This window comes from Esox lucius, chromosome 1, assembly GCF_011004845.1.
Source record: "Esox lucius isolate fEsoLuc1 chromosome 1, fEsoLuc1.pri, whole genome shotgun sequence".
Taxonomy (NCBI): domain Eukaryota; kingdom Metazoa; phylum Chordata; class Actinopteri; order Esociformes; family Esocidae; genus Esox; species Esox lucius.
The window spans coordinates 36409685-36553863 of NC_047569.1; the positions used below are offsets into that span (position 1 = coordinate 36409685).

The 144179-nt window shown below is 44.7% G+C and overlaps 3 protein-coding genes across 13 annotated transcripts in view; all 3 read right to left on the reverse strand.

Annotated features, from left to right (window-relative positions):
• Window positions 1–779: 779 nt before the first annotated feature.
• slc8a2b (solute carrier family 8 member 2b) lies at window positions 780–94622 on the reverse strand. 4 transcript variants are annotated; one of them, XM_020047070.2, is made up of 13 exons: window positions 94471–94622; window positions 30185–30677; window positions 27230–27367; window positions 26762–26989; window positions 25563–25904; window positions 24856–25311; window positions 22879–23255; window positions 18192–18295; window positions 13762–13779; window positions 12145–12269; window positions 6938–7037; window positions 5545–5823; window positions 780–5413 (listed from the first exon to the last, which is right to left on the reverse strand). In XM_020047070.2, exons 2-13 carry the CDS (start codon window positions 30572–30574, stop codon window positions 5037–5039), a joined length of 2934 nt encoding a protein of 977 aa, XP_019902629.1. In that variant the 5' UTR covers window positions 30575–30677; window positions 94471–94622; the 3' UTR covers window positions 780–5036. The 4 variants fall into 4 exon arrangements, with proteins under 4 accessions (XP_019902629.1, XP_019902631.1, XP_010896841.1 ...); XM_020047072.3 differs by having other exon boundaries at window positions 12145–12266; window positions 94407–94622; XM_010898539.3 differs by having other exon boundaries at window positions 94407–94622.
• Window positions 94623–101147: 6525 nt separating this feature from the next.
• LOC105026811 (SPARC-related modular calcium-binding protein 1) lies at window positions 101148–113459 on the reverse strand. Of its 4 annotated transcripts, XM_010898541.5 has the most exons (11): window positions 112896–113459; window positions 108497–108671; window positions 108109–108224; window positions 107904–108003; window positions 107525–107581; window positions 107242–107322; window positions 106931–107126; window positions 105008–105087; window positions 104592–104685; window positions 103203–103510; window positions 101148–101989 (listed from the first exon to the last, which is right to left on the reverse strand). In XM_010898541.5, exons 1-10 carry the CDS (start codon window positions 112971–112973, stop codon window positions 103204–103206), a joined length of 1284 nt encoding a protein of 427 aa, XP_010896843.3. In that variant the 5' UTR covers window positions 112974–113459; the 3' UTR covers window positions 101148–101989; window position 103203. The 4 variants fall into 4 exon arrangements, with proteins under 4 accessions (XP_010896843.3, XP_019909596.2, XP_019909559.2 ...); XM_020054037.3 differs by having other exon boundaries at window positions 101148–103510; window positions 106931–107123; XM_020054000.3 differs by having other exon boundaries at window positions 101148–103510.
• Window positions 113460–113702: 243 nt separating this feature from the next.
• Window positions 113703–144179, reverse strand: part of actn4 (actinin, alpha 4) — a 36929-nt gene continuing 6452 nt past the window's right edge. Inside the window, exons 2-22 of one of the 5 annotated variants that reach the window (XM_020048528.3) lie at window positions 128888–129002; window positions 128489–128608; window positions 127541–127627; window positions 126623–126710; window positions 125795–125873; window positions 125233–125314; window positions 123046–123131; window positions 121498–121590; window positions 121061–121291; window positions 120814–120961; window positions 119722–119872; window positions 119452–119560; window positions 119084–119224; window positions 118785–118967; window positions 118477–118611; window positions 118102–118281; window positions 117747–117893; window positions 116968–117048; window positions 116554–116619; window positions 116106–116264; window positions 113703–115953 (exon numbers count right to left, since the gene is read on the reverse strand). In XM_020048528.3, coding sequence (XP_019904087.2) covers window positions 115795–115953; window positions 116106–116264; window positions 116554–116619; window positions 116968–117048; window positions 117747–117893; window positions 118102–118281; window positions 118477–118611; window positions 118785–118967; window positions 119084–119224; window positions 119452–119560; window positions 119722–119872; window positions 120814–120961; window positions 121061–121291; window positions 121498–121590; window positions 123046–123131; window positions 125233–125314; window positions 125795–125873; window positions 126623–126710; window positions 127541–127627; window positions 128489–128608; window positions 128888–129002 — 2640 coding nt within the window. In that variant the 3' untranslated portion in view covers window positions 113703–115794. Of the gene's footprint in view, window positions 115954–116105; window positions 116265–116553; window positions 116620–116967; window positions 117049–117746; window positions 117894–118101; window positions 118282–118476; window positions 118612–118784; window positions 118968–119083; window positions 119225–119451; window positions 119561–119721; window positions 119873–120813; window positions 120962–121060; window positions 121292–121497; window positions 121591–123045; window positions 123132–124264; window positions 124351–125232; window positions 125315–125794; window positions 125874–126622; window positions 126711–127540; window positions 127628–128488; window positions 128609–128887; window positions 129003–144179 lie in introns of all 5 variants that reach the window. The other 4 variants (XM_020048527.3, XM_020048524.3, XM_013135340.4 and 1 more) reach the window with 4 other exon arrangements.

Genomic DNA, 144179 nt, shown 5'->3' on the forward strand with positions numbered 1-144179 from the left:
CCTTATCAGTTTCCACTTTCCACACTTATTTTCAATGACTACATTAGCTAGCCTATATAAAATATATTTGGCTACATGAAGCCGAATAATGACAGTAGGCTAATTGCAATTATTTCCTCCACCTCATTCATCCTAGATAATTAGGTAAAATGTACCCACTGAAACATGCGTTTAACGTGACATTTTATATTTTTGGGCTCTGTGTCATCATTAGACAGAACAAGGGAAATGAGAGGACCTTATAATCACTAAATTATAATTACTCAAGTGGCAGACACAGATGTAATTAAAATGACTGATGAGGTGATTTGCACTAGTGCACATAATTAAATTATTATATTTCCTGACCTAGCCCAATTACAAATGTTGTGCAAATATAGAATGATACCCGAATTGCCAGTGAAATTATGTTGTATCCGACCCCTTCCATAGACTTAATTCAGCCAAGTTGGATCTGTGATTCTACGGCTAACCGCTAACAACCATTCCCATAGCCAGAAAGCATTAGAAAACACTGTAGCAGCAACAACACCGGCCCCCTACATAAACTTCTAATCTGAAATTAGGATAGAAATTATCTTAAAACAAATTAGCAAGAGATTTCCATATGTTGTCATTACAAAATAATCTAGCGCCTGGATTATTTTTTAGATACTTTGCGAAATAATGTTGTAGTGTACATTGGCCTAAATCTTTCAAGGTGGTACTGACAATGGAAACCTATCAGTGACTTAGTCAATGTAATGTTTCAGTGTGGAAAGAAAAACACACAGACACAGTTAAGCGTTGAAAATAAATAAACTATATTCAATAAGGTCAACTTGATTACTACATAGTTGTGGTTTTTCAAACACATTACACATCATGCCATTATTCTCCATTTGTCTTTTTTTGTCTCTCATAAAAAATTAATTTAATTTTCAATGAATTTATTACAATATTGAATAAATGTATACATCACATATCTTCTTTAAGTCAGTCATTATTCCCTACAAATGTCAGGCAGAGAGAAAAGGTTGACAGATAGAACCGCACAAAGGACACACTGAAGAACACCTGGGGTGAGTCCCCCCAACACAGACACAGAAATATCACACTCCAACAAACTGACAACAAAATTATCGGAAATGTTCACACAAGGACAGAAAAAGTCGACCTTTCTTTTCACAGATTTTATAGGTAGTGAAATATGAATAAGTGTAATAATTAAAAAAAGGGGGGATTCATCTGCTGCTAGCCCCAACTCGACATTGCTTAGTCTTTTGCAAAGTCTCAGCGGACCACGCAAGCGGTCACACACCGGACAAGAGGCATTGCCTGGACGCCATTACGTACGCAGAGTGTCTACAACATCTGACGTAAGACATTGGGACAAACGGGGAAACAGTTTTTTTTGGATAACTTGATCCAAATGTAAACCTAGACATCCATAACAGACCATGCTAACACACAAGAGGGTTCATGCATTGGCACACAGGAAACACACATATGTAAACATCCGGGGGGGTGATATCTCTTCGGCAGCAACGGCCAAAGCCAGACAATTAGCTATCATAACGAACACAATGTCTACTGTAGCTTTCCTTTAATTTTCATCCTTTATACCCAGACCCTAAAGAAACTGACGAGATACCTGCAGTGTCAGTAGTGTTTTAATGTAAACATGCTAATCTTATTTGATAGTCTCCAAGTTCTTAATTAAATAAATAAATATATATATGTGAGTCGACAGAGGGCGCAACTAACAGGGGAGGGAAGTGGTTTCTCTTTTTAAACTCCCACTGAGTTAGCTGAGCTGACTGCTCTTCAAAAGACTGAAACAAAGATGATTCAGGCTTGTATTGCACATTGCAACTACATTCTGAAGTACTGTAACAATATGGTTTGCTTCAAGAAGCTTTTGAACAATAGAATATCATTAATAAATATAAATAATTTAACTCTGGGGAACAGAAATGTACAAATGTACAAAAACATAGGAACAGTACTTTAACCAACTAAATAGTATAATGTAGGCAAGAAATGAGACACTTGTTAGCGCCACATCAAATGAACAGTGCAAGGGGTAATTTTTCCTCATAGTGGAAAATTAGAATATCAAAACATTTCTTTTCATTTCTTGCCTAAACCATAGGGTCTACATCTATAAGTTAGTGCCTCCGTCATTATCAATATTGTTTGGAAATAGAAACATTTGTCTTCCTGTATATTTTGGAAGTAAAGATAAAAAGTTGCTTTTCAAAAGTTTACAAACACTGGCAGTGGGAAAAAACTTAGCGAAGGCCAAGACAATCGTAACTGAAATTGTTGTTGGTATTATGTAAACTGAGATGAACACATCATTTTGTGTCTGTCTTTTTGTCTTCTCTTCACAGTTTTTCAATGTTTTCCTAGCAATTCACATACAACGCAGGCAATTAGACCACATTTAAGGACCATGGACAGTCTTGTGTCAGATCTCTACCCCATTTCCTGTTATCTTTGACTTCTTATTGCACTTTCATCTCATTGAGATTGGGGCAGAAGTTACAGTATATGATATAGTAAATAGGCCTGCTATATAGAATCTAAGTGGATCTTTCAAAATGTCAGTATATCCGTTTGTTTGTAATTATATGTTCCACTGAAGTGTACTTAGCTATGTAGTAGAGATTGCTTGTCTGCCACTGGTTTCCATATTGCACATTCATTAGTTTGGTTTTTGTTGGCCACTCAAAGCATACACATACCGTCTAAGACCGGTAACATTAAACTAAACATTAAATACTAGACTAAAGGCATTAAATGGGTAGGATGCAGAATTACTGTAGCAAGGATCAGTAGCTAGTTACACTGTGTGAACTACTGTGTAACCTGCTGACGTTATACCAACGTGACCCTACGGCTTGAAATCAAACCTATCCCAGCTACGCAAAGGGGGAGATTTGAATTCCCGCTTTTTTACAAAGTCGATGCACTGAAAGCCTAGAAAAAAGCTGGAGTAGAGTTAAGCTGATCCCAGGGCAGCCTTTAATGTAAACAGGTGAGGAGCAGAGGCAGGACTGCATGCTCGTCACAGGTCTGGCTGCGGTCTGGACCTGGACTCAAATCTGCACCATTCTCCCAGAAAATAAAGTAATCCAGTTTTCTCATGTCATCAACCATGCATTGTTTTGTTGACCATGCCTGTGTTGTCATGCACCTCCATCTGTAATACCACAGAAGATTAGTTGGAGCCCTTCACGCCTAAAAGTGCCCCCCCCCACCACCCCCCCCCCACAAATTTAACATTTATTTCTTCACAAATATTGACGGATTGGATTGAATGAACAACAATACAAACATCTCGGTACAGAAACGTGTACTAGCTCCTGATCAGGATCAGGCTGACAGGTTTCTCTCTATTGGACCGAACACACAAGACCCTACGTCTCACCCCTGTCACATACACCAGTGGACACTGTATGGTCGCTGTCCGCTCATTCTCTTGTGGACAGACTCCTAAACATGACTGATAATCCAGTGACCAATTATCCAATACTTCTGCATTAACCGATATGACTGCCCACAGAGCAAGCTTGGAGCCCAAAACACTCAGTATATTTGAATATGCTTTTCAGTTTATAACTGTATTCAGGTAAAGAGTTTTTGTTGTTGTATACATTACATTTACACTCGCTATTGCAGATTAATGTGTCGTTTTGTGTAGTAGTGTTTCAGTTGATTGTATTTACACCATCAATGTGCCTGCATTGCCGAATAATAGTTTGAAATGGACAGGAAAATGTACAAGGTCTCAAACATGATGGTGAGGGAGGACAACGGTCCGATGTGGAAGTGCCCATCAATATGATTCTCGCTGTAATCTCCAGTGAAACCAAACTTGATGGTTCATTCTTCTGTGCCTCCTAAGACTGTTATTTTAATGTATTTAGAAGGTGTGGTTATTAACCATTATGATGCCATGATGTACACAAGCTACTGGCAAAAGCTGTTTTCCTGTCGAGTCATAAAGTAGTGACTAGTTTCCGAGCCCCATTCATTATACTCTATCTGTTCCTACTGGCCACTCCATTCCGTCATATCTGCGGAGAAATTATTCTTTAATAAATATGAACTACACTCCTAAATTACGCTATATACAAGAGTACCAATATTTACACCAACACAGCATTTAAAGCTTGTTTCAATGTTACTCCAGAAATGCTGTTTCCTCTTTACCTTCCATAGAAAACCGTACATGCATCTTGGAGCTTTCAGTTGATTTGTTTTTGTTGTATTCCGTGTCTACCGTCCCATTCTACTCCTCGAACAACTATGTCAAAGGCACCCCCCCTCCACGACAAAACGATTCGGAGGTGCTACCCTTCAGATACAAATAGGGATTGATTCAGGTGGATGGAGTCTAGATCCCCTGAATCGCTGACGGAGTCGTGGGCCTCGCCACAAAACACGGCACTCAACCCTGCTCCAGTTAAATCAGTCAAGCTCGACTCAAACCCCCGTTAAGCAGCCAGCTGGGGTTAATAGAACGCCAGTGCAACCATACCTTTCCACACACCTGTGTGCTTGTCATGTTCTCTCTTCACTCTCCCTCTTTTCTGACATGCTCTTTGTACGTTCGAACGGTGGTTTTCTCGGTGAAAATCTCCCCCTGTCTCACTTCCTTTATCACATCCTTGACCAATACTTTCTTTTCCCCTACTTTCCCCTTACTCATCTGTCCAAGTTAGCGTGTGAGCTGTGTACAACATTTGAGTGTGCAACAAGGAGGTTGATGTTGCCCGGGTGTCATCCAGACACTAACCGTGTACTGGCACAACACTGTCTGCTTGTGCGTGTCTATGTAAGAAACCGTTTGTACATTTTGTTTGGGAATGCATATGTATGTGTTTATATATACTGTACGTAGAAATACTGTTTCTGTGTCCTTGTGTAGATAGGTGTGTGAGTGTGTGTGTGCGCGTGTCGGAGTATCTCAGTAGTGCGTGATTATAAGTATGATGTACTGCATGTCAGTGTCTTGACTGGTAGCCCCGTCTGCTCTCATGTGTCCTCTAGAAACCCTCTACGTGGCAGTAGGCCTCCAGGCTGGAGAACAGGATGTAGAGGAACCAGAGGCCCAGGAACAGGAGGCTCGTGACGATGCGTGCTGTCCGCGGCCCCCCCAGCTCCCCACCGATGGAGGGCCGCCGGCGGAACAGCAGCACGCCCATGCAGATGAAGGCGAAGATGGTGAAGAGGGTGACGGAGAAGGCCAGGGAGCCCGGGTCCACGCGGAACTCCTTGCCCTGCGCCTTCCAGTAGACGGCCGCCACCGACCACGCCACGCCGATGCCCAGGAACACGTTGACCGCGTTGCTGCCCGTCACGTTGCCCACCGACGCGTCGGCGTGCTGGTCCTGCGTGGCAGCCACCTTACTGGCAAATGTGTCTGGGGAGGGAAGGAGGGAGGGAGGGAGGGAGGGCGGGAGGAAAGAGGGGAGGGAGAACTAAATAACACCGGGAACACCTGTGAAGACTGGTTGTGGTGTTTGAACGGCACTGATTTGCACCATCTCTTACCGGGAATGGAGGTGCCCAGAGCCACAAACACTACAGCGGTGACCGTGTCCTTGAGGCCCACCGTGCAGCCAAAGTGAGACGCCAAGTCCCCGATTACGGCAGTCAGGATGCCGATGACCGAGATGGACACGAAGAAGCAGGCCCAGCCATTCCAGTACTCAGTGGGCGGGACGCAGGCGAACAGGACCTTCCAGAACACGGTCAGGAAGTGCATGACGTAGTCGTAGCAGGAAGGCAGGCGCTCCTCACGCCCCTTCTCGTCGTCGTCGTCCCCGTCACCTGGGGGGGGCCGGGGGGTTAATAAAAGACCAAGACACGGTTAGTATGGCCCGCGCTCACAAAACGGTGCTTCTATGAGCCTTCCAGCACTCCGCTACCTAGAATGAGCTACCTGGAAATGGGCGAAATATCTTGAAATGACAGGGATCTAGTCACCTGTAATTATTTTAAAACTATGATGGAGGATAATGATGGGGGGGGCTGTAAATGGTTTGACCTGTGGCTTGCACTGTACCTCAAAGAAAATAACATTTATATCAATGAACCGTGTGCCTCAATATTTCTGTTAACTCTGTCCTTTTATGCACTGCTGTTTCAGCCAAGTCCCTCATGGAAAATCTGTGTTTAATCTCAATGAGACTCGATCCACTAATTGTAAAGGTTAAATAAAAGAGAACACAAACACATTCATGATGCACACCATCATCTTCATCGCTCTATCACCACCATGCTCTGTGTAATTGTTTCTGTACCTTTGGGGTGACAATGAGATGGTTTTTGTCTGCAATTAACTGAAATCTCCACTAGGGAGTGCTCATATACCAGACAAGTTAAGACAACTATTACTTCCACACTGTTGAAGTAAGCTTTTCTTTCAAAAGTCATTATGATATTTTATAATTATAAAAACAGAAACTGTGCTATATTAAGTCTAAGTGGTTGGCAATGATCTCCTCTCATAAAATGATTCAGTTAAAAAGAGACTTTGAAAATAAGAAACTGGATCCTCACTGCATACATCTGACATTTCACTTTAATGAGCAACTGATAAATATATTTACGTTTTGTCTGCTCTTTAAAAGAACAATAATAGACCGCAGGTATACAATATAATACATCTCTGTTATGCAAAAGTAAGGTGTGTATGGGTTTAAATGCATCCATGAAGGAGTGCTTTCAAGACCAAAAACTAACCTTAACTCCTACCCTAACTTTAACCATCACCTTAACGTTAAACCTAATTATAACCCTACACTCAGCTCAATATAAGCCTTGGATATACCTTTTGTAAGTGGATCCCAGCAAAACATGCTTACTTTGCCACTCTGGTCCTCACAAGTACAGGAACACACACACACACACACAGACACACAAAAAAAAAGCAAAAGCTGACCTGCGCTGACAGTCACAGCTTCCACGAACTGCTCCCTCCAGGAGTGAGTGCCAATCACAAGGGCCAAGTTGGTCTTCTTAATGAGCTTGTCAACGGTGCTCTGTCAATCACAAACAAAGACCTCGCTGTCAGCGTGCAATTATAGAGAAGAACAAAAATGAATTAGCACGATCTAGTGGCACAGCTACCATGAGAACAGAAGTAGCAGATATTCACAATACAAGAAGTTTAGTGTTACCCCATACACAAACAAACAATTCTCTCTGTTAATTAAAGTGTCTGTGATTCAGACCACCTTACATTAGTGAATGCTTAGATTTTCACACTGGCCCTACAACTGGAGATTTATTTCTTTGTTGGCGTCCCGTGTAGCTTAGTTAGTGTTAGCGTCCCGTGTAGCTTAGTGTTAGCGTCCCGTGTAGCTTAGTTAGTGTTAGCGTCCCGTGTAGCTTAGTTAGTGTTAGCGTCCCGTGTAGCTTAGTTAGTAGCTTAGTTAGTGTTAGCGTCCCGTGTAGCTTAGTTAGTGTTAGCGTCCCGTGTAGCTTAGTTAGTGTTAGCGTCCCGTGTAGCTTAGTTAGTGTTAGCGTCCCGTGTAGCTTAGTTAGTGTTAGCGTCCCGTGTAGCTTAGTTAGTGTTAGCGTCCCGTGTAGCTTAGTTAGTGTTAGCGTCCCGTGTAGCTTAGTTAGTGTTAGCGTCCCGTGTAGCTTAGTTAGTGTTAGCGTCCCGTGTAGCTTAGTTGGTGTGAACTAGACCTTGATCCTACACAATCTGATTTTAACAAGAATATAAATTGTGCAATTTTCTCTAGTACACTGTTCAACAATCCAGGAAATGAGGAATGAGGATGGAAGCACCCTAGCAAAGTCGGACTGCATGTGATTTTTAATTAGATTCAAAGGTCCAATCATACTGGAAGACTCTGAGCAGTAACCTAGCGGATGTAGGGACCCAGTAGAATCTGGTTGGATTAGAGGGGCATGGCTACACAGACAGGCCTAGTCAAGAAATTAATGAATGCAGCGATAGTTGAATGGACTCGGTTCATTAAGTCATTTGAGATAACCCCAACGAGCCATTTCCAGCTAGCTACTTTATACTATCTAGCCGGCAAGAGCAGCATGGTGCTATTTCAACATGAAGTTAAATAAAGTTATGTTTTTCATGGTCGAGGGACATAGGACTTAGTGCATTGGTTATTTCATAGTATTGGTCACCATATGGAATTTGTCGTCCGTGAATAGCCAATTAGCTAACTTAAAATGACAAGCCGGTGTGACTTAACAGAGCAATGCTGTCGTTTTGTTTCACAGAGACTGTTGCTTCCCACTGGGTATAACAGACTTGCTTAACCTGGCAGCTGAATCACATTTCTGGCATTTGCACAGCCGGACAATTTGTTCCATTCCACTTGATTATATTTGAGTTAGAATAGCAGCCTACACCAGAAATAACTTGTACCACTGGTAAGGTAAGTACCCATCTGGATGTCATTGTGATATATTCTACAGTTCTCCTCACTGGGGATTTTTTTTTTTTGCTGCAAGCTGGCAATACAATACGGGGGGCCTAGTATGTTGACACTCAATTGCCAAGCACTGCTGTTTGGCAAAAAGGAGAGGGAAGCAGCTTGATGGCCCAGGGTTTGCAATGTTTTTTTTTCTTCCAGGGCCCTCTTTTTCAAACCCCCGAATGTAACACTAAGGCACACAAATTAGGGGCCCGGCATTAACCGCAGACAAGTTTCAAATGACCATGGAAAGCACATGTGGTGGTCTTGGAAAACCAACTGGACTGACAAAATGAAATAATAAGCGAACCACTGGTATCCAGGAAGACTGGCACAGTGTAATGATGCCAGGCCAGTGTGCACCCCCCCCCCAAGATGTAAATCTTCCTTCAAGAAGCCAGTGGACATGTGGACATGTTCATTAAATGCTTACAAGTAACTGCTTGTTGTTTCACAAATCAACTTTTTGATGATATTCTAATTATATGACCAGCACCTGTATAGGGCGCTTTGTCCGTGCTCAGACAATGGTCACACTGACAACTTCTCAGCAAGAAACATTTGAGTAGACGATCTGTTTTGCAACATGCAAGAAATGCTCCAAGCAGAGCTAGCGTCTAGCGACTACAGATTCAACCAGACAGAACGCTAAGCTCTAGACGCTAGACGTGGGTGGTCAACAAAAACAAAACACAGCACGAGGAGAGTAGCCTGCGGAAATAACTGGCCGCAAGTTCGAAAATCGCTGCAGTGCGCCATGACCTTCAGTGGTCATTACAGCTTATGTTCACTTGAGGATCTCTCAATTTGTAATTACGCCTCAGTTTTGTGATTCACTAAGAATTATGTGTTAGTGATCAAGTAAATCTACACCCAGTACATTCCCAACAGTGCCACACCTCTACCAGGCTCTATACGTCTGGATTTCTAGCCTGGGGGCGATGTTAATAATGACCCCTAAAACACATAAGGATGAGGTAAAGAACAAACTCACTACTGTAATAACCGAAATGGGCTCCATGGAATACAAATGTTTATAAGGACACCATGTTTTAGTCTTAAATGTAATGCACAAGGTATCGAAAGATGACAAAACAAAGAAAATGTAGAACAATTTTGATGGCTGTAGAAATCTATAAATAGAGCGGGCCATATGTACAATATTTACTTTACTACTAGCATGAATACATGCATAAATGACCAGAAGAGCTCTGAAGTTAATGTTTTAAGTTAATGTTTCAACTGGTTTTTTTCAACACAAAAAAGTCCATCATGTCAAAGTGAAAAATAAAACACACAAATTGTTCTAAATTCATTACCAATACAAAACAGAATATAAAACACTTCTTAATTATGGACTCTACGGTGATCAGGGAGGACATTCAATGTTCTTATGTCTTATGCCTCATTGGCGCTTTTGAATAACCTTATTCTGGATTTGCTTTGAATGTCTCATCTCATCTTCATCCACTTATCCGGTATCGGGTCGCGGGGGCAGCAGCTCCAGCAGGGGACCCCAAACTTCCCTTTCCTGAGCCACATTTGCCAGCTATGACTGGGGGATCCCGAGGCGTTCCCAGGCCAGTGTCGAAATATAATCTCTCCACCTAGTCCTGGGCCTACCCTGAGGTCTCCTCCCAGCTGGACGTGCCTGGAACACCTCCCTAGGGAGACGTCCTGGGGAATCCTTACCAGATGCCCGAACCACCTCAACTGGCTCCTTTGGACACAAAGGAGCAGCGGCTCTACTCCGAGTTCCTCACGGATGGCTGAGCTTCTCACCCTATCCCTAAGGGAGAAGCCAGCCACCCTTCTGAAAAAAAACATTTCAGCCGCTTGTACTTGCGATCTTGTTCTTTCGGTCATGACCCAGCCTTCATGACCATAGGTGAGGGTAGGAAGGAAAACTGACCGGTATATCGAGAGCTTTGCCTTCCGGCTCAGCTCTCTTTTCATCACAACGGTGCGGTAAAGCGAATGCAATACCGCCCCCGCTGCTCCGATTCTCCGGCCAATCTCCCGCTCCATTGTCCCCTCACTTGCGAACAAGACCCCGAGATACTTGAACTCCTTTACTTGGGGTAACGCCTCATTCCCTACCCGGAGAAGGCACTCCATCGGTTTCCTGCTGAGAACCATGGCCTCAGATCTAGAGGTGCTAATCCTCATCCCAACCGCTTCGCACTCGGCTGCTTTGAATGTTCCTTGGTCTTCCACAGATGAAATCCATTCAACCAATAATGTGACCCGTCAAAAAAATATTTGCATTACAGCTCATTCAGGTGTGCCATAGTAAAGGGGATGAATACTTACGCAACCAGTTATTTTATTTTTGTAATTAACCTCCTGACACCGTGTGTCTGCATATGAGAACACTGTGTTTTAGGCTTCCTGCACCATGTACTTCATTCTGCTTAACTTAAACCTATTGTCTTTATTAGAGGACAGTTGTCTGCGCCATGCTTAGATATTATACTTAACAGGTCCTACTAATCCCAATCTATTGTCCAAATGTGACATTGATTACAATTGTTTTAAAACCGTTTAATCGTTTTGATGACCACTGCTACTTATACTGTTCCCCTCCAGACAACAAACAATGATATTTAACGGAGATACATTGTAGTACATTATTTGCACTGTTTGGTGGGTTCAATAACGTCAACATTTTAAACAATGCTGCAACACTGATGTAGGGTTTTATGTAGCCACGTGCCAATTCAATTGTGTTTTGTGCTACTATAAATCAAGTATCAAGTGCAATCATATAATACATATTACATTCCACTTAATCAAGTCAAGAGGCATACACCCTGATTGGATTAAATCCCATTGCCTGATAGGACTTCAATGAGCTGGCAGTCTTCATTCACATCAATTTGTTCGCTTGATGAAAAGAAGTAAATTCTTATAATCTCATTAGCCACAACTCAAATGTGTTTAATAATGATGTATTGGATTGATATGCTTGTCTCAAATGTCTCCACTGTGCTTAGTATCTGTAATCAGGAGGGCTGGTGTTAAACAACTGTCTATAAGATCAGCTTTGCCTACAATGCATAAGATGGCATGGGCAAGAGGGTCATTGGGTCCTGTTTAACCCATTGGGTCCTATTTAACCCATTGGGTCCTGTTTAACCTATTGGGTCCTGTTTAACCCATTGGGTCCTGTTTAACCTATTGGGTCTTATTTAACTCACTGGGTCCTGTTTAACACGTTGGGTCCTGTTTAGTTGGTAGGGCATAGTGCTTGTCATGCCAGGGTGGAAGGTTCAATTTCCAAATATAAGCACTTACTACTACTGTCTCTCTGGAAAAAAGTCTGCTAAAAGACTTCAATGTAGATACAAGGGACCTGATCTTAGATCAGCACTCCTACTCAAATGTGCTTGATACTGTTGTACTGTATTGTACTGCATAATACTGCATGACAGCGTATGATACTTCATGATACTTCATGATAAGGTATGATACTGCATGTATAGTATCTGCACTATATGTAAGGCTCCTAAACTCTGATGATGCCAACAGAGGGAAACCGGGAGAAGGCTTATGTCTTGAACTGAGAAGGAAACTGGGAGGAGAGTTACACCTTGAACTCAGAGGGAAACCGGGAGGAGGGTAATACCTTGAACTCAGAAAGAAACCGGGAGGAGGGTTATACCTTGAACTCAGAGGGAATCTGGGAAGATGGTTGTACCTTGAACTCATATGACTCCTCAATGACCACCTCCAGACGGCTGTGCTCTCCCAAGATGGGCTTTCCCATTTCTGCAATGCGCCTGGCCTCCTCCTCCTCTGCACTCATCTGTCCATTGGGATCTTCTGGGAGATAAATGGATCAGAGAAGAGAGAGGGGGGGTGAGAGAGTGGGGTGAGAGAGTGGGGTGAGAGAGTGGGGTGAGAGAGGGGGGTACGGGAAAGAGAGAAATTGTCATTCAAACATACCAACATTCCTAACAAATTAATATTTAGAGGTCAGAGGCCAATAAATAATTTAGATTAAGACTTGTTCATATATCACTCGTGTGCTTCAGTCCATATATGTTGAGACGCGTGTGAGTGGGGGAGAGGCTGTATGAACAGAGGAGACATGAGAGGTAGACGTTGGGTTTTGTGGAGATATGGAGAGATTAGTGAGGTAGAATCATGACAAGTGGAACCCTAAGATAAAGCAGAGTAAAGGCAGCCAGACATTTTGTGAAAGTAAAAAACATTAACAGAGAAACAGAAAAAAGCAATGAGAGCAATGAGATGAAGCGAGACACATATTGATTGGTGACCAAAGGCCAGCATCTAAAGAGTGTGATGGAATTACTCAGTCACACAGCATGATGGACAAACGCATCCAATCAGCAAGCTTCCTCTAATATCCCACTATAAAGAGCTGTGTGGGCAGAACCTATTCTCCTTGCTTCCGTTCAGCGTCATAATCCTTGTCTACACTGGGTTATTAGTAATCCTCTCATCGGAGAGACGACAAAGACAGTGAGCTGTGAAGTCGCGAAGGAACGCAGTGTTTCTGTGTCCTTGTCCTTGTGTGGTGAGTGGGCGGAGATGATTCCTTTGTTAGTTCCTTCCATGTGCCGTCAGCACCACGAGCATCAGTTATGAAAGGAGCACTTGGCCACAGCACATTACCAGACACACCGTGCTCCCCCGACACTGCGGCTCATTCACCGTCTACCAATCAGCCACAATGGCCCAAGCCCAGATGGATGCTAATTGCTACCAGGCTAAGCCCAGTGGAGGCATGTAGCATTGGGCTGTCGCCACGTGTGTTACACTGTAGTGTGAGGAAGTGTACTGATGCTCAGCTACGTCACTGTGAATGCATAACTGCACCATCCCCTCGGGGGGCCTGTATTTCTCAAGTTTCCCCGGAGGTTTACGCGCTCGGGTTTAGGTTTACGCACCCTGTCCATCTCGTATTCACTATAATGCAAACGGCAAGGACAGCGTTTCCGACATTCCTCCAGGAGCGGCTAGTTTTGCGAGGTGTTATCCAGGGATTGACACAAATCAATGTGAGAGTGATGCACTTTATGAGGCGAGTGGGTCTGTATCATGGACGCATGCTGTAAATAGACTCCTGTCACTGACCCAGCACAGTGGCCAATCTGTGGCTACCAGAGAGGTGGTGTACTGGCCTGTCTCCACATACGCTGTTTTATTATGGATTCTGTGTACTCATGGAAAATGCTTGTTGTTGTTGTTTTTAATGGGTAGAGCCGGGACTAAAATCTTGGGCCTTGGGATAATAACCGTAACTGCTGTTTCTAGGCACATTTTTAAATCAAGTTGATGATGGTCTTACCTTGATTAAGCAGAAAAGCTAGAAGGAAAGAAGAAATGAAATAACAGAACAGTCAGTACAGCCAATGTGCAGTATACTCTACGAAATAAAAGGTTCCTTCCAGATCCTTTAGGGGTTCTTAAAATTAAAACTGTTGAGGAACTATACCTTTCTGAGGAAACCTAAGCATAGTCAGAAATGGCATATTTGAGCAATAAATTGTAACATAGACACTGTAATGTAACTTGCTGACAAAGCTCAGACTTGGCGCTTCACATCACTGGTAAGGTTTTTGACTGAGAGTCAATCTGAAATTAAGCACAGATCACAACAGTACGATGGAGGGTTTTTGTTGTGTGTTGTCAGGGTGTGTAATGCTGTACATTAAAAGGACACAGTGTTTTTAAAGATGATATTTGTAAGAGTATAACAACTACAGCTGTCATACAACCTAGCCAAACACACGTTAGCGCTAATGACTTCCCATCACAAAATAATATCATAATATCCTGCGTTTGTGATCACCATGTTTTATGTAGTTACAGATGACATGGCGTCCTACCCTGGGCTGTGCCCACAACATAAGCCTATTCTCTATAAGAACATACAACATAGCCAGCAATGTTGGCAAAAGAACAAGCTTTCAATGTATGTCTACCTGACCCAGATTACTATTTATAATGGCCTGTTTTTAGGATTGCATAAAAAAACATTAGTAATTGTGTGATGGCTAGGATGCCGTGTGTTGTTCCATACTAAACTACTGCAAGTGTTGCTTACTCTAATTCCTCAGTGTCACAGGGAAGGAGAAAACTAATAAAAATAAACATATAGTTGAAGACTCTTCCTTGACTGATAGAATTGCAGTGAAATTATTGTTGTGACTTTGCAGAGGTGTGTGGCCAGCTGACGTCAGTCTATCTGAATATCACTCATTCAGTTGTTTTGTCAGTCATCAGTTATGTCCTATGTGGCAGATGTTCAGATGTTGTCAACAAATGCAGTGAAAAGTGCAGCAAAATGTACAATGTACATAAAATCCATAATCAAATCTTTGGATTGAGTCTTGTGCCTTGTGTACAAACTATTCCCTTTCAATTTCTAACATATTCCTTCTGTAAGAAACATTTGAATGTAACCCTACCCATACAGGCTAATTCCCATGTGTGAAAGGGTTAAAATCTATCAAAAGGGTTTCTCAAACAACGTATAGGGGTTCCCCACAGTTTCAATTTGAAGAACCCCCAAAGGACCTTCTAGGAACTTTTTTCTTTTTAGAGACACGCTACCCTACTCCAACACTTAACTAGCCTCATGAGATTTCACCAACTAAGAGCTCTGCTGCTACAACAGCCATTGTGAGCTCTCTGCTAAGTGCTTCAGCTAAGTGAAACATGTTCTTTTCTTGAACCCTTCTCTATCTCTGACTCACTCTCTCTCGCTCTCTTTTACAGTTGTGTCATGATTCCACACTCTTCTCCGACAGTGTATGCAACCGTCTCTCTCTTTATCTCTCTGTCACACACCCCATTTGATGTTCAGAATTGAAATTCCATTCTTTACCCACATCAAGGCTTCCTGACAGTGCTTGACTGGTACTACTTTTGCTCAAAGGGTGACTTGTCTATTTTGTCAGGTGCCTGAAGTGGAATTACAAAGATATCAATAATTACTTTAATTGCACTGTACTGTACAAATGTTTGCGTTTCACAGTGAGTTTGTGGTAGAGTCCCTGTCCGTGTTTTACTGTGTCTGTCTGAATCCACTTGTATATGACATTCATGTATTACATTGCACATGGTTTATGGAATTAAATTATTTATTTAGTGTAAACATATTTGGGAAAATACATTTACATAAATGTCTGTAAGACCCCAAATGTTTGAACTACAAACAATAAGATAGGGTTGGGTTCAGAAATGAATACACTACTTAGTAGATTTGGGGTTTTGCGTTCAGACGTACACAAGCTACTGCATAAATCAACAGGTTAGCACAGTACCGTTGCTGTAAAAATGGAAGACCACACATGCAAAGAAAAAACTGTTTAAATTCTATCATTCTAATGATCTGTTAAACAACTGTGTATGTCTTACAATGCATTTGTATGCATTAAAGGCTTACATTTTTACAGTAATTTCCAATTGTTTTCAACGTTTGGACACACTTATGACTGGTACATAGATCCAAAATCATATTGCTAAATGTTCCTTGACACGACCATCTTAAAACAAGTCCCAACGGTAACGTCGTAGAAATCGTAAATTAAGAGCAACAACAGACTTCAGAGAGATAATTAAAGATGTATCTAAAAGAAGTAAGATGCATCTAAAGATGTAATTAAAGATGTATCAGCACTAACCCACTATCAACCACTGACAACAGTAAAAGAAAACCCTACACATTGTCTCTATCGTTTTTTCTTACAATGGGTGAAACAATGATCCCTCCCGGCATTATAAGTCTGTAGTTGGTGGTCAGTCAAGTCAGTACATTTCTTTGGTTTTCTCTTGCAATATTATTGATTGAAATGTGAGCTTGGGCTGAATTTTTAATTGGGCTGAATTGTTAATTGTGAGCAGACTGACTATATATTACGAGAGAGGGGAGATATATATATACAGTGGGGAGAACAAGTATTTGATACACTGCTGATTTTGAAGGTTTTCCCACTTACAAAGCATGTAGAAGTCTGTCATTTTTAATCATAGGTACTCTTCAACTGTGAGTGACGGAATCTAAAACAAAGATCTAGAAAATCACATTGTATGATTTTTGAGTAATTAATTAGCATTTTATTGCATGACATAAGTATTTGATACATCAGAAAAGAAGAACTTGGTACAGAAACCTTTGTTTGCAATTACAGAGATCATACGTTTCCTGTAGTTCTTGACCAGGTTTGCACACACTGCAGCAGGGATTTTGGCCCACTCCATACAGACCTTCTCCAGATCCTTCAGGTTTCGGGCTGTCGCTGGGCAATACAGACTTTCAGCTCCCTCCAAAGATTTTCTATTGGGTTCAGGTCTGGAGACTGGCTAGGCCACTCCAGGACCTTGAGATGCTTCTTACTGAGCCACTCCTTAGTTGCCCTGGCTGTGTGTTTCGGGTCTTTGTCATGCTGAAAGATCCAGCCACGACCCATCTTCAATGCTCTTACTGAGGGAAGGAGGTTGTTGCCAAGATCTCACAATACATGGCCCCATCCATCCTCCTCTCAATACGGTGCAGTCGTCTGGTACCCTTTGCAGAAAAGCATCTCCAAAGAAAGATGTTTCCACCTCCATGCTTCATGGTTGGGATGTTGTTCTTGGGGTTGTACTCATCCTTCTTCTTCCTCCAAACACGGCGAGTGGAGTTTAGACCAAAAGGCTCTATTTTTGTCTCATCAGACCACATGACCTTCTCCCATTCCTCTTCTGGATCATCCAGATGGTCATTGGCAAACTTCAGACGGGCCTGGACATGCACTGGCTTGGGCAGGGGGACCTTGGGTGCGCTGCAGGATTTTAATCCATGACGGCATAGTGTGTTACTAATGGTTTTCTTTGAGACTGCGGTCCCAGCTCTCTTCAGGTCATTGACCAGGTCCTGCCGTGTAGTTCTGGGCTGATCCCTCACCTTCCTCATGATCATTGATGCCCCAGAGGTGAGATCTTGCATGGAGCCCCAGACTGAGGGAGATTGACAGTCATCTTGAACCTCTTCCATTTTCTAAAAATTGCGCCAACCGTTGTTGCCTATTGTCCTGTAGCCCATCCCAGCCTTGTGCAGGTCTGCAATTTTATCCCTGATGTCCTTACACAGCTCTCTGGTCTTGGCCATTGTGGAGAGGTTGGTGTCTGTTTGACTGAGTGTGTGGACAGGTGTCTTTTATACAGTTAACGAGTTGAAACAGGTGCAGTTAATACAGGTAATGAGTGAAGAACAGTAGGGCTTCTTAAAGAAAAACAAACCGGTCTGTGAGAGCCGGAATTCTTACTGGTTGGTATGTGATCAAATACTTATGTCATGCAATAAAATGCAAATTAATTATTTCAAAATCGTAAAATTTTAGATTCCTTCTCTCACAGTTGAAGTGTACCTATGATAAAAATTACAGACCTCTACATGCTTTATAAGTAGGACAACCGGGGAAAATCGGCAAATACTTGTTCTCCCCACTGTATACCTTGACAGAGAGGAAAGAGAAAGATAGGGGGAGAGAAGTGGAGAGAGAGAAATAAGAGAGAGATAAAGGGAGAGAGGGAGGAAAGAGATATAGAGGGAGAGAGGCGCTGCAATACACATGTCATAATACTAATGAATCTTAGAAAGACAATAAGATGATTGTTTCCAAGCCCAATCTGGCTGGCATGTTTTAATGACATTCCACAGGGAAAATAGGGTACAAAATCATACACGCCCCCACACACATAACGAAGTAAATAGAACACACAAACACACACCTGATATTCCTCTCTTGAGCCAGCGTGGTTCCTCAAGTACAATGTAGAAGTTCTCCTTTTTCTCATACTCCTCATCATCAATTATCCTCACCTGCAGGGTCTGACTGTGCACAAATACACAGAGATGAACACACAAATACACAAACAGATTCCAACACACACACACACACACTTCCCAACACTCACACATATATTCAGACATATGCACAATGGTGTTATTATCCCCACAGGGAATTTTGGTTTGCAGAGCAATGTACAAATACAACAGATGAACAAACAAAACATAGACTGACAACAAAAAAACATTAAAATACACATGATATTTGTGATTCCTCTACAGGCTTCACTCAGTACGCTCCCTACCAAGTTACCCATGAGCAAGCTGGTCCTACTGCTGGGTCTGTTATTCCAGAAGCCGTATTGCCACTGGAACAAAGGACAGACACGTTTTTTTTTGTGTACCCTGGTAGGCACAGTGTCAAATCAATCCTAAATGTAAAGCCTCCAGGCAATCTTCCCAGTAGTGGGAACTCCCAGTTATCAATGAGCTAACCACATGCTATACTGTCATATCATCAGCCATCAAGCAACAGGCAGGGAGGGGAGACACACAAAGCCAGACAAATGATGACTTCCTCCCCTGCGCAGCCCCAGAAATATTAACAGGCCAGCTTGCACTTAAATCACTTCAGAGGAACGGGGGCTGCGTCAATATTTAATCACTCTGCAGCTGAATAATTCAGATTCAGATATATACACTGGCCAGTAAGGGGACAATCAGCTTCCTTGTAGGGACAGTGTTTCCCCTAGGACTTATTTCAGCAGCGGTACACTTAGCATGGGGTTGTTGGGAGGTGTAGTAGATAGCGTGGACAATGGCTCCGTCTCCTTCCACACATTTTTCAGGTTTACTGCTTGGTCAAGGAAAACTTTTCCATGTGGTAGAAAGAACATTTTAAAGTTAATTTATTTTTGCAGTTGTACACAATTTGTGATTGGTCATAATTTCTTTGTCTGTTTTGATATAAGCTATTTTACAAATTAGCGATATGGCTAAAATACCAGATCACAAAATGATCAGTTTGGATGTATCGTATGTCTTGGAATAATAAAAGTTGAGAGAACAAAACAAAAAATCCCACTGCACCCAGTTTACATACAGTTGTATGTTTGTATACAGTTTGTATGAGAGGATATGCAACATTTTGACCTTTTATTCCACTGCATACAGATTATTTAATGGAGGATGGAAGAATATTTTTATTTTATAGTGCCATTGGGTCTAGTGAGTTATTTTGCTTAAAGTGCTGTGGGACAGATTTAAACCTATGCTGCAGCGAGACATACATATGCACCAAAGGCAGTGGTTTAGGCTAATAAAGAAATTATATCTAAAAGTACTTAAATCACTACAGTTGGCACAGATACCTCAGTGACAGGTGGAAATGTCTAACATGGGATTTTTTCAGAATAAATTATCCATTTACGCCTTTTTTAGTGTTATTGTACTTGTGTTGCAACAAAAACCAGACAGACTTTTGAGATGTAAGAACGTTCTGGGTTTAGGCGGCGAAAACTCTTTATTCATTCCAGCTATATTGGAGAGACACACATGCTGAATTCTGTCAGCTACGTCTCACAGTTAAAAGGCACAGCCTTAGTATTTGCACTTTTTTGTGTGGAGAAAGTAAGAAGAAAAGGGTTTGGTGGGGGGGGGGCAAGAATTAAATGTGGCCAAATCTGCTGTGGCTTCTCTTTGATCGGGAGGAAAGAAAACAGTAACCAGACCATAGTGACCCCAGGCTCATTAGCCATTAGCCCTTTGGCCCTAGGCACACCGTACCAAATGGCCCCATCACATCGTACCATATCCCACCGTACCAAATGGCCCCATCACATCGTACCATATCACACCGTACCAAATGGCCCCATCACATCGTACCATATCACACCGTACCAAATGGCCCCATCACATCGTACCATATCCCACCGTACCAAATGGCCCCATCACATCGTACCATATCACACCGTACCAAATGGCCCCATCACATCGTACCATATCACACCGTACCAAATGGCCCCATCACATCGTACCATATCCCACCGTACCAAATGGCCCCATCACATCGTACCATATCACACCGTACCAAATGGCCCCATCACATCATACCATATCACACCGTACCAAATGGCCCCATCACATCGTACCATATCCCACCGTACCAAATGGCCCCATCACATCGTACCATATCACACCGTACCAAATGGCCCCATCACATCGTACCATATCACACCGTACCAAATGGCCCCATCCAGAAACTTTATTTTAAAACAGAAAAGGGCTTAGATCAGTAGACATACCAGAGTGCTTCTACAACAGCTCTCTATACCCCAGATAGGGAGAGTGGAAAACAATCCAGTTATACAGAGACATATATATTTCCCAAGTCATATACATGAAAATACAAATATCTCAGCACTTGTCAAATAATGTTCTTTATTATGTTGTGTTAATTTTTAGCACAGACCCCTGGAAAAGTACCTGCCACTCTAGCACTAGCCCATGGGCATCCTAATAAAATACTTCAAATACTACACACATAAACCAGTGAGGATGAGCCAGAGAGAAAAAAAAAGGGTAGTTTTCGGCAGTGCCATTGTCTTACCACACAGACTCCCTCACACAGACAACGCGCCACATCCACAAAAGGTTCCTAGAGAAAAGTACCGCATAGGGGTTCCACCACAGTTAAGATTATAAAAACCACTAGAGGTTCTGTTTCGTGAGAGACAGGAAAAAGAGGTTTAGAGTTAATTAAAACAGGGTTAGGGAAGTGAACCCAACACATGCATTAAACATAGCCAGAGATGTGCTTTGTTGATCTGTGTCCCTGCAGCTTACTACACAGCCCAATGTGACAGCCCCTGTCGGAGACATGAGGTCAACCCTGGGATGCCTGTCAATAAAACAGCACTGGCTACGACCCCAATGACACCCTATTCACTATGTAGCGCACTACTTGGGACCGACCCTCCCTGCGCTACACATGCTAACAACACCTGAGGCCAGAGCACAGGACTACAGGCTAATGCATTCTGTCACAGTAGAACTCACTTGATACATTCAGCATGAGCAGGTTGACATTTAAAGGGGATTATCACAGTTTTTCTTTTTTTTTTTCACAAATGTATCTCATATGGTTCCTCTATCTGAAAGAAGCTTATGAACCAGTAGAAACTATAAAAGCATAGTTATTTATACAACCATTATAAACTTCAGCTATGTTTTGCCACTGCAAGCTAAAGATCAGTTGGAGGTAACAAGGCATGTGAGCAGGTCAGAAAAATTAAATAATCTGAAAATGAGTTTAAAGGTGACTTGGCCAGTAAAAAATAAACATGCTTACACGCCCTCATAGGCGCCGATTTATGTTTTCCTCCGTGGGTGCTCATAGGCGCACGCCATATATATATATATATATATATATATATATATATATATATATATATATATATATATATACACACACACACCTATATATACCTATATATACACACCTATATATACCTATATATACATATATAAACGCACTACGCACACCTATTCATTTACTTATTAGCCGTAAAGTAGATCTTTCAAAATTTACCACTTATCACAAATACAGGATTGGAGATGAAAAGTTTAACTGACACGTAGGCCTAACCGCGATCAGTTCGTGGGAAATTTATGTTTTGCGCTATTATCTAAATATCGATTAAAAAAAACGACACATATAGTTTCTGGGAGTTTCTCCCTAATTTCTGCTACGAGTTTTTGATAGTGGCATTTTTTCATCTGAGAAACGCTGTGATTGGTGGATAGGGAGCACCCGGAGCAGGCGACTGGTTATGTCGCTGTCACTAACATCGACATAACCAATCACAGTGTGACAGACGCTTTACATATCACCAACGGCAAGTTTAATTTTAAATGAATGTAGCCTACTGGTGGACTGGCGGTCTGGCACACGTGGGTGCTCGTGCCCGGTATTTTCGTGGGTGCTCGCTATTTTCCGTGGGTGCTCGCTATTTTCCGTGGGTGCTCGAGCCCCGGAGCACCCACGGTATCAGCGCCTATGCACGCCCTGATTACTTCTATAGATTTTTTCCTAGCTGCGGCTAAACTTAACTGGAATTTCTAATGTATTTTTAAAGAGAACTGAACCATGTATTACAATTTCTCTTGAACCACAGGCAACTTTCAGGGTCAGGAATTATCTAACCTCAAGTTGATTAAAACTGAAGTTCTCCTTTATGTTCAAGTTTGCTGCACATTTTTGATGGGGTTTCAAAAAGCATGAATAGCTGCTTTAATTTTTTATAGTCTCATAAAAAGATATGGAGAAAACATACAGTACTATATAGAGGCGGCAACGTACATGGAGGCATTTTTGAGAGCAGTTTGAGAACATCAATTCATAATGATGTAATTAAATTGCTAACGTTGGGACCAGGTTAGAAGATGGTTAGTATGTTTTTGGACTGTTGTTGAAGCAATTATAAACTCTTAAGACCACAATAGCACCCAAACTCGCACTCACACACATGCACACGCACTATGCATGCAAACACGCACAATTCACAAACATCGTCACAAGCGTGCACAAACACACACTGCCTGTCTTTCCACCAGTCCACTTGTACTCACGTTGTCTGATCATTGGAAAACTCCAGCTCTCCCCGGGCGTCCTCGAAGTCAACGCCGCCGCCCTTGGCCGTGCCAGATTCCGTGTGATAGGGCAGGATCACAGTACCGCGAGCGCCAGAGTTGCGCACCACCGTGACCTCCATGGTGCCCACGCTCTCGCTGACGCGCGCCAGCCGGTCGCAAAACGTGAAGATGCCCGCGTGGTCGTCATCCAGGATGGTCACCGTGGCGACCAGGGGTTCTACCAGGCGGCCCTTGGGTCCCGCTCCCGGCTCGTCACTCTCGAACATTCCCTCAGCATCGCCGATGCGCAGGTTCAGCAGGCGCACAAAGAAGTGCTCATCCTCTTCGAAGATGTCATCATCAATGATGCCGACCTGGGGGGGGGTGGGGGGGTGGGGGGTGGGGAAGGGTTATAGGTAGCAGGAGGCAGCGCTTATAGACCGTCTACGCTTGAAACCAACCACACTGGCAATAGACATGGAAGACATTGATGGCTGTCCATCCTCAGTGGCTACTGCTTGATGACTGGCTACTGGTCTGAAATGAGAAACTGTCACATTCTGTCTTTTTCTTTATGATATAAAGAGACCCGAGTCAGGGGAGAAATCTGTTGTCATTATTTCTTTCAGCTGGGATTTGTCTTCTGACACCCCCTCCGTCCTTCTGTCAGCACCCACAACCAACCGTTTTCTACTCAGCGTGTTTACTGACCATTGTACTTGTTTTGATCTGTGCGTATGGCACAGCTGAGTGCTGGCTTTGGATTGTTGACTCACATAGCCCCTTGATGTTCCCTAAGACCCAATGCTAGGGCTCTGCTCTGAGTCTTTTGCTGAAGCCCTGTGTGTGTGTGTGTGTGTGTGTGTGTGCGTGCGTAGCCACACAATCATCCCTCTCCGAATAAACACTTACAGTGCAATCAAAGAATGATAAAAGTAAACAGAACACGAGAACAGGGTTGACAAACAAGGACAGAGTCCTCATTGCTTGAATACACTGACTAACATAGACATAACCACATCAAATACAGATTCCCACAACGCTGCTAACAGACACGGAAGACCAGAGAGCTGATGCCGATAATCCTTTATTGGTGAATACTGCTTTACTGGCTACTGTTCTGAAACAAGTTGTTTTCCTCTCACCACATCCATCTATCCTCTAATTCCCTGTTTCCTAATCACTGCCTCCCTCAGTTCCATCCAGAAATACACATACCCTTTGTCCTCTGTCTCAGTGTGGAAATTAAATGACACGGAAACGGCAGAGTTCAAAGAGGGACACATCATCTCCGAGGATATAACACTTCAAAGCCCGCCTCCCGCTTTTGTCACCGTCTCTCCAGCCTCCCATTGAGCTGAAGTCCTACTCACTGTCAGTTAGCGGGCTGAGGCAGACTTCAGAGCTCTAGCTTCCGGAACGCTCTCCAGCTTCACCGGCTCCTCCTAGACAATATTAGACAGCTGATCCGGTACAGAGAGGATTCTGCCAGACGCTAATTTGGAGGGTAATTGGTTTCAACTGCTGTTTTCTACTCTTTCCATATGACGTCCTGATCTGCCATTCTCAAGCAGGCCTAACTACTTAGCAGGGGTTGTGCATGGTTTCATTCTATAATTGATTTTAACAAGGATATATCATTGACAGTTTGTTCTGTTTCACTGTTTTCCTCATTCTCTCAGTGTATATCTGAATATTACTGTTCCCTTTCTGGAGTCCCCTTCTCAACCTCCAATCTCATTTCTCACCTTCACCTCACCATCCAATCCCCTCCATCGCCTCACCCTCCAATCTCCTCCATCTTCTCACCCTCCAATCCCCTCCATCTCCTCACCATCCAATCCCCTCCCTCTTCTACTCACCCTCCAATCCCCTCCATCTCCTCACCATCCAATCCCCTCCCTCTTCTCCTCACCCTCCAATCCACTCCCTCCTCCCCACCTAAGGATCCGGTTCCTCCCATCTCCTCCTCACCTTGATCTCCTTCCGGGTCTCCCCAGGTTTGAACACCAACGTTCCTTCACAGTACTCGTAGTCCGATCCGGCATTGGCAGAGCCATCTTCTGTCCGGTAGTCCACGTAGAAGGTGCTCTCCCCGAGGCCCCCCCGACAGACCACGGCCAAGGCCAGGACGCCACAGTTCTCCATGCACTGGACGTGGGCGCTCTCAAACGACAGGTGGCTGCACACCGTCGAGTCGTCATCCTCGCGGACCACTTCCTCTTCCACGACGGCGGTGCGACGGGCGTGGTCGGCCGCGTGCCTCTTCAGCACGTTGCCGGCGCCGATCATCATGCGCGTGGCCTGTATGCGGTAGAACGCTCGGCTCTTCTGCTGGTGAAGGAGGGCGTAGTAGTTCGCCAGCTCGACCAGCTGGTCCAGCTCCTTCTCCGGAAACTTCTGTTTCAGCTCCTTCAGGATGCGGATCACCTGAACGGAAAAGAACGAGTCCTTGTGAACGAAGAGCGGGGGGACACGGAGGCCGGCGCGCACATGCATGCATCCACACACTGGAACCAACGACATGGGCTCAGACGCTACCTTATCTGGGTTTGCAAGGATCAATGTGTCCTCGTTCCAGCTGCACAGTAACCCTCAGTTTCCCTCCGACAAAGGTCCTTCTCTATCCACCCCCTCATAATCCCTCTTTCTCTGTATGTCTCTCTTACTGTCACTCTCACCTCCTTGCGGCTCTCGTCCAGCTCCTTGGTGTTCTCCACAATCACCGTGGTGCTGTTTGAGTTGGGCAGGTTGGCCACCGTGCCCGCGGCGCTGCCGGCGCCGTCCGGACAGTTTTCAGTGGGCATGGCCCCCATCACCCCTCCCCTGGAGGGGAACTTCCCGTCCATGAGCATCTCCATGCCTTTAGGGGTCATGTCCCCTTCAGTCTCCACAACGATGCCGTGCTTGTCGGCGCGGTAACGTTTGCCCATGTACTTGTAGAAGAGGAGGCGGCGGTCAGCAATCCAGGCCAGGATCACACACACTGGGAAGTAGAGGAGGGTGACCAGGGCCTCCCACACCTGAGCACACACACACACAAACACACACACACACACAAACACACACAAACACACACAAACACACACAAACACACACACAACAGGCTGGGGGTTTTGTAAAAGCACTTTGTGAACATTGGTGATGTAAAACTTGCTTCATAAAACACATTTGATTGATTGATTGAACAAGGGAGGGTAGCATTATACACACACACACATATACACACACACAAGATAATGTCTGACACCAATTGTTCCAGGGAGGTCAAATGCAAAACAATCTGATGGTGGGTGGAATAAAAAACATTTCTATGTGCTGCAGCCAGGAATATGGCGGCACCAAAATTAGGAACCCTTAATCTCACAAAAAAGCGTAGGGCCTCGTCTGGAAGTTAACCTTCTCGCCTCGGCTCTTCCTTTCCGCTGCCTCTCCACTGATCAGGAGTCAGAAATCATGCAGGCTAAAAGGTCGCTTGTTTACTTGATTTTAGCGTTGGTTTATGTGACATTGATGACTTTTGCTTATGTTGACTCTCACCAATAATTGCTGTTCATCAAACGAGTCTAACTTGATCTCAGACAGAGTCCTCTGGTGATCCATCATTCTGTGTCGAGTCAGTGTTGGTTTGAATCCACCTAAAGCGCTTTCAGCAAAACCTGTCCCTTTACTCTCTAATAAAGCATTATATGAATGAATAAATTCATCTTACTTTTTTAAATGTATTTATTATAAAACGTGTAAAATGAATAAAAGGTTGATGTAATAGTTAAATCGATCAGAGTGGCTTAAAATAAAATTCCACATTCTTCAATTCTATTCAATTCAAATTCAGTTTTGCTGTGGGGTGTTTTGGTGTTTGAATTTGCTAAAGGCATACCTCCACTACTCCAGGGGAGATGACGGCCAGGATAAGGTAGAGCCAGATGTAAGCGAAGATACTCCAGAAGGCTGTGATGAAGAAAACGCGCAGGTGTTTGATCTTCCTGGTCTCTCCCTCAGGGATGACCCACACACAGATGGCGATGATTACAAACATGTTGAAGGCGGCGCTGCCCACGATGGTGCCAGGGCCCAGCTCGCCTGCATTAAACCCGTGCCCACACACCTATCAAGAGGAAGCGGAGTTAGGCAACTTTCAAAATTCCAAAACTTTCCGTTTGGGCAAACTTTTAGTTTAGAAAGTTGTTTTTGCTTTACGATATTAAAAGGCCACATACACTTTTGTAGACTTGACAATTTTAAAGTGAACTAGATATTCGTTCTCAGCTTCATTGAAGTACTGCTACTAGATGCTGCTACACTGAGATGTTGTTGCTGCGGGCGGTGTTTCTGACGTGATACCCACCTCTATGACAGACAGCAGGATCTCTGGGGCCGAGGAGCCCAGAGCCATAAGAGTGAGGTTGGAAACCGTCTCGTTCCAGATACGTACAGTGGCGACAGACGTCTCACCGTTTGGCATGGTGACAGTTACCTCCTTCTCCTGCGGGGCCGACACAGAGTTCTCACGTGTAAGCACACGCATTAATAGATACATGCACGAGCACACACGCAGATCACCAGCCTGTTTTGTCTAAACGTGTTCCCCCAGAATCACACACGTCTAAAATCTCCTCTTGGTAGTTACAGTGGAGACAACCCCCTCGAAGGCCTGTAATGGTTGATGTAGGTACCCTTCCACACATAAATTATTTATGTATCCTACCGTCAAGGAGGAATTATCCGTGACTCCCTGGCTGACAGAAATGGGGGAGGGGCGGTTGTTCTGATATTGTGATTGATGGAGTAATGGATGGCGGGATATAGATTCATTTACACAAACCTTGAGATCGAGAGTCGACTCATGGTGAATTTAGAATCCCACCCCCCCACCACCACCACCACCACCACCATCACAGAGAGCCAGACGTGTTCCCGGCTGGCAGCGTAACCTTTAGACAATATCATAGTGTGCTTACGCTTGCTTAAACTCAGGACGTACACTGTAACAGCCCCCCTGTTACATCACAACCTACAACACAGTCCACTCTAATTAGGCCGCTGAGGTTGCCTGAATCGTTCATTATGGATGTATCCCCAAAGATTAGCCTCCTGGTAGATGCTCGTATTGTGAACTTGTTGAACAGTTATGTATGTAATTTGCTCTGTCAGAAAGAAAATGGAAAACATTTGATTATCATTATGAACAAGCTTGTTGAGCCCTCAAAATGGGGAAACCACAAACTCTGTGAACTAACAATTAATTTAAATGTATTAATACTAAATGAAAAAGAAAATAGCCCTAGTTATTGATTATTCAATACATCCTGGCCAAGGAAAGCAACAGGGCCGTCTTGTAAGCTTTTATAATCTACAGACATTCAAAGTGATTGCATGTGAGCATTTCCAGGACCAAAGCCAAGTCCCAAGAAGGGACGCGAAAGAGAGACTAGCATTCTGAAATGGAAAAATACATTTGGAGTCAAACCCACAGAGAGTCAAAGTTTGACCTCTCACAGGCCACGCCCAGAAATCCGTAAGCTCGAGACGAGGACGGAATATTCCGACAGCACGTCCGTGCGCTGTAGAAGGCGCCATGGTGGCGTATACAGGTAAGTGCACTCTCCTCCTGGCTACATGGGTGACTGCAGGTATATCAGGATGACAGACGTACATTTTCATTCCCACTCACACAGTAGCAAGGCTTCTCCCACCAGACGGCGAAAGTTAACGGGAACGTGCACTTCCTTTGACATATGCCACCGCCGTATAGCTGGGTCAGGACGAGCCGGCCCCTGCAGGAATGCACGTAAGTGCCAGAGGGCTCTTAACACAGCGTCGCATGTGAAAACCTAGTCTGACCACATGCCTAGGCAAATGCACCGCTCGGGAACTGACAACCATCGCTACCTCGCCAAGGCCGATGACTCTTCCGGCAGGGCGGTTCCATCGTCAAAAGAAAGGGGCTGACAGAGAGACATGAGCCTCTCGTGTCCATGGTCTGAGCGAAGTGGAGTGGGGGGGAGGGGGGCGGGGTCATCTGTCACTGGCCAAGAGGAATTACAACAATTAGGGAGGCCATTACCTCTGGAAGCCTCATACGTCCAGAATGCAGCTGATGTTGCCGGGCAGAGCACTCAGAGGCAGTAGGGAAAAAAGCTGTTTTCCTGCCCACAGTGACTGGTGTCCAGCGCCATCCAGCCGGGCGCTACGGTCAAACACAGCCTCCATTTCATATTATATGCGGAGGCATGTGAAAGTAGTGCAGAGCAGATGCAATTTTGGCAATTTCTGCAATTGCCACGTAATTTCTGCAGTTACCTAGTTTTGCTTGGTTTTGCATGGTCTTTCTATTCTTTCCTGACTTGGCCGGCAGGCCTGCTGACATCTGTTTTCCAAAAGGAAATGGAATTAGTGGTTAAGCTAGCGCTAGCTAGCTGCTCAACATGTTGCTACTTTGACTCTAAGGTAAGAAAACAAATGGGGTAATCAGCCAGGTAAGCAGAAACAGAAACTGAGAAACCCCTGGTAAAAGTAACCAACCAATGGAAACCTGCTATTAGTGCAATGTTAAAGCCATTAAAGCAGCAAGGTAACATACCTAGCTGAACAAAACATTAACCATAACACACGAACAGACATAACATTTATTAAAGTTAAAATTCTTTAAAAGAGAAAGAAGCCAGGAAACACTCCATGGTGGAGTGGTAATCTACACTGAAAGGAAGAACGTTGACCGTTAGCTGTCAGAGAACCCCTCTAATGGGCTTTTAGACACAGAGACTCAGGAAGAAGTGAAGAACGAAGAACCCATAGCAGTCTAAGTTGTTATAGGCACACAGATATTATGAACAGAAACAGGCTTCAACCAACAACTGGCAGGAGTCCTACAACGAGATGTCCAACAGAATCGACAGAGTAACTGAAAAGTAAAGTTATTCTAATAAAATGCATAATATATTTTTTTTTATGCTTACAAGTATTTGGCTCTCTGCCCAGGCAACCACAGAAATCAAGATGTCCATCAGTGTCTGGACCAATTGTTTTTTTAATTATTTACGTTTTTGAATTGGATGGAATCTGTAAAGTCTGGGCCTAAATACAGTAGAGAATCCTTACGGGGTAATAATATCTACAGTAAATTATCAAAGAATAGAAAGGTAGTATTACCCGGGAAGCATATATTCTTATGTGACTGCATAGGCTGTCTTTGCGCCTAAAGAATGTCATTAATTCAATTTCCACTGCCTTTCTGGCCTTTGCATTAGCAGGGCAAGAGTGAGAGGAGACACCCCGGCACGATCCACAACACATTACCAACCTGCGAGGTGATGACCTCAATTGAGGCCATGAAGCGGTCTGCGATGATGGACACTCCAAGGAACATATACATGAGGCAGGTGAAGTAGACCACAGCCCTGGCCACCTGTTCACCCAGCCCGGGGCTCAGGGGCTTCCAGACGGGCAGCAGGATACCCGGTCTGCACACCACTGGCTCCGTGCACTTTGAACTGCCGCCGTGTCCCACGCTGCTGTTGCCCCAGAGCTCCGGAGCGGTGGAGGGATAGAACACGGTGGAGATGGAGCGGTTCTCTTCTTCGCCCCCACCTCCCGCTCGCAGAGATTCCAGGGAGCCGGGCGGAGGCAGTGGCAGGAGGAGGAAAAGGAGGAAGGGGACAGAGGCCGAGAGAGAGGTGGAGAGGAGTGCCATGGCAGGGGACTGGGGGGGACGAGAGCGATGAGGCGGACAAAGAGACCACTGGTAGACACTGTGCAGACACTGGGCGGGACAGGGAAGGCTGGGACTTGCTCACCTAGAAGAAGAGGCAGATGGTTAGAAGTGTGGAGAGATCACAAAGGGAGATATATAGATGAGAATGGAAAAGAGATGGATCAACTCTTTACTAATGTACGCTAGGCTAATATAAGCTAAGTGCCTGGTTTGCGCTCAGATGCCAGAGCAATTAGCTACTCTCTCAGATGAGTCCCGATTAGCAGTAAATTACATTCACACGGGCGGTTCACGTCAACGGCACGTAAAGAATGGGTTTTCCCCGTGCACAAGTAATGCAATGTCCGCCTCGCTCGTTGACGTTCACTAGCACTTTCGTAGCCAAGCTCTTGTGTTGTAGCCTTGCTCTCCGGGTGTGATGGGAGATTAATATGGTGTGGTCTGGAGCTGCAGTGAGAGCTCCATGGGGGGGAACGTGTAAAGCAGTGCCAGTTGAGCAGATTATTGTAACAATGTGAGACTGGCTGAGGATGGACTGTAGGGAAGACACCTGTTCTCGCTCACTCAAACACACACATAAACACACACGCACACTCAAACGTGTTTACTCAGCTATGCATATGGGGAGCTAATTTCATCTGTGATATGAAAATGCGCACACACACACACACACACACACACACACACACACAGAAACATTTGTAATTCTATCCTTGTGGGGACCTACAATTCCTTATACGAATGGCAACCATTAGCCATATGTGCCATGGACTCATTTATTAACTTATGGTTTAAAACACAGAACAGACTAGTTTGCACACACACACACACACACACATTATTTTCCTTGTCTAACCAGCATAACATTAGAAAGCAGTTACAGGCCCCCCCTAAATACACTTGTTTGTGTACAGAAGATTGTTGGAGTTGTTTTGTTGGATTTAAGCGCAGCTTTTTATAGAGTTTATCATAACTTATTTCTAAAAAAATTGGTGTTATGGATTTAAATAGAACTGTAATGGTACCAGTATTTTAACCGTAATGTAAGGAACAGGAGCATCTCTGCAGTTTGCAAGTGAACCCGAATGAATACATTTAAAAAAGAAAATGTAAATGAACACACCTGACTGAGCTGAAAAGACGTATCAGGCTATTCTGTTTAAACAAAAGCCTTTGCGTATTTCGGAATCAAAATGACAGTTGTCGGCTCTTTTATGATTGGTACTTGCAGGGACTGCTATTTCTGTACAACAAAGAGTAGTGGTATTGATAAAAACCCAGCTTCATTTAAATCTTTAGTTAAGCCTGATTTTGGATTTCCAGTAGACTGCAGTGGTGATGGTCAAAGAGTTGTTGATAAAATGTGAACTGTGTGACACCACTGCTCGACGAAACCAGCCTACACCGCTCAAACAAGCATAGTATAGAGTCCTATAATATTCTCTCAACATACGGGTTCTGTTTTTTACAGTGTCAGGAACCCAGGAAGAGTAGCTGCTGCCTTGGCCGAGGCACAAAACTAGAATCTGAATGAAATACTGAATACAAAAAGGCAGTAATGATTATGATTTAACTGACAGAAAACTGTTATTGCATACTTGGTAGCATTTTATATGCGCCCACAAAACAGACACATGCCGGCATATCCCTTTGTCAAAATCACGATACTGAGAGGCTGGCCAAAAAAACCACAGTCTGATTCATTTGCAAACAGAATGGCACAGGCTTTATGCAATGCATTGTATGATGCTACTGCTCAGTTCCGTCTTAGATTCATGGGCTTGAACTGAATTGGTCTCAACAAAACAGCAATAGCATAAGATACTGCCCATAAGTGCATGCACACACATACACACACCCACTTGCACACAAGCACACTACGTACACACTCACTTGGTTGGTTTCCCCTTTGGAGGTCGGCTGCTTGGCAAATTGGTGTGGAGCTATTTCCTGCCTAGTTGGTCCTGTCTGGTGTTTTGTTTGGATGGGGCCACAGTTTCTCTGGACCCCTGTCTCAGTCCCTCGTCTTACACTGCCAGGGATTACTGTTAGTGAATTTGATGCTGAGGTATCCTTTTGGATGCTCCCTCTAATTTTCTCTGGAACCTAGTAAGATCTTACTCAGTGCCTTTGTACTACCCAGCCTGATGACACTAGGCCTTTCCTTTCTGGTTGTGTTGCAGATCTAGCTTTTGTGTCTACTGACATATGCTGATAATCTGAATATGCAAAACTACTGATGTGGCCCCAAAAGGTCCTGTGCTCTTAATAATCTTCAAACGGCACAACCAGAAGAGGTCTGGCCACCCTTCAGAGTCTGGTTCCTCTCTAGGTTTCTTCCTAGGTTCCGAGTTTTTCCTGGCCATCGTGACTACATTTCTGGTTGTTGCTTGCTCTTTGGGGTTTTAAGCTGGGTATTGGTATAATCACTGTATGACAACTGCTGTTATAAAAGGGTTTCATAAAATACATCTGACTGAATGATTGAGTAGCATGGACTGATCTAAGAGGCTACCCTAATCTTAACTTCAAAAGCCCAAAATAATATTGTCTGTTATAGAGACTGCATAAAAAAAACAGGATCACAACAAGGGTATAACAAACTATTTCGGTAATTGATTATACTGTCGATTATCATTGCAATTAATTGATTAATTAGATAAAGAATACAGTATTAAATGCTACTTTTTTAGTTATTATATATTGAATTAGTGATTTTCCAGATAAATGTGCAAATATAGTTTTTTCATGTGCATATAGTATTGCAAGAGATGACTGTCTGTTTAGTTTGAAAGGTAAAATGAATAATAATAATAATAAAGGAAACAATGTAAAATGGTATGCAGAAAACACCACTCAACAGTATGCTTTGACGGGTTGTTATTCACACAATGGCAGTATGGAAGGATAATGACAGATAAGCTATTGTTGAGAACCTTATAAAGCAACATTAAAATTGCTTGTAGCCTGAAGTACAAAGACGATACCCTTATATTTCAAGGAATTGTGTTTGACTGGTGATGCATTTAGCTGAAATTTTCCAGGACACATGATCCACCCCTGCTGTAACCTGTAGAAAGCTCACCATGCTCGACGGTACACCAATTCCTCACAGGTAATTAGGTAGCCTGTCAGTTTAGTGGTGCTACAATAACAGTATCACACTAACCCCCACAATGCCCCCCACAACGCACCCTCTAAGCATCTTTACCATAACTCCACAAAAGCCGCAGCCTTTATCAAGCAAATAAGAAAGCTACTTCATTAGCCTATGACTTTAGGAAATCTCACTCAAAGCTAGTTTCAAAACATGTCACCCCCGCAAACCTTCTCTCGAACACACATACACACCAACCAGTGTGCAGCGCAATTCAGAATGTAATTATTAATTAAATATACACTGAACAAAATTATAAACACAACCCCTTTTTTTCTCTGAACTCAAGATCTAAGACTTTCTCTATGTAAACCAAAGGCCTATTTCTCTCAAATATTGTTCACAAATCTGTCTAGATCTGTGTTAGTGGGCACTTCTCCTTCATTTCTCCTTTGCTGGCTACAATAAAAGGCCACTCTAAAATGTGCAGTTCCATCACACAGCACAATGCCACAGATTTCACAAGTTTTGAGGGAGGGTGCAATTGGCATGCTGACTACAGGAATGTCCACCAGAGCTGTTGCCCGTGAATTGAATGTTAATTTACCATAAGCCGTCTCCAAAAGCGTTTCAGAGAATTTGGCAGTACATCCAACCGGCTTCACCACCGCAGACCATCTTCACCTCCAAGATCGTCTGAGACCAGCCACCCGGACAGCTGCTGCAACAATCGGTTTGCAGAACCAAAGAATTTCTGCACAAACTGTCAGAAACCGTCTCAGGGAAGCTCATCTGCATGCTTGTCGTCCTCATCGGGGTCTCGACCTGACTGCAGTTCGTTGTCGTAATCGACTTGTGTAGGAAAATGCTCACATTTGATGGCGTCTGGCACTTTGGAGAGGTGTTCTCTTCACGGATGAATCCCGGTTTTTACTGTACAGGGCAGATGGCAGACAGCATCGTGTGGGTGATGTCAATGTTGTGGATCGAGTGGCCCATGGTGGCGGTGGGGTTATGGTATGGGCAGGCGTGTGTTATGGACAACGAATAATTGCTGTCTAATCAGCATCTTGATATGCCACACCTGTGAAGTGGATGGATTATCTCTGCAAAGGAGAAGTGCTCACTAACACAGATTTAGACAGAATTGTGAACAATATTTGAGAGAAAGAGGCCTTTTGTGTACATCGAGAAAGTCTTAGATCTTTGAGTTCAGCTCATGATAAATGGTGGCAAAAACAAAAGTGTTTATAATTTTGTTCAGTGTACAAATAAAGCTATAACTTATAGTCCTTGGTGAGAAATCATTGAAAATACTTGCACATTTCTTTTACGAAAATGTAAACGGTAATTAACAGTTACTTCTGTTTTCTATTTGACTGTCTCCCCTTCGATCAACCTCAGCCCGGGCTCAGTGTCGTTCGGTCTTCGTCTCCTCAGGATAATAGCTCAACAGGACTCTGTGTTTTTAACAGATCCAACGATGAAGAGCTGATATATTCCACACATCAATCCACCCAACTGCATCTCCAGCCCCACACTGCCATGCCAAGAATACCAAGCAACAGAGTGGGTGGTTGGGGGTTCTGGGGGAGGGAGTATGGGAATATCTCATATGACACCCGGGAATATCTCATATGACACCCGGGAATATCTCATATGACCCCCGGGAATATCTCATATGACACCCGGGAATATCTCATATGACACCCTATTCGCTGTGTATGGACGACAGGGTATCCATACAGAGTTCAGTGTATCGGAACGTAAGAAAGAGTTGGTCTTCGGAGAAGGGCGTAACCTTATTGAATATTGTCCCATTTGGGCTGCGCTCCCTGTTTCGGGGTAACATAACGTGTTACTCTGCGACCCGAGTCGTTCCCAGGCTGAAGAAAGAGATGCAGGGGGGCAGCCGGAGAAAAGAACAAAGAGAGCTGAAAATGTGTTTGAAAACCGGGTAGAGGCGACAGCGAGTAGGGATTAAGCGTGATGTAGAGGGAGAATAGAGGATGAAAAGAGAGAGAGGAAGAGAGAAAGAGGGAGGCAGTGAATGTCAGGGTGAGATGAGAGAGAGGAAGAGAGTGAGGGAGAGAGAGAGACACAGAGGTTTGAGATGAGAGAGAGGAAGAGAGTGAGGGGGAGAGAGAGACACAGAGGTTTGAGATGAGAGAGAGGAAGCAGACCGGGGGTAGTCCTGCAATGATAAGTGACTTAATATTCTCTGCACGGTCAAAATGTTTCCATGGCGACCCGGTGAAGGTTTGGGAGGGTAATCCATCACAGAAGGACTGACAGAGAGAAGAAGTGGGATTGTAAAGAACTGAGGAAGTAGAAGAGAGCAGGACTCAACACGTACAAGTGTCCGGGCTAGTATCCTCTGGGGCTAAGTGTGTTCTGGGGAGGCTCTCCAAGCATCCTGGTTGACAGGGGCGACGGGGGCGGGGCTGTGTCTCTGGGGCAGGTCTAGCTGCATCAGCAAAACTGCCGAATTGCCACTCACATTCCACAGCTCATTCCCACTGACCGGAGGCTGAACGTGGCCATACACTACACACACACACAGACATGAACAGGCTGACAGTAGCCATTCAGACACACATGAACACACACACAGGCTAAATGTAGCCACACACACAGGCACACGTATGTTCACACAAACACACACGCTTTCAAACTTCGGATCAAATACTAGAATATGCATAGTCATTGAGTTTGTCAGCCCAGAGAGATGTGCTCTTCTGTTCAGGCAAATTTAGAGGAAGTCTGACAGATTTGAAATCCCAGACGGGGAGGAGGATGGAAGTGATTCTAACCAGGGTACAGTAGGCACTCTCTAGGGAAACGGTCACGCCACTGACATATTTAGAAAAGCTATTTTCAATGATTAAGTGACTGTAACGTAAAAACAGACATTCTCATTACACAGGAAGTAATGATAAGTTCCACACCGCACCCTGTTCCACATGTAGTGCATTGTGTAGTGCATTTTATAGTGCATGTAGTGCATTGTATAGTGCATGTAGTGCATTGTATAGTGCATGTAGTGCATTTTATAGTGCATGTAGTGCATTGTATAGTGCATGTAGTGCATTGTATAGTGCATGTAGTGCATTTTATAGTGCATGTAGTGCATTTTATAGTGCATGTAGTGCATTTTATAGTGCATGTAGTGCATTGTATAGTGCATGTAGTGCATTTTATAGTGCATGTAGTGCATTGTATAGTGCATGTAGTGCATTGTGTAGTGCATGTAGTGCATTGTGTAGTGCATTGTGTAGTGCATTGTATAGTGCATGTAGTGCATTGTGTAGTGCATTGTGTAGTGCATTGTATAGTGCATGTAGTGCATTGTGTAGTGCATGTAGTGCATTGTATAGTGCATTGTGTAGTGCATTGTATAGTGCATGTAGTGCATTGTGTAGTGCATTTTATAGTGCATGTAGTGCATTGTTTAATGCAGACCTGCATCAAGCTTCATTTTAAACACAACGAACATGCCCATGTATTTTATACACATGTAGCACATCGACATGGGTGAACCGCACTCCTTGGATTGAAGTGCCACATTTGCACCACTTGTCAACTGGCTTGAACGGTTAAGAAGCTTCTGGAAACTTGGTGACTTGTGTTGGGAAGGAGATGAGCTCTGCTCGGAGCCTCATGTGGGGCTGATGGACAGCAGTGGCAGTTATTCGCTAAACAATGTGACATTATGACATTTTTCCAAAGTAGTAGGTTATGTACCCGGGAATCGGGTACAGATTCAGCAGCTTGAACAGTTCATGGTACGTAATACACAATGATGATGACTTTTGCCAGGCCATCTGAACTCGTTCACAAATTACATTAAATAAAACAATCCACGCCTGATCTCGACACAATACTCTACCACACCACTATATTGCCCGCCGGAAACAGGGCTTGATTTCTGAAGAGAAATAATCTTGAAGGACATGTTTAATCTCAAAGAGCATTGACCTGTAGACACGGGGTGATTGGGCTGAGCAGGTTTCTGAAATCAACAGAGATCCCAGTGGAGAACCTCTACCATTACACAATTAAAGCCCTCCTCCAAAGGATTTCTCTGTTGTGCATTTTCTTGATATAAATAACGAAGGAATGGAAGCACAGTGAGCACTGCTCCTGATCACTAGGTGGTGGCCTTCAATCTATTGTTTGTTTACAGAATTGCCATTACTCCATAGAATAAATATTAGCTTGGTGGCTAACATTGGCTAGGACCTGATACCAGAGATGTCTAGCAAATTGTATTCACACCCATTGATTAGGTGACCCATACGTTGTCAAGAGCCATGCTGGGCATCCTGGGTCAGATCTCACAAGTAGTCGATTGAGCACTAGGTCAAAAAAACAACATGAGTATTGATTACATAAACAATTCCAATTACATAAACAACTCCAATTACAAAGTTTAACATTCCAATTACAGTATTTTTCTAGATTTGAGGTAATGAAATATTTCTCTGTAATAACATTTAGCTTTATAACATTAAGATAAAGTTATCTATACTAGCCACCCTGTTTGCCATTGCTTGGTATACTTTTCTAAAATATTTCTTAATGAAATATGTGTTTCATAAGCTGAAATTAAAGCACCTAGAAGATTTCCATATGGATATACAATATTTCTCAAATGTTTACAAATCCCTTTTAGCAAGGGTTTTATTTTGCCAAGATAATCAATCAAGTGTACAAAAATAGTTTTGTTTTTCATTGCTATTCTAGTTAATAAGATGACAAAATCCATAAATCTGGGATTTGGAATGTTGAACATTTTAATGAACGCCTCTACCATTAAACAATTAAAGCCCTCCTACAGATAATTCCTCTATCATGGTTTTACTTGAAAAAAAATATATTTAAGAAAGAAAGCACAGTGAGCACTGCTCCAGCACATTATTCCAATTAATTAAGTGTAATTTGCCCAAAAGTATCCTTGCTTCATCCTTTGTCTTGCCAGTGTGTGTTCGCAAGACCGCTAAATTATGAAATTACACACCCTTACATTTGTGAGCTAAAATAACAACATTACCTCAAAGTATGTTGGCCTTTAGAAATACGCGGTGTCCACAGAAGACGGTGGATGAACGAAGATGGTATATGCTGTTGCTTTTGAAATAAATGATTCTGGTTGGCTCAATGGAGTGTAATGTGATGACGAACTGGATCTGGTGATGTCTTCCTTACACTACCTGCCCATAGACATGGAAATGACAACAAGTTGAAAGTGGTGTTGGCCAGTCCTGAAATAATAATAAATAAATAGCTTAGATAATTGAATATCTAGCACATAGCAACATAAAATACATTTTTTGAGTGGGGTGCCAAATGGCTGCCAAACTGCCTCCCAAATAAGGCATATCGTCCTAGGATTCAACACAAATCTATGTCTGTTATGGCCCCGTTTCTCTGACTCTCTGAGCTGGTCTAACCACCCAGAAACAAACATCCTAACTCATGAAAGATTTTTCCTTGTCAAATCAAATCAAACTGTCACACGCTTTGTAAATAACAAGTATTGACAGTGAAATGTTTACTTACAAACTTTTACCCCAAAATGCAGAGGTAAAAAGTTAGAGAATGAGGTGAGAAAAGCTTGCCATGATCTTTAACAATCCCAAATCTGTTGGGCGACATTGAAATAAGATATAATACTACTTACATAGTATTGTGTCTGTCTGTATGACTGTCGGTCTGTCTGCCTGTCTGTTTGTATATTGTGTGTTTTTGTGTGTGAGATTGTGTGATTAAGTATGAAATTATGCATTAGAGAAAGAAAAAAAGGGAACAAGAAGGGGTGCAGAAATGCTAGTAATACAAGTAAAATGCTAATAATGACAGCATTCACCATTAACCTGGTTGGCATTAATGACTGATCGGCACAAAAATATATATATAGTTTACCTTCCAAAGAAAGTCTAATACACATGTTTAAAAAGCAGTTTTTCTGTGTAGAAATGGCGTGGTAGTTCCACAACATAATTGTACAAAACATTTACTTGAGTGCGTAGTGGTTGGGCAGCTCATCGTTGTCTAGCCTGCTGATTGGCAAGTTCAAACTCTTGACTTGAGTGTTTTTATCCTCTTGAGTGTTTTTATGAAACAGTGTTAAGAGAAATGTGTTTGAGGTGGGGCTTATGTCAAGTTATTTGACATTTTGGCCAGTTTAAGTTTTGACTGGTAATATGAGCGCAGCATAAGTCTACAACATTATTTCAGAATGCTCAAACAAAATATGAACTTAGAAAAGTCAGATTTTCACTGGGCAGATATTTTAGGATCAAACCCTTTCATATTCTACCATAAGGGCATCATTACCAAATTTATGACACAGCAGATTCCCGGGATGATATAATTAAGTTGCCATTTTCAAAGAGAAGTCGGCGCTGAGCTCAATCCTTTATTAATAACGCAGAATTCCTACTATTATATCATCTGCCAGAGACTATACAGTAGTAATCACACAGCCGTCTTCCACGATCTGTGAAGAATCCACTGTCCTTAAATCCCCTGCATGTCATTAGCCAATGCAACCCGTGAGCAGAGAACACAGAGGCATCTTGGTACACAGCGGGCGTGATGGCGAGCAAATGATGTCAGATGTGGATGATGGCGTCCCTCACTTCCCAGGGTCACGACCCTCAGCGAGCACCATGGGAAATGGCCTGAAACGGGCAACGGACACAGTCGTCTCCTCCAGTTAACACACGCACCTCTGAACACACTCTGTAACCTGCCCACTCAGGAGGGAGGGAGTGAGAGCGGCAGGTAGAGAGAGCGGGGAGGGGAGTGAGTGAGGGGGGAAGGGGGAGCTATATTAAACGAAGATGAGGGAGAGGAGGGTGTGTAGAGAGGGAGCAGGAGAGAGGAGTAAGGTGGGGCGGGAGATGAGAGAGTGAAAGTTGTAGGCAAAGTCTGGAAGGGAAGAGGAGACATGGGCAGATAGAAAGGAGAAAAGACTGAGAGAAAGGCATGAAAGGCGCAAGCCAACAAGAGGGAGCTGTTACTCAAAAATAGTAATATATTATGCATTACTTCTTTTTTACAAAGTAAGTAAAATACTTATTAATCAGTTACTTTACTTTTAGATTACTTGATGTTAAACAGCCAAAAGCCTCACACTCTACAGACTAAACCAGGTGTGGACCTGGCGTTTCACCACAGAGGGGTAAAATGGTTTTATTCTAAAATAATATATAATAGCTGGTATCATAAATTAACAAACATTTGAAGGCTCACAGTCACTGGGCACTTTGCACCAACCTGTCACTACAAAAGCAGTCAGAGGTTTTAGCGTGAGATACATTTTAGATCAGTATCTGTAATATTGTTACAAAAACTGGAACCATACTCTGTCATATTACTGTTCTTCAGGTTCAACCTGACATTGTCTTCTTGAGTACAAATGCAATCTCACTTAAGAGCATCGAAAAATAATCACGTCTTGATAGACTGAACCAAGAAGTAGGAGTATGAGCAGAGGTGGAAAAGGATGGCAGTGAGGCGTGTGAAGGAGGAGGCAGGTAGGTGTGAAGAGAGAGAGGAGGAGGAAGCAGCGTGGGTTAGAGGAGATAGAGAAGAAGGAGGAGGTAGTGAGATGTGAGGAGACAGAGGAGGAGGAGGAGGAGGTTGTGAAACATTAGGCGAGAGAGGAGGAGGAGGTAGTGAGATGTGAGGAGAGAGAGGAGGAGGAGGAGGTTGTGAAATGTTAGGAGAGAGAGGAGGAGGAGGTAGTGAGATGTGAGGAGAGAGAGGAGGAGGAGGAGGAGGTTGTGAAACATTAGGAGAGAGAGGAGGAGGAGGTAGTAAGATGTGAGGAGAGAGAGGAGGAGGAAGAGGTTGTGAAACGTTAGGCGAGAGAGGAGGAGGAGGTAGTGAGATGTGAGGAGAGAGAGGAGGAGGAGGTTGTAAAACGTTAGGAGAGAGAGGAGGAGGAGGTAGTGAGATGTGAGGAGAGAGAGGAGGAGGAGAAGGTTGTGAAATATTAGGAGAGAGGAGGAGGTAGTGAGATGTGAGGAGTGAGGAGGAGGAAGGCAGTGAGGTGGGAGGAGAGAGAGGAGGAAGAGGAGGAAATAGTGACGGGTGAGGAGAGAGCGAAATAGGAGGCAATGAGGGGTGAAGAAAGAGACAACCTCTGAGAAGTGCACTGCCACACACGATCTAACACACTCAAACACTCCATCCATCATCTCTTATCTCACCAACAAACAGAACTGATGGTTACGTTCCAGGCCAATCATCTAGCCTAATGATCTACTTTGTCCCCAATCACCTGTCGGACGGCTGTGGGGGAGGAGGAGACGGTACACAAGGGGGCCTGAACACTCTGAGATCCATCTTCCAGACAGGAAGTACTTTGGCGTTACCCTGGGGATGGAGGTTAACATCACGGTGACATCACCGACTGGTCTTGGTACACAAGTCACATGACGACACATGGAAAGATGATACAATGAACATTAAATAGGACAACATCAGACAAGGGATGGAGAAAAGGTTGGAGGGGAGGAGGTACAGTGTGGTGTAAGTAGCCTGTTGCATAATTCACTTGCTGATAATACTGCCTGGTGTATTGCAGATGTGTTACCACCTTGAAATACGCACCGTTACAGCCTAGCATAAAACTTCCAGAAATTCTTAAAATCTTACGTTTAAAGCCAAAATGAATGCAAGGCAACATAATATTTCACATGAGGTATTATCTCACGGAATCCCATATCAACACAAATAACTGAAATAAAAAGCAAATATAACAGTACCTTACAAAATAACACTTCTCAAACACATACTTGTACATTTCTGAGATACCTAGGCTAGGCTTTTGAGGTGACAAAACACCAGATATACATTTGACTTTTCCAGTATGCAGATAACTGAAGAACCCAAGGTCCCACAGCATTCAACTTACAAGGCTCAGCCAGAACGCCTGCCAACAGAATAAGTGAAGCGTTTCACCAAGAGGGAGAGATAAGCGAGCCTGTGGCTTGATAAAGAGCCCCCAGTCAGAGGAACTGCAATTCAGTTTTTTAATTTAAATGTTAACTGTAATATAACATTTATGAAAGTTACATTTTACATTTTGAAAATAATGTTTAAATACCATTTATTTTGTACACAGCTGTTGAAAATACATTACGATTAACAGACTTTAGCAAACAGACTAGTAAGACTATAGTAAACAGTCTATAGTAAATAAACTATAGTAAACAGTCTATAGTAAATAGACTATAGTAAACAGTCTATAGTAAATAGACTAGAGTAAACAGTCTATAGTACATAGACTATAGAAAACAGTCTATAGTAAATAAACTATAGTAAATAGTCAATAGTAAATAGACTATAGTAAACAGTCTATAGTAAATAGACTAGAGTAAACAGTCTATAGTAAATAGACTATAGTAAACAGTCTATAGTAAATAGACTATAGTAAACAATCTATAGTAAATAGACTATAGTAAACAGTCTATAGTAAATAAACTATAGTAAACAGTCTATAGTAAATAGACTATAGTAAACAGTCTATAGTAAATAGACTATAGTAAACAGTGTATAGTAAATAGACTATAGTAAACAGTCTATAGTAAATAGACTATAGTAAACAGTCTATAGTAAACAGTCTATAGTAAATAGACTATAGTAAACAGTCTATAGTAAATAGACTGTAGTGTGTCTTTAATGGTTCATCAGTGGTGTTAATGACCCCAAACCCCAGATACTGCTATAATGTAGTACTGCCATAGTACAGTTACAGTACATCTATAGTACATCTACGGTACAGTACTGCTATAGTATAGTACTGCTATGATATAGTTCTGCCACAGTGTAGTACTGTTATTGTAGCTGGATGAAGAGGGAGACATGAGGTCAGCTGCATGTCTGCTGCTCACTTAAACATTCTCCTAGAAACTGTTGACATTATTTTCACAGGAAGTTGATTCTGGACGCACGATGCATGTAGAAATGGGTAGGAAATAATACCACACTGAAAGAGTCTACTGTAGATGAACCCGTCATTCACCCAGTCCTGCTGTCTGATGCAGTCTCTCTCATTTGTTATTTTCCTCAGGATGTTGTCCACTCTACCATGGTTTAATGAGTCCCATTGTGCAGGGAAGGAGCAAATAGAGCCCCATACGTGCAAACACGATCACATGTCTAAATAGCGCTAGCTTTGGGCCATTGAAGGATAACGTGTACAGTGTGAGTAACCTCAGTCATTCTGTATGATTCGGTCTCTCCATCATTCGCTCACTCTTCCTAGGATGATGTCAGGCCAGCCTTTGTTTAATGAGCCCCATGGTGTGGAATAGGTCCAAGCCCAGGGAACACTCCCCGACACGCACAGACACATGCACAGACACATGCACAAACACATGCACAGACACATGCATAGACACATGCACAGACACATGCACAGACACATGCACAGACACATGCACAGACACACACATCCCTGTGCATCATCAGAGTGCTAGTGATGTCATTTTTGAATTACTTAACTGAACTGAATCATTAATTAACAAAGGAAAACTGATCTTTTGAGTCATTTATTTGTTTAGCAAATCTTTGTGTTTAATTGCTTAATACTGTCTCTTTCTCTGGGGGACCATATTATTTCCTGTAATAGCACTCAGTTTGCTGTTTTCAGTAAAGAACACAAGAATGACAATAGCAAAACTGTATCAAAAAATGAACCTTGTTGATTTTTTCCAACAACAACCAAATCTGTAGAACTGTTCTCTTGGAATTAATATGCAGAACCAAATAACAGACTGTATGCCTTCTGTCCACACTTTAGCTGAACTGCTTGTAAAATAGGAGGAAATCAGTGATTCATAGTGATTCATGTAATTCACACCTTTTCCTGTCAAATCTCAAAACCATAATTGACACCTCCCTCAAGCCAACAGGTCTGTAGACCACGCTATCAATACGATTCATCATCACTTCCTCCATCTTCTCGACAGCACAAAGCAGTATATAGTTGGTCTCATCTGACTTTGTAAGTACTCTTCCTCTCTTGCAACACTATGGTTTGTGTGTTCAATTACCATTGAGCCAGCACGAGAAGAAAATAAGAAAATTGTATACACAACTTTACATCACTCTGCATAAAAAATGTCTGCTGAATAACATAAATATAAGATATGTATGCATATGCTATATATAGATATGTATAGATATGATATGTATAGATATGTATAGATATGATATGTATAGGTATGTATAGATACGATATGAATAGATATGTATAGGTATGATATATATAGGTATGTGTAGATATGATATGTATAGATGTGTATAGGTATGATATGCATAGATATGATATGTATAGAGATGTATAGGTATGATATATGTAGATGTGTAGAGATGATATGTATAGATATGATATGTGTAGATATAATATGTATAGAGATGAATAGGTATGACATCTATAGATATGTATAGGTATGATATGTATAGATATGATATGTATAGATATGTATAGGTATGATATGTATAGATATGATATGTATAGATATGATATGCAGGGACGTCGGTAGGCCTATTTTAGGAGGGCTTTCATATTTTCAGTAGGAATTTTTTTGCGACAACTACTGAAAATATGAATTTCCCATTAATGACATGCTAGCGAACATTTGTCACTAATAATCATTAGGAACACAGTTTCTAATGTGCGTGTTACACAGATTCATGTTTGTTTTTGTGATGGTGTTGATCTTTTGTTGGTTTTGGATGGATGAGGACAGAGTGGACTTTAATTTCTTTATTTAGATTTTAAGTCATATTAGATCAGTGTCTAACAAACTTTGAGACGGGTATTCTTTTAACCAATCTTGACCAAATATAACCTTATTTTGATAGATTTTACACCCGTTGTTACTCTAAAAATACATGAAAAACTATTTTGGGGAGTATGCCGAGGTTTATCCACCCATCCATGATTTTCTAGTTACATCCCTGATTGTACAGTAACTCACAAAAGTGAGTACACCCCTCACATTTTTGTAAATATTTGAGTATATCTTTTCATGTGACAAAACTGAAGATATTACACTTTGGTGCAATGTAAAGTAGTGAGTGTACAGCTTGTATAACAGTGTACATTTGCTGTCCCCTCAAAATAACACAACACACAGCCATTAATGTCTAAACCGCTGGAATACACCCCTATAGTGAAAATGTCCAAATCGGGCCAAATTAGCCATTTTCCTTCCCCAGTGTCATATGACTCGTTAGTGTTACAAGGTCTCAGGTGTGAATGGGGTGCAGGTGTGTTAAATTTGGTGTTATCCCTCTCACACTCCCTCATACTGGTCACTGGAAGTTCAACATGGCACCTCATGACAAAGAACTCTCTAAGGATCTGAAAAAATTATTGTTGCTCTACATAAAGATGGCCTAGGCTATAAGAAGATTGACATGACCCTGAAACTGAGCTGCAGCACGGTGGCCAAGACCATACAGCGGTTTAACAGGACAGGTTACACTCAGAACAGGCCTTGCCATGGTCGACCAAAGAAGCTGAGTGCACATGCTCAGTGTCATATCCAGAGGTTGTCTTTGGGAAATAGATGTATGAGTGCTACCAGCATTGCTGCAGAGGTTGAAGGGGTGGGGGGTCAGCCTGTCAGTGCTCAGACCATACGCCGCACACTGCATCAAATTGGTCTGCATGGCTGTTACGCACGCCTCCCAGAGGAGAGAGCGCAACACCCCGCTACACGTAAAGCACCCTAGGACTTGTCAGAATGGGTATGGGGTCGTGGGTGTGAGTATGGATGACAGAGACGGGACTACCGTTCACAGGACTATTTAATTAACGTAACGGTAATTCAGGGAAAAGGGGCTGGACAGAACCAAAGCAAAGAACATAAAAGTAAACCCAAACCCTCGAAACCTACCTTACCTGTCAAACCGAGATCTTACCTCACTAGCACCTCTTGCGCCGGTGCTCTAACCAAACTACAGGGGGTGGTCCGCCCAGGTCTGACCTGGTGGTTTTAGACAGAGTAAAGCTATGGGAGGTGTATGCCCCAGGGCCTCTTGCCTAAAGCACAATGGCTTTCCCCTTCCCCCTGGAAACAAATGAAAACGTTTTGAACACAAACAATTGCCACAACACACAATGCTCGTAAAGATTGAACACAGACACTTGCCACAACACTTAATCACAAACGTTCCTTCTACCTTACAGATAGCAACACAGATCAAAAGCAACAGCATGTGTAACTCTCCCTGTGAGACACTAGAACTGTGGCTTATATGCAGGCAAAACCAGCTGCAACCACTGACAAGCGGGCGTAGGGGCTCTCCAATCAGCCCAAAACTGACCAATCAGCCGCAACCGGCGATCAGGAAGCCAATTAGCCTGCAACCACCACATAGAACACCAAGGGACAAAAACACATACGAACACAGAGCAAAAGAAAGCACTGGGGACGTAACAATGGCTGACATCCCAGAAGGAAGTCTCTTCTAAAGATGATGCACAAGAAAGCCTGCAAACAGTTTGCTGAAGACAAGCAGACTAAGGACATGGATTACTGGAACCATGTCCTGTGGTCTGATTAGAACAAGATAAACTTATTTGGCTCAGATGGTGTCAAGCATGTGTGGCGGCAACCAGCTGAGGAGTACAAAGACAAGTGTGTCTTGCCTACAGTCAAGTATGGCTGTAAGAGTGTCTTGGTCTGGGGCTGAATGAGTGCTGCCAGCACTGGGGAGCTACAGTTCATTGAGGGAACCATGAATGCCAACATGTACTGTGACATACTGAAGCAGAGCATGATCCCCTCCCTTCGGAGACTGGGCCGCAGGGCAGTATTCTAACAGGATAACGACCCCAAACACACCTCCAAGATGGCCACTGCCTTGCTAAAGAAGCTGAGGGTAAAGGTGATGGACTGGCCAAGCATGTCTCCAGACCTAAACCCTATTGAGCATCTGTGGGGCATCCTCAAAGCGCAAGGTCTCTAACATCCACCAGCTCCGTGATGTCATCATGGAGGAGTGGAAGAGGACACCAGTGGCATCTGGGAAGCTCTGGTGAACTCCATGCCCAAGATGGACATTTTCACTTAGCTGAGATTTTTATTTCTAACATGCCCACATGCCTTGATTACTTGCACTGATGGCGGCAGTTGAAGTTTCTATAATTTTAAAGAAAATGTAATTACATACTATAGTACATGACAATTCCTCTTGCTCCATATGCTTTTTTCAAGGTGATAAACCATCTTACATCAAGTATAAAAAAGGTGAAATAAATCCACTTTTTCCCCCAAACTGGTCTTTTGACAAATCAGATGTGATAGGTCAAAGTATAGATTAGTGGGGTAATTGTGCTGCCGGTTAAACACAAAGATCTGGTTGAATACAGACCCATACTAGAACTGAATGAATAGATGATGAACACCAGTAAATGGAAGAGGCCAGTTCCTCTCAGCATCAAGCACAAAGGCTTTAAAGAAACTTAAATGAGAACAGATTGAATGTTAGGAGTTTTGAAAAAGATAGAATTTAAAAGCTTTACTTTATTGTCAGAAATAGCAGGTTTATGCCAAATCATTTGCTTAACTCTTCCTGACTGACTGACTGCACAGTTTAGAAGATGACGAGCTGCAAGTAGGCCGATCTTTACAGAGTGGGACCTGGTGTTGTGTTTCTGTTACAGAATGGGGCCTGGTGTTGTGTTATTGTTACAGAGTGGGGCCTAGTGTTGTGTTTCTGTTACAGAGTGGGGCCTAGTGTTGTGTTTCTGTTACAGAGTGGGTCAGGTGTTGTGTTACTGTTACAGAGTGGGGTCTTGTGTTGTCTTACTGTTACAGAGTGGGGCCTGGTGTTGTGATACTGTTACAGAGTGGGGCCTGGTGTTGTGTTACTGTTACAGAGTGGGGTCTTGTGTTGTCTTACTGTTACAGAGTGGGTCAGGTGTTGTGTTATTGTTACAGAGTGGGGCCTGGTGTTGTGTTACTGTTACAGAGTGGGTCTTGTGTTGTGATACTGTTACAGAGTGGGGCCTGGTGTTGTGTTACTGTTACAGAGTGGGGTCTGGTGTTGTGTTACTGTTACAGAGTGGGTCTGGTGTTGTGTTACTGTTACAGAGTGGGGCCTAGTGTTGTGTTTCTGTTACAGAGTGGGTCAGGTGTTGTGTTACTGTTACAGAGTGGGGTCTAGTGTTGTCTTACTGTTACAGAGTGGGTCAGGTGTTGTGTTACAGAGTGGGGCCTGCTGTTGTGTTACAGTTACAGAGTAGGGTATTTTATTAATGTTGCTGTTTATGGGGCTTATGCCTGATGTCCACCAGATATAATACATTTCACACGCGCTAAATAAATTCCATTACTGTTGACTTTTGGAAAAGCAGTATATTTAAAAGAAATCAAGATATTACTTTAAACCATATCACCCAGCACAGCCTCAGGCTGAAGACATGTGTCCCTTCCTGTCACAGTAGGAAATAAATCAAGTAAGCCATACTCTACATCAGCCCTCCCTCCATCCCCCACCCCTCCCACACACTCTGTCTGATAAGCCAGTGGGCCTGGAAGACCCAGAGAAAGAGGAAAACTAATATTACATACTAAAAAAAATTTCTGTCCTGCTGACAAGTCATTGGTTATTGTAGGAGGATATTGCATGTGTATAACTGTCTGTGATCCGCCCTAATCAGCCTCTACACATGTATTTTGATTCTGTATAAACTGTTCACATGTTCGCAGTTACACAAACATGGACTTCCTGATAGCGCAGTCATGTCCATCCCAGTCTACGAAAGCAATTGCTGAAATGCCGTATGTTATATCAGCTAGTGGTTGATTAGAGTCGCCCCGAAAGTGTCCGGAGATACAGACAAACCAACATAGGCAAGACAAAGCCCAATCTGATTGGCTGTGCAGAAGCATTGATTTGGCTAGGCCTCCAATCCCATGAATGCAGTAACTCAAAGGAGCGACATCCCTGATCGATTGGTCCAGGCCCATCTATCTACCCAAAGGGAAGACTGACTCACATTAGGCAAATTCAATCGCCTTAAGTAATCCAGCCTGACTCCCTCACTCCCACAAAGCCAAACACACACACACACACACACACACACACACACTGATACACTGACAGTGACTGATACACATTTAAACAAGCATTTGCTCTGGGACAGAAGGACAAAAATGTTTGCCGTGCTGGCATCAACCTTTTGGTACCAGAACACATTCAGTATCAGGGTAATAGAGGACTTTTCAAATGTTTTCCTGTTCTGAGAAAAGGTCAGGCCAGACCAATTAGATTATGATTGGCTATGACCGAGTTGGGCTGGGTTCATGTTTCCCCATTTTGGATATGCAGTGAAATCCCCAGCTAGCCGGCCTTTTTCGAAATCCAATGGAATGGATGGGCTTTAGGGTGTATAGGGCTGAGACTGAGAGTTGCTCCATCCTCCATATGTTGCATGAATCATACAGTGCTGCTTGACGGTATGTGAAACCCTTGTGCAATTATAGATTTTCTTTTGTGTTCGCCAAGACATTTTTATTTATTTTATTTATTATCTGACATAACCGGTTTATAGTTTATAGTATGTTGGTTTTGAGGAAAACCAAACAAACAAAAACAAATGAGTGCAGCTGCAAATACAAGTGAAGCCCAAGTTGCCTTTGTTAAATCAAGTAGGTAAGTCGAATCAGGTGGATTCATTGGGTACCACAGGAAACAATAAAAGGATGGATCTTTAGCAAAGAAGGCAGGACTCTGATAAAGAGACATGAAATCTGATCAGATTGGTGTCACCCATGCAGGAGAATGTAAAACACACCATGCCGAGAGGAAAGGAGACCTCAGAGGACATCAGGAAGAGGGCAGTGAGAGCACATCAGCCTGGGGAAGGCCTTACAAGTTATCCCCAAGAGCCACAAGAACAACTCTAAACCAGGTAAACGTAAACCCAGACATAGCATACGGAGACATGCAGACCTCCCTACCTGCTGGTCTTCTGTCAAGCAAGGTGGGAATGACATGACCTGATGTTGCTTCTCCTCCTCCGGACCTGACCAACTGCACATCATCATGGGAACCGTGAATTCTGAGGTAAACCAGGAGATTCCTGACCAGAACGCCAGACCATCAGTCAGGGAGATAAAGCTGGGCCGAAACTGAGTATTCCAAGAAGACAATGACCCAAAGGCTTTTGGCAAATCTACCAAAGAATGGCTCAGGAGAAAGCAGATTTGTGTTTTGGTTTGGCAAAGTCAATGTCCTGAACTTAATCCGATGGAGATGCTGTGGCAGGACCTGAAACCGGCCGCCCGTGACTGACACCCCTCAACACTCACTCAATTGGCTGAAATCTGTAAGGAGTGAGCAAAAATCCCTCCAAAAAATATCAGATACTTATTAGTGGCTATCAGAGATATTTACTCCACGTTATCACTGCTAATGAAGGTGCCAAAAGCTCCTGAATGTAGGTGTTCCCATATTTTTGCACACATGAATCAGAGATTTGGTTAAAGGAACAATGAAAATATATCATGTATTTGTTTGTATCCTTATGAATTGGGATTTAGATAAGGATTTTAGGAGTTCATTTTATTACTTTATATAAAACCTGTTAGGTTCACATACTTTCCAGCAGCCCTGGATATATTTAACCCTAACAAGCAGCCAGTTGACCACGGCCTTTCAACCCCTGGTCAAAGTTGAGAGTGGAGCACTATGGAAACATGGAATAGGATGCCATTTTCAGCAACGCCTGAATTTTGTTGGACTAATCCCCCTTTTATTTTGTATATATTTTCTCTTCCTCTCCCTCCTTCCCTCGCCAAAATAACCCACCCCTGCAGCCCTCCCCTTCCTCTTCTCGTAGATATTCCAGCCCCACCAACCCTGGAGAAGAAATCTTTCTTTCGTACAGGGTCAGGATTAAACCCAATAAATCTCTCAACTCCAACCCTCCACTGTCCACAGATCAGCCAGTATTGCATCATATTGTCGGTCCTTTTGCAATACATCCCTCCATCCTGACCGTGGTCTTCAACATCTCCATCTATATTATTTCTACAGACACTGCCCCAAAATTGATATTTTCCTGAACAGCTCATGGACTGTCCCTTTTGCCTGCAAGTACGAATGTACCTTTTCATTATGATTTGACAGCAGTTCAGAAGTGATTGACTGATGGAAAACAGAGATGATCCAGTGGCTCTTTATGTATGTGGCTGACAGTATGGACTCTTTAATGAACCGATGCTCATTCCGTTTGTATTAGTAGGTATCTAAATGAAAATGAAAAGATAGACGCATTGATTGTGGTTTTGTATATCTGATCGTAGACCCAATGCAATTGTATCGCCAAGACATATTCCCAAATTACTTTAACCGTATATGCCTCAACTGTCAAACTTTACTTAAAACAAAATATGGCCTTTTAACATTGTCCAATTGTCAACCATTTTCCTTTCTCAATTCCACACCTCATTTTCTATGTCTCTCTCTCTTTCTCTCTCTGTGGCATTTCCCAGACGATGAAGTCAAATCACCCTGATGAGGTTTTATTGGTTAATACCTTGGACTTGGAGATGACAAGACTGAATCACTACATGCCATTGCCCTGTTTCTCATCAGCAGGCTCTGCTGCCTCCAACAACATGCTACGCCAGTGACACCGAATGGTAATACAGGAGCAGGAGCAAGATGGGATGCAGGTCAAGACGAGATGCAGGGGGAGAGGAGATGCAGGTGTGAGAGGAGATCCAGGGTGAGAGGAGATGCAGGGGTGAGAGGAGATGCAGGGTGAGAGGAGATGCAGGGTGAGAGGAGATCCAGGGTGAGAGGAGATGCAGGGTGAGAGGAGATCCAGGGTGAGGAGATGCAGGGGTGAGAGGAGATGCAGGGTGAGAGGAGATCCAGGGTGAGGAGATGCAGGGTGAGAGGAGATGCAGGGTGAGGAGATGCAGGGTGAGAGGAGATGCAGGGTGAGGAGATGCAGGGGTGAGAGGAGATGCAGGGGGAGAGGAGATGCAGGGTGAGAGGAGATGCAGGGGTGAGAGGAGATCCAGTGAGAGAGTGTTTCCAAAGTACCCATGCGGTGCAATAATGACTCCCATAAATACATATTCATGGTACTGCAGCTTGGTGAGATGAGGATAATGAACGCGAGGCTTCACCCAGCACGTTTCACAGCAGCCTTCCACCTCCCAGCCCTCGGCTTGTCACCTTGTCACCTTGTCTCCGCACTGGGCTGAATTAAACCGGGGACATTACCTCAGAGTTCAAGACTTAAAATAATGACTTCTAAAGCCAGACTCGTTTTCTTTCTCATTTCTTCTCATAAGCACACAATTAAAAAGACACACACAGCACACATACTCAGGTACAGACACACACAACACACATACTCAGGTACAGACACACACAGCACACATACTCAGGTACCGACACACACAGCACACATACTCAGGTACAGACACACACAGCACACATACTCAGGTACAGACACACACAGCACACATACTCAGGTACCGACACACACAGCACACATACTCAGGTACAGACACACACAGCACACATACTCAGGTACAGACACACACAGCACACATACTCAGGTACAGACACACACAACACACGCATGGAAACACACCCTCAGAAAGAATAACCAATGGAGGACAAATGAGACCAGTCCAGCTAATGACCCTATTTCCACCCACAAAGGAAAACACATCTGAAACAAAGACAAGCAGTCGCCTCGTCTAAACTACCAGGAGAAACAAAGGAAATGAAGTGTACTGTAAAAGACGTGCAGCCAGGCAGTAAGTGATTAAAGTCTGCACACAGTATGTGTGTCTGTTGTGCGGTTCTGTCCAGGCCTCACCAACATCAAAGTAATAAAGATAAATCATGACGTCCCCATGGGTGTTGTTGTTCATGCGCAATCTACTGTACGTGTTGTTTTCGTTTGCATATTTGTGCACAAGCGTGTGTTTCTGATTATTGCTGTCACTGTAACAGAAGTAAAGGGTATTCTGCTGGAGTGCTGTCTTAAAGCTCCCTTTCATTCTGTCTTTCTTTCTACCTACCTCTCAGTCTTTTCTTCTCACACTTCTGCACACTCACCCCAGGGTACAATACCAATACTTTAATTGTGACTGTATCTTGTCAGTGAGCAGATGGTTTGTGAATGTCTGTCCAGGCAATTGGGTCAGTGGTCAAAGACTTATTTCCTCTGTCTTCCCTAAGTTACAAGACTAATCAGATCCGTCATAGAGAATTAAGAACAAAGAAATCAGCCTGGACACACACAAAATCCAGATAAATAATACAGTATTATGCTATACATGACTGTTAAGTATGTGTTTTTGGGGTAATGTTTTTGGAGATACTGTAGGACTCAGTAGCAATTATTTGTATTATTTTGCAGATAGGACAATTTAATGTAATGATTATTTAATGTGATGTTTTGTGAATGACAGTACTGTATAATTCACTGTAGTGTGTTGTGTATCTGACTATATTGTACTATTTACTGTAGTGTTTTGGGAATTACTGTGTTTTACTACTCACTATAATATTTGGTGGACATGAGTGTATTGTAATAATTACTAAAGGGTTTTGTGTATAAGACTCTACTGTACTATTTACTGCAGTGTTTTGTGATTAACTGTATTGTATTATTTACTCAGTTTTGTGGATATGAATGTATTCTAGAGAAGTATTTACTGAAGCGTTTTATGAATGTGACTGTATTGTGTATAGATGTTTTATCTTTGATGTAATTGTAAAATACTTGACAAATTGTAAAAGAGTACCAACATGTTTAGTGTTCACCTCGTAATAATGACTAAATAATGTTCACTTTGTAATAACGACTAAACTGTGCTCACCTTGTCTAGTACCATAATAACTAAATAATGTTCACTTTGTAATAATGACTAAACTGTGCTCACCTTGTCATCATGAAATCCTGTCTCCAAACCACAACCAAAGCCATCCTTGACATCATCCAGTTCACTAAATCCTCCAAAGTGGTGTTTATGGACTTCTCCTCAGCCTTCAACAGAACCGCTACACCACAAACTCACCCAGCTGAATGTACCTGATACCTGTGTCGGTGAGTCACTGTCTCCTAGACCAACAGGGCTTGTTTATCTGGGGAACCACCTTTCAGAGTCCTAATCTCTCCACACGGGCCCACAGCAAGTTGCCTGCCGTCCCTGCTCCTCTACATCAATGAGTGAACCTCAAAAACACCTGTCAAGGAACTCTAATTTGCTAACGTTAGCCCAAGATTCCTGCGAAGGGGCGGTGGAATTGGCCAGCACTATTTGGGTATGGGCAGGTATTCACCAAATTGGTTGCCTTGCCTCGTGTTTCCTTTAGTAACTCCCTCTGAAGGTTCGGGCTCCAGTCAGCTCAATCCTGGTTGTGAATGTGAATGTGCATTCCTCCGGCATGTTGGGATTCCGGTTTACACTTCCCTGTTGAGTGAGCAGTGTGACAAGGGGCAAAACGGCATCGGAGGTGCTCTGGAGGACACACTTATCAGTTCCAACTCTCCTTAGTCTGTTGAGAATTGCATCATAAAAATTGCGAACAAATAAAGTTGGCGAGCATTTGTTGGTCATCCCCCTGTAGAGGTTGTTTAGAGTCTGCCAGGTAATTGGCTATTGCTGACCTTGGCAGTGCTTTCTTCTTAATGTACCAAACAAGAACCAAGGTTCGCAATGGCCCTGCATTTAAATCATAATTTCAGTCATTAAGCAGATTCTCTTCTCTACAGAAGCATACAGGTGCCTGGGTCAAGGACACAATGCCAGTTTCTTGGCACAATGCTCTTGAACCACTAGCTGCAACCAAGACCCTTACACAACTCAGGAGCCCCAAGCTGACCTTAACCTGAACACCAAGTGAATTATGCTTACTTGCAAATTTTTTTTTGGTCTCAACAACCTTAACCCTTACTTACGTTTAAGTATTTCATATAATCCTCAGGGACAATTGCCAAATACTGAAATTAGATTTGGTTCCAGATCCCTGTAGCGGAGCCAAACGTGTCAAACCACAATGCTGTCTTATTCAGGACAATGTCCAGATGTCCAATGCTGTCTTATTCAGGACAATGTCCAGATGTCCAATGCTGTCTTATTCAGGACAATGACGTCGCTCTTCTCTATTGTCATTTGCATAATCTTTACTGCCCTCATTGAAATGCACTCAGTAAAATAATTTATTTGGACCAAGGCGTTTATTTGAAATAGCCTCTTATTTTCTGAAATCAATGATGTTTCCTGGCTATTAAAAGGGACAGCCAGTTACTTTCTGAAATGAATGATGTTGCCTGGCTGTTAAAAGGGACAGACAGTTATTTCAGATTTACCCTTTAATGTTACTGTAGTACTATAGTATTCTACAGTCTACCACAGTTTACTACAGCTGATACTACAGGACAATAATAATATCATAGTATAGTATAGTATAGTACTATAGTAACTGTGGGCCCACACAACCCTCACTGGCTGGACACTGCATGCAAAGTAAATCTGATTGTAAGGGTATTCTATATGCATGTTAGGTTGGGTATCTTCACGTGTGTCCAAAAGTGACAGTTGTCAATACACCAAATGGCATCACCGGGGCAATTGTCCCTTTCACATGTGAGCTTGAACTCTATTGGCAGAACGTACAAGAATGACTTAACCCTGTCAAACGCGATCTATCTGAGAGATGACCAATTGCTGTTCTCCTGACCTTCCAGTCAATATGTAGACATCGTTCCAGGGGCCGCCAGCGGACATGAGCAGGGACGTCGATCCGACAGCACCATCCACCCACCACACCTTCAGAGACGGTTACAGGGTATGTATCCCTTTCCCTAATGTCAGCCTTTGTCCTTTATTTTTTATGCATTCAGGTGGAGTTTACTATAACGCTTAAAACATGTGGTTTTGTCAGAAAAAGGTGATTTTCTGCCATAGTTGCTCTATAATTTAGCTTACTGCCTCGAGTCTCTAGACTGCCTCTAGTCTCTCTGGTGTTTGAACATATAGTTCAACTACCAACCAGAGGCCCCACCTTTGTCCGCTCGCCTTAGTCTTCCTGACACACGTGGGAGTTTTAGACACTAAAAAAATATGAAGTGGAGGCACATCTGCCCAGAAGCCAGAAATGTACATAATTGGTTGACTCAATGGAGCATTTCAGACAGGCTGAGGACATTTGGCAGAGTTAAGTCCCCGTCTCTAAGCTAAACCCTCACCCTTGCACTAGAACTAAACCTAACTCTTTTAAATGTACAGTTTTATTGAGGTGACGTTTGCGTTGGGATGTAAGCTCAGCTGTCCCTAAACACATTCGTGTCCTCCTCCTGGGCAGATCTGCCTCCGGCTCATGTCCGGGCAAGTAAAGCTCCCAACTCCTCCTGGCACCTCCATCGCTCAATTAAAACGACAAGTCCCACTATTTGTTTTCCACGGATGGTTTGTCACAGCAGCGGCTCTAAAAATGAATAACCAACATTGGTGTTCTCCATCTAGACCTGTCCCTAATGAATGGCCTTGGCGCAGAAGAGCAGAGCACAGCCTCTCTGGTCGGTAACAGCCTGTTTCGGCAGTCCCCGACACTGCTCAAACACAGACAACTAGTCATGGCCAGGGACTGGAATGCAACAGCTATTGTTTCTCTGAGTGTCAATTAGGGGTGGGTGGGAATAAAAACCGGGTGAAAAACCCTGTCGTTCCGTCCCTGAGCAAAACAGTTCACTCTAATTGCACCCAGGTTGTTACTGTCAATAGGAATGTGTTGTTAGTTTACTTACCTTGTAAAATGATGGTTATTATAAGCCAACCGTCATTTTTTATACCAAAACGTTCAACCGGTACACAGGAGGACAAGCCCAAAACCAAACACTTTCGCTCTCGCAAATGAACAAATTTGTTTCATATTAGATAAAAGTATCCTTCATTAAGCAATTTTTATTCTTTGTTTCAAACAGTCTGGATGACACCAAGAATCTATGCAAGATATTTTTCATTCAGTGTTACGGTGGTTCCTAAAGCCCTCAACTGGTGCAAATCCATTAAATGCAATTTCACACCTGGGATGGAAAACCCAACAGGCGTAGAAAATAAAATTACCTATGTCACACTAGGCAGTGGTTGAACTGTGCGAATATCAGGCACAGTGCATTTGCTTTCTTTGGACCTAATTCTGAGCTTCAGTTTCGTGGAAATGTATAGCATTTTCTGATAAAATGTCCATAAACTCTTCATAAAATGACAAACTAAAAGCATAAACTGTCCTGCTCGGCTTATTTGGTCATCTGATGATGCCACACCGACTGAGCCAAATACAAGCCCTTCCACTATAAGTCTACCTAGTACAATATGCTCTCATGTGACCGTCACCATGAACAGCTGCAAAATCCACCACCCTATTATTGAAATCACCCTTTCATTAAAAATAAATCAAGGGGCACACGTCCTTGGAGGATAACAGATTTCTCTTTTTAAATGAGAGTAAAGGGAGTAAAGAAATATATATTTGACTTATATTTGCACAACACGGATCATGCTTAAAATGACAAGCGGAACCATCAACGCCTAACTGGGAATGTCAACGCTGTTCAAGATGTGAAGGCACCTGACAAGGCTAGTTAGAATCAGCTGTTTTAACAACCATCCCTAAAGCGAGTCTTCGTCACCAAAGATTGTGTAGACCTACTTATATTGTAAATTAATAACCCAGAAGTTAAAACCTTGTGGCTAATGGAAGACAGTGCTTGGGATCATTAAGAGGCAACAGAGCCTAAGTTAATTATTATGTTATTTATGAAAAGAGGCAGGAACAGTATCTGGATATACCCTGCCTTCGACCACAAGGTTGAGCATTGACAGTGATTCCTTGGGTATGACACCCGGAGCTACCAGTGGTGCTGTTGTGTAGAAATACTTGCACATCCATGGGATTTTTCCATCTATGAAATATACAGACCTCTGTTCAAGGCAGCTGTTCCACTCCACTTGAATCACCAAGCCATCAATTCCGTAGCGATGATGTCACCCTTTTAATTACATAATAAATAATCTCCTTGTTACTGGAGAGATAGCATGCTGCTGTAATTTCTATTCCAATTCTGTTTACTCCGCTCATTCGCTTTCTCCATCTCTTTTGCCCACTCAACCAATTGCTCTCTCCATCTCTCTCCTGTCCTCCCCATCTCTCACAATCTCTCTCCATCTTTCTCCATCTCTCTCCTGTCCTCTCTCCATCTCTCTCCATCTCTCTCCTGTCCTCCCCATCTCTCACCATCTCTCTCCATCTTTCTCCATCTCTCTCCTGTCCTCTCTCCATCTCTCTCCTCCTCTCTCCATCTCTCTCCTCCTCTCTCCTCTCTCCATCTCTCTCCTGTCCTCTCTCCATCTCTCTCCTGTCCTCTCTCCATCTCTCTCCTGTCCTCTCTCCATCTCTCTCCATCTCTCTCCATCTCCCTCCTGTCCTCTCTCCATCTCTCTCTGGCGTACACACTTGTTCTAGCATTTTCTTCGTTTCCTGTTTTCCTCTTAACCATGCTTCCTCACACAGCATGAATCTCATGTCTTCACTCTCCCTTCAGAGAGCAGCCTCTCTCTTCCTTGCTCACCATTGCTTGTCCCCAGCACTGTCAAATCAGATTCATCTGTTGTTTTGTCCTTGTGTCCACCCCCTCTTATCTGTTCCTCTCACGCTCACTGTAGCCATTCTTCTACGCTCGTTGACAACAGTCCTGTCACCTCTGCTCCCTCAACTCCTTTCTCCTCACCTATCTTTATGTCTATTCTCCTCTCTGTTAAGCAGGGTGAAGGAGGGTGTGCGTGGTGAGAATGCTAGGCGAGGCAGATCAATGGTGCCCAGAGCAGAGTGCTGCAATGATCCCTGTTCCTCATCTCTCCTTGTTGCCCTTCACGTATGAGCATCAAGAAGCCAAAGGCAATGCTAAGTCCCCCAGTACTGAGAAAGAGAGCAAGACGGAGAGTGAGAGAGATAAGGCAATATAGAGAGAGACTAAAAGAGAAAGCTTCACCGAGAGAGAGAGAGAGAGAGAGAGGGAGAGAGAGGGAGAGAGAGAGAGAGGGAGAGAGAGAGAGAGGGAGAGAGAGAGAGAGAGAGAGGGAGAGAGAGAGAGAGAGAGGGAGAGAGAGGGAGAGAGAAAGCTGCACATAATGAGAAATAGATTTCTTTTCTTTAGATGACAACAAGAGATTGAAGTCCCCTTGACCTCCTCTGGTCGAGGAGGATCAGAGGGAGAGATGCAGAAGGGTCCCCCGTGTAATTAAATGAGGAATTCTCTGAGATTGGAAACTCCGGGACACTGGTAACACCTCTGTACGAGGCGGGGGAACAGCAATCATTCACAGTCAAGGCAGGTCGACACTGAAAAACAATCCCCCCGCAGTTTGTATTCCTAAAAAAAATGAAAATACATTCCTGTTAAAAGATGAACCGCTACCAAGATAGGAACAAAGATATTAACCGCATCCACCTCTGCTGATGGAAGGCCTTAATAAAAACAACCAGCCAGGCTGTCCAACAAGGCTTCTGGCTTACACACTGTTACAGTATCATAACTAAGTCTGCACATACATCACCCACTGTCTATTTCGGGCAGTACAGTAACGATAGCCAGTCCACATGAACTTACAGATGTCATCTACAATACCTCTCAAAAGTCTGCAGCAACCTGATCTGTGACCAGCTTGTATCACGTCTCAGTCACAGTAAAAAAACAACAACAAAAACAACAACCTGTGACAGATGTTCTGTGCAGGCAATCTTTCATGGTGTCATGAAATGCTGACAACGTTGTCTGGAAGTGAAATGGACCAAGCAGGGTTTTTAACTACCAGACACCAGGTACAATCTCACAGTTCCTCTCAGACCTCCAAAACAGTTAACAGAGAACTTGGTTAAAGCCGGATGAATAATCTGGACAACTGGGAGTCACACCAACACGGTCAGAATACAAGAGAGGATCTGCTATCCTCCCTGGAGAATCCTAATGTCCTATTATTGACCCAGCCGACATGATCGCTGCTGATGATCTATGAAAATACAAACAGGTACACTTCACGGGCGTAAAAGGTCGTGAAAAAAGGACAGGTGAGTATTTGCAGTAAGTAATTAAATTGAACATGAGTATTGCAGAAAAGGAAATGTCATATTTGCCTATAAACAAGAGTGCATGTAAATAGGCACGCTAATGTCATCAGCAGTGTATGGAAGCAGAGACTACAGGAGGACGGGGGAAAGGAAAGGGCTTTCAAGAGCACTGTGGGACAGAGGTGGGAGGCTCTGTACGAAGCTCAGCCTCTCCCCGTGGTCTTAATGAAGTGGACAGAGGATGATGGAGGGCAAGGCAGCAGGGGCAATGTGATGAACGTGAGGAAAGAGGAGAAAACAGGAAAGACCAGGTCAACAAAAAGGAAGTGATAGGATGAAATGGTGAACAAACAGAAGGCGAGACACGCAGAGTTAAACCCCCGAAAGCAGAGGGAGAACACCCTCGGAAGGCCACGCTCTGACATGAGTCCGGAGGAACCCACACAAGTCGGTGGTAGATGGGGTATAAATTATACCCTCAATCTGATCAACCACCACCATAGCTTTTAACACGCAGCAAGATGGAACGGGCAGACAAGTGAAAGCATATTGTGTTGGCAGGACCTACAGGGACATCGTGACACTCACTGGTTTAATGAGGAGCAGACACCGGCGAATGCAGTTTCCTTATTTTACATGACAGTTCACCCACCTTTTGTGGGCAAATGGACATGGACACACTGCTCTTGTTTTTTGTGCTTTTTTTGGCAGCACCTTGCATTTTAAATTACATAATGACTACAGGATTTTAAAACTGCAGACAGTTTGCTTTAATTTGAGGGCGTAGTCATCTATATTGAATTAACCATTTAGAAGTTACAGACCCTTTTGTACATGGCCCCTACCTTTTATGACACCAAAGGCAGCTGGACAATTGGCTTGACGGCTGTTTTCATCAGCAGGTTGTATGCTTTTGAGTTTGTTCGATACCTGCCTGTGTCTAGTCTTGACAATGTCTGAAACATGGTGTCAGCTGCATAATTGAAAAGAAAAAAGGCACTGACTTTTGAGTTTCACTGTACGTTTTTACCTCCACACCACTGGAAGCAATATGTCACTTTACACGTCACACAGAGCGATGGCCGGTCAATCTGATCTGATGTGTGAGTGTTAATAATAAGAATGCATCAACATCAATATGAGGGTATGGTGTCATTATGTAACCCAAGGGCATATGACATTACAGTCTTTGTAATGTAATCAAACGGATCAGAATGGGACATGTGAACACATTAAACTGTGATTCATTACGGGGGAAATTACATCAGTGTCTGTGTGGATTGCAGCCAGGCACGGTCTTCCATCTTGAATAACCAGTTTCCAAGGACCTATTCCCTGCTGTCGATAATATTATTCACATAGACCTGGGTAGACATAATTTCACTAAACCGGCTAACTCGAACACTCAAAGTTGATTTGCTGAAAGATGTGGTATATGACACTGAGTGTAGTGGGTGGTAATAAAAATTTAGTGGGTGGGTGGTAATCTCGTTCTCAGACACTTCAGCCTGAATTTTGTAGGTCTGCTGGAGTATTGGCCTTCATAGCCAATGAGTAAAGTGTCAGAAGTTGTCAGCTTGATGGGCACTGGCTCGACAATCGGCAAACTTGAACAACAAACATCCCACTACATACCCCCTCATACGTGCCTTGTGCACGCTGTTTATATTCCCCCTGGCATTCACAAGAGTGCAAACTGCAAGTAGTAAGCACAATAAAGTATACACAGGTCATGAGCTGAACAGAGATTAAAAGAAAAATGTATAATTTGTGTTTTTTCTAAATGACACTATCAGGAAATATGCTGACATTGCTAAAGTGGGTAAATCATTTCATACAAAATTATTTAGACAGATGGCCATGTGGTCATTAGCTTCGAAGTCAGACAAAAATAGCTAGCAACGATAATGTTAACTAGGTTAAATTCAGTGCATACCCCAGCATTCTTAGCAAGCAAGCTAACATTATACTGCTTACTACTGAAATCAATCAGGCAGAATGTAAAGGATGAAAAAGGTCTTAGCTATTAATTTAATTCCTTATTTAGACAAGGCACAGTTTTGAAGACTCAGTAATGCAGTTTACACAAAATCTTTAGCACTTATCGAGGATGCACTAAGTAGAAAGGTCAGCTGGAGGAAAAACACTGGACAGAACAATATGCAAACCATGAAGAGATGTGCTTGCTTGCCAGTGGGTTACGCAAACTGTCTAGTCCACCAGCCATGGCCAACATGTTAGCCAAAGAGCGGTAGCTACGTTTGTATTTATATGGTTACATAGTCATCTTTCTTCTCTGTGAGCCCATTAGCTAGCTAGCTTTTTGCCAATTAATTCGCTAATTAAAGAGCCGGAAAGTAGGGCATATTTTGGGGATATTTTGCAACACACCACAACTTCTTGCCAGAATTCTGCCCTCTATTTGGTGCCACACCTTGCAGTATTGTTATTCGGTCCAATTAAATGATGGCGATAGGTTACTAAGCCACTCCCACAAGGCCAACTTTGAATTAAATGTGTTCCAGGCTCATGTGCTGTGTGAGATTAAGCGGCTGGTAATAAGAGTTTGTGTGTGTGTGTGTGTGGTAATAAGTGAAGAGAAGCACTGGGGATAACTCATGGAGTGTGTCTGAAATGGCACCATACTCTGTGTGGGCGCTACTCCCCATCTGGACACAGTGGGGGAAAGTTGTGCGCTGCCCAGTAAATATGGTGCTCTTTGGGGTGCAGGAGCCCTAGCTCATCTCCACACCTCCTGTCCATCCCCTGGGCTCTGGACCAACACCATACCAAGGAACACCTCTCACACTGTGAGGCAGGCTGCCTTCACAGACAGCCAACAGAAAGACATAGAGCCGTGGTGAGTCAGATCTCCCACTAGCCGTCGTACTGTCTAATTGCTTTCTCCTGTCTGTCTCTTACCTCCTCCTGTATGTCTATTGTCCCTGACCCTCCTCCTGTCTATTCCTGACCTCCTCCTGTGTCTGTCTGTCCCTGACCTCCTCCTGTCTATTCCTGACCTCCTCCTGTCTGTCTGTCTGTCTCACCTCTTCTACTAGCATCGCCAAACATTCTTCAACCCTGTATCTCCCATCCTCAAACCCTTAGCCCTCACCGTACCTCCCTCCCTCTGTGGTGGTCTTTGCCATGTCACACTCAACCATCACCACCCTCCAGGTCAGACCAAGCATATTCATTACCAAACAGCCACCTGCGAGCCACGGTGAGATGAGCTGAGAGCCAGCCAGAAGCAGAACTCACTGCACATCCACATAAGGTGTTCTATCTCTCCCTTCATCCCTCTATCCACCTCTCCTCTGTCCCTCCCTCATCCCTCCCACCATCCCTCCCACCTAACCAGCCCTATAATATCCGCTGTCCAGGTTCCCCTATCTTCCACGGTGTTTTAAATCATTACCACCTCGATGTGCGCCCCATGTAAACCTTTGAACAGAGATGAGGCGATTTCACGTGTGAATGAATTTGATGGCAAAATAAGCTATCTACAGACATTGAGATTTCACATTATCTGTAAGACAGGATAAGACACAAACCCTTTCTGGTTATAATGACAGTGGAGCCACGCTACCCCTGGAGGGTGGAGACAAGAGGAGATAGGAGAACCCCCCCCCTCTCACTCTCTCCCCTGTCTGTCTCTCAGTCCAATACCTGTCTTGGCTGCTGATAAACAGTCCTGATTGTCCTGACGAAGCAGGGTGAATTGCCCAGAGGCCGCTCACTATAGACTGAGATTGTGTCCCAAATGTCAGCCCATTCTCTATTGAGTGCGCTACTTTTGACCAGGGCCCAGGTAGTGTAATATGCAGTGAATAAGGAGAGCCTGCATTCATCCCGGGTGGCTGGGGGAAAAGCAGCCGCGGAGAGCAGCCATCAAGGCTACACTGTGAGGGATCCCACCGTGCTGTACATCCGCAACTGCATAATGGACTGCTGTAATTAACTTGTCCTTTGACACCATCTCTAATAACTGGCGCCTTTGAAAGAGCCCACCTAATACCACACTTCTACGCACACGTCTCCACGACACTCACCACTAAGAACTGAAGGCCCGACACTGTGGCCTGCGTTGTCTCGCCCACACACCCAGTGAATACGCAGCGGCAAGGGTGTTCATGGTTACCGTGCTCCAGTGCAATGAATGCGTCTTAAAGCATGTGTGTGTACAGTATGTGTGTGTACAGCATGTGTGTGTACAGCATGTGTGTACAGTGTACAAAGAAATAATTAACCCACGTTTCATCCAAGTTGGGCGTGACAAATACAAACGCTCAGAAGGAGATCGATCCACAGCCCATAGACAATTTAATTCAGGAAAACAATAAACCATAGTTAGCTATCTTGAAAACAATAAACCATAGTTAGCTTTCTTGAAAACAATAAACCATAGTTAGCTATCTTGAAAACAATAAACCATAGTTAGCTATCTTGAAAACAATAAACCATAGTTAGCTTTCTTGAAAACAATAAACCATAGTTAGCTATCTTGAAAACAATAAACCATATAGCTAGCTATCTTGAAAACAATAAACCATATAGCTAGCTATCTTGAAAACAATAAACCATATAGCTAGCTATCTTGAAAACAATAAACCATGCAGCTAGCTATCTTGAAAACAATAAACCATACAACTAGCTATCTTGGACATACTGTTAAGTGCAGTGTTAGCGGGGACAAGTTGTTTTGCTTGGCCAATGAGTAATGAACCAGGCTTGATATGACCAACATTTCCCCTCTTCCTGTGGTCATTACACTTGTAATAGTGGTAAAGGTGACTTTGGCAGACACTTATGGTGGCCAATAAGCATATCCTGCAAAAGGTTTGTGGGGAAATGTATCAGGTGTCCATGTTTAAACACAGACATTATCTTCCTGAGCCAGAAAAACTGTGGTTTTGTCTGTTGCCAAACATCAAGAGGATTTACACTTCTACCTGACAGCATGCTAAACCGTGATAATGTGACAGTTATGGAGTTAACCAGAGCCTCCCTCCTTCAGGACTTACAGGCTTCAGGCTGCAGGGGAAACTCAATGTTCTGGACTGGGCTCAGACTGCAGGGGAAACTCAATGTTCTGGACTGGGCTCAGACTGCAGGGGATACTCAATGTTCTGGACTGGGCTCAGACTGCAGGGGAAACTCAATGTTCTGGACTGAACTCGTACTGCAGGGGATACTCAATGTTCTGGACTGGGCTCAGACTGCAGGGGAAACTCAATGTTCTGGACTGAACTCCTACTGCAGGGGATACTCAATGTTCTGGACTGGGCTCAGACTGCAGGGGAAACTCCATGTTCTGGACTGGGCTCAGACTGCAGGTGAAACTCAATGTTCTGGACTGGGCTCAGACTGCAGGGGAAACTCAATGTTCTGGACTGGGCTCAGACTGCAGGGAAACTCAATGTTCTGGTGTTTGGGGACCACTCTGTCTCCCCATTCAATGTATCAAAAGCTGCTATTGATGAGGACAGAGGTGTAAAACATACATATATTGATTGCATACATTTAGTACACAGTACTTCACAATATTACAAAACTGCAGAGCACACATAAGAAATTGGGAATTATTAGGTAGTCATGATGATACGAGGGCCAGATTGGAAATGTTGGCAGGACACCAAGGTTAAACGGATAAGTGTCACGCTTTAGGTCAGTTGGGTTTGTGGATTCAAATAAAACATTTCCAGTGAGTGAGTACATGCCTGTGTATACGAACGTGCGTGCAAGCGGCTGTCATTTCCAATAAGTGTGAATGGTGCTCAACCAGATAAGAGACCCATGTCTTCCACAGTCCCGCTCAAACCAGTAAAGCATTAATATCGATCACCTTACACCTCTGGTGCTGACAACAAAGTGGGTCTTGACACCTCCATTAAGTACGTTCACACCACTTAGCCGGAACACCAACAGATCCACCCACTACCTTGCCGGAACACCAGATCCACACACTACCTTGCCGGAACACCAACAGGTCCACACGGCACCAAGCGGTTGGTCTAGCCTACAGACTACACTATTGTATTGCAGGCAGATAGAGGGAGGGGAGGCTGGGTTCCCCCCTGAAGCCCCCCAGAGGGGGCTGATGATTTAAAGGCAACGGTCACAGCATGACCTGAGGAACATTAGAACTACAGGAGGGCTCATAAGCCGGCGAGAATAGCTGGAAAAGGCAGAGAGAAAATGGGCAAATTAAAGGGGAAATGACTCTGCCGTTCAGAGAGCTGTGTTCACTTAGGCCAGAGAGGCAGAAGGAATGAGTAGAGGGAGATTCTGCCTGAGGGAATGAGTCCAGGCCAGAGGAGTGGAGCATTAACATTTTGAGAATGTCAAAGAAAACCTATGAAAGAGCAATTTATAACAGAGGCAGGACAATTTACAAGGGAACAACAAATATAAAGAAAATACAGAAATGTTGAAAAGCAGATTGAAGAGAGTATTAGAGATGGAGGGAGAGAGAGAAAGAAATGAAAGACATGATTGTGTATCAGCCTGGTTAAACGGGTCTGAAAAATATGTGTCTTTGTCATCAGCACAGGTTTGACCTTATTAGGCATTGTTCAGTGAGAAGCCTCCATGCACCTGACACACACAGTATTTCAGCCAATGTTCATGTGTCTTTGACAAAAGACTTGGGCTTGGACTGTCAGAAAGGGACAATGTTCCTGCCAAACACACACAGCGTTGGCACACTTTCATATTTTCACACACACACACACACACACACAACCCCTCATTCACATATGCAGTACACCAACATGAGCAAACTGGAGGTTCACTGTCAAGGTGACATCAGCCATTTGCCCAGGGAAAGGGCAGAATCATCAACAGAGTACATCGTAATTGTAAAGGTCTCGGCACACCCTACGAGCCAATCAGCCTACGCTGACAAACACACTGAACACTATAATCGCTGGTAACCGGTAGGAGTCAGCTGCATCAAACTGGGCCATTACTATCAGCAGAAAAAACCCATGCATGGTTGCAGATGTAACTACACACATATACTGGGTCTGTTGGTTGTGCTGGGAGATGGAGAGGCCAGGGTGGAGGCCTGGTGGAGGCTTGGGTGGAGGCCTGGGTGGAGGTTTGGTGGAGTTGGGGGCAGCAGGTTTTATGATCAGACATTTTAATATAACGCAAAGGAGGAAGGAGGTGCCTGAGGGCAGAGAAGAGTGGACACGACTGACTACTGTGTTTGTGTGTGTGGGTCTAATTAAGACATTAACATATACACGTTTCCACGCCATGAATCTTTTTGATGCTGTTAATCCTATCTCCATTTCTTTGTTACACGCAACCATCTGTATTTAAGAGCATGTGTTCCCGCAGAGCCGTAAATACCTTTGTCAGATTGGGAGCAAAGCTCGGAAGACGATCAATCATGTTTAATACCTTAGACACTGTCCCCTAAGGCCTCACATAGACCAAGCGCCATAGCGTATTACAGGACACCTCTCCCATGTGTGAAAAATGTCACGCTTCAGAGGGCACACAGTTCTGTCTTCTGCCCCACTGTACGCAGCTGCTGGTCTGGAATCTTCAAGATCTCCTCAGAAGTCCTAGGGAAGTCCATGCCTCCATTACAAGGTTTATTAGGTAGTCTCACTTCTGCAAAAAATATTTTCTTCATGTTTTGGAAAAAGACAGAGCCTCCCTCAATTAAATGATTGCTCCATGAATCAGTAAATTCCCCCAAAAGAGTTTAGACAGTGTTTTTGTGAGCAGAAAACAGCAATGATCAGCGTGTTCCTCTGGCTCTCCCCCTTTCGATTGATGCCATTTACCCAGGGAAAGGGCAGTTTGTGTCACAAATGGTTCGATGTCTACAGACATCTTAGTGAAGTCGGTCTCGTTGGGGCACCCCACCTCTGCAAAAAGACTGCAAATGATGCATTCTGGTAATGCATATACAGCAATAACAAGATTCTGCAGAACACAATAAAATAAAAACATCACTGAATTCAATAACCCCTGTCAGATGATAGATGGACTATAGGGGGGGTTCTTTCAAATAATGTAAATTCAAAACAATTGTTTGTTATACTAAGCAAAATTCTACAGCCGTTTTTAGGGTATTTTATTTTGGTGTTTTGGAAATTGCAATTTATTTTTCATCTCTACTTTTCCACAGTATGTGTGCATATATCTGTGAGCATGCTTGGCTGTGAGTGTGCAAGTGTGAACATGTAACTATGGCTTTAGAGGCTTTTAGACAATCAACTAAAACAGCAACAGAGCCCAGCACTTAGACTGGTTTGAACAGATTGTGCCCAGTCTTGGACCATGCACTCCTCTACACTCATCAAACTCTATTGGAGCATAGCAGGCCAGCTAACACTGCAGCTTTAACCCTGTCCACTGGAGATGAGATGAGCTGAGCTGGGGTTTACGAGATCTGTTTAACCAATACCTGTTTGCCAAAACCAACAAGGAAACAGAAGCATGACTGCAGTAAAGGGGTACAGGTGTGCAGTGAAAGTATTTGAAACTTCTGGTCATGTATGCTTGGATTTACACATGTAGTACAGTAAAGGTTATTTAAAAGAGAAAAGTTGCTTCTTTCAGTGAGAGGTAGGTGAGAACAAATGTGTTTCTCACAAGACTGCTTGTAGCCTAATAACATTACAATAGTTTCATAGTTGATCGAATAGCATACAAAGGATCAGCATTTAAACTAGTCTACATAACCGAAATATTGTCATTACCATAATTTAAAATAACCAATATAACTTTACTTATATTTATAACTTTTCTCAATTTATAGTTGCATGATCACATCAGAATTTTATGCTGGTATTATGTTTTCAAACTGCACTTCCAGTTTGAACAGGAATACCGAAACAACCTGTAATATCTGGGAATGTTGATTCACTGAAAAATCTTGAACCCCAATACATATTTGGGCAGATGCTGTCATCTGAAGGTGCTTTCTATAGTGTATGCCTACATTTCCTCATAGTAGGTAGTCACAGGGGAATTAATAACCAAAACCTACATATATATATATATACTATATCACAAGCACCATGCTCTACAAGTGAACCACACAAGACCTCATACCTCTGCTCTCTCACTCAAGGCATACTTACGTTAGTACTTTAGACTCCACCACACCAGTCACCAACACTATACCAACACATCAGATAGCGTATCTTGGTTGTCGTGTTGTTGCAAGAATTTTGGAAAGAAGGCAAACTGCTGTGTTTGAGGCATAAATATTTGACGGGCATCTTAAAGATGCAGTTATATATGACCACTGGTAGTAAAAGTGATGCACTTGAGGCAAAAAGGGTCTCCCAAAATTGTGTACTCTCATGTATGGATTGATTTGGAGCCCATGTCATCAAAACCACTTGCTTTCAATTCATGGGTAATTGAGGTATGATTGTTATTCTACTTTCAAATGATGCACATATAAACAATATATTACACATCCAGCCCAAAAGGGGATTTTTTATAAATATAATTTGTTAATTGCAAGTACCAGACTGCATCTATAAACGGCATTTATTCATTATGGTTAAGGGCAACTATGTTTGGACTATTAGCACAATCTCGTGTGAATCTGCTTTAAACATACTTCATAGTGGGATCAGTTTCAATCCCTTCAAAGAGCATGCCGCAATTGATTATTGAGCGGTGTTTGATGGAGAGACGAGAGGAGTGGAGTAGGTTTGTAAAGGACTCCTACACTCCATGACATTCTCCTTTGTTCCTTTTTGCCACTCTTCCTTTCTACTCAAAACACAGAGATTGTTTAATAGAACCATGAAAAGTAACACACCTCAAGAGGTTAGGAGGGTGTTTGAATTTCAACCCACATTTAAGGGACACTATACACAGAGCTTTGAAATAACATCATTTAATCTTAGATGTAAATATATATATTTTTGAAGCATTGAGTAAAAAATCTAGGGGTTTCAGTGCAAGAAGTGTAAATTGTTTGTATCCTGAACCTGCACTGACAGACTGATATTTTCTAAGTCTATACAAAAACCAATTAGAGGGGACTGACAGCACATCAGGCATCTCAAACACAGACACTGGCGCTGCACTAATTCTATTATCCATTCGGTTCAGTTGTGTAGAATACTAGTATTATGTGACCCTGGAGGCACAGAGACATCAGCTTTGGTCTACACGTATTCAACAAGCGTCAGTCTCCGTTCGTCACCAAAAGGGGCCAGGGCAACCTGTTCTCTGGGCAGCCGGGCAATAACCCCCCCGTACACAGAAGCCTTGGATAATCAGCCTCCAGGTACAGGGTTCTGGAGAACTGAAAATCCACAGCCACAGAAAGAGAGAGAGAATGAAAGTGTCCCCCCGGAGGGTGTGTCTCTGTGTGGTCTGTGTCTCTGTGTGGTCTGTGTCTCTGTGTGGTCTGTGCGTCTCCTCTTCCCAGCCTGCTGACGTGCCACGGGTGCTGTCCACTCTGATGTGGGGACAGAATGAGGCGGGCCTGTCCACATGAGTTCAGCTGGCCCGGTCAGGTTGATTTCAGCGGCGCAGAGTTATTCAGGAGAAGGAAAATGTGTGTGTGTGTTGTGTGTGTGTTTTGTGTTTGTGTGTGTGTGTGCAGGCGTCTCTTTAACCATGCGTGTCTATGTGTATGTTTTTCAGTATGACATTCTGGCATCTTGGTTCGCACCCTGGGTCTCCTCCTCCCAGCCTTGTTGTTATGCTGTTGGGCACGTCTCCACTCACAGCCACGCAGATCCGATCGGGCTCGCAAGCCAGAGAGCAATAAAACTAGCGCAATGTAATAACGCTGTATGGAACACAGTACTGTCAGCCTCTGTGGCACACACTGAACACCAATGGAAGAAGGCAAATGTTCGTTTTCCTCACCTCCCTACTGATTTCCCTGGTTTTCTCTTTGCTTCCCTCTTCCCCAGGTAGGACCAGGAACACCTGGTGACAGCCTCTGAATGGAAATGAGCCGTACGAGGGCCTGACTGGTCCAGTTCCTTTGACTCAACAGAAGACTGTGTTAAAGATGTACCGATACATTCTCTGTCTTCCCGTGCATAATGCCTCCACCTGTCAGGGATCACATCAGACTGGGACTTGTCGTGCATACTGATTTCAGGAGGGAGATCTTGCTGTAGTGCTTGGTTCGACCGGGGGGTCGTCCAGGAACGCAGTTGTTTTGAAAGAGGGGGTAGTTAGTTTAATGGGTGGTAGTTTGACAGGGGCGCAGTTGATTTGAAAGGGGGGGTAGTTAGTTTAATGGGTGGTAGTTTGACAGGGGAGCAATTAGTTTGAAAGGGGGGGGTAGTTAGTTTAATGGGTGGTAGTTTGACAGGGGCGCAGTTGATTTGAAAGGGGGGGTAGTTAGTTTAATGGGTGGTAGTTTGACAGGGGAGCAATTAGTTTGAAAGGGGGGGGTAGTTAGTTTAATGGGTGATAGTTTGACAGGGGTAGTTGGTTGGCCAGGTTGTACAAATCTCCCCGGAATACAGTGGATAATGTGGGATAATGTCCAATCCAGTTATATACAGTGATGAGAATTAGGGATAATGTCTTATCCAGTGATGTAAAATGATAGGCATAATACAACAGAACGACCAATCCAATGAGAAAGAACAATGCAAGGAGAAATTATTGGCCATCTGCCGCCTCCAATAACAGTGAAACCAAGAATCCAGAGTGGAATTTGGGCGAAAAATCACATTCATCGTCAGCCTAACTGAATCAGAGATGTAGCTCATTTATATCGACTGGTTATTTCAGTCAGAGAGAATGGTCCTGGTACCGCCACATGCTTTCGATGACATTTGTACTCAAATACCAGCATGTGACGTGCGTGCGTGTGTGCGTGCATGCAGGCGTGCGTGCATGAGATTGATCGTCAGTGCTGTTAATTCATCATTTGGTTGTGGGTGCTTCATCATTCCTACACGACCTTATTTAATGTCTCAGGCCATGAAGCGAGCAGTAACTGTGTGTGACTGACAAAGCTTTAATGTGATTCTATGCAGCACTTGTCATTGAAAGAGGCCATGAGTGATGATTGGAAGGAGGACTGGATTTATACTCTGAACCACTGTGACAGAATAATGGGTACTGTACTGGGTCATGACTGGAATATAGGAACACACGTTGGCATTAGCAACTAATAAAAGACGCGGTCTGGGACTTTTTTCCAACAAGCAATTTTTTGTAAAACTCTCATTTTGGTCTGGAAGTATAATATGTTGTTTCAATGTGTATAATCTGTAAGTATAATAACCGTCATACTCTACCTCAGTTACATACACAACAGCACCCAATTTCCAGTCTCTTTCGGCTCCACTGCGCCACTTTGGAAACCAGTGGCCAGAAATCTCAGAATGCATGTTCAAGAGACAGACTGGACTGGGGGTGCATTTAAGAGTGTTGGCAGGAGCTGGATGAGCTGACGATAACTGGCTAGAATCCTGATGGAAGACCCTGGTTGCATCAAAATGGCACCCTATTCAAAAGGCACCCTATTCAAAAGGCACCCTATTCAAACGGCACCCTATTCTTAATAGTGCACTTTTTGAAAAAAAGTTAGTAGCCTTGCCGTAAGACTATCTGATCAGTATCCGAAAAGTCACTAGATCAAATCAATTTTATTTTTGTATTCTTTTCATATGAATGGAGGCAATTCCAGCTTTAACACCATAAAGCTGACATACCCTAGGAACAAAAGAAATCATCTAGAAAACCTCAGTTGCCAACCGGGGGGTATTTCAAATCTTCCTTCCCATGGCACGGGTTAGTTCAGCCATCCCCTGCCAAAGTCATTGTAAAAGACCCACTTTTATGAGATCCCTTGTAAATTTGCTATAACAAAACGTGTGTCCCTGCACCCTGCATAAAGTTAGAGAAGCACTGCCATTGGGCTCTGAATAAATGAAAATGTCTTCCTAGGGAATACAATACAGCGCTACTTTCTATAACGTTTCATTACAGGGGTTGGGATGGTGCACTTTAATTTCTCCCCGGCAACTCTGACAGAGACGGGCCGAGATGAAAGCACAAAAACGAAACAGTTGTCAGACAGCGATAATAGGTTGGTTTTAATATCACGGATTAATAACAACATCTCTAAGGAATGAGATCTGTAAACCCAAAGGAGGAGATGGAGCGAAGGAGAGAAATGGGGGGGGGGTAGTGAGAAAAAATAGATTGTGCGTTTGCATAGCAGCAAGGCATTATTAGAGGAATGAAGAACAGCTCTACCTGAACACCCAGCTGCCCTGTACTGTATCACCAGAGGAGAGTCATTAATCAGACTGCGTTAACACATATGAACAATTTTCCATCTCACCTCAAGCTCAACCTTGACAAGAACTTGGGCTTCTCACCTCAAGCTCAACCTTGACAAGACTGAGCTGCTGTTTTATCACGGGAAAACCTGTCCACTCAAGGACACGTCCATCATGGTTGACAACTGCAGTCCTCCTCCCAGAGGTCAAAGAACCTTGGCGTTACCCACGACGACACCCAATTGTTCGCTGCTAACATCCAGGCGGTGACTCGCTCCTGGATGTTCATGCTCCACAACATTCGTAGAGTGCGACCTTAGCTCACTAAGCAGCACAGGTACCTTTCCAGGCACTTGTCATCTCACGTCTGGATCACTGCAACTCACTCTTGGTGGGGCTCCCGTCATGTACACCTAGCAACAGGTTCAGAATGCAGTGGCCCGTCTGGAGTTTGACCTTCCTAAGCGACAGGCAATTCCCAAACCTTAAATCCCTACACAAGCTCTTCTGGCCTCTTGGCTGACCCACTAAGGGCAGTTCCCAACCCACATCAAACTCTTCGCTCTCCTGGCACCTCATCAGTGGAACGCTTCCCTTGGAAGCACATTGTTCCACTACCAACACCCCAGTCTGTTGTCTTTTGTTAACTTTTTATGTTTATTTTTTGTATTGTAATCTTTCCAGCTCTGACCTTTGCGTATAATGAATTATTTGATATAGAAGGCATTTACTACTAAACTTTGTCGTTTTTTCACCTACCTCTTTCAGTGTCTACATTTACTGTAAGTCGCTCTTGATAAGAGCATCTGCTAAGGAACCAAAATGTCAAATCGTAAATGCGAGGAGACAGACAGCAACAAAGGTCAGTGAAATAAGACCAGATATTCCTCTGGTTTCAATTGTACACAATTTCCTTTTCTCAATGCAAACACACCATAGCAGTAAAGTAGGGCTGCCCCTGCTCTATGCTCATCTAAGCTGTTTGATATGAAACACTCTAGTAATCAAGCTCATTATGAGGTTAATCTATTTAAAGCAAGAACACCCTGAAGCTGTTTGTTTCTGGTGTTGGAGCTGCACACATACAACCTAAAGCTTATAAACTGTCGGGCAGGGAGCACGCTGCTCTAAACAGCTGGTTATGTGGAGCTGCTCGCTGAGGACAGATGTGGTAGGAAAATGTTAGATGTTCCAAGTTATGAGAGGTCTAAGTATCCTTTAATGCCAAGGTAATGAGGGTTATGCAAACTAAAAGTCAAAGTTCTTGTTCTTTGGGAAATTTCGCACAGAAAACCCCGTTTATTTCAGCAGTTCCAAAGGTGGAGATGAAACAAAGCCACGTTTATGTCAATTACCACCATGTAGATGTTGACAACTCATTATACTGACTTCAGGTGAGCAAGGAAATATTTAGCGTTCTACTGTGTCTGGAGCAATGGGAAATCATATAAACAACTGCATGAACTGAAATGTTTCTTGTGGTATTAGATATAATCTAAAACCTCTTAATCTGTGTAGTGGGAATTTTCTGTGACATTTTATGCAGTTATTTTGGTTAATCTGTCTCGTCTAAACGGTGAAACCAATGCATTATGCCCAGAGACACCCTCAAACACAAGCTGAGAAGCTATACGGCATGATCCTTGTTGGATTTCAGTTCCAAACATTTGGAGTACTAAGCCAAAAGAAAAAAACGCTTCCCTTTCAAAATTATTACTCAGGGCACTGTTTGTTTGGCCTCATTTTAAAAACACTCAGATTTAGGTGACATGATGTGTGTCTGACAGATAAGTAATAGAGATGTAACCTGTTGGGTAACTAAGGTTGTGAAGCTACTACTTGGACAGATTAAACAACAAAATGACTTTCATTGTTACTTTCAAGTGTATTCCATCAAACCCACAGGTTCTTGAGAGAGAGATAGAAAAGTATGTTGAATATTTACGATTACATACGAACACGAACAAATGTTTTGACTTGGTTGGATACCAGGTGGGCTGCAGCATTTCCAATAATAACTTGCTAGGGTTTGATGGCACAAGCAGCGGACTTGGATTCTGTTTAAGGACTCTGGTCACAACCCACTTGCATTTATTGACAAACTTGTATTCTGATCATGCAAAAACATTGACATGGCCCATAAGGTCACGTACTCTTATAATCTTCACTCAGCACAGCCAGAGGAGGACTGGCCAACCTGCAGACTCTGGTTCCTCTCTACTTTTGTTCCAAATGTGGACCCTACTACGGTTTTTCCTAGTCACTGTGCATTACCTCTTGTTGGGGTTTCAGGCTGGGTATTTGTAAAAGCACTTTGTGACAACTTGAGATGTAAAAAAGGCTTTATAAAATACATTTGATTGATTGACAACCAGGGAACCCAAACAGGAGACGTGTCATTGTCAAGACGTGTGATGAGGACCTCATTACATAAACGTGAGTGAGCGGGAAAAATAAAATCTACATTTGAGAAATTAGTAGCCACTCCCACTACCACCACAACAGGATGTTCTCAGACTATGGGCGAAGTCAGATGAAGATAGAGCAGCTGGAGTAGCAATATTATCTGGGGTAATCCATGTCAAGCTATTGAAGGGCAGCATAGATCAAGATTAATTCAGCCTTGTTGACAACAGATTGACAGTTCCAAAAGCTGCTGGAAACCAGGAATTCCACATATGTTGTGCGGGCAGGGAACACTAGATTAGAAGGGTTACAGCATGGGGTAGGGAACATCTGCAATAACTACAGGGAGAGGAATGAACAGCAATAGAAAGACAAAGATACTGTACAGAAAACACACAGTTGACCAGGCTACAGAAAACAAACAGCTGACCAAGCTACAGAAAACACACAGTTGACCAAGCTACAGAAAACACACAGTTGACAGACAAAGCTACAGAAAACACAGTTGACCAAGTTACAGAAAACACACAGATGACAGACAAAACAACAGAAAACACACAGTTGACCAAGCTACAAAAAAACCACATGAAATACTCAAGTAAGAGAGTGTGGAACCTTACTATGTGTCCTTACTCAAACAACTCTGCAGAACATCTGTTTCTGCATCAGTCTTTGTTTTGGCGACGTCACAACCCTTTGACAATACCACTACTTACAGCTGCTGCTGAAAAAACAGGAGAGACTGAAGTTCTAGCACTATTGCTAATTGCCTAACAGTGAAGAAAAGACCCCATGGAAAATTATATAATTAGAAAATATGAAGCTTTTTAATCAAATTACCCTGAAACCAATTCACAACAACAGTGACAAGGACTGATCAGTCAGACAGTTCAAACAGTAAATATGAAGTTAGCTACCAGGTAATAAGACATCACTTTAAATTCCAAGTTAAATTGTCTTAACAAGCTAATGTCAACAACTATATATTGAATAAAAAATATACTTGCTCCTCTTGTAGGAGCTGATTCCAAACTACAGATCAGGCTCCCTATCATGAGGATCACAAAACAAATGAGGATCACAAAACAAAAACTACAATTAAATAATTTAATTTTATCTGATTGGGGTAATTTAACTGCATTTTAAAAACTGGCAGAAGGGGACCAGGATACAATCTCTTGACATTCCAGGGACATTCAGCAACGCATTTTTGTTTGCTGGGTACAAACACATATGTAGACACAGAGACACATGCACACCCACAGACAGAAACACACAAAAAAAATCTATCTTCTTGGGCATCTTAAACCTAGAGATCCGGTTTCCCAATCCCCCAAACCTAACCCTAACCCTAACCTAACGGTAACCCTAACCTCAATAACCTAAACTTTATGCCTAAACATAACCTATCCCTAAGGCCTACCCTAAGCCTAACCCATAATACCTAAACCTAAAAGTAACGCTATGCCCAACTGTATATTTCCCCCTAAACCGAAACCCTAAGTTATAAAACCTTGTGCGGATTTGTATGGCTTTGCACATAGAGACCTGGATCACAAACACACACACCCACACACACACAGGTTCACACACACACAGGTTCACTTTCTCTCTTGCTTTCTCTGCAGAGTTTGACATACCCCATGCTGACGCTGCACAGAGTTGTTAATTAAATCTCTCTTAATGAATTGTTTGGTATAATAAAACCTACTGTCTAAAATCGATTGGCAGGGGCCCAAATCGAGCAATAAATCCAACTGCAATGGAAGTAAAAAGACTTGACCCGTTTTTTCTTCCATTTAAGTGGTTACAATTTATAGTGCTTTTGGAAAGTATTCAGACCCCTTCTCTATTTCCACATTTTGTTGTGGTACAAATTTCCATCAATTTACACGAAACCCCATAATGACATAACAAAAAGGTTTTAGAAATGTGTGCCAAATCACTAGAAATAAAAACAGGAAATATCTCACATCTTCTTGGGTATGCCTCGACCAGCTTTGCCCACCTGGATTTGGGCAGTTTCCCATTCTTCCTTTAAGATGTTCTCAAATTCTGTCCGACTGGAGTGATCTTCAGGTCTCCTCACACATTGGTAAGTCCAGGCTTATGGCTCGGGTAGTTGTCCTACTGAACGACGTGTCTACAACCCAGTTCTTCAAGGACCTCCCTGTATTTTGCAGTGTTCATCCTTCGTTCAGTCTTGACCAGTCTCCTACTCCCTGCCCCTGAGAAGAATCTTCATAACATGATGCTTTCACCACCTTACTTCACAGGGACGGGACTAGTGAGTGGTACCTTGGTTGTGCCAGACATTCTAGATTTTGATCTCATCCGACCATTGAATCTCTTTCCTCATGCTCTCAGACTCCTTCCGATGGCATGTCAGGTGCCTTCTATTCAGGAGTGGCTTTCCCTCTAGCCAATCCACCATGAAGGCCTGATTGATGGAGTGCTGCTGAGATGATTGTCCTTCTGGCAGGTTATCTTATCTCTGCAGAGAAACTCTGAAGCCCTGTTAGAATTCACCTCCCTGACCGAGGCCCATTTTTCCTGGTTACTCAGATTTTGTCCAGATGGCCAGCTCTCTAGGAAGGGTCTTCGTGGTTCAAAACGTCCATCATTTCACAATGATTTATCGCAATGTCCTCCTGGGAACATTTAATGCTTTAGGGATTTTTTGTGACCTTCCCCAGATCTGTGCCTCACAATTCTCTGAGGTCCTTGGTCCTTGGACTTGATGGTTTGGGTTTTACTCTGACACGCACTGTGACGTGTGCCTTTCTACATCATCTCCAACCAACAGAATGTTCAATAAATTGGCAAAATAAATTATAAAATGTTTTTGCTTTGTGATAATGGGCTATTGTGTGTAGACTGATCAATGACAAATTAAGTCCATAACACAGAACATTTTGAGAAAGTGAATGGGCCGGTGGTATATATTCCACTACACACACATTATAACGGAACGCAAACTGAATTCCAACAAATCAGTACATCTGCAAATTAATTAATACATGAATAAATTAATCCTTAATGAACTCACTCATTCATTCAGTAATGTAGCTCTCGTGAATAGTGCGACGCAACTCACATGCCTGACAAAGTCCACACAGTAAGGGCCTCCAGGCGAGCTGAGTGGCAACATGAGTAATCATAAAGCCTTGTGTAAAACGACCCAATTACCACCAAGATGTTAGGAGGAACCCATCTCCTTGGCACTGATTGCACAAGGAGCGATGGACTATACCAAACTATTGCTCCCTCTCATCATTCCATTGCCAGCCAGACAGAAATATATCAACACTGGAAGGAGATGTGATTTGTCAATGTCTTGTTTTTCTGGTGTTTTTGCTGTTTTTATTCTGTGTCGTTGTTTTGTTGTTGATGCCATCGTGTCCTGTTTAGATGTTGATGGGACATTACATTTCGCATGATATTTTCTTACTTTACCACAGATCCGCGAAGAATTGCCTATATCCCACATTATTTCTGGTAACCACACACATTTTAAATTGAAAATAGTGCATATTTCACACTTAGTAAATTTGCACTGCGACTGATTCTTCCTGCAGCTGGTCATATTATTGTCCTCCCTGGATGGAATTGGAAAGGGGGCCAGTGTAAAACGCGTGAGGCCTGATCGTTCATTCACATGTGTCACATGCCTTTCCTCTGCCCCTACTATGTATGTTTAGACAAAACTTGGGTGAACGATGTGCCATACTGTTGAGAACTGTCATTTCCAAAATTATATTGACTGGCACATGCATAGACCTAAAAGGTCCATTAAGACGTGTACTTTCATGTTTGTATATCGAAAATTCACTAGCAACAACAATCGGCTAGCTCAGCTGTCAGTACTGCGGTTTCTGCATCCAAAGGTTGTGAGTTTGCAGCCAGGTTGAGGATACTTTTATCACTAAACAAGTCCATATAACTCAAGAGGATGTAAATGCCCTTCTCCAGGAGTCTGATTGAGATTGTGAGATTATTATGAAATGTGTTTTAAGACATTGAGGAACAACAGAACACTGTTTTGGATTCGCTCTCAGGAAATCAAATTCGCAGGAAGTCACGTTCTGTCAAAGCTGGCGATTGTAATTAGCCAATTGGCTCAGAGGCGTTGCTAGGATCACAATAAATTTGGGGCTTAGCCCCACCCCCGACAAAAATGTTAATGTAAGTGCTAGCTGCCTACACTCTTTAGCTGCAATTCTCATACTGCTCTTAGAATAATGATTCAAATAATGATCGTATATCCACAGCCGCCAGAATCAGATGCCAACAATGACTGGCCCAGTAACCGATGCGCACCGTCTTTCTCTCAGCAGGCTCACGCAAAATGCCCACGTGCCAAATAGTGCAGAGTAGATCTACTGCTTGAATGACATACACAGGACCCAAAACATGTGTGTTTTTTGGAGGGCTTTAATGCATGATCAGAATAACAGATGAACAGATCAGGGGCTATGTTTTACACATTTTTCGGTATTCATAAAAGATCCGGGTATATAGCCCCGGACATGCCTAACAACGCCCCTCAATGAGCTTATAGTACTCTGTTGTGGAATTATGAGTAGCCACACCTATCATATACACTCACCTAAAGGATTATTAGGAACACCTGTTCAATTTCTCATTAATGCAATTATCTAATCACCCAATCACATGGCAGTTGCTTCAATGCATCCTAAATGCATGGTCCTGGTCAAGACAATCTCCTGAACTCCAAACTGAATGTCAGAATGGGAAAGAAAGGTGATTTAAGCAATTTTGAGCGTGGCATGGTTGTTGGTGCCAGACGGGCCGGTCTGAGTATTTCACAATCTGCTCAATTAATGGGATTTTCACGCACAACCATTTCTAGGGTTTACAAAGAATGGTGTGAAAAGGTAAAAACATCCAATATGCGGCAGTCCTGTGGGCGAGAGAATGGGCCGACTGATTCAAGCTGATAGAAGAGCAACTTTGACTGAAATAACCACTTGTTACAACCGAGGTATGCAGCAAAGCATTTGTGAAGCCACAACACGCACAACCTTGAGGTGGATGGGCTACAACAGCAGAAGACCCCACCGGGTACCACTCATCTCCACTACAAATAGGAAAAAGAGGCTACAATTTGCACAAGCTCACCAAAATTGGACAGTTGAAGACTGGAAGAATGTTGCCTGGTCTGATGAGTCTCGATTTCTGTTGAGACATTCAGATGGTAGAGTCAGAATTTGGCGTAAACAGAATGAGAACATGGATCCATCATGCCTTGTTACCACTGTGCAGGCTGGTGGTGGTGGTGTAATGGTGTGGGGTATGTTTTCTTGGCACACTTTAGGCCCCTTAGTGCATATTGGGCAACATTTAAATGCCACGGCCTACCTGAGCATTGTTTCTGACCATGTCCATCCCTTTATGACCACCATGTACCCATCCTCTGATGGCTACTTCCAGCAGGATAATGCACCATGTCACAAAGCTCGAATCATTTCAAATTGGTTTCTTGAACATGACAATGAGTTCACTGTACTGAAATGGCCCCCACAGTCTCAACCCAATAGAGCATCTTTGGGATGTGGTGGAACGGGAGCTTCGTGCCCTGGATGTGCATCCCACAAATCTCCATCAACTGCAAGATGCTATCCTATCAATATGGGCCAACATTTCTAAAGAATGCTTTCAGCACCTTGTTGAATCAATGCCACGTAGAATTAAGGCAGTTCTGAAGGCGAAAGGAGGTCAAACACAGTATTAGTATGGTGTTCCTAAAAATCCTTTAGGTGAGTGTATTTACCAGTGAACCGCCATTTTGAACATACAAGAGACAAAATCTGCTGCAATTCTTTCAATAAATAATTGAATCTTCTCCCTTGGCTCGACAAGGTATGTTCTTAATATTTAAACCCCTACACATATTAACTCCTAATATCTTACAAGATCAAATGGTTTCTAGGCTGCTATGGAATATTATCATTAGCATTGAATGTAGTGATGTTTCTGCTAGACTTTGCTATTGAATTTGGTTCTGTAATGTGGCGCTATGTGACAAAACCCGGGTAAACTATGTGTCTGCCAAAATGCCTTTCAGGGCATTTCAAAATAAAGTTGATATACACAAGCAAAGATGTATAAATTAATTGACTCAACGCGGTAGCATATATATGGAAAATTAGCCCGCAGGGTCAGGCTGCTGTGCTCATGGTATTCTTCCTATAGAAGTCAGAAGGGCCTAAACACACCCCCATGAAACTGACAGAGGTCAGGGGTCAGTTCTATGGGTGAAGCAGCAGCAGTGTGCGATGACCTATTCACTGATGCTTTGTTAATTTTTTTTTAACATCTGATTTGCATATCTGTTTTTAATGATGCTGTTTGTTTGGTTTTTACTGAGCCTGATTGCACGACAACATTTCCCAACTGGGACAATTAAGTTATTGATTGATTGTGAAACACGATCATTTCACTATTACACCAGACGTATTATGGACATTTGGTGACACATTCCCTCGCTTTTGTTATGAAAAATATAACGTTACGCAAATCCAGATCAGCACTAACCAAGTAGAACTTGACATCATGGATATAACTGGACAGTCGCAATGCAAATGCATTAAATGTATAATATGCCACGTTCCTCGGAAAACTACTGTAGCACCAACAAATCCCTGGCTATGTCCCTCCCAGGGCCGGGGTCTCAGTCCGTAACATGTATGTTCCGCTTTACAACATGAATCAAATGTACAAGCAATCTTCCTCCATTAGCAGAGACTGAATTCAGGTTAATGCTGCATATGTCGGCTTAGTCAGAATTACCTAGCCGAACATTTCTGTAACGCCATCTGCGACGCTTAAGGGATACATGTCGCACGGAGCCCCTAATGTCAGGCCATTATGACGGCGGCTTGAGGATTCGGGCCGTGGCCCGTCCAGGCTCAGCTGTGCCCCTGTCACATCATATCACTTTCCACTAACACCACGTCCTCTTGTCCTTTTGCCTCTCTCGCTCAGAGGCACTCAGTAACCCACCACCCTGTGTGTGTGTGTGTGTTTGACTGAGAGAGTTTGGGAGAATGTGTGTGTGTGTGTGTGTGTGCGTGCGTGTGTGTGTGTGTATCAAGCTGCTCCACTGTCAAATAAAGCTTAGCGTGACAGCATGAGAGAATTAGAAGAACAAGGAGGAAGAAAAGACTGAGACACTGTGGGAAAGAAGAGGTCCGAGTGACTGCACAGACACAGACAACAGCACGTTTGTTTTTCGCTCTTTCGTTTTTGGGCAGAGAAACGGAAATCCACTGAAAATGAGCTCTGTCGGCCCCTCCCCCTGGGCGCCATGACAGCGTCCACCTGCGTGCCTGGGCTCTGGTTACCTCTGTTTGATTAGGAACATTCCAGAGGACAGGCTCTCTTCCCACCCGGGCCCATCTCCCTTTAATTCCCGCTCTCTCCCTCACTCTATCCCTTCATCTCTCTCTCCCTCCATTTTACTCTCTTCCCGTCTCTTTCTCTTACTGTCTTTCAATCTCTCAATCAATCAAATGTATTTATGAAGCCCTTTTTACAACAGCAGTTGTCACAAAGTGCTTTACAATAACACCCGGCCTTAAACCCCAAGGAGCAAACAACAGTAGTGTTGAATTTCAGTGGCTAGGAAAAACTCCCTATGAAGGCCGAATTTTAGGAAGAAACCTAGAGAGGACCCAGGCTCAGAGGGGTGACCAGTCCTCTTCTGGCTGTGCCGGGTGAGATATTAAGAGTCCAATTGGAATAATTAATAAATTTCTCTGGGCTAAATCCAGAGGCTATTTGATTTTAGACTAGGTCAGAAGTATGACCAGGTGGACAAGGACAGGGACAGCAACAGGCCCCCCAAACCAGGTAATCTGCAGGTGTGGACCAGGACCTCATCTCCTCCTAAAATCTAAAACTCGAGGAAACTGAGAAAAGTTAGAAGTGCATTCTTCATATCCCCCAGCACAATAATATAGCAGCGTAACACCTTGGAACTGAGACAGGGGGGTCCGGCGACACTGTGGCCCTACCCGGGGGAGGCCCCAGACAGGGCCCAACAGGCAGGAAATCAATCCACCCACATTGCCAGGCATCAACCAAAGGGACACCCACCAACCGCAACCCCCCTGAATAAGGGCAGAGTATTGCCAGCAGCGTACAGCCCAATTGCACAAGTGCGCAACAGAGAGTCAACAACAAGCCAGTGACTCTTCCCCCAAAAGTCATTGGAGGGAGGGCATCCCAGTGGCGACGAGAGCCCACCTGGCAAGACAGCAAGGGTGGACAGTGTCAAGCTTACTGGTCACCTTCACGCCCCCGGGCCAGGCTACACCTAATTATAAACCGTGCTGTGGACATGTGTTTTTAGTAGACACATAAATAGTAGCTATGTGAAACGATTTATCGGCCTGGTTAACTTTCATGAGTAAAACTTCAAAAGAATTAAGCAAGGGATCTAACATTTAGGAGTCCCATTTTGAGATGCGACGTGATACAGTCATTTTTATTTTTATATGTGACCGAGGTGGAGGAAGGCTTTATCTTAATAAGGTTGTTTTTGTAAGCACTACCTTGTTTAACTTTTCTCAGCCTGGAACGAGTCACAGTGGCAATAGGTAAAGCTGTACTAACTACTCTGGCTATGCTATTGACAGACTCCACTACGCTAGCAGGCCTGCAGCCTGACCTGCACCCTATCTCATGTTAAGGCTATAGGAGTGAGACTCCTGTCAATGTTCCTAGATAAAAGAAGAGCACCACTCCAGCTAGGATGGAGTCTGTCGCTCTTCAGCAGATCAGGCCTGGGCCTATTTCTGGGAGAGTCGCAAAAAGAAAGCCAGCTATCTACAAACTCTACCTCCTGCGACGGGCAGAACTCCGTTTTCAGCCAGCGATTGAGTTGCGCAAGTCTGCTGTAGAGCTCGTCACCACCCCTAGCTGGGAGGGGGCCAGAGACAATTACTCGATGCCGACACATCTTTTACCGGGGGGCAGAGCCACCGACGTAGCCGCAAATATGGGGTTGGTACTAGCGAAGTCTAAAACTGGCAAGTACAGATAGTACAGAGATATTGTTATTCACGTTGGCACCAACGACGTTAGGATGAAACAGTCAGAGGTTACGAAGCAGAACATAGCATCATCGTGTAAACTAGCTGACGCAGTTTTTTCTATTTCTACACTAGCGTAATCCTTACCTGACATTTGCGTCAGAAGCCGAGCCTCTAACTCTGCTATCTTGAACTGAAGACGATAGTTCTCCTCCGTGTTGTTGCTACAACAATTACAGTGAAAAGGCATTGTAATGATACTTAGCGTCGGGTGTTCAGGGGTGAGTAGTTCTGTTAATTATGTCCAAAAAGAGTCCCGGTGTAGTAAAGTTGGGTAAGAGGTCAGCAGATAAAAAATATTGCGTTGGTAAAACTCTTAAAATGGAATTTTGACAAATTAGTTAATATAGAGTAAATTCTAAAAAGTTTGGCAGGTAGCCAGGTAGGTAACAGCAGGCAGCGTACAGCACGTCAACAATCTCAATTCAAAGCTTCATTGGCATGAATGAATGGTTAATAATACATGCATTACTTCCATATTACTCATAATGCAAGAATAAAAAAGGTATATTGACAAAGAAAAAAAATAAAGGAGCAACAAATGACAAATGGAATCTACAGGGCTCAAATGTGTGTGTGACATGATGGGAGGCTGGGAGCTATTGTCTCTCTTATATAATAACAGGCCAAGACATAATCTGCTTCAAGGTCTCCTGTCTTCTTTATGTTTTCTCCCACCTAAAAAAACAGACAGATCAAGAAATCCTGCAATTCTTCAAATATCACGAGATGCATTCTTCTTATTGATCAGTAGTGTATGAACTGTTGTTTTCCTTAAATATATTTTTTTCTAATTCACCTGAACCACAGTGTTTACTCAGTCTTTTCTCTGTGACCATCTATTTTTTATGGCATCCCGCTTCTTTCCAGGCATGATCACTGAGTCTGTACATTGTAAATGTCTTCAATAGCATTCATACTGTAATTGGTTAGAGGTGACCCAGATGCTGAGGACTTGTTTTGTATACCACCCCTTTCATTACAGTAGAAACAGCTTCTATTATGGCAATCTCTGACAGAATGTACTGTTAGATAGAGCATCTCTGAATGAATGTACTAGTAGATAGAGCATCTCTGACTGAATGTACTGGTAGATAGAGCATCTCTGACTGAATGTATCGGTAGATAAAGCATCTCTGACTGAATGTACTGGTAGATAGAGCATCTCTGAATGAATGTACTAGTAGATAGAGCATCTCTGATTGAATGTACTGGTAGATAGAGCATCTCTGACTGAATGCATCAGTAGATAGAGCATCTCTGACTGAATGTACCGGTAGATAGAGTATCTCTGACTGAATGTACTGGTAGATAGAGTATCTCTGACTGAATGTACCAGTAGATAGAGCCTCTCCGACTGAATGTACAGGTAGATAGAGCATCTCTGACAGAATGTACCGGTAGATAGAGTATCTCTGACTGAATATACTGGTAGATAGAGCAGCAGAAGCACATTCAGCAGTCATCAGGCATGTGAGGACAAGGAAACAGTAGTGACGGTCAACCGAAAGAACCCTGACCACCAGCACTGATAGGAGCAGTGGGAGAAGAGGCAGACGTGTCTGGTGTTATGGACTGAGTGGTGTCAGGTGTTAAGTGGTGACCACTGACCAGACCGGGTCAGGTCAGACTGCTTCTCTGCCGTGTCTGTGTGAGGACTACAGAGGATACTGGCCTTTCTTAATGGATGGAAAATAGAGCTGGTTCCAAGGCCACTCCTTATTCACACGCGCACCTCCTCAACCTTTCTCCAGGATCTTCCACTCATTCCCCAGTCCTTCACCCTCAGCTAACTATCCCCCATCAATTCTCTCCCCAGTATCTTCCACTCATCCCCTAGTCCTTCATCCTCAGCTAACTATCCCCCATCAATTCTCTCCCCAGTATCTTCCACTCATCCCCTAGTCCTTCATCCTCAGCTAACTATCCCCCATCAATTCTTTCCCCAGCATCTTCCACTCATCCCCCAGTCTTTCACCTTCAGCTAACTATCCCCCATCCATTGTTTCCCCATCACTTCCTATGTAGCTAACTGGATGAGGGAGCAACTGCCATGTTAAATTCCAGGCAGACTGAGGCAGACAGGCCAACAAAGTGTTGAACAGCAAAGCTAGTCATGCAGAGAGATAACAGAGTGGACCAGAGAGATAACAGAGTAGACCATAGAGATAGCAGAGTAGACTAGAGAGATAACAGAGTGGACCAGAGAGATAACAGAGTTGACCATAGAGATAACAGAGTGGACCAAAGAGATAACAGAGTAGACCAGAGAGATAACAGAGTGGACCAGAGAGATAACAGAGTTGACCATAGAGATAACAGAGTGGACCAAAGAGATAACAGAGTGGACCAAAGAGATAACAGAGTAGACCAGAGAGATAACAGAGTAGACTAGAGAGATAACAGAGTGGACCAGAGAGATAACAGAGTGGACCAGAGAGATAACAGAGTTGACCATAGAGATAACAGAGTTGACCATAGAGATAACAGAGTTGACCATAGAGATAACAGAGTGGACCAAAGAGATAACAGAGTAGACCAGAGAGATAACAGAGTGGACCAGAGAGATAACAGAGTAGACCAGAGAGATAACAGAGTAGACCAGAGAGATAACCAAGTGGACCAGAGAGATAACAGAGTAGACCATAGAGATAACAGAGTGGACCAGAGAGATAACAGTAGACCAGGAAGATAACAGAGTGGGCCAGAGAGACAACAGAGTGGACCAGAAAGATAACAGTAGACCAGAGAGATAACATGTATCTTCAAAATTATGTTTTATTTCTTTGCTATGTTTCACTTTCAGGATAAGAAACATTGATTTTGCCCCGCAAAATCAATTTGAAAAATAGTGAATTTCTACTTGAAATTATAATGAATACACAAACAGTATGAACATAGGTCTACATAGTTTTGTTTTCTATTTTGGTAATTATGAAGTTGATTGAGTAAACCACCCCAAAAGATCCTAGCAAGACCACCACAAAGCTCCAGGCTATGTGGTGAGAGAAATCCAAAACGATCACATTTGATCGATCGCATTTGAAGAAGCAGAGCACCCTGGTCTCAAACACTGTTACAACTGCACCATAATGGAGCCCGGGACCTGTGACCGTGCCAATGGACCCACGGGAACAATGAGAGCCGTAGCGCCCTGCCTACCCTTGTGCTGACCCCGACTGACCACAGACGGTCCACCGCTGCTCTCAAAAACAAGTCAGGCTAACGCAGGAAGTCAGGCAGAGGATTCATTCTCTGTCATCCACGCAGAAGGGAGCACCCGAGGGCTGACGTGTGTGAAAATGCACCTCTGAGCTCCAGGCGTCCCCGATGAGAATATCGAGACGAAAGCTGCTTAGACACAGATGAACATGTTAAGCAACAACTCTTCACACACAAGGGTGTTAAAGACTTAATCCTATATCATGAATAGATATGAGATGTGAGATAAGCTTCTTATTTCAGAAAAAGATAAGTGCAGGAGAATCGACAACCGGATGCAGGAAACCTCAGAGCGGCAGAGGCTGGGGGAAATTCTGCGATGTCTTCAACGTTAAGCTAAATGTTTCTCCACCACACACACTGCCAACACTGACACAGCAGCTGGTTTGGCTTGGCCAATAGAAGGGTTATTATGTGGATCGGAACCGAGCATGGTGGCGCTTCAGCAGCCCAGAATCTCATTACACAGGACATTGAGAGAGAGAGAGATAGAAATACAGAGATTAAGAGAGAAAGAGAGAAATCTGATGGGAGGGAGGGCATGGTACACTCACAGCAGAGACTGGACCCCTGCCTCAACAACGGCAGAACCGACCAATAGGGGACAGCTGGTGCCACAGTCCCTGGATATCAGCCAATGGGAGTGTGTGGGCGAGAGCAGTTGGGCACTTGGGCGTGTGTGTATGACGAGCTGTCGCAGCAGGACGTGTGTTTCCCATGTGTGATATTCTCCACGGATCTGTCAGGAGGAAGGGTGTCAGGGTCAAGATGGAGACCAACACCACGGACCCCACAGGAAGAGAATACAGTCCACGTAAAGCCTGATAAACCTCTGGCACCCAAAGATGAGGCCTACTTCACATTTTTCCAAGACCACTCCCGAGGGAGAGGTGTTACCAGAAGGATCACAAGACCATCTATCACATCCACTAAAAGACAGGGCTAAAACTAACGAGTGAGGAACGCTCTGTCATGAGAGGGAGATGATTATGCAGGCGTTCCCTGACTCTAGCTTCATCCCGTTAATCACCAAGGTCTTTTTCCCCTGTGGGGAACAAGACAATCCTGGTGATTCTGGCAAGCAAGAACGAGGAATCGGAGCGGCCGTCCGAATGCAACCCATTCCATTCATGTAGAGAGCAGTGAAAAGTGATGCATCGATGTCGAATAAGGTTCAGTTTAGGAAACAGACAAACAGTAGAGCAAGCTGATGCTATGTGTGAAGTACACCCTCCATTATGAAGGAACAACAATCCTCATCCATATTAATACGAGTGCAGGGATAAGGCGACAGTGTACATCACCAGCCCTCAGAGGGGACGAGAAGTGACAATGAAACAGTGAGAAGAGGGGTGGCTTCTGTTCATAGATATCAATATGTCAAACACTGTGTCTATGATTCATTTATTAAATTCACAATTTGAGAGCTAGTGTTCGATTTGTTCTCTTTTTGCAGATGATTAATTCATTAACTCCTGGATTCACGTGTTCCCTGAAGACAGTAACCCAGCCCCACATATACAGTCACATGTGGCTCTTAGCTTGTCACACACGGAGGTCCCACCCAGCAGAGGAAACCACTCAACACACTCATCAACACCAAAGACGGACACAGAGGAGCAGCACTAATTTACCATGCACAGAACACACACACACACGCACACTGCAAATACAGCACATACTGTATCTACACAGCACAGACAGACGTGCAACGTGGAGACAGCCCACAACCACACACAGCCACCCAAACTGCAGAGTGGGAGTGGCTGTCCTGTTTGTTCTGGAGAAAGGAGCTCCCTCAGCCATCCTCAAACCGCGCCTCTTTTCTAAGCACTGCAGCAGCAGCCTCTTTCTCTACACACAAACACACACACACACACACACACAGTATCCCACATTTCCAACCCCATTCTATCCTACTGGGGGTCTGCATAAACACCTCTATGTCAAACTAAACCTCTCCTCTCCAAAAGCCCAGCAGAAATTTTGCATCAACCATCAAGTGCATCATTTATGTAATAAAACTGTGAAAATTGCTCTGTGGATTAAAGGCATTAGACAGAACAGGCTGTACCCCCCCCCCCCCCCTTAGAGAGCAATCAGGACTGGATTTCGTGACTGAATGAGCTTGATTTGGGGAGCGTTTCGTTTGGGAATTACAGGTATGCTGACGGTTATACTTGAGTTATTCTTATCCTTTAGACAGCAAGGGGACCTCTCCAGCAGAAAGAGAGTGAGAGAAAAAGAATGGTAGGAAAAGAGAGAAAGATCGAAAGCCAGAGAAAGAGAGTGAGAAACGAAGACATGCATAAGTCAGTTGTGCTCCTTTAACAGACAGGCTTGCCTAATAGTCTGTTAACTGTAACCTGGAATTGTGTAAATAACATCCTCTGTATAAAAATAGGCCAATTGTTAAGATAAACACTAGGCTACACTGAAAAGAAAATGCTCACACATCTGGGATACCGAAATGAAACGAAAAAAGGAAGAATGCCATCCAAGGAGCAATGACTGGTGTTTTCTCCTTCGTCAGTTTGGGGTAAAGGGGAAGCCTACATAGCGCATCTGGGAGGATCCAAACTGCAGAACACTGCCGCGCCAAGGAAAGCCCCATTAAAGCCTCTAGGCTACAGCCGAATGGTGAATCCCAGCATCTAATCTGTACATGCAGGAGCAACAAACGGAGGATCCATTTTAAAGGGGAACTACATGAGCTGAGACTTGCACCTGCTTAACACAATGATGGAGACTCAGTATCGGGGTATGACCTTATACCTTCATCATAATTTCAAGGTGACTCATTGTTATTAGGTTATACATTTTACAAGTCAGTTATTTTCCCAAGGGACTTATAGGAGCAGTTAGCATTAAGTGGAATTAATCCATGGAACAGTGAATGGAATATGTCTATGGGTAGCATCCAAAATGAATAATCCACAATTAAACAAAGACAGGACCTATGATCAGTCCAGTTGAAACACACTCTAATGGAGCTGCCATGTCATGCGCGTCCACGAGCCTTGCGCCGTAAAGTATGAAGACACCCATACGTTAGTCAATGCTATCTGTTACGCTGGCGCACACAGATAAATGTAGCTGTTGCTGCCCTACACCTGAACAATACCTCAAAGCAGCTTCTTAATGTGTTCACAAATGTGAATGGAGTGCATGTGAAGCAGCAGTAGGCTATGGTACTTCTATTTGTAGGAATCTATTACCTCTGGGTCCAGCATCGGTGAGTGGAGAGTCTTTAATAATTGAGCTGGCTAGCTGTCTGCACTTTGCAGGCCAAAACAGATTTAGTGTGGCATTTTGATCAGATAGACTGACGCATTCATTTTGTGGACGAAACATGCTTGGCCCTCAAAGGACAACTGCTAATGTTACAGCATCTCTTGCTTTGACTTTACATGCGCCACGCTTGTATTTTTGGTTGCTACTATGTGTAAAAGTTGGTAAAAGGGATGGAACCGTAGGGCCCAGCGGGTGGTGACCAAAATGTGGACTATTTAAATCCAACAGGTCCCACTGACTAGAGCAGGACCTGAGTGAGGACCTGACAACGCAGATCAACAGAAAGCAGTCGTCAGTTATCAATGTCTGTTTTGAATGTGGTTTGATTCAGGTTAATCGTCAGTTATCAATGTCTGTTTTGAATGTGGTTTGATTCAGGTTAATTGTCAGTTATCGATGTCTGTTTGGAATGTGGTTTGATTCAGTTTAATTGTCAGTTATCGATGTCTGTTTGGAATGTGGTTTGATTCAGTTTAATTGTATTTTGTTTGCTCCATTTGTAGTTTTGATTGTTTTTGTTTGTATTTTTGTATGTTCATCATTCAAACTAACATAATTTGTTGGATTCATCATTTCACCTGTCATGCTGAGCATAATCAGAAGAATCAACCCCGTCTGATTGCATGCGAAACTGAGTGAATGTTTTAAGTGTAAAAAACGAATTGACAGGTACATTCTATGATTTACAATGGATCTGATGAAACAACTACTAACCAATTTTAACATTACCTCAATAACAGACGTGCAATCTACACACTTTACACACATTAATGTAGCTGGTATATTACTGAGCATAATATGACTATAGAGATAAGGTAGAACTTGTTTATAGTGTAGTACCTCCAAATGGAATATCAGCTAGCTAAGCCCGTTCACCCAAAAAACATAACTGAATCTTTGTTTCATGCCAAACTGCATGTGCAGGCCAATAAAACGGCATTTCTTGGATATCAAATTGTATTTGAAAAATATTAAAATGTAATTTCACTCAAATCTAGTTTTTCTCTTTGAATTGAAAGTATTAATAACAAATTACAAATGTTTCTCTAGTCCAACTGATTGGTGAAACCCTAGCTTCGTTCGCAATTAAGAAATTGTCTCCAGGTACAAGGTATTATTTATAAAATTCAATTTTCTTCAGTAGTGCTACTCGAATGACTCATAGTTTCTATAGAATTGGCTCAGTGCTGCCACCGTCGTCGCATAAGAAACGGAATATTATTTGAACTTAGGCTATTTGAATGGGACTCCCTTGGAAATGTTTTGTTTGTTGATATGGATCGACACAATTCCCTGGATGGTAAGTACAGTCCAAAGAAATTATTCACATGCCTTTGTTGACAGGAAACGTGTTTTTGCTGAGCCCGGATACCAACAGTTTGAGCAGGTTCTATGTAAAGACGCGCAAGGATGTCGACAAATATCCAATCACTAACAAGTGGACAATTGCTTACATGCAAACGTCTATCCTGTCACATCTTTGCAAGCGTTACCCAAAGTCTAGTAATTTGACAACTCTTTTAAAACCTCTGTTGTACAAGTCTAACCATTCCGTATTGTGCAAGCCTCACAGCCGTGGATTTAACATGCTTGGTGTAGCACCTAAGTTATATAACGGACAAATGTTTTTAACATTATGTAAACTAATATGGTATAGGCAAACGGTAAATGGTTAAGTAGACAATGCGTTTGAAATAATGAACATTGTTTAATCTAAGGACAAGTGGTTTTGATGCCACACAGTGTGACTAAAGAGCGTTTCCTTTCATCTGATCTCCGCATCGTCTTTAGTATTTTAATCACGCAGTTGAAAACTTCTGGGAAATGATGCCACATTGTATATTTATTTAGGATATCTGTGAGAGCCCAATCATCAAAAATAATAACATTTATAATATAATAATACAACATTTATTGTACCTGTATGACCGTAAATATTGGTGACATATAATGATCTCTTGATATCTTGATTAGTCTATATATGTATCACTATATGCTAGACTACTTTGAAATTCCAATGCCATTACATCAACATATCAAAATATGATACCACATGGTTACATTGTAAACATGCATACCGGATAGCCTACCCATCACACTGTCTCTGAGGCCAGACAGAGAAACCCAAACAAACATAAAGCAACTCAGTGTAAAGCACAAAGAGGATTGTTAGTCAGTGTTACAGGCTACGAAATAGTCGATGTTTTAAACCATCTGACATAAAAGTCGAGCACTCAACATTCCATAGTCTACTGAACACTTTTCTGAAAACTTACCTTATATCCTAGTTTAAAGGGTCACTGAAATCACATGTAGTCGTAATGCACATATTGTAATTACCATGAAAACCGCTCCGGTTAATTTTGCTGTTCTTGCCGCGAACACTCACAAACAGTAGGGTACGCTACACGCACAGCCAGTCTCACACTGGAAGCGCGCTTTCGGTGAAAGGAGGCAGGATGTTCAGGAGCGCGCGTGGTACACTCCTCCACGCGTCATGCACGGGAGAAATGTAGCTATTCCTATTTACTGTTATTTGTTTTATGTACAGGTCATCTATTTCTCAAAGTAATCAATGGGCTGGCATTTGATGGGCGGACAGCTAAAGTGTCGTCACATTTATTAAACAAATGAAAGTGGGGAAGGATTTACATTTTCTTGAACAGGGCCGTTTTCTTTGGATAATGAACCGTCCACTAATACATTTAGATGTTTGGTGACTAAGCACATTATTTCGTGGACGGTTGTCAATAATTGGTCACTCTGAGTTGGATGGACAGTTCGGGCTGTTTGGCACTGATCTGGATCTGTGACGTTCTTCCCTTTGAAATGGTAACACCAACGGAGTCAGAAATGAACGCATGCCAAGCATTTGAGAGGGCACTTTGAGGGATGAGGGAGAACAAAACTGGCGTTCGGTATGTGATAGAGTGGTGACCAGACCAAAAGCAGAGAGGAAGAAAAACAGTCAGAAGTATGGATCAGACAGACAAGCATGTGCAAAGAGACAAATAAATAGCTTTCTCGGGTGTTTGGCTTTGGCTTACTGTCCCTAATCCAGGACTCCATTCCTCCCGAGTGAGGCCATGGCGGAGGCATACAGCACTGGACGGTAAATCAATAATCAGCCCCTTGCTTCTCACCACTCCAGGACGCCACTTGTCTCGTGCACTCTGAATACACACACACACACACTCACCCTTTATGTTTATCATCCCAATGTGACGCATACTAGCGATTTGTAATACTTTATAAATAACAAATAGCCACCGGGTGAGTTGTGATGGACGTTAACATTATAAAACGTTGCTAAACTGTATTGCATGCAAAATGTAACTTAATCACAACATTGGTGTTGTTTATTCTGGAGTGCTATGTACATTGCATATGTCCGTTGCTACTCTCCCTTAAGGGGAATGGTGACCTGGTTACTGGGCTGGTGGATAACTTATATGGCCAATTTATAAGTTATGTAATGTAATTCAGGATAGGTAAAGTTATTTCTCTGTGGTTCTGTAGGCGTTGATACTGCGACATATCAATCTGTGTGCTTGTCACGGTTGTGGTAGAACACAGGCGCAGAGTCAAAATGGTGGAAAAAATCCATGGTTTTAATTAAAAAAAATTTTTAAAAAAAAAACAATAGCAGCAACCAGTGACGTAGCACATACGGTACAAAACAAAACCAAAATGAACCACAACGGGTGTGGCCACATACAGAACATAAATAGGGTCCCCAATTGGAGGCAACGATCTACACCTGCCTCCAATTGGGGAGACCAAAAGGATTAGAGGTGGCTAGAGGCCCCACCGTCCGTCCTGTCCTGACTATGGCCCCAGCCCAGTGCAGAGATGGCTAGGGGCATAGCCAGGACGTGACAGTGTGCGGTTATTTGAGTGGGCTACGGTGTAGCGCATGTAATGGTTGATGACCATACAAACATGAAAAAAGGCGTGTTGCAGTCTACTTTAAAGGTTATTAGACCTAACATTTTAGATAACATGGGGGTGTCATACATGTTTTTGCCTTCTCTGTGGCAAAACCCTGTGTGTCCAGGCCTGGAACTGAGGTATCTATAAATAACACGTTTATCATTACATAACGTGGTCATTAAATACAGCGTGAAGGGTCGTTTGATGTAAATTGCTCTAATGAGTCTGTTGTCCTTCATATATATAAATATGTTTTCCACTTTGTTTGTTCTTATAGGCTATATGATGCTGATGAAAGGGCATGCTCACTATAGTCTTCTGATGTTATTCTGTTCAGCAAGGAGATCGACGTTGAGCGTGTCCCAAATGGCAGCATGTTGTTTTTAGTGTCCTACTGTTGACCAGGGCACCCATATATTCAGTGAGGATCAGTGCCCTGTCCAGGATTCCCTCCTGTCCCAAAATAGTCCATGTGCCCTGTCACCACTTCCTGGTCTTTTTTTGCTCACTGAGCAGTTGCTACGGTAACCATTTGCATGGTTGGATGGCTGGAGACAGACAGGAAAGGCCATGAGTGACATTTCATTCCCCGAGTCAAACATCCAGGCAAAACACAGCCTCAGATCTTTTCCCCTGCTAAGCCGTCACTTACCCCTTCCCACCACAGTCCTTTGGCCAGATGTGTAATTAAATGGAGGGGGCGTCAAAACACAGTGAGAGAAAGAAAGAAAAAGACATCCAATAGACAGCAATCAAATGGTGGTGAACCCCCCCCCCCCCCCCCATTTCCTCCCTGGGCTCAAACATTGATTATGAGACTCAAACAAATTATAAATGTTGCTCAGCAGAGCACGGTCAGCATCCTCAAGGGATTGCGTGTGAGTGTTAGACAGATTCAGTTACACTGGTTGACGAGGAGAATCAAGCTATTTCTGTGGAACCAGGGCAGTGGTGGTAATCCAACAATACTGCAGTGTGACTGAACCAAGACGGTACTGTGCCAGATACCCATTCACTCAGGCCATTCAGATGGAGAAGCGATGGAGATGGGACCAGCTCAGGGCAGGACATGCCAGTGCTACCACTGCTGAGTACAGAGTCTGTCTCAGAGATATAGTTTCTAGTCAGAGCAGTGAAAGAAGGTGATTTGCTTTGATACTGAAGGAGGTTCTAGGTAGGGGAAAAGAACATAGCTGAGAAATTGCTTACACTTACCGTTATGGTCAGTATTGGTGATTTTAAGCCTCCAAGCAACATTTGAATCAGGGCCCCCAACCTCATGAATAATGAAAACAAATTGTGACCCTGCTCTGGACAGTGAAGAAATACATTATATTTCCTGCAATTACGCACATTTGGGGCATGGGGTATAGTGAAAATCCATTTTCAAGCAATTTTTCTTTGCAATTATACACATTACCATGGAGTGTATATTTATTCTTCTTGCAGTATTGCTGGTAATTTCCTCAAATTCTACCCATTTTGACCATGGGGTGGCAAGAAATGTTAGCAGGGTTTAATCTGACTTTTTTTACACATTTTTTTATGAAGTATGAAATCAGGCTGAAAATGAGGAACAAAATCCTTGAGGTTCCCCTAGAGGTTAAAGCCCTTGGGCACATAATAAATGCCAGTTTTGCTTGAATGAATGTGTACTTTGCTAAACGTCAGATAAATGAATGACTGACGTTACGAGAGAAAGCAGCTGATGCAGAGCAACATTTTGAAATTGCGCCCAACTAAAAAAGAATAAAATGCTTCATGCCTCTTTTGCCTGGGGCCAGCCCTGCTTGACTGTGGTAGTGGAATTGCTTCATCATTCATACCTGGCACCAGAAAGCCCAGGAGCTAAAACACCAGACCGCAAATTAGAGTTAAATCAATGCCTTCAGTGGTACAGAGACTGAACATGGTCTGCCTGTGATCATGTCGGAACTGAATGGTGGCTTGGTTGTTGGTCAGGTTGGGCCTACTGGAAACTGTCTTCCTTTGACCTGAAGCACTTTATATATAAAGCCCCACCATCGCAATGAAAACTGAAATAATCCCCTTTACAATGGACAGAGTGAATGTAGAAAAAGAATGATTCAACACTAGGAGTGGGAGGAAAAAGAGCTTTATTGCACATTAAAAACATACACGTATAATTTTATATTCAATATGTAATAGATAAATAAAATAGCTAACTAAGGTCATTAATAAAGGAAGCGTGACCTCACTCACGTTGATTCTGCAAACTTCCTGGTTGGTTGAGCAATGTGAAAGGAATCAAAATGACTCGCAACATGTTTCAGAAGTATAATGTGATCACCTAACAATTTTGGCTGCCACTTCACTACGCTGTTTTGTAAAACTGCTGATGTAAAAAGGGCTTTATTAAATATATTTGATTGATTGATTGATTGATCGATCGATCATCTACTCTCCCCAGCCTGTCAGGTCATAAATAAAATTCAACAACGCAAATTTGAGATACACCCTCTGCGTGCGGCCAAAACAGCGCTAACCCGCCAAAACAAGGACTCTACAAGACCCCTGAAGGTGTCCAGTGGCTGTGGTATTTGGCATCAAGAAATTAGCAGCAGGTCCTTCTGTAAGTGGGATTAAACTTGTTAGTTATGGATCTACACATTAATGCCTGGACCCAGGGTTTCCCAGCAAAACATTACCCAGAGCATGACACTCCCTGCACCGATTTGTCATCTTCCGACAATACATCCTGGTGCCATCGTGTACACGCTCACCATGTGAGGTAAAATAAAAATAATAAACAGGTCTCGTCAGACCAGATGACCTTCTTCCACAGCTCCAAGATCCTGACGCTCGTGTGCCCATTGTAGGAGCTTCGATGGTGACAGAGGTCATCATGGGCACCCTGACCGGTCTGCGGCTACGCACCCCCATACGCAGCAGCAAAATCACCGCCCTGTGGGTGGTGATTTTAATGATGGATACACCCGTAACCGTAATTAAATGGTGACTTGCACCTCAGTAGACCTTCTGCTGGTTCGGAACAGACGGGAGAGTCTTGGTTGCCTTCACGCATCAACGATCCTTGTGCGCCCAACACCCTGTCACCAGTTTGGGGTTTGTCTCTCCTCGGACCAGTGTCGGTAGGTACTCGCCATTGTAGACTGGGAGCGCCCCACAAGCCTTGTCGTTTCAGAGATCCCAGTCGTCTGGCCATAACCGCTGTTTGGCCCTTGTCAAAGCCGTTCAGGTCTTTACTCCTGCCCATTTCTCCTACATCCAACACGTTGACCCACGAGAACTGATTGTTCACTTACCATCTAATCTACCAGATCAGACCATTGACATGTGCCTTTGTTAGGAGATGATCACTGTATTCGCTTCACCTGTGAGTAGTCATTATGTTTTGGCACCTCGTGTATATATAGAGAAAATTGTGCTGTTTTCAGTACTCCAGCCATTTAACCACACAAAAAAAAGGACACTGAGCTTTTTTCAAAAATGGTTAATGAGAATGAATAACATATTTGACGTTTTTTTGTCTGCACCTATCTGACACAACATGGTTAAAGGTGAGGACCACTGCTACTGATAGAACACGGTGTGCAAGTGTTCTTATTCTTGTATCTGTTCTGGTTCTTTACTCTACAGATGGAATTAAAGTCATTTAAATGAACTAGACAATCACAGATCACAGTGTTAGCAAATGCACAATTTCTTGAATGATGTAGAGATTAATGGGGCTACATACATTGCTTGGCAAAAATACTTTGTTTCGATGCTTAGGTGGTTTGAGTAGTTTTCTCATTTGTAAATTAGATTTTTTCATTATCCATTTCCACTTGCAAGGTAATTACTCAGAAAGGGAATCAGTTTAGATACAGACAAAAACATTAGTACTTGTCCCTGAAACCTGGACTGTTTGCATGATGCTGGCTCACTCGTCTCCCTGAAACCTGGACTGTTTGCATGATGCTGGCTCACTCGTCTCCCTGAAACCTGGACTGATTGCATGATGCTGGCTCACTCGTCTCCCTGAAACCTGGACTGATTGCATGATGCTGGCTCACTCGTCTCCCTGAAACCTGGACTGATTGCATGATGCTGGCTCACTCGGTTTAGGGCAGAGAGTCAGTAACTGTGGCTTTTCATCGAAGACACCTCAAACGGCTCTGGGGCCATATTAATAAAGCTTCTTAATTAGAGAACGACCACAGAACTGGGATGAGTTTTGCCTTTTAGATGATAATGGATCAGATTACAGAGAGTGGGGTACCTGACACTTGATTCAAATTCCAATAGGCTTCCTAGACATTGGAGAATGAACCAAAGACAGACCTGTGCATGAAAAAAAACTGTTGTTCCTTTTGATTCAAAAGACAAATCTAAGGGGTTTATTATTCACATCAAGCCCTTGGTAGGATCTGCTAGTAAATCCTCTGTTTTTTTTCAACCCATTCAGTGAGATGGCTTTGAACATTTCTATCAGAATGGGAAAAACTTTGAGGTCAATATCCAATTAAAACAGCTAGTACAGCTATTACCCTTACATAGCCATTAATATTCACGGGCGCATGCAAATACTTTGTTTTGATGTCGCTGTTGCCTCTGGGCTGTCGGGATTCACTGTATGAAAGCACCTCCCTCTGCTGGTAAAGGTTTATAAAGTGTCTTTCATGCCAGTGCTCACTCAGTCTTTGAACGACTCCACAGCTAAAAATCTAAATGTTCAATATTTAAAATGCAAAACCGAGCCTTGCCAAACAAATTGTAATTCTATGCAGTTTTTTGATCACGTTATTACCAATGACATGGCATCATAGTGTCAGGCACAGTGACCCCGGTTACATTAGCATAAAATGAAGTGCCTCTCATTCTCACCAATTTGTTTCCTGGCAAACCTATTCCTGACCTGTTGACCCGGTCAGTCCTCGGGGAGAGACTTTGAGTGACAACTCATGATAAACTGACAGCCGCCGGGTCTCTGGGCCAGGTTGTGCTGAAGCTATCTGAATCCTTTGTGTGTGTGGTTGTCATACTTGATTTAGCCCAATTGCCTCTTTCAGTCACTTCAAATAACCCCCGGAGGATAAAGACAGAGGATCATGGGTGATTGTAGATTATTTAATTTTTTTGCTGTCATTTTTCATGTCATCTTGTCCATCAATCACAGAGAAGGCTCGAACTAAACACCAAAAAGTTGTGTATTCCGTGTTTAATCATATTCTTCATAAAGAATTTAGCACACATCACTCTACCTGGAGGGTAACTGGCAGAGTAAAGCCATATACCAAATGTGCCTAAGTATTAAAATGATCAAGTAACACAACAGACTGACCACTGACCATAATGCCTTGCAGTATGGAGGTGTCCCTTCTAATTTCCAGAGCACCACTTCACGAAAGCCATAACTTGATTAAGACATAGGTTTGCCATTCAGAGTGATCCATATTGTCTGTATATCTGAAGGCTGAAAACATGGTCTTTGATCCAAGATTTCTTCAGTACAGACAGAATATTGTACAGTATTACCAATGATTTATGATACCTTACAATTTATTGTCAAAAAATGTTCAAGCCGGTATAAAAAAAATTAAAATACAATTAGTTAATATTGTGGGTTTTAAAGTAGAAAACCATGACTGATAAACATGCATACGATGGTATTATGAGAACAGACAACATAACACAACAGGGTTAGAAGACATTGAAACAAAGCAGAGGCTGTATTCTATATTCTGTGTAGTTTATATTCTGCTATGGCCTGCAGCTGAGGTCTGGTGGCTGCGCATTAGAATAGGACGATCCAATAGGATGATCCAATGACGAGGTGGCAGGAGAAGAGCAGAAATCAAGACTTTGTGACTTGTATTCAGAAAGCGTCTCGGAATAGAACAGTTGATCTAGAATTAGTTAATCCTTTTGGAATCTAGATCCTAAATAATCTGGACAGGATCTAAGAGGAGAGGTAAGTGGAGGAGAGAGAGAAATAGAGATTTAATAAATTACCATCTTCTGTAATTTAATTCAGTTCCTTTTGGGCTTCTGTTCAGTTTCAGTTTCATTGGTGGCCTTTCTCATTATTCATATTACTGTCACTAGGAGACTCTGGGGGATGGATAAGTGTATTAAATAAAAGCCTGTTTACAACATATATCACCTTCTCCCTTATAACTGTCACTACACCTTAGCTAGACTGAGTAATTGGAGTTTACGGGCGGGGTTGTATTGGTAGCTAACAGGGTAGCCATTTTGGTACACTGTTTGTTTTGGTTTCTTAATGTACTCAGCAGACTTTAACATGTGCCTGACACCGAGCCAAAAACAGCCGTCCCTGGTGAGCTGGCATCAGCACGGTGCAGGAAAAAGAGCCTCTTTCTTTCCTCATTCTTCCTCTCTCCCCATCTCAAATGTGGAACAGAGAGAGAGAGAGAGAGAGAGATGGGGGAGAGAGAAACCCAAACATAGAGACCCATCTGGAGCTGGTGTGGAGTATGTGCTCAGGCACGTTACTGACAGGTCTTTACACTGGGGTGAGGACAGATCTTCTGGTACCGGTCACACCACATCTCATCCCGGACTTCACATGTTATGTGCTGAAAGTCCTTCTGAATGTATGAACTACCTTGATGGTGATCCTCACTGACTTTGTCATTTAATACATGATAGAGCACATGGACAATGTGGCCTAATATGAAAGAAGACTAGAAACTGTTGTTCACTCACTGCCCCCTCTTTGTCTGTCTTTCTTTTTCTCCTCTTTATCTTTCAACTCTTTCTCCAATGCTAGGTCTTTTTATGTGGATGGATTCCCTGACGGTGAATGGCTTAACCTCCACCTCCCTCATCTCAGGCATTAATTCAAAGGGGATTTGTAAAGCAGAGTATGGAGAGATTATATTCTACAGCAAGTAAAACACACCACGCACCAATCCTGATAAACCAACCCTCCTCTTCCATCCCTGGTCAGTTTTCCTAACAGGAGCTGGGTCTTATTATCAAATTGGTCTAAGGAAACATACACATAAGATGTAATCTAACAACTAAAGCCCCTCTGCTCAAAGTGGTAACAAACCAAACAAATCAATGTTAACCCATATTCGCTTCTCCTGAAGTGTTTTTCCCGAGACCCGGAAAACACAACTAACAGCTCGACCTCCCAAACCCACCTCACACCCCCAGACAGGCACGGAGTTCGCTCAAGGTTATGCCACCATCACTGTCGCGGTCGCAGTACTGAGCAAACTTCTTGGCGCAGCGCCGCGGCTTCAGCCTCCGGCGCAGGTAGACGCGAAGGGGCCGGGCCTCGCGCTCGCTCAGCACCCCGCTGCCATCCGCGTCCAGCTGCCAGAAGAGCCAGCCTAACACAGCCGCCGCCCTGCCAGGGGCTGACACGTCCCATTCCTCAACCCCCACGGGGGGCGCCGAGGGTGAGGTGGGAGGGAATTTGGTGCCAGAAATGGGGACGTCCGACGCCCTGGTAAAGAAACGACCGATTTCAGACCCGTGGTATCTTCTCTGCTGCTAAAAATTAGTCTGAATTGGCTTGTAAGGTGTGGAACCGAAATGTTTATTTCAGGTGAAGATGCAGAGGGCGTCTCGACAGACACCGCTGTGAGACGCCGGTAAAAGCCTCCTGCCGGGATTCCAGCAGTCAGGACAAAATGACAACCGTAAAAAGGCTTCATCCCAACCACAATGTTGCTGCATATCATTGACACATGCCGTGACCATATTCCACTTTCCATGTTGACTGGAGAAGGACAAACTAGTCAGTAGGAGGGATATCAATATGAAAAGGTGTCTTTAAGTTCAAAAATAATACATACAATTTGAAACATTTAATCACAAAATGACAGTGGTACAAAGCATGTAAATGGCCACAAGAGGGAGTAGAGAGATGTAAATAGGAGAAAGACAGGAAGGAGCAGGAGTCAGAGACAGGAGGAGTAGAGATATGTAAGTAGGAGAAAGACAGGGAGGAGCAGGAGTCAGAGACAGGAGGAGTAGAGAGATGTAAGTAGGAAAAAGAAAGGGAGGAGCAAGAGTCAGAGACAGGAGGAGTAGAGAGATGTTAGTAGGAGAAAGACAGGGAGTAACAGGAGTCAGAGACAGGAGGAGTAGAGAGATGTAAGTAGGAGAAAGACAGGGAGGAGCAGGAGTCAGAGACAAGAGGAGTAGAGAGATGTAAGTAGGAGAAAGACAGGGAGGAGCCGGAGTCAGAGACAGGAGGAATAGAGATGTAAGTAGGAAAAAGACAGGGAGGAGCAGGAGTCAGAGACAAGAGGAGTTGAGAGATGTAACTAGGAGAAACACAGGGAGGAGCAGGAGTCAGAGACAGGAGGAGTAGAGAGATGTAAGTAGGAGAAAGACAGGGAGGAGCAGGAGTTAGAGACAGGAGGAGTAGAGAGATGTAAGTAGGAGAAACACAGGGAGGAGCAGGAGTCAAAGACAGGAGGAGTAGAGAGATGTAAGTAGGAGAAACACAGGGAGGAGCAGGAGTCAAAGACAGGAGGAGTAGGGCCAGTGGGTTTAATAGGAGCGGCATTCTAACTGACCTGTGAGGGTTAATTATACCAGATGTCTCAGTCTCCTGTTGGAGTGCCATTACCAGACTATGCAAGAACTCCTCCTTCCGAGCCCCAGGGCATCCTGGGAGAAGGATCATGTCAGGGAAAGGTGTGAGGGCAAATGTGTCAAGCAGGACAGGTTGTGATTCAGAGTAATGACCCTATTACAAAAGCAAATTGGACAAGGCCCCATAATATATTCAGCGTAGGTATAGGACCGACAGTACAGCATGGAAACCAGGTGTCTAGTGTCAGTGCTAGCCTGGTCCTGGATCAGTCTCATTTTGGTGTGTCGCCGACCGTAGAAGTTGGCTGAAAGGACAAACTGATCTGGGACCAGGCGAGAAAGACCATTTACCATCCACGCAGGCAAAGCGCGGTATGGTACAGTATGAGGACCTGACCTGCTAGAGGTCTTTCTCTGTAGCTCCTGTCAGGCGGGTTGTTGTGGTGCTTCTCCGGACTGCAGTCGGGCATCTGGTTCCTGCCGGGAACAACAGCAGCCATGGGAATGATCTACATCTGTAGCCGTAACAGCCTGGCTCCTATCCAACCGTCATTTCATTACCAACATATATCTCTATGAGCTGAACTGGCTATCGAGACGAGGCTGTTTACGACCACAGAACATTGTGCATTGACCTTTTCCTCCATCTAAGCCATAGGGTTTCCTGGTGGTTATCCTCCCCCATTGACCTGAAGGGAAGCAGAGGATGCTGTGATCTAGTGCCAGTGGCATTGTTGGTCAGAGGAGTTCTGGGAAAATGAACGGGAATTGGGAATGTCTATCATGCTGCATAACTAGGAAAATGAAGATGGTCAAAAATCCAAAGCATTGTATTATCAAGCCAGTGTTGTGTAGTGTTGTGTAATGTGTTGTGTAGTGTGTTGCATAATGTGTTGTGTAATGTGTTGTGTAGTGTGTTGTGTAATGTGTTGCGTAGTGTGTTGTGTTGCGTAATGTGTGGTGTAGTGTGTTGTTAAATGTGTTGTGTAGTGTGTTGCATAATGTGTTGTGTAGTGTGTGGTGTAGTGTGTTGTGTAATGTGTTGTGTAGTGTGTTGCCTAATGTGTTGCGTAGTGTGTTGTGTGTTGCGTAATGTGTTGTGTAGTGTGTTGTGTAGTGTGTTGCGTAATGTGTGATGTGGTGTAGTGTTTTGTGTAGTGTTGTGTAGTGTTGTGTAATGTGTTGCGTAGAGTGTTGTGTAGTGTGTTGCGTTAAATGTGGTGTAGTGTTTTGTGTAGTGTTGTGTAATGTGTTGTGTAGTGTGTTGTGAAATGTGTTTTGTAGTGTGTTGCCTAATGTGTTGTGTAGTGTGTTGCGTAATGTGTTGTGTAGTGTGTTGCCTAATGTGTTGTGTAGTGTGTTGTGTAATGTGTTGCGTAGTGTGTTGCTTAATGTGTGGTGTGGTGTAGTGTTTTGTGTAATGACGTTTTTATTATCCTCTACACCCAAATCTACATTTCTACTCAATAAGATGATCAAATAGGATGAATCAATAGGATGAATCAATAGGATGAATCAATAGGATGATCCAACAGGATGAATAATCGGATGATCTAATAGGATGAATCAATAGGATGATCCAATAGGATGATCCATTAGGATGATCCAATAGGATGATCCATTAGGATGATCCAATAGGATGATCCATTAGGATGATCCAATAGGATGATCCAATGACAAGGAAGCAGGAGAGGAGCAGAATTCAAGACTTAGTGGCTTGTATTCAGAAAGCGTCTCGGAATAGAACAGTTGATCTAGAATTAGTTAATCCTTTTGGAATTGGATTGATCAATTTGGTTAGAGGGGTTACCTGACAGAGGTGTCTGTTTAGAGGGGTTACCTGACAGAGGTGTATGGTTAGAGGGGTTACCTGACAGAGGTGTCAGGTTAGAGGGGTTACCTGACAGAGGTGTCAGGTTAGAGGGGTTACCTGACAGAGGTGTCTGTTTAGAGGGGTTACCTGACAGAGGTTCCTGGTTAGAGGGGTTACCTGACAGAGGTGTCTGTTTAGAGGGGTTACCTGACAGAGGTTCCAGGTTAGAGGGGTTACCTGACAGAGGTTCCTGTTTAGAGGGGTTACCTGACAGAGGTGTCTGGTTAGAGGGGTTACCTGACAGAGGTGTTTGGTTAGAGGGGTTACCTGACAGAGGTGTTTGGTTAGAGGGGTTACCTGACAGAGGTGTCTGGTTAGAGGGGTTACCTGACACAAGTGTCTGGTTAGAGGGGTTACCTGACACAAGTGTCTGGTTAGAGGGGTTACCTGACAGAGGTGCCTGGTTAGAGGGGTTACCTGACAGAGGTGTCTGGTTAGAGGGGTTACCTGACAGAGGTGCCTGGTAAGGGCCGCCCGGTGTCCACCCGGACACACCAACAGTACCCTGTGGCCACATGACACTGGATGGGACTGTAGCGCCCGTCTGCACTGCATTCTGGGATAAAGCGCTCCTCCTTCCACGTGTGATGCTCCTCAGGCATCAACGCTGCCCTCTCCCGCTCACACGTCAGAGAACTGTCTACTGGAGCACAGAGGTACACACACGCACAGAGGTACACACACGCACAAATTAACACACATATACATCTACATCTCAGTCACATGATAGCTAGACAAGATTCTTAAAAACATCTTACCTGTTGGGCGTTTTACAGAACGATTCCCTTTTGGGTCAGAGTTCAGCAGGATTGTCACCCAGAATGGAGGAGCAGTGACTCCTGGGAAGGAGATGGAAAGAAATTAACAGTACCAACATGGTAGTTTCCTCCTGACAAACACAGTCATCTTTTATGCCTGTGGCTAGATTTAAAGAAAATGTTCAATGGCGATAAATTGGGAGTACTTCTTAGTCCCAACTAGGCTAAATCTTTGTATGAAAAAACATCCTGAATTGATTGGCCATGTGTCCACTTTCCTCACCTACTGCATACTGGGGCTTGCTAGGGTCAGTGGTAGGCCGAGAGGAAACCCCCTCACCTGTTTTCAAAGAGAGATTTCAATGAACAGAATCACTGTGACAAAAACCATCCCAGAGTGGCAATGCGTGGGACATTTTGAGTGTCAGGGTCGACGAATCCCTCGGCTGATCTACAGCGCTGTACCTAGATAGATGTGCGCTTTAAAAGTGACATCTCACCCCTTCGGAGCTGACCACAGGTCAGTCATCTGGACCATTTCGGACACACTATGACCTAAAGAACATCACGACACGCCACAAAGCTAGCTGTGTAAACATGTGTCGTGGCTGAACTAATGGACGCCCTTTCTCAGTGACCTTTCCACATGAACTCCCTCTGACCTGCGCAGTCAGGCCTGACGTTCAGGACAGTGGTTCCGCTGATAGGCTTTCCATCCGGCGTGGAGCACCAGCAGTACCCGGTCTGGTTGTGACACTGCACCTGGGGGTGGGGGGGAGACACTTCCTCAGAACCTGGCCGTGTAAATGACAGCCACGTTCGGCTGTGGTGTCTCTGTATCACGGGGGGGCGACGGACACTAAGTACCTGGAGGAAACTCCCATCTGGACTGCATTCCGGGACAAAGATGGCAGCGGTGTGGCTGTGGACACTGGACTCCAAGGCCTGGCTATGAGCCAGCTGGCACTTCAACCGGGTCGTATCTGAAGAGTTCAGCAATTACCACTTGCACTTCCATTGGCCTTCTTTATAATCATACATACACAGTATATAAATCCTTGATCAGAGTATATATATATACTCTGAATATATGAATATATATATATATATATATATATATCAGTGAAAGGTGTGTCCAAACTGTTTGAGTAGTACAGGGTATATATTTTTACACGCACTGTATATAGTAGAAATAAATGTGGTGAATAATATACATGGGAGTGTATACACACGTGGCTCCCTGAGGGCTACTTGCCGGCACAGCGTGAGGGCGGCGCTCTGCGTAGCTGGGTGTTAATGCACCGGGCTCTCTGGAAGGCACACAGGGACTTGTAGAGGCGTCCGTTGCTTCCACACACGGTCCGGTGCTGCCCCCGGTGGCAGTCCAGCACACAGCCCCGCGGCCACATGTTCTCCGTGATCAGGAACGGCTGGCAACAGGCGGCACAATGGAATTACTCACCGCTGAACCGGACTGACATCAAAGACGTCCACGCGGGCAAATGCACGTTCAGAGAGTATTACTGAGGGATCCACTAAAGAGTCGGTCAGAGATAAATCAATATGTTTGTTGTCGCCTCGGCTATCAGTACCCTTAGCAAAATAAGCCTGACAGCAGTCAACCCTGATTTTTTGCAGTAATAAATAAGAAAAACTGCACAGCGCAGAAACAAAAAAGCTAATTCAGTTGCAGTATTTATAGAATTCTGCAGTTATAGTGACCTCTATTAACAAATATTTTAGGTGGAATATGCAGTCTCTTGGAAAGGAACAACGTTCTTAGTGTCTCCCTACAAAAAGGTAGAGGGAGCATGTAAAACACGAGAGGCACTACAGCAGTCAACACACAAAGTGTGGACTTTAAAATAGGTAACAGAGGAAATTAGAGGGCGTATGTTTGTTACTAAATGTGTGTGTTTCTGTGTATATCTTGGCCTTCATCTGCTCTCGTACCTGTGAGAGCTCGGTTTTGCTAACTGCTCAGCAAATAGACCCAATTGAGGAGGCAGCTCCAAAATCTTCAGGCACGCCACATCACACACCTGCCCACAAATAGTGACTCAGTGTCAGTATTGTCGTGGCTGAAGTTGGGCAGTTTGCAGACCGTCATGACAAGGTGAGATGCGGGAACGTTTTCTGTTCAGTTGACTGAACGTGGGGTGAACTGAGTATGAATGTCCACGGGGCGGACCGCGTTACAGAATAGCTTTCCCAGACATTCAGAAGCAGAAAGAGTTTTATTGCCAAGTAAGTTTCACAACTAGGAATTTGTTCTGGTCTGTTAGTGCAGCAAATTCTTACAAAATAAATAAAAACAAATGAGAATAAAAACAGTGACTGAGCATCAAAACAGCAGACTGAGTATTAATAAATTATAAAAAATATACAAAAAAATATGTAAGGTGCATGAATTGTCCAGTGGAGGGTTGTGTGTGTATGTGGGTAGGGGTCATAGATTTGTCCAATTGAGGGTTGTGTATGTTGGGAGGGGTCATAGATTTGTCCAATTGAGGGTTGTGTGTGTATGTTGGGAGGGGTCATAGATGTGTCCAGTTGAGAGTTGTGTGTGTATGTGGGGAGGGGTTATAGATTTGTCCCATTGAGGGTTGTGTGTTTATGTTGGGAGGGGTCATAGGGGTCCAGTGGAGGGTTGTTTGTTTATGTGGGGAGGGGTCATAGATTTGTCCAGTTCAGGTTGTGTGTTTATGTGGGGAGGGGTCATAGATTTGTCCAGTGGAGGGTTGTGTGTGTATGTGGGGAGGGGTCATAGATTTGTCCAGTGGAGGGTTGTGTGTGTATGTTGGGAGGGGTCATAGATTTGTCCAGTTCAGGTTGTGTGTTTATGTGGGGAGGGGTCATAGATTTGTCCAATTGAGGGTTGTGTGTGTATGTGGGGAGGGGTCATAGATTTGTCCAGTTCAGGTTGTGTGTGTATGTGGGGAGGGGTCATAGATTTGTCCAGTTCAGGTTGTGTGTGTATGTGGGGAGGGGGCTACAGTCAGTCTGGCTCCGAGGGCATGTTCATGAGGCTTACTACTGTAGGAAACAAACTGTTCTTGTGGCGATAGGTTTTGGTCCTGAAAGACAACTTTCTAACAGAGGGGAGGGTTCTGAATAGTCCATTTCCAGGGCGAGAGGGATCAGCACCAATCTTTACCGCTCGCCTCCGCATCCTGGTGGTGTGTAGGTCTTGTAGGGGCAGCAGATTGGAGCCAATCACCATCTCTGCAGAGCGGATGGCTGCAGCGTGCCGGACGGTGATTGAGGAGGTCAGGAAGGACTGATGGCGGTGTAGATTGACTGATTTTATATTGATACGTTCAGTGGTATACTTGGTTGTCACTGAGCTGCTCTAGGCCCTTTCTGTCAAGGTAAAGTTGACACACCAAGTGTCCGTTTTACATCTAGACCCAAGTGAGATGTTTGGAGAAAAGAGCTGAGAGAATGGGAAAGATGTCCTCAAAGCACAGACATGAGCTAAATTGGAAACACGTGCTGCCAGACATCTCACTTAATGCTGAGTATCATGCGCGTAAGTCCCTCTCATGCAATCCTACTCCCTGAACTCTGACCTCAGGCCTCTTCCCTTCAGGCCCATTGCTTCTGTGAACACTACCCATCAGCCCCCTCCAGAGCACAGGTCATCCTTGGAGATCTATCTTCAATACCTCTTTGTCCACCACTCTCCCTCACATGCTGTCATAGCTCAGCAGACTGGCCACGGTGTTTCTCACTGTTTACATTATTTCTAAACCTCCAGACTCCTGAAAGGACTGCCTGTCTTTTCTAGGTCAAGGCATTAATCGTCTGATTGCCTGTGAAAAAAAAAACATTTGAAAGTGTGTAATGAAAAAAAAAAAAATCCTGAGGATAGTGTCTTCATTGGGGCTGGAGGACATGGGTAAAGAGCTATCTAGGAGTGTGTTCAGTCCTACTGAATCCTCCAGCAGACAGGCAGGCTAAAAAGGGGTGTCCAGATGCAAAGTGTAGCTTGTAGTCTTGAGTGTCCTTCTCTGTTCAGGTGCCGTGTTACAATGTGTTCTGCCATACAATTAGTGTCAGTGTTCTGGGCGGAGCCCTGGGCTGTGCAGCTTGGGCGAACAAGGTGGCAGTGTTTTAAGCCAACCTGGTGTTAGATTGACTGATTTTATAACTGCATATGAAAATATAAATACATCTCATGAGGGTTGCTGTAGGGGTGATGAAATACGATGTTTTGGCAAAGACTGCGCAGTATGCCTGAAAAATCGGCACACTCGTGTTTTTGAATCCATACCAGCGACTTTAATGTTTAAATAGGGCCCCCCCCCCTGTCATATGCAGAGCAGGAGTAGCGAGAGCAGTGAATCAGTCACTTGTGAATAGTGGTTCTTTATGTATGTCTTAGCAGGATGGCTGGACAGACAAATGGGCTGTGTGAGTGCAATCCATCATGGTTGTTCGTCTTTAATATACATACAAATATGCACGCACACACACACACACACACACACACACACAAGCTGACATTTTAAACAGGTGCATTTTCACTCCAACTATAGCATGAAAACACAGTGAAACCACAAACACATGTACTGTAGATACACCAGAGGGGAAAAAACAGACAGGTGTGTGCAAGAAAAAAATAAACACAGCTTCAATATTTGCCTTGAGGCGGTTTCTTGCCTGTGGTCAGGGCCAGTTGGGGAGTACTTGTCTAGCCCATACACTGCATTCTCTCTAGGGAACATTGACTTTTTAGACTCAAATTCCACTCAGTGGCCGGGAGGTAGGTGGGCTATGCTACACAATGAACCATACCTACAGATCTTAGATTAACTTGTCATCCTTCGGTAATGTCTTAAAGCATATAAATCAACTATTTTTAAATAACGGTAGTGTTTTCCAATTTAATGAATACCAAAATAGTAGGCATTTTCTGCACAGCACAAGCAAAATTTGTCAGGCTCTCTGTGAACCGGACAAGAGGGTTCGTCCAGAGCTACAACAATGTGTGTTGTTTTGAAACACTGAAACGGGCATTTCTTTAAGATAACTGGTACACATGCAATACCTTAAATGGATCAAAACATTTGTCAGGACCAAAAGAGGCTGTATAAAGGTTTTAAATAATTATTTTAAGTTTTTCCATTTACACTTTAAAACATGACTTGAATTTAATTTCAACAAAACTATATGAATGCCTAGAAACCTTTCAATTTATCAAAACCAATATTATTTTCCCTGCACCTGCACCTGGTATATACGATCCTACTTGTATTACCGGCCGATTTCCTCAACAGATTAAGCCTAGTCCAAGACTGAAAATAAATTGAGATCTTCAACTGAGCTTGATTTTTAGTCCAGGACAAGGCTGAATCTGAGACTGAGGAATTTTGTGTATACATGCCCTTATTATTTGATGTGGCTAAGCAGAATAAAACGTTTATGTCCAGCACTGTTTGAAGAGGCAACTACGCCTTCGTTTCATTACTCAGCCAGAGAGCAATGTGACAAACAAGTGCAACGGGTACAGGCATTGCTACAGTTACGCTTAATTTATATAATTAGAATAACTGCTAAAAGTTTTGAGCGAAAATGTTACTTAAACAGTTATCAAAATGAGAACTCGTTAAGCGCGAACGTCTTACCGTCCCAAATCCAAGATAACTTACCGGTGATTTCTCCGTTTCAATGGACTCAGAGAGCAAGACGATGAGCAGCACGCGACAGGTGAAGGCGAGCACCAGCATGCTTCCCGCCAGCACAGACCAGGCGCGTAGCTCCGTTAGATGTGGTGCGCGCGCTTCGGTGTCTGTGGCAAAGCGCGGGGCCCGAGACGCCAGCCAAGCCAGCCTTTGGTGGTAAAGCTTAATCGGAAGCGGGTTTACTGTGCTTTATCGTTTGTTTTCAGCAACTCATTTTGTCAGTTGACAAGCTTCAAGACAAATCAATGATGACGATCGGTCGAAAATTCGTTCAGTCGTGTTTTGCTTAGAAGTATCGACAACAACAACAAAAACTACACTAAAAATGTCTCTGTCCTGCTGCATTTCAGTTTAAGACTACGAACCTCTGCACCTCCCCTGCAAAATCCCCAGCTTGGGCTTCCATCCCCCTTCCGTTCGACAATAACATCTGCGTGCATGCGCACGGCTGAACTGGAAATGCATGCCATATTTTACTAGTTCACAGTAAGCTATAGGTATGAAAATGATTTATAACCTACAACTCTTATCCAATAATCCTATATATTTTTCTTTTTTTTCTCAAACAAAGTACAATATTAGCTAGGTTGAAATACTCTCTGCAAAACAGTTGGGGTCAATCTTACCTGGACATTCATCACCATCATGCAGTCCACTACTGTCAAGAAGCTGATCTACACCTCTTATCAGCAATAAACCCATTGTATTTACATCGTTAAAACTCGTAGTCTGAGTAGGTCTATGGAGGGCTAAAAAGAAAAGACAACCAAGTAATAGTATTTTATAAGGAAACTTTATGTGTGCTTGTGAAACCTCAATTTTCATTTAGAGACAGAAGGCTGTTTTGCAGTTTCCAGTACAGCAGATAAGGTTTGATATTAAAGAGTACAAAAAAGAAGAAATCACAATCCCAAAGTTCAATGCTTTTCAACCTCCCAGGAAAAGTACAAGCTTTTGGTCCAAGTCTTATCATTTTTTCCTCCAGGCCCTCTGACTCACTCAGCCCTCCCCCCTCCCTCCCTCCCTCCCCCCAACCTAGACCCACCCCCTTTACAAATACGTAGAAATCAATTTTATTTCTTGCACATAATTTAGCCATTGCATTGTTTCAAATCGGTTCATTAGCTCAATTCCCACCATTTCATTTGGAAATCAGATATAGGTGATTGCATAGATCGGTAGACAGTAATTTTACTTTCATTTAAGACATAATGGAATGTTTATTAAGACTCTAGCCACCCCCTCCCATTGCCCCCCCCCTCCTTAATGCAGACGAGGAAGGAGATGGAGGGATGAGAGAGGAAGAGAGAGAGAGACAGGGCTGTAGCCACTAACAGGCACATTTTTTTTAAGCACGTTCCCAACTTCCATCTGGAACTCTTTAATGCAGAGATCCTTTGGAAACTATTCAGCCAAGGACAGTGTGTAGGCTCTTGTCCATCTAAGCTTTGCTGGACAAGTGATGCTTCTAGGGGGTATTTCTTCATATATGTCCTTCGGATGGAACTATAGTACACGAATGAACTAGGCGAAAATAACCACCTTGTATTCCTCCATGTAAAAGTGATGTATCGCGAAAGCAAGGTCTCATAAATGCCGACAAATGTTTGTCAAGTTTCACGTGAGGTTCACATACAGAATATAATAGACCTCACGTATACTTCATTCAACTGAACGACCACCATATATCGGTAGAATTCCATTTTTGACCGTTAAAAAATAATAATAATTGTAATCCAAATGGAGAATCATGGTAACTCAAACTTATCTACGGTACTTAATGTGTGAAACTGCAATTTTTTTTTGTTGTTGCTATATTCGTTTTGTGTATTTTTTTTGTTTTTAAAAGATGCCACACTTTCTTGCCCTACGAGGCTGCGATGAGTATTCTGACTGTGTAGCGTACTGGAAAAATAAGTATGTACAGCACGGAACCCACTTACCCACATTTGCTGGAGAAAAGAAACAAACAAACGGGAAAAGGAAGAAGCTGAGGTTAGATATTGGAGTTTCACTTATCCAGCAAAATGCGGGGTGGGCACATGTCATTATTCTCTCTGTTTGACCCCCTCCCCATCATATATCTCTGTTATCTAATATGCAAACCTCTTCATCTGTCAAAGCAAAATCCCACCCACCCTCCCCGGCAAGAGAAAATAAAATAAAAAAAAAAGTAGTATAAGAATCAGAATAGCTTGAGCCCCCCCCACCCCCATTCCCCAAGGCAGAGAGCAAAGATGGGACTTGCACTAGTTCCTCTCCTGTCCTGACCCAGAAGTTCACCTGTGGTCGGTAGCTTCATTTTTAATGACAGCGTTGCATTGACAGTGATCTGTGAACAATGAAATCAACGGTTTATAACAAATGGCCCCAGCCAAACCAACAATTGTTTTCGTCAAAAGCTCCAACCCAGTTTGGGATGAAACCCGACCACACAGGGGAGACCGACAGATCAGGACCGGGAAGGAGCAGTGCAGCCGCCCACCAATCCCATCACGGGACCCTACCTGAAGCCCGCTTCTACGGAGCTAATCAAAATCCCTGGCTTCAGACACACTACCTTCCCATCTTCTCTCACCCTCCTCACGACACTCCCACTGGGTGACTGTTTTGCATGAGCGGTGCCCGGGGTGGGTGGACATGTCACATGCACAGCTCTAAAGCTCCACCCAACCAGGGGGCCGGCCAACGTTAAACCAATAAGGCCCAGTCACTGCGGGTCGCACTCAGACCGTCTGCCCTGGACCCGGCCAGCATTGCCATTTAGGCCCTTTTCTTCCCAAATGTAACCCCCCCCCCCCCTGTTCTTTCACCCCCCCACTCATCCACCCCCCAACCCTCCCTCCCTCCCTCCCGTGCTGTGCTCTTAGAGGTCACTCTCCCCGTAGAGGGCGGTGGAGAAGGACATGTAGTCCAGGGCGCCAGGGACGGCGTCCGGGCCGGTGTAGGGCGCCATTCGGGCGATGCAGTACTCCGCCTGGTCAGGGGGCAGCTCTCGCCTCAGCTCCTCGGGTGTGATGAAGTTCTGACGGAGAGAAGGAGCAGCAGTGAACAACAGTAACAAGAAAACATGTAAAAAAAAAAAAAGAATATGAAAAAAAGACAGAGGACAAAAATTTAAATGTAATAATTGAGTCACCCTGACTTCTTTCTAGAAGTAGGTTGTTCGCCCCTTACCTTGTCTGCAGCCAGGATCTTGAAGGAGGCAATGACCTGATCGGCTGTGTCCGTGTCCGTGGTCTCCCGGGACATGAAGTCGATGAAGGCCTGGAAGGTGACTGCGCCGCTGTTATTGGGGTCCACTATACCCATGATACGGTTAAACTCGGCATCGCCCTGGAAACCACCACAGGAAAACAGGTTAACCAAAACAAGATGTGATCGAGGGGCAACGTTGACCAATGTTGGTTCAATTAAGAGACTTGGGTTCATGACAGTTTTTTAGGTATTAAGGGGTTGCAGTACAAGATTAAGTTACTACAGATTAGGCTTACCATGTCACGTTGCTAAAACAGTAAAGATCTTATTCTAAACTCAAGACAGAGAGAGAAAAAGAAAAAAAAGGAGAGAGAGACAGAGAGAGAGAGAGACAAGAGAAAGCAGAGAGAGAAGCGGCAGGCAGTACCAGGCTGTTTCCGGTGGCAACGAGCAGAGCGCGGTAATTGTCCGTGTCCATTTGCCCTGTGCGCTTCTGTACTCAGGGGAACGAGATGTGTGGTGGGAAAAAGAAAAACGGATGACGAGGGACAGAGGAGGTGTACAGGACGACATCAGCAGATGGTAGCATAGAAAGAGGAGAAAAGAGGAGGTAAAAGTGATGTGAGGGGGTGGGAGAAAAAAAGAGAGACCGATGGAAGGAGAGAGAGACAAGGGTTAAACCAAAGCAATACAATCAGCGAAGTGCTGGAGCTGAGGCTGTAGTAGAGGCCAGTGAGTAAGATGAGAGCGAGGGACAAAAGAGGCAAGCAGGACACAGAGCCCCCGCAAGCCAGAACGGGAACAGCACCCCCCACTCCACTGGCTTGTTTGCACTTCTTACTGTTTTTTCATTCTCCACATCGTAGCCCAAGCTGATAAGACAAGCCTTAAACTCCTCAGCCATCAAGGCCCCGCTGTGGTCCTATGAGGTCACCACCACAGAGATGGACAGCAGGACGGACGAATCACAAAACAGGGATGGCAGGTGGGAGTGGTCAGGTGACAGGACCGCGGCATGCAAGACGAGGTGAGGTTGATGACGACGACGACGACGATGATGATGGACCGACATAGTGGAGATAGACAGACAGCATGGACGTTAGATAATGAAAACACATGGGACAACACGTGATCTTAAGACCCAGTGAGAGGCACCAGGGAGAGGCCAGGGAGAGGCCAGTGACCCCCTTAGGAGTTGACCCTGAATCCCGTTTCACTAAATCCTCAGTGAGATAATGTGCTCCAACACCACACGCAGTGATGTCAGCGTCCCCCAAATGTCCCCGTGAATTAATGGGGAACGGTGTGATCCTCTGTGCTCAGACCCAGCCCCTGACCAACCCAGCAGACACCACTATGAACAAGGAAGAGCTTTGTCCTCACAAGTCTAGACCACTTCCCATTCCTGCTTGAGAGACCCTTCTGGAATAAGGAGGTGGGACTTCAGCAGCATGTTTAAGACTGAACATATGCATATCTAGGATTTACCGCCTCCTCAAAGTACAAAACTCAACTGCAAAAGCTGAGGGCAATGAGAACTCTAATATAGGGATGAATACAGTAATATAACACACGCCAAACAGGACCCTCCCGTCCGAGCCCCCGATGATGACCCCTGACCTTGTCGAAGTGGTTGAAGGAGGTGCGGTACTCGTGGAGCTGCTCCTGGCTGATGCCCTTCGCGTCACGTGTCAGAATCTGGTTCTCGATCTCGTTGATGGTACGAGCGATGGTGGTGAGAAGCTGCTCCCAGCCCACCCGCAGGTGCTGAGGTGGAGGCGACGGAGGGAGGTGGAGGCGACGGAGGGAGAGAAGAATGGAACGTTAATCACACGGAGAACACATGACATGGGAAAAGAGAGACGGCAACAAGGCTGACATTCAGTAACTGCAGAATGTCAACTCCAGGCTGTGAGACGGGTTAAAAATGTACTCAAGCACGTAAAACTGTTGTTGTTCTGTACAGGCCATGTACCTCCATGGTGTAGGAGGTGTATTTGTTGTCAAAGATCAGGGCCTCCTGAATGAGCTGGTGGTCTCCCTCTAGCTGGTCGATGTTGGGCTTGTACTCGATGATGCTCTGCTCATACTCTCTCAGGTTCACCAGCTGGTCTTCCAGAGTCCCATTCATCTCAATGGATATCCGCCCAATCTCCTACAGACAGGGAGACATTTTAAAACACGTTCAGTTGCATGCCCCAATCAACAACAACCGCCAAGCTGCAGAGCCAATAGAACTGATGGATCTAAAAGGACTGGATAACTCTGCAGTACCACTGGTAGAATCAGTGTCCCTACTATACCTCCATTTTGGAACTACATTTTAGCGTAGAAGCTGTGGTGACCGTACCTCCATTTTGGTCTGTATCCAGGGACCAACGATGTTGGCCTGCGAGGCGAATTTGCGGCGCAGGTGATCGTTGGACTGCTGCTTGGCCAGCTCCTCCTGGAGGGCCTGGTCACGTTTGGGCACCAGCTGCTCCACCTACACAGAAATACCACACAAGTCAGCCCAGTACGCACCCATTCCAATGGCAGCAGCACAACACCACATGGATATATATATATATATATATATATATATATATATATATATGTAAAGACGAACGGGCCAGGTGAACACAACGCAAAGGGACGTGAACATCTAGACACACAGACCTTGTCCCACTTGCTGTCGATGCTCTTGGGGGTGATGGTGGTGTAGGGGTTGCTGCCACTCAGCTTGATGCCGTTGTACTGGGCGATCTTCTGCACCTCAGCCTGGATGGCCTGGATGGCCTCCCTCTCCTTGTTGGCTTCGGGGAGGGTGGACTTGAACTGCTCATGGGCTGTAATTAGGCCCTGAAGGAGAGACGGCGAGGCGGCGTTAAGGAGAAGCAGAGAGTAAAAGGACGAACGAGAGCTCGGCGGGGTGTAAACGTTTCATTTTGAAGCGCTTCGAAACCCAGGTCGTTCACCTGGATCTCGTCGATGTTGTGGACGATGAACATGTCCTGAAGGTCCTCCATGGCTCCCTCCATCCAGTTGTTAAAGGGAGCCGCCCTCTTGGCGTACTCCAGGTAGAGCTCGTCAATGGATTCCAGCTGCTTCTCCGTCCGCTGTGGGGAGAGAGGGGGGGGGGGGGTCGGGGGTCGGGGGTCGGGGGTCGGGGGTCGGGGGTCAGGGGACTGCTGGGATACTCTGACATCCATGTGACAGGAAGAAATTGTGAGATATAACAGAAGCGGACGTGCTGTGAACGTAAGAAGCAACGTTCTTTCTGTGATCGTGCAAGTGCCGTCTGCGGGTGACGCTTCCCACAACGGGGAGAGGGATGTGGGGGTACCTCCAAAGACTCCCTGCGGCTCTGGGTAAGAGACCCCAGAGCGTCCCACTGCTCACAGATCTTCTGGCAGCGGGCGTTCACGCTGGGCGAGTCGTAGTAGTCCAGCTCACTGGGGATTGGAAACACACATCAGTTTTCTGGCCGGGTCAATCTTCCCCTCTGTCCCGTAGGATTCCTCCATTCATCTCTTGTTCTGTAAGCCATCATCCCCAGTCTACAATCTTCCATCCGCTTTCACCACTGCCTTGTAAGCCCCTCCTTCCTCCTTACTTGAGTTCCTGGGCGATGGCAGCGATCTGCTCCACGCGGTCCTGATGAGCTGCCAGGTCGGACTCAAAAGCCTCGTGTTTCCTCAGCAGGGCCTTGACCTCCGACAGGCTGGCCGTCTCATAGTCCTTCTGGGTCAGCATGGCCTCCTTACCTGGGGATGGCAACGGAGACACAGCTATTTTACCTTTACGTTTGAGAGGTGCTATTCTTAACTACATAACGAAAAAAAAAGTCAAATAGTATTCAAATATAGCACTATGCCATAACGTCGTGGAATTCACCCAGAATTGCAGTAAGCAAGAATAAGGAAAGGAAAGGCATTGCTGAGAATCTTATAACAGGCAGCGTTAAAATTGCTGAAGTATAGCATGAAGTACACAGACAACATCCATATAATTTAATAAAATGAGTTATAATTCGAGATTCAGGATAACCCAAAATGTTCACAGGGTACTCAACATGGTAGCACCACACACCTTGGAATGGGTTTGGTCAAATGCAAAAGGCAAATCTTAGTTGGACATTCTGACCAAATGTCCCATTCATCTCCCTTTTTGCATTAAATACAGTTCAGACAGAAACCCACGTAGTGGATTACCATTTATTAGAGAACTTATGCACATCCCTGTACATGCAATGTCTTGGCGTTAGCTTCTGCTCCTCTAGGTTAACTCACTGCCATCAGATGATCGTTTATACGATATGACCAGCAATGACATAACATTGATGTATTCCCATAGCAATGAGCAAGGTGCACAGTTCTGACTACCCCCCCCCGCGCCACACGGAACACAGAACCAAACAGGTGGAGGCTGGGGCGGTGGGTGGACGTGCATGCTAGTACAAGTTCAATAACAACCGACTGAGTAACCTGAAGTTAAACAGACAAGTATACACTCTGACATGTGATGTGATAGGAGCGATGCTTTACCACCTGGGTTTCACGGCAGAACTGGCTACGCTAAATAAAAAAAAACAAATGGCTACTGGATTGACGCAAATAATAACGATATCATCCTGACAGGCATGTTACGGAACCTATATCAACTCGATTTCTTTAAAAGTGCATGAACACAGGGAGCGCCTCCCTACCATCAGTCCAGGATTCGTGGATGGTGGCCTTCTGACGGAACTTCTCGGCCAGGTGGTCCAGTCTCTCCAGCCGGCGGATTTCGTTGAGCAGCCACTCCTCGTACCCTTTCTCCGCCCCCTCCAGGTTGTGCCATGAACCGTTGATATCCTGCATCCAGACAGGGGAGGATGTGATCACTGTCTGTTGGGAAGAACACGGCATAACACGACACGGGTGACAGCGGTCAGGTCACGGGTGACCACTCACCGACACCATGCGTCCCTCGGAGGGCATGAACGCCGGCCGGTTGCTCAGCCTCAGCTTGGTCTGCAGGGTGTTGAAGTTGATCTCCAGCTGGCACTTCTCCTGGACCTTGGGGGGCTTGTGGACGCGGCGGTAGTCACGGAAGTCCTCCAGCTTCTGCTGCATCTCGGCCATGGTCTTCTCCGGCGCACGGTTCTCCAGCCACGGAATGGTCCGACGGATCCACTCCAAAAGCTAGGACGGGGGAGGATTAGGGGAGACGACGAGAGGTGGAGCAGTGTCAATCGGGTTGAGACCATTTGAAGCCGGAGAGAGGAAATACAACGTCAGGACATTGAAAAGAGATGAGTGACAGGACAACACTTCTCACATGACAGACACACAAATGTGAATGAATGTGTGCTAAGGGAGGAAGACAGAGACCGCGGAGTCCTACTCACATCACTGGCCAGCTTTTCATAGTCCTCCATGAGGTGTTCATTCTCTTGGTTAACAGCCAGCACCTTGCAGATCCGGTTGGCTGCCGTCTCAGCCTATAGCAGATGACAGTAGTTAGCAGTAGCGATGCATGCGGCTTGCTCGTTACAGGTGAGGTGGTCAACTCCAAGGATGTGTGCAGGCTAGAAACTACAGTGCAAGCTGAAAGGTTCCGTTACCAGACTGAAAAAGACTCGGAACACAAGTACACTACCAGTCAAACATTCTGGACACACCGACCCATTCAAGTGAATGGGTGCGTCCAAACATTTTGACGGGCACTGTAGATTGTTCTTGCTGCAAACTGAAGTGAACACACCAAAACCACACACTATCGGTGACTTGCGCACACACAAACAAGCAGAGGTTATTGCAGCACACCAACCCATTGGATGGTCCAGTAGTAAAGGTATGGTCTAAGGCCACATGCTACACCTCAAAACGGTTAGCCTCATGTATTGTGTGTGCAAAGTTCACAAACTTTGTGCTTCAAGAAAGCTACATTCGTCTGTAGTAAAAACAGGAGCATTCAGACACTGGTTCTGTACCGCTTTTGTCCACATCAGCTGGTGTGTTTACAGACTTAAACTACTGAAATGAAAGAAACAGTAAAACTGCATTATGGCTTTACCTTTGAACTACTATGAACACTAAAATGTAATATCAATTGAAACAAAGACATTGAAACAGCTTAAATGACTATTTACCGAATAGGTGTTAATAGAAAGACTTTTGGATGGTCGTTAACAGTGCTTAACATAAATCAGTTGGAGAATTTCACTTTTTTCCAACAAAATGTTAAATGGTTCCTCACACAAACTAATCCACAGTCCAGTTAACTTTAAACAGCCGTTACAAACTCCAGTTCACTTTAAAAAGCCATTACTACCTCCAGTTTACTTGAAACAACCATTATAAATTGCTAACATTTTCCAAAAATAAGTAACAAGTAACATCAAGTAGTTAACTTCAACACCCTGAGTTAATTTGAAGTGACTGAGGCTTCTATTTCTTTTAATTCACCTATATATTGCAATTTACATACGCGCACACACCCTATTTACTTCCATTAGTTTTGCGCAAACGTCAGTTACGCTTTTAAGTTTGAAAAGGCTGTTTAGAGAAAACCAAATCATGGAATGGAGCAGGGCCGCCCAAAAGGGTGCCTGGTTCGTCACAGCAGGGTTTGGAGAGAAAACATCAAGGACCAGGGTTGGCCGGACCTGGAACACGATGGCCCTTTGGGCGTCGTTTAGGTGAAGGAACCATCTGACAAGGCAAAAAAGTCTAATTCTCTTCCAACAGTAACTATGGGCAGCACTGCTACGGACCAGAGTTTAAGGGGCAGAGTTGAAACTGGACAGTGGCAGAAAAAGGAGAGTATGTGTCGGTTGTTGTTTCATAGAGGTGCGAGCCCAAAGCGTCAGCGAGCGACCCCCGGTCAGTTTGACCCCGGTTGGAGCCACAGGGCCGGGGGGGGGGGTGAAAGGAGGCGTGGCGGAGGTGCTCACCTTCTGGGCGCCAGAGAAGGCGTGATAGAAGCAGGAAACATAGGTCATGATGGCCTTCTCGTCAGGCCTCAGCGTGCCCACGATGTCTACACAACCAGGGCCAGGCAGCCAGCGGAGGAGGAGGAGGAGAGACAGAGAGAGAGGCGTGATGAAGATACGCGACCCAAAGCCAGAGGGTCCCGCCCACACGGTACGGTGGGGGGGGGGGGGGGTGAGAGGTGTGCTTACCCTGCCCCCCCGCACACACACCCTGGGGCTTTAAACGACCAATGGGGGAGTCCCAGGGGGGTTACCATGGAGAGAAACCGAGACCAAGAGGAGGAGGAGACCGCTTGAGAGAGAGCAGAGGCCTCGATGGGCAGGTAGAAGCGCACCTATTCACTCAACCCACACACAGCACTTTCAATCTGCTCAATATTTTAATTGCCGAGCTGGTATTAGCAGAAAAGGCCCTCTGGTCCTAACACTATAAATAGTATCACCCAGTAACCTTCCTGTGCTACATTAAAGACTGTTTTGCAGAATGAACTAGGGAGCAGCTTAGTGAGCTATGAAGCACAGGACTAGGCAAGACTGGGACAGTGGTAAACAGCTATTCAGATTCCTCGTGAGAGCAGGCCTCATAAACAACTCCTTAATTAATACGGAAATAATTACAGTGCCGCTGCAAAACAGCAGCCACGTCAGCAGGCTTCCTCATCAATCCACAGGGAGGGGAGCAGAGACAGGAGAGGAGAGAGAAACAGGTGAGCAAAGAGGAGAGCGGAGAGAGGAATAGTGGAATAGTGGAGGAAGAGGAGGAGGAGGCAGGAGGTGAAGACGGTAGACCAAGAGATCCACCGAAAGTCAGACGGTTGTGGTGGAGAAGGCAAAACCAGGAACAGACCACCACGTCTAAAACAACCCACCTGACAGCTTCCCTGTGACTAGCCTCCTTACAGCTGAGACCCAGTCTGAACCAGGGCTTATTGGAATCACAGAGTCTGACCCAACTAGCAGACGCCCCCGGGCCGACTGTACCAGAATCCCTACAAACGGGCCTTTTCTGTTGTTACCAGCAAGAGCATAAGACTACTGTGTGTGTGCAGAGAGTGTAGAGCGTGTACGAGGAAGACGTGTCTGGTTGCCGTAGGAGAGAGCCGTGCTGGGGAAGAACAGGGAGCGCTGGGTTAGTACGGGGTGGGGGGCGTGTCCGAGCAGGACTGGGGGGCGGGGCTACCTTCTGGGCTCCAGAGAAGGCATGGTAGAAACAGGACACATAGGTCATTATGGCTTTCTCATCCGGACGGGCAGTGTTCACAATGTCTGCAGGGAAACCACAGTTACACACATACAGGCAGACGGGGACCAGGGGGGGTTAAACACGTAGAAGGAACAAAAGTCATATGGTTAAAGACGGACAAAAGTCACTGACACAGACAGACGTGGGAGAGGGGTGGGAGGGGTCTGCATGTATAGGGGGTCATAGCAGCAGTGATGTCACAACCCATCCACCTATGGGGATCAGGTAGTCTTGGGGTGGAAGGGGCGGCAGGTTAAGATATGCATTATGACAATCCAGAAACCTGCCACGTGTACACGCACGCACGCACACACAAATACCCAATGAAAGGCATGGCCTTCGGATTCTTATTTTGTTGACTCTCAATCTAAACCCGCTTTCCACGTCAACTCACTGGCCAAGGGGCATCAGGAAGCCAGAGAGTCACCGTCAGAAATATACCCATTACTTCCAACTTCCACCAGGTGCTCTGATGGCTCACCTGTCTGCAAAATCTCTTTCTGGACAATACCAGCAGGTAACAGCCAGTGAAAAGGCTGGATGGTTCTGCAACTTAGTGTCCACTGGACATAAACATGTTTCTACAATCCGGTGAGATCTCACCTCAGTTAGGTTCCTTGGACCTAGCTCAATGGCTGCAGTTGTTGCATTTCCAATAGCACTTATCTAACCTACCCAGAGTCTAACTATTGGAACGTCAAATGTTTTAGCAAAAAGCGATTGGGTAACGGCAAAAATAAAGAAAATATGAATTTAATTTTAAATGTATTTTAATTACTGCTTTAGGAATATTACAACATGGATAGGCAGGCCTGGCATGTCGCTTTCATTGGGTATACATTCAATCACACCAATGCAGAAACACACACACAATCACAGCAAGGCCCCCCCCCCCCCATGCATACCTTCTGCGTCCATCATCTTGGGGATGTCCAAGTACTTCTCGGCTACCTCAAAGGCATTGTTCAGATTGGTCAAGGGGTCATCCTGAGAAACCAATCACAAGCTTAGGACCAGCCACAGTCAAAGCAAGTGTGTTTGTGTGTAAGGGGTGTGTTTTTTGTGTATTAGGGGTGTGTTTTTTGTGTTTTAGGGGTGTGTTTGTTGTGTTTTAGGGGTGTGTTTGTTGTGTATTAGGGGTGTGTTTGTTGTGTATTAGGGGTGTGTTTGTTGTGTATTAGGGGTGTGTTTGTTGTGTATTAGGGGTGTGTTTGTTGTGTATTAGGGGTGTGTTTGTTGTGTATTAGGGGTGTGTTTGTTGTGTATTAGGGGTGTGTTTGTTGTGTATTAGGGGTGTGTTTGTTGTGTATTAGGGGTGTGTTTGTTGTGTATTAGGGGTGTGTTTGTTGTGTATTAGGGGTGTGTTTGTTGTGTATTAGGGGTGTGTTTGTTGTGTTTTAGGGGTGTGTTTGTTGTGTTTTAGGGGTGTGTTTGTTGTGTATTAGGGGTGTGTGCTAACCCACTCACCTTCCTCAGCTTGTCGTAGTCAATGAGCTCTGGCCTGTGTCTGTGGATCAGTGCGTTGAACGCAAGGCCATCCTTCCAGCTGTCCGTGAGGAAATGAGGGGAGAAAACAGAGAGAGAGAAGCCAAACAATGAGCCTGTGCTCTACTTAAACGATTCACATAGGCTGGTAATAAAAATGCAATCTTAAGGAAGAATTGTTGCTCCGCACCAACATTTCGGCTGACAGACAAAAAAAATGTAGGTCTGGAAAGTCGAGGAAAATCTGTTTTCAACCCAGGTAACGATACAGATGGTTAAAGGACTCATCATGTGACAATGTGTTCCGGGCATAGAAATACATCATATAAACCAACAATGCAAATGTAGTAAACAAGGTGGTCCGTCCAACCCCATTGGCTGGGCCCCTAATCACACCAACCGGCTCGTCACAAGGGTTGAGCCAATGAAAGGTGCTGAAATTGACTTCAACATGGCTGGCTCAATGTCGCCGTAATGCACACGAGGCAGCTTTTCGTCTCTATGGAAACGCTGGGTCGTGTACACAACGCGCCCGCCAGCCCTCCGACTCACCAGCAGAGGGCAGCGTTTATAGAGGAGCTGGTGGAGCTCTCCACTGTGCGGCTGATCCAGTATCTGAGCAGACTACAATCACTGTGGGATTTTCATAGAGGACAGGAATGTCCGGGAGAGACACCAACTCCTCCGGTCGCCTGTTCAGTACTCAGGCATGACGTCAAGTTGCTGTCAAGGTTGTGTGTGTGTGTGTGTGTGTGTGTGTGTGTGTGTGTGTGGCTTGCTCGGGGTGTGTGTAAACAAACCCTAAGATACCTGATGTGGAAGTTCTGCACGTTGACGTTTTTGTAGGGCGCGGTCTTCCTCTGGCACCACAGCAACAGACCTTCCTTGGCAGAAGTCTCTGGAAGGAGGACGGGAGGGAGCGTTAGCATCATCTACCACAGCGGTGTCCAGAGCCCCTACCCTGGGGGAACTCTAAGGGGGACCCAACTCTAGGGGGGGGGCAGTAGGAAAAAGGGCAGCAAAATCTGCACTCACTAGTGTACAGGAGTGGCTGCTGAATAACTTACATGCTTATTGATCATGTTTATGGTATGACCAAAACTGCAACTTAAATTGCAACCCAATTCCCTGACACCTACTGGGCCTCAGGCTGAGACGGTTACTCCAAGGAACACGGACCCAATTCCCTCACACATACTGTGAGTCACAATTAACACATACAAAACAACATGGCTGCAATCCGCATGGCTGAAGTCTCCCGAAGTCCCTGAATAACTTACATGCTTATTGTTCATGTTTATGGTATGACCAAAACTGCAACTTAAATTCCATATTCTGCATGTGAACCAAACGGAATAGAAGAACATGTCTGACGCTGTCTAAAACCAGTTTGCAGTGTGAGGGGGGGGGGTGGGGGGGGGTAATGATTTGTGGTAGAGGCTGATTTAATCAAGGGCCTATGAGAGCTGAGCGTGTAGACCAAACTTGTATTTACTTGGCTAGGCCAGCTTCCTGTCTCAGAGGGACAGAGGGAGGGGTTTCATTGGTGTGGGTGTGTGTGTGTGTGCGCGCACACTTCCCTGTGGAATCCCTTCAGCACAGCTGTGCTAAGAGTAGGTGTGCGCGCGCACGTGCATGCATCTGTTCTGTTACGGTTCTAACAACACAGAGCACAACTGGACCTAGATGTTCTGAAGGACAGTGAGGGCATCCCGCAGGGTTGCTGACCTTCCACAGAGATGTCCTGGATGGCGAAGCGGAGGATGATGGTCCAGATCATTCCCAGGGTCATCTTGGCGTTGCCGTCGACGATCTCTGCGGAGGACAGAGAGGACGAGTCAGCCAATCATTCAGGACACGGTCCTGTCAGTCCTGTGAATGCCTGGCCCCAGACTTATTTATGCTTGTCACGTTAGACACGACGGCTCAGATCCATCAGAAACCAGGGTGGTTCTGGTTGCCTTACGATATTTAAATGATCGGTTATGTATGATGCAATATCTGACACACAGTTCTTGCGGTGGCTTTGAACAGACAGACCAAATATCAGCTGGTCCTACTGTGACCATCCACCTCTGTATGCCTGGCTAACCCCCCACCCCCCGCCATACACCCCCCACACCCACGCCTGTCCATCTCTGCGTTGTGGGCTTCTATGGGTCTGTATACAGAGGAATGTGATTGTGTGGAGGATGTGGTAGCACATAATGCAGCGCGTGCGTGTATGGGGGGGGGGGGGGTGAGTGTGTGTGAGTGAGTGTGTGTGCGCGTCTCCCTGTGTCAGTGTTATCCCCATCAGGTGACCTGTGATGGTGCAGGGTGGATGGCAGCTGGTTTGGGTGGGGGCTGCTGACCACTGCAGAGAGAACGAGGGGTGGAGGGCAGCAGGGCAGCTTATCATGACAGCAGGAGCAGGGGGTCACGGTCGTCCCGTCAGAGCCGGGACACACATCCACTCCAGATTTAGTGGCCTTGTAAAGGGCCTCTCGTCCCCCAGACTCCCTCTCCTGCCAAATGCCTTCGTCTCCGAGTGGGAGTGCGGTGCATTTGGGAGTTGTCTGTCAGCGCGCTGCATAAGTGTGTGTGTCAGAGTTCATAAAGGTGGGTGTGAATGGCCAGAGTACTGGTGTGGTGGTGGCGTGGTTCTAGTGTGGTTCTGGTGTGGTGGGAACGGACCCTCAGCACCGATGGACACCAGCTTCACCCCCTTGCTGGCAATGAAGTCCAGGGCTTTGTTGACGTTGTTGATCTTATGGACCCTCATCTTGCCTCTCTCTGGCTTAGGTAACCGCTCTCCTGTGGAAGGACACGCCGACACAAACAGAATGCAGTTAGCGCAGAGAGTCCAGTGACAAAAACAGCCTTTTCCACTGGCTCAGCAGAACAGACCGGCACGGCTCCATTTAAAGTTGCAGTATCAAGATTCACACGGCTGCCCGTCAGACTGCCTCCTCTACAGGGCCCCGAAAACCCGGTCAACATCCACGCCATCAGAACCCCAGGAGGCACTAGTGCTTTAAACCTCCCCCAAAGAGGCGCACCACCATGGCGCGATCACACGGTAAACAGGCTGACCTGATATGACCTCCAGCAGCAGCATGAGTTTGAGGCCATCCCTGAAGTCCTCCTCGATGTTCTCAATCTGCGTGCCTGCCTTCCTCAGATGGGAGTTGCACCAAGCCGTGAACGTCTGGAGAGGGGGGGGGGGGAGGGGGGAGGAAGTTAAGACAGTGACACCGGAACAAACAGAAACAGGAAGAGGATCTACAGGTCATCAGAGGCAACAATCAGCAGGCAGGAAGTGAACAGAGTCGGTGTAACAGTGAGTTCTAACGGAGGGACCTGCAACCCGCTTAAACTGCCTCAACACTTCTTGTTCCTTATTACCAGTGTCATACCAGACATGTTATGCATAACAAGTACTTACATAACAAGAATCAACCACAGATCTGAATTAACCATCATTAAGATCCCAAGATAAAACACAGACATTTTCTTTCCCCTGCTATTAGTCACATTTCTTTCTAGTGACAGTCGTCAACTGCAAATCATGTTTTGAATCAGCTTTTTTAATTTTTAAATTTTTTTAACGTGCAGCACACACCATTCCTTAGCGGAGGGTTAAAAATGGTCGCTGAGCTTCTTCTTGTCCTTTTTTTAATTAATTTTTTTAAAGGACGACCATACGACCACCGAGACGACCAAGCGGACCGGCATGTGAACGTCAGTCGAATGTCTGCCCCTGATTTCCGCCGTCAGGCGTGTCATGAGAGTAGCATAGCAGTTGTGTCTCTAGACTCCAACATGGCTACTGGAATACAACGTCGCCAGGGTAACACACGCTTCCAGTGAGGGTCGACCAGAGAGGACGAAGCACGATCCGCCCCACAAGCATGTGCCCACCATTTGAACACGCCCGTTTAGGCCGTGCGGCCCTGCCCCCATCCCATGATAACTTCTGTTCATGGCCTCAGAGTCTCACGTCACCTCCTTAAAAGCCTTGTTTACCCAACATTAACCTGCGAGGGCCCTCCCTCCCCCCTAGGCCAGGCCTGGCGCGGCGGTGTTACGATGTGCGTTGCGCTATGAAAACATTATGACAGGGTGCTGCCCTGGCCCTGCCTCTCTCTCCCCATTCTGCCGGGAGACCACACAAAGGGCCCCATTGAGTAGCGTGTATAATGAGTCCCTTTAGCCCCCCCTCCCTGTACGGCCCTGCCAGAGCAGGACAGGGACCCACGGGGGGGGGGGGGGGTGCCCTCCCAACAATGCTGTCACACTGTAGAGCTAGCTGCTAGGCTCTCCAGAGCAGGGAGGCGGCACAGCAACATGTCACATCTCATGACTACTGGTCAAACAGAGGAACACGGACCCAATTTCCTGACACCTACTGGGCCTCAGGCTGAGACGGTTACTCTAAGGAACACGGACCCAATTCCCTCACACATACTGTAAGTCACAATTAACACATACAAAACAACATGGCTGAAATCCGCATGGTTGAAGTCTCCCGAGGTCCCTGACAGAAAGAAGAATTAAAAAGTCTGGAGTTGACATCCCCTATAAAACAGTATTGCTTTGATACCATGCGAAAAAAATTATCTGGCACTCGTAGGCTGTACCTGCACCAAAACTGCAGTATCACAGCTGGTTCTCCAACTTTTTTTGTTTTGTTAATTGGGAGCCAGGAGGTAACTTCAGGCAGGTATCTTCATGCCTGATCAAAACAAATATTCTCATGACTTGCTCGTGTCCCTTTGCAACAGACGGCGTGCAAAGCATTCGGAAAATGTACTCAAAATCGCAGTATCAGATCGTAACAAACGGCGGTAGGGTGGGCTAGCATTCCAGAACATTGGTTTAGTAAACAAAAAGGTCTAAATCAGAAAAACCCAGTTGTTAGTAATGGTAAAAAAAAATATATATATATAAAAATCAGCATCCCTGTACTCACTAGAGTACCTATAGAATGGCGTGAGGTCAGACTAGGAAAGGACTTAGCATTGCATACCAATGACCAATAACAGTTTGTCATGCCTCGGTGGCACTCTGACAATAAATCAACTTCCTGCTAACTGCGTGCCCAACCCTTCATTCACCAGGTTGATGTTGGTTGACAGTGGAACTACGTTTAGTAAAGCATAAAAATACATCTTATTTTGTTGAATGCTGCCTTTTACCACAAATAAGTCCTCCATTTCTAGTTAACATGGACTGGACAGAAGGATCATGACCACTTAGGACAGATCAAGTGGATCATTGGGCTCCACATTCGGTACAAACACATACTCACTCTGAGTGATGTGTTCCAAACAGTACAGTCAGGGCCGGCATTCCAACAAGCTCTTTAACCAGGCTCAGAAGAACTAAAGGGATCACATTAGAAGTCACCTTTGACATTTGGGCCGTGACTGACACTCAGCGGGGGTTAAGGGTCATGTAGACAAACATCACCGGTTTTAAACAAACTACTCTGCTCTCATCAAGCCAGCCAAGTGACAGTCACACTCCCTGAGCAGGAATGCATGAAAAACAACCTAACAAGTGTGCTACACATGGGCACGCCTGTTTTACCCTGACACACACACACACCTTTTGTGACAGTAAAACAGGTAAGGGTGTGTCTGACTAGATAGCTGCACCTAGACAAAATAGTAGCCAGGCAGTGTCATTTGTCATGGCACAAGCGCCAGACATTCCTCACATGACCGCTTTGCCGCGGCGCGGTGTGGTCAGTCCTACGGCACTACTGCACCAGAATCCAGTCGCCACCCACTCCCTCGGGCATGGGAGCCTGTCCTGTGGATATACACGCCAACACGTGCCCTCTCCATCAGGGAACAAGGCAGGCACCGACAAGTATGGCCAGATTAGCGCGGGGAGCATAGCGCGTAATCAGAGGCATGTCTGCTAGCGGCTACGCCCAGGCCGCGAGAGAGAGGACAGGCGGGGGGGGACACTGGTTATTAGTGTCATGGTGACTGCTTCTGTGAGGCGTCCTCAGTGACTCTGTGGTCAGAGACTGCTGCGGTGACCTAAACCGAGCCGTAGATCTGCTGTCGTCTTTCAACAGGATGCCGGTGAGGCGGCGTTCGTCCTGGTGCTTGGGTTCTCTCGCAGTCACGCGTTCGGACAAAAATCAGGATTTTTGAGGGTGCAAGCACTGGAGCGGCTCGGTTTTGGTTCCGATTCTCCTCTCTTAACGCAGCATGGACCCAGAAGGTAGTCTCGGATCCTAGCACGCGGTACTCATTGCGGGGTTAACAGAGCTGACGGGTCCGGGACCGGCATGGATGTTTATTCTGAGGCTACGTTAGCGAGGTTACATTAGTGAGACCCTAGTGATCTGAGGTGCACATTGTCTCTAAGTATGCCCATAACAGCCAGTCTGTTCAAATACACTGGAACAGTCAGCTCTTTGTGCCACCCCACTCGTAACACACTGTTTGACTATTTCCATAGCTGCTGGGCCTTAATAGAATCCTACCGGAGAACGGAAACACACCCGGAGCAGGAGCTTGTTAGGTTTTCTAACAGTAACACCCAGAGGGTGTCTGATAAATGTGAATGGATGCTCTAATCCAGACATATGTTCCTTTCTAGGCCAATCTATTGTAGAACAAACCTAACACACACACACACACACACACACACACACACACACACACACACACACAGGGCAGAGACACAGAGTTGTCTCAAGGTCGGGGAACAAACTACACCCGGGCTTCCATACCGCTGCCCACTTTTTATCAAGCCATCAACTGAACAATGACAAAAAAGCCAACCTAGGTTCCACCTAGATAAGTGTCCAGGCCTAACTGAAGCCTGGCCAAAGGTGAAGGACCACACCCTCTCTGCATGTGTTGACAAGAGGAACTCACCTGAGGATGTCAGTGTGGAATTATGACAGTCAACAGAAGCTGATAAAGGTCAATACTCCTAAGCTCATGTTATAGTACCCCACTAGTGACTGTAAGGTACAGGTCATGTTATAGTACCCCACTAGTGACTGTAAGGTACAGGTCATGTTATAGTACCCCACTAGTGACTGTAAGGTACAGGTCATGTTATAGTACCCCACTAGTGACTATAGGCTACAGGTCATGTTATAGTACCCCACTAGTGACTGTAGGGTACATGTCATGTTATAGTACCCCACTAGTGACTGTAAGGTACATGTCATGTTATAGTACCCCACTAGTGACTGTAGGGTACAGGTCATGTTATAGTACCCCACTAGTGACTGTAAGGTACAGGTCATGTTATAGTACCCCACTAGTGACTGTAAGGTACAGGTCATGTTATAGTACCCCACTAGTGACTATAGGCTACAGGTCATGTTATAGTACCCCACTAGTGACTGTAGGGTACATGTCATGTTATAGTACCCCACTAGTGACTGTAAGGTACATGTCATGTTATAGTACCCCACTAGTGACTGTAGGGTACAGGTCATGTTATAGTACCCCCCTATGTGACTATAGGGTAGAGGTCATGTTATAGTACCCCCCTATGTGACTATAGGGTAGAGGTCATGTTATAGTACCCCCCTATGTGACTATATGCTACAGGTCATGTTATAGTACCCCCCTATGTGACTATAGGGTAGAGGTCATGTTATAGTACCCCCCTATGTGACTATAGGGTAGAGGTCATGTTATAGTACATCACCAGTGACTATAGGCTACAGGTCATGTTATAGTACCCCCCTATGTGACTATAGGCTACAGGTCATGTTATAGTACCCCCCTATGTGACTATAGGGTACAGGTCATGTTATAGTACCCCCCTAGTGACTATAGGCTACAGGTCATGTTATAGTACCCCCCTATGTGACTATAGGCTACAGGTCATGTTATAGTACCCCCCTATGTGACTATAGGGTACAGGTCATGTTATAGTACCCCCCTAGTGACTATAGGGCAGGGGTTATGTTGTTACTTTGCTGTAAGTGTCACATAGGTGGAGGCGCAAACAGAAAACCCCAGAATTCAGATTAGTTTAATATAGCCTACATTGAAATTCTACCATTTGTTGAAAACGTTGGACTATAGGGACATCCAGACAAGTGACAAATTAAAGGAGAAACCAACATAGTGCGTCAGTAAGGTGTTGGGCTGTGAGCTGCCAGAACAGCTTCAAATGAGCCTCGGCATTGATTGCAAGAGTCTCTGGAACTCAAGAGGATGGATGGAACATCATTCTTCCAAAAGACATTCCCTCATGTGATGATTTGAGGACGGTGATGGAGAGCCCTAGCTAACATTGATATTTCTTCCTCTCACCACCTTGATCCAAAAATCAATGTCAACTGGGCCTGCGCTGCATTTTTTTATACGTAGCGTCTGCATTTATGTTCCCCCAGGCATATATTCAGGTTTGTCCTTTAATTTGTCACCAGTCTGTGTGTACATCCATGCAGCAGACAGTCTGGAAAGCTTTAGACTCAGTCCACCACTCCAGTTTTATCATTGGAGCCAATTTGAATACATCCAGGCCAATTACGTAGTTTGGTTTGTGGAGACCCGCTCATTGCCAGAAGGGCCCATCACTGGCTGATATTTGGAGACGATACAGTTCTGGAGAAGCTACCTTACCGCACTTGTAAATGTGGAAATCCAGCAATTATCAAATTAACCGTCAGGCTTGGCTGGCTCTTGTTGTTCCACAGGTCTCCTCCGAAACAATGAAGACTAAATAACTCCACTAAAACATGGAAAGCTTGAGTTTCTGGTCTTGATGTGTCAGTTCAGTTCTCTAGTGAGGGACGTTTTAATTGAGACCTGCACCCATTTTGATTGATGTGTTCAGTGTCCTTTCTGCATGATTGTGTAGACTGTTTTAAATATTTTACACACACACACGATATAGATATAGATATATAGATATATATATATATAGAACAAATTAAGAGACCACTGCACCTTTTTCTTTCCTTTCCAAGAGCTGTGTATATAAACAAATGGTAACAGACTACAATCATAATCTTTAACCAGTCATATCACTTCAAATATGGAACAAGTGAACATTTTCACACTTAAGGAGAGCTGATTGTGGGGGAAGGAGAGCTGATTGTGGGGGAAGGAGAGCTGATTGTGGCAGTGTAGCATAGCAAAAGGGCAGACACTCCAACGACTCAATGGTTCAGGAAATGAAACAGACATTCAATATTTCCATATAAATTGACAGCAGCGTTGCTCATCAAGCTGCCAAATTTTGAAAAGGCATGCAAATAAGAGGATGAATGGAAAAATACATGGAAAGAACTGATTGAGAAAAACAAATGAAGGTTACAGAATACTACATCACCGTACAATCCTCGAAAAAGTAAAAGCAATCGCTAATCTTAAGTGATCAAAACCCAAAGTGATTTGAGTGTATTCAATTGTCAGAAGCATGTTGCCAATGTGTATGAGTAGAATAAAATGAACACTTGTTTTAATTCTTGAAGTGAAGCCCGGTGGAGAAGGGAGTTATGCAGAGATCATTTAAACCCGACCAGAGGAAGCGTTGTCTGAAGAGACTCAAAGAACCAGTTTTAAAAGGCGCAGTGTTGTTAGCACAGGCCTATCTACTGAAGTCTGCGACACTGGGGGGGAGGAAAAAAAAACACTCCACAGAGTAAATACTGGTGGCATGTTTTGGACTTTACGCCGTATGAGCTTCCAGTGGACGGAGACAGTGTTTATTTGTTGATTTATTTATACGGCTTCCTGTCTTTGTGAGAAAGCTGGGTTGGGTTTAGGCGACCCAGGGTTCCACTGCGCCATTAACCCTTTCGGTGATCTGCCCAGGGAGGGATCCTGTTACCACGAGCGGAGATCTGGGGAACGAGCCAGGCTGGGAAGAGAGTCGAACACAGAGCCTCACAAGAGTCAAGGGTCACGTCAGCATTTCAACAACCGGGACAGTGACAACACACCAGTGTGGAAATGTGGACTGTTGTCAACAGTGACACTGGCATCTCTGTCTGTTGTGTAATGTCAACAGCGGCAAACAATGTTACACGTTGTGTAAACAATAGAGTCAAACACCTGCAGCTCCTACAGCTACTTCAGGACAGAATCGTCGACTCGTGTCGCCTCATTTCGGCAAGGCCAAGCAGCATCTCAACTGGCGCAAAGGAGATTAAAAGAGAGGCCAATGAGAGGTGAACGAGCCCATTTGCCTCCATCCATTCAGAAGTGTCAGCCAGGGGGGCTCCGCAGGGTACAGTATGTAGGCCACAAGCAGATCAGCCCCCCCCCCCCGGAGAGGACTAAGTGATCCGCCAACATGGCGGTCCAATCTGGGCTTCCCCCCCCCCCCTCCCTCGGTCGGAGGATAACTCTAATGAGAGGCTGGGGGTCTGGCCGTGACCTGAGAGACTCCCCCACATGTGCAGCGCTCCTTTAATCAGCGCTCCAGACCAGTGGAGAGGGAGAGGTTAAAAGCAGGGCGAGGACAGCTATTGAAGGAATGACAGTCATCTCAGTCAACATGCCAGGAATGCCAGGAATGCCAGGAATGCCAGGAATGCCAGCCATCTCAGCCATCTCAGCCATCTCAGCCATCTCAGCCACGTCAGCCATCTCAGCCACGTCAGCCATCTCAGCCACGTCAGCCATCTCAGCCACGTCCATTGAGGGCTAATGTACAGCCCCGTAGATCAGTGGGAGATGTGGCTGTCTGGGGCATGACGTGTCTCCTGAAGGGATGCGAGAGAGCGAGAGGCGGGCAGGCTTGAGTAGGAACAGAGGGATCCGACTACTGTTAACGACGCTCCGGAGTACAAACGTTCCGTGAAATGACAAATAAAAGACTGAAGCTGATTAATGACCGAATGAACTGTAGGCTTGCCAGTCGTCACACGTCCTCGGACCGCGGTCAGCAGTTCCAGTGTTTGAGATCAAACAAACTCATTTGCTCCTCGCACCAGTCGTTCAAAAACACCTCCAATTGGTTAATCAGCAGCCCGCTAATCAGCGTCCAGGTTTTAACGAGTCCAGGCGACAGGAAATGGGGGCAGCGATGTCCATTCCTTAGTCTACATCTTCTAGGACGGAAGTCGTATTGAGATGAATCATGAGGCGTGATTGCGATCACAGTGAAGACACCACACAGTGAACAATGTAGAAACCAGGAAACGCGACCACAGGAAATGAAGTCAACGTACGGGTGAAACGCAACGTTGGCGCTTCAAATATGTTGTAAATAGCTGAGCTCAAGATAAGATACGGACAGTCATATTTGCTCATGGGTTAACAACGCAGCACAACCTTTATTACAACACACAAATTACACAAGGATTTGATGGTTCGGTTCATGCCTACTAGGTCCTGTCATTCCTCAAGTGCAATGGCTCAGATGTTAAGTTTACAGTCATTTCATGCATTACTGGGCCCCAACACGCCTCCGCTAAGGAAACTCTCTCATAGCCGCCGAAAATACCAAATGTAAACCAACCCAGCACGCCAGGAGAGGAGATAAGAATGTACAGGGTAAATGACACAGTCCAGGCCTCATCAACCAGTCTGCTGGAGTGGTGAAGTACCGTGCCTTTCCCACTAAAACCTCCTTATGCCTACTCAAAGTCATTCAAGCTGGGGGGTGGGGGGGCATGATGGGAGGACTGAAAACAACACCCTGCCCCTGAGCAGACGAGAGCTGTGAAGGATCGTGCCTTATCCAGATTCCTAAAAGGGCATTGTGGGGTTTCAACATAAGATAACGATCCCTTTCGCTCACCTCGCAAATCCAAGCCAACGCCAGAAAACACCCATCGAAACCCACATGATGGAGGCATGAAGACAGGCCTCCGCCGGCCACGTCCATTTTAAAGTCCATCCCTGACACATCTCTGATGAACCACGAACGACGGCAAGGTGCCAAAAGTTCATTATAAAACTGCACGTCAATTTGAACAGACTATAGACAAGGACAGAAATGGCACGGAACGAGGAACCACCTTTAGGGAGTTCTCTGGCCTTGAAAGACCTTTGCAGACGTTACATATTCCAGACCTCAGTCACCCTGGAGAAAAGGCATTTTTGTTCCAGAAGCCATTTCAACACTTTCTGACCTTTGATAACAAAGCAGCTGTTCTGGCCAATCACAAAAAAGAAAGCTGATGTCATCAAATGCCACTGTGGGTAAATCACAAACCGGCTGCCTGGAAGAACAACCAAGGGACTGGCAGGTGCGGTATCACGTTAACCCTTTGTATTGGCCTCACTTAAACAGTTACGTCATTCCAGAGACATGTCTCGGTTCCGGCGATTCACCCTACAGAATGGATGCTTCCGAGGTGGCTCAGACCAGGGCAGGTTTCCAACTCATCCCCGGTATGAGTAAGCTATAATAGCAGAACATCAATGAAGCTGGGAACCAAGACGATGACACACACGTTCCAAGTAACACGTCCAGATATGCAGGCGCGCACATAAATGGGCTGAATCGTGACAGACGGACAAGTCACAACTCACCGTTTCGTCCGTTAATCAAACTGACGGGTTTATTTAACACTCTGAATTACAAGAACATTCGTTCAGTCATGATCGACACGTATAGGTGTGAACGTTATTTGCTGGTACACACGCCACAGCTTCTTCCTCTGTGAGGGCTTAGCAGAGAGTGCGAAGCAGTCCGACTAGAGTAACAGCTGACCTTCTCTGATTGGCCATCGAAAGGGGAAGCCATTCATGAGAAACAAGAAGTGCAGGACATTAATTCTCAGCTGAGAAGCGCATATAGAAACCGCAAACACCCTAAACAAGACGAGTGGGAGTCGATGTCAGAATGTCTCCCAGATTATTGAGCGGATACCGTTTAAACCCCCGCTGCACAACACCGCATGAAGCATGACTTCAACTTAAACCACAGACTCAGAAATGAGCCACAGTGCTTGGTGGGTAAAAGCCGGCCTCAGCCTCCACAGCTTCCCCCCCTTCAGTGCAGGCTGCTGGAGTAATCGACTATCAGTAAAACTATCCAGGCAGCCAAGGTCACGGGGGTTGAGCCGTCTGCTCGATGCCTACATGGAGAGATCCTCCTCACAGCCGAAGGCCAAGGGGCAGCACAATTTTAACGGGTCACTATGAACTTCGTGTTGCCCCTGGTCGTGACCGTGGAATTCTGATACTGGACCGTCACAGGCTCATAGACTAAATGCACGCCGCCTCCCCCGCCATCCAAAAGAGAGCGGCTGGAAGGACGGCCAAAGTCAAGAAAAAGGAATGTGTGAACCTTTCAGTGACTGTCTGCTGCTTCACGGCCCAGTCTGCACCCTGATGTAACAACATGAAGGGTTTGGTGGGAACGCCAACATCTGTGACCAGCTGAACATGCGTGACGAGGCCTTCACACTCGTTTCAGCCATGGTGGGAGGGTCAGAAGAAAGGACACACAGAAACGGACCGACCGACCGACCGAGAGACAGGCGGACAGAGAGGCGTGTGCGTGACATTTCTGCTTCATTCCAGACATTCCCATCAGGGCAGGAGTGTGCAGCCGGCCTCAGCGGCCTCCACCCTATCTGCTCCCAATCTGTCACACATCCACCACCATGGAGGTCCTCAGAACCAGCCTCTGAATTAACACAACAAGGAAAACTTCTCTTCAGCAGGAAGGCAGACGGACCGGCACGACAAACTCCATAAAACATTACAGAGGCCTGTAGGACGAGGAGCGACCGGCGCTACTCAGCTGATGCTAGACGCTCACCGTAAACCGACAATAGGTTCAAACTAAAGCCTTACGGGAGCAGATGAGACTACCCTCACCAGCCTTCGTCTGAACGCTGAAAAGAGGAAAACCAGATTGTGAGAGGGGAAGAGGGGGCTATTTGTAGAAATGAAAATGGCCTTGGAATGGAAGGAACAACATGTAGAGGAGAAGGAGGGAAGCCGAGGGAGGGTGAGACAATGTGACCAAACGAGAAAGGCAGGCCAGCCCAGTAGACAGCATTGTCACATTAACTACCTCTTCCTGTCGTTGCCTGCCTCTCACACTCACTGCCTTATAAGGCAACGCATTTAACGGCCTGTCACTATGGCAATGACGTAACAGCATTGAACAGGCGCGCACGCACGAAAGCACGCACACACACACACACACTTTCACCTGACAAGAACATAACCACACCTTTCTCAGGCAGATAAGCTTGATCCAAAAAGGGACTGCAACTAAAATGGCAGCCCGACATCCTTCCACAACGTGTGTCCAGCATGCGTGTTTGTTCTAAAAGTGAAAGAATGTGAAACGCGACCCCCCCCCCCCCCGTAAGGGAGCTTCCAATGACCCAGCTAAAAAAGCAGGCGCCAGGGAGAAAGGAGAAAAAAAAAAAATGCAGCATTGCTGCTGTAGCTGCACAAAAAGCACCCACTTCCTGTCTCTGGAGAAGGAGGACTGGAGCCTGTTGAGTTGTATACAACCAAGTGGGTCGTTAGGTGGGGGCGGGGGGGTGGGGTGTAAAAGACCTTAGGCGGTTCAGTAGCATGCTGTTTGTTCCTCTGCCGTTTCCCGTTTAGGAGGAGCCCCCTACCACTCCCAACCCAAAAGACGGCCATCCCATCCCTATATGACGGCCCTACATGGAACAAACACCAACCACAAATTATATTAGGCCATTTTGATTTAAGAAGTGAGTATCCTGTATCCGATACGAACTTCACTGATGGTCCTGCATAGGTCAGGAAAGAAGGGCGCACGCACACCATCTATCTCAAAAGGTACACAGGACGCCAAGATCGTTCCTGAACTAATGCCACTGCATGAATCAGACAGAATCACAAATCATACCCGTCACACAAACATCCAAGCTTTCTCTAAACAGAAACGTGATTCATCCATCATCCCTTTTATCAGCAGGCCTCACCCACCCATCTGCAGTCTGTTGGGGCTGATGGGTAATGTTGTGAACCCTGGATCTGTGACATGTACAGAGCATCACCCCCTCCCCCCACCACCCAGTGGTCTTAAGTGGATTTGATCCAATGAGCCCATCCCGGAGTGACCCACGCAGAGTTAGCAGGTCTGGGGTTCTAATCCGGGGGGGGGGGGGGGGGGTACCACCATATATTCAGGTGGGGGATATTACAAGGCTGCCGAGTGTAATCCCTTCTAAATGACTTTCATAATACCCTGCCTCCACCCCCCCCCCCCACCAGCATGGACCAATCCCATGAAAGCAATATTCACATTCTTACTTCCTACATACACATAGCTCCGGCCAACGTATGTTTCTCGTTTACGCTCTTTACATTGAGTAGGACATTTCCTACCCTCCAAGACAAGTTCTAAAAACGAACATATGAATAACGGCCATTCTGACCGGCTCCAGAAACCGATGGTTTGGACCGGGGGCGGCGTACAATATGGTTCCCAAATGCGGATTAATTTGATTTGTACAGCCCTTATTTTGAGAGCAAAACAATTGCAGGGCGACGTTTCAGACTGAATGAATGTAGCGATTGATGAAGCAGCACAAATACATTTGGGGGGGGGGGGGTTTGTCAAGCAACCGAAAGAAGAAATTACTAGAGAAATACCAAAGACTTAGGTCTGTGCAGAGAAGAAAACCTGAACGAGACCATTACATTGCTGACCACAAGCCAACGGGACAGAAGATGCAGTGGCGATGCATGGCACAAAGGCACAGCTTTGAACGTATGCCAAATTTGCCAAAGTACTGAACATTGACACAAAGCCCGACCGCAGAACAACACACGCTGGTTTTTAAAACGCTGCGCTGTTGTGTCGCTCCGTGCACGACCCACTGAGGAGGTGCCGAGTGATGTGGACAGCTGGGAGCTTCCAGCGATGCGCCAGGGCCCCACGGTAACTGGACGTGTCACACAGGTGGTCCAAAGTCCTCATCGCTCCTTTGGCTGGTTAACCATCAACACAGACATGTCAGGGTGTTGAGGGAACAAGGACCGTCCCGCAGGGGCAGCTCCACCCCCAGCGTCAGCTCCACCCCCAAAGAGGTCAATGTCTTTGGATGGGAGTTGAAAAAGAGAAGCAGCGAAGAACCACAAAAACCACAGTCTTCCTTCCGGTTCCCTTCTAGGCCCTTGACAAGTCGTTGTGAAGCCACTTACTCGACAGAACGCAAATGTTCGTTGGTTGGACATGCTCAGAGGAGGGTGAATGAAACAGGGGGGGGGGGCTCTACAGCACAAGCAGACTAATGTCAAGAGTGTCTGTGTCCCAAGTAGCAGTGATTAGTTTTTTCCTCTCATCGTTTTAACGTTCAAGTTAGAGCGTAACCTTTGAGCGTAGCGGATGAATGGACTGGCGTATCGCCACCTTTCGCCTCCCTGTAAACGTGTCTGTGTGCTAGCAACAGTCTCTGAGGGGATGCCTTTGTGTTGCAACACAGAAACAAGCCAGGCATTTATTTCCCCCCCTGAAGTCGGCCTCTGTAAATGCCTGACCAAAAAGAGCACCTCCCACCCGAGGACCCAGCGATCAGCATGGACGAAATGTTAACCGCACTAACTCGGTGAGGAAGACGAAATTCAACCAGCTACTGGCCCCGAAAAAGTAATGCATATATTCCCGAATAGTTAAAAATAAGCTAGTGAATTCCCATAGGCAGTGCACCAACTCCCTTACAAACGTTCTTTTGTCTGAGCCCTGTACATTTAACCGCATTTTAGTAGAGGAGTAGAATGATATGCAAAAACAGAAATGGGCCAAGGACAGAGGTTTTTCATGGTTGGTTCTGTTGAAACCCTCAGACCGAGTACAGGGTGAACCCCGGAGGAGCCCTCAGACCGAGTACAGGGTGAACCCCGGAGGAGCCCTCGGACCGAGTACAGGGTGAACCCAGGAGGTGACAGTGGCAGCCAGTCGGCTGGGTCGAGCTGAAAATACTGAATGGCACATGTCCTACTCCAACCACAAGGGGTTTGGTCAGACAGAGACTTTGTGCTCGCATTTGTATATTTTCAGTCTTTTTTTCCACATTGGGCGGGTCAACATCCCAAGGGCTAACAGGCTTAGTTTGGAGACCCTCTCAAAACGCTGCGCCCTACTTACCAGGTTCTCCAATAATAAAACAAGAAGTCACAAAAGAAATAAACCAGTGCCTCAGGAGAAAACAGTTCAAAGACCTGCTTCTCCACATGACCTTTCCTGGTGGCCGCAGGTTTGGAGGGGCCCAAGAAAGGTTTTGTGTGAGGCCAGCTCCAACACAATGACACCTGATTTAAATGAACTATTATAGGTCTTATCAGCTAGAAAGAGGTTAACCACAGAATGGCCCTGAGGGGGTGGGGTATAGCATACAGAGATAACGGGAGAGAACAATCAGTGTTTACCATTGACTGGCAGGGCCTGTTCATTCAAGGCCGTTTTGCCCAGTTGTTAATGCAGACCTGCTAGGAGCACAAACATTTGCCAGATCAAACCACATCCATCTACAACATCTGATGACCCACGGTTAACCTCGTGTCCGGCAGATGACACGCTAACCCTAGCACCGTCACAATCTAAGATTTTGTGTAGTACGAGAATGTGTCCTTCCGCAAAAGGCTTACAGACCCTGGGGTTTTAAAAGGCTAAAAACAGCCTCTGCTCAGTGCCCTGACTGGCCTGTGCTCAGCCAGTCCCTGCTGATCTTCCTTAGCCCAAGCTATGCCTCCCAACAGCGCACCGCTGGCCTGCCCCCAGTCTGGATCTCTCTGGCACACAGGAGCCATGTTCTGAGGCGCCCCCCTCCAGCAGAGAAAAGGGAGGGATCGTGTCAGGGGCCGTTCTGCTACCAGAGCCTGTTACAGTTCACACACCAAGCCCAGGGACTGAACGCTGAACATTTGACTCAATGTGGAGTCACTGGGAAGGTGGAGTCTAAGGTACCTTTCCGGTTCTGATTCGATGGCACAGCCCCAGGTAGACCTTCCACCAATCCTATATACCACTGGACTGAAAATGCCTGGAATTAAATCGGTGATTTGTCAGTTTACAGAGCTGTCCATTAATATAATAAGATTTTTATTTTATTTTTATTGTCCACCGCTTCACCACACAACAGGCGTTCGGCTCCTCCAGGCGAACCAAACAGGCGTTCGGCTCCTCCAGGCGAACCAAACAGGCGTTCGGCTCCTCCAGGCGAACCAAACAGGCGTTCGGCTCCTCCAGGCGAACCAAACAGGCGTTCGGCTCCTCCAGGCGAACCAAACAGGCGTTCGGCTCCTCCAGGCGAACCAAACAGGCGTTCGGCTCCTCCAGGCGAACCAAACAGGCGTTCGGCTCCTCCAGGTGCACTGCGCCTCTGGGATATTACAACGCTACCCACAGTCCCACAACAACCTCAAGGTCACTAAAACAACACGAAATGTGAAATTGCAAACGTATTTCAGTCTAGAGGGCTATTCAGACT

Excerpts from the sequence above, each read along its gene's own strand:
- LOC105026811 (XM_010898541.5), bottom strand. The coding sequence starts at position 112,973 with ATGCTGGTGCTCGCCTTCACCTGTCGCGTGCTGCTCATCGTCTTGCTC. Across the intron at positions 108,672-112,895 it reads TTGAAACGGAGAAATCACCG|CCGTTCCTGATCACGGAGAA; the intron begins GTAAGTTATCTT and ends GCCTGTTGCCAG. Across the intron at positions 107,582-107,903 it reads CGTCAGGCCTGACTGCGCAG|GTGAGGGGGTTTCCTCTCGG; the intron begins GTCAGAGGGAGT and ends CTTTGAAAACAG.
- slc8a2b (XM_020047070.2), bottom strand. The coding sequence starts at position 30,574 with ATGGCACTCCTCTCCACCTCTCTCTCGGCCTCTGTCCCCTTCCTCCTT. Across the intron at positions 26,990-27,229 it reads TCCTGCTGTCTGTCATAGAG|GTGTGTGGGCACGGGTTTAA; the intron begins GTGGGTATCACG and ends TCCTCTTGATAG. Across the intron at positions 25,905-26,761 it reads TCTCCCCTGGAGTAGTGGAG|GTGTGGGAGGCCCTGGTCAC; the intron begins GTATGCCTTTAG and ends GTGTGTGCTCAG.